A 144,179-nucleotide genomic window follows, 5' to 3' on the forward strand; every position below is an offset into this window, starting at 1 on the left:
CAATCACCAGAGGCATCTAGCTGTACACAGGTTGCCTAGCGACTGAGCACACTTTGCCCCACCCTGCAGAAAAATGGCAGATAGCTTGGATAGATATGAGCCACAGGAAAAAAGAAGACAGTTTTATTTTCTCCCATTGACCTAGCAACTTATAGATTCTTAACATTTTCTACCAATCACGTTTAAGACTATAGTTGAGCACATAAGAGCCCTCTTCTTAGATATTACCTGAATTTAGCTTTTAGTGACCCTATTGGTCACTTTCCCTTTGGGGTTTCAATTAATAATTAAGGGTTATTGCCTCCCTATGTGATTCTTATCACCCCTCCATTTGACCATGGAAGCCTGGCTTTGCACTGCCAAGGGATTACTGCTTGGAAGTGTATATATACCAGGACTTCCAGGACACAGAGGAGAGAGAAGAGAAAAGAGAATGGAAGAACTAGATGGGTAAGAACTTGAGAGGAACAAACTAAGATGGGGAAGAACTATATTGAAAGGCTAGAAGAGAGTACTAGATGAATGAGATGGAAGATGAGGAAGAGACAGACGGGGAAGAACAGAAGATGAGAGAGAAGGAGATGGGAGAGGAAATGATATGGGAAGGAACAAGATGGATGAGAACCTAGGAGGGGCAAAACTACATGAGGGATTAAGATAGAACCTAGAGGGGACTGCAGATAAGTGTAGAGGGAAATCAGGCAAGAAATGAGCTAAATATGAGAGCAGAATATAAGCTTGTAACTGCCACAGAATAATAAAGTATATGGACTAAGGAGTTTAATGTACATAGATTCATTTCTTTTCATCAAAGATTAATTATCAGCTGGTTGTAGAATCTTCCCGGACCCTGGGAGGGGACTATTGAGGGGCTGGACCCCCATAGTCCCTGAAAAAGAGTAAAGAAAAAAATTTAAAAACCCAACTACAAATCTTTCTTCACTAGTCACTATACATAATTAAAATTTTGTTTTCAAATCTAAGTTATATTAGAATGGGTAGTATTTTCTGTTATATTATCACATATCTGGTTATTTCATTCCAGTCAGTGAGATGATATACCTATTTACTTCTTTGCAGAGCTCTGACCAAAAGAGTAACACTTCTGTTTTGAGTGTTTTTTTTTAATTTAAATTAATTTTATTTTACAATACAATTCAATTCTCAATATCAGCCACAGAGTCCCTTGTTCTCCCCCCTCCCACCCCCCTCCCCTTCTCCCAGCCTACCCCCCATTCCCACCTCCTCCAGGGCATAACCTCCCGCAAGGACTGAGATCAAACTGGTAGACTCAGTCCAGGCAGGTCCAGTCCTCTCCTCCCAGGCCAAGCCAAGCAACCCTGCATAAGCCCCAGGTTTCAAACAGCCAACTCATGCAATGAGCACAGGACCTGGTCCCAGTGCCTGGATGCCACCCAAACAGAGCAAGCCAATCAACTGTCTCACCCATTCAGAGGGCCAGATTCAGTTGGAGGCCCCTCAGACATTGGTTCATAGTTCATGTGTTTCCATTCATTTGGTTATTTGTCCCTGTGCTTTATCCAACCTTGGTCTCAACAATTCTTGCTCATATAAACCCTCCTCTTTCTCGATAATTGGACTCCCGGAGCTCCACCCAGGGCCTAGCCATGGATCTCTACATCCAGTTCCCTCAGTCATTGGATGGGGTTTCAAGCAGGACAATTAGGATGTTTCGCCATCCCATCACCAGAGTAGGTCAGTTTGGGATGTCTCTCTCCAGAAACTGAGAAGCCTTTGTAGAGCAAAGGATATGGTCAACAAGGCAAAGTGACAGCCTACAGAATGGGAAAAGGTCTTCACCAACCCCACATGTGACAGAGGACTGATATCCAGAATATATAAGGAACTCAAGAAATTAGACATCAAAATGCCCAACAGTCCAATTAAGAAATGGGCTATAGAACTAAACAGAGAATTCTCAACAGAGGAAAGTCAAATGGCTGAAAGACATTTAAGGAATTGCTCAACATCCCTAATCAGCAGGGAAATGCAAATCAAAACAACTCTGAGATATGACCTTACGCCTGTCAGAATGGTTAAGATCAAAAACACTGAAGACTCCTTATGCTGGAGAGGATGTGGAGCTAAGGGAACTCTCCTCCACTGCTGGTGGGAATGCAAGCTTGTACAACCACTTTGGAAATCAATATGGCACTTTCTTAGAAAATTGGGAATCAATCTCCCCCAAGATCCAGCTATACCACTCTTGGGCATATACCCAAGGAATGCTCAATCATACCACAAGAGCATTTGCTCAGCTATGTTCATATCAGCATTGTTTATAATAGCCAGAACCTGGAAACAACCTAGATGAGCTTCAACTGAAGAATGGAAAAATAAAATGTGGTACATATACACAATGGAATACTACTCAGCTGAGTGTTTTTAAACTTAAAATACTCGGGAAAGAAAGGAATGTTCTAACCCTGACTTGGGCAGTGGGGATGGGGGCAGTGCCATACAAGAGAAAGAGAGAGGAAGAAGAAGAGAGCAAGAGAAGAGAGAGGGAGAGAGGTGGGAGAGAAGGGGAGAGGAAAAGAGAGAATATATGCATATATGTTTGACTGAAGTAAGAACAGGAAGGGGCATGTGAGTTTAAACACAGTTTACCTTAATTAATTTTACTTTTTGCAAATAAAAAAGATCAAGGAAGTATGCAAATGCAATGGCCACAAAGGGCAGGATCTGATCTGAAAATAGCTACTTATTTAGAAGATTGCCTATAATCATAAAGTCAACATGCCTACTACCAGGCTGTATGGGGGTGGGTGGGTGTTACAAGATGAAGAGCTAAAGGGTTGTCTAGTTATTTAACAGGCAGGTGTTGGAGCTGAGCATCCTTGACCAACATTCGCACCTGCTTCCCAGGGACATCTCTGTTGTCCTGCTAATGGACATTTCTGGCCATTAGCAGGCAGAAAAAAACTATGCACTGGACCTGCTTGTTTGATCTTTGGGTTAGAAGCCTGATGATGAACCATGACTATTAAAGACAATATTTCACAGGTGAACTTGCATGGCTCATCTCCTTTAATCTGATTCATTCAGATAATCAGCTGAGAATATGAGCAGTCCATACTTCTTGAGGGTAGCATTTTAATTAGAAGAGCACTTTTAAGTTGAATACTAATAAATGCTAAAAACAAGAACTTAGCTCATGAGCTGCATGGGACAAAGAAAGACATATCACCAGTTCATGATTCATCAAGAGAAGAGAGATTTTTTCTAACTTTTATGCTGCAAAAATCTTGGTTTTCTTCTAATTTATGTACCACAGCAGAAGCTGTAACATGGTTAATATTTCTGATATCAAAGAACGAAATCTATTGTTTTTCCAAGGATAAATAGTTAACATTTATTTGGAGGATACAGGCTTACTAAGTTTCTTATAATTCACAGATGCTCGTGTGTGTGTGTGTGTGTGTGTGTGTGTGTGTGTGTGTGTGTGTAGTATGCCTCTATGTGTGGGATGAATGGGGACCATATAAACATCTGTGAATATGAATGCCACAGCCGGGCATTGGCTGTCTTCCTCTATCACCTTTCACCATATCTATGTGTGTGCATAAAATATCTCCATGCACAAATGTATATGTGTTTGTGCAACTGTGTGTGTGAATTGGATTTGTACATGCCATGGTACACACATGGAGACAGAAAACAACGTCAAGTGTGTAGATGTAACCTTCTGTCTTATTAAATAAGAAACACAGAGCCAATGCAAAGAAGAAAGCCAAGAGACCAGAGCTAAGAGCCTTACCCGCCTACTGCAGCTAACCTCTTAAGCCAAGAGACCTCTCCCAAAGAGAGCTACTTCTGTCTGTTTGTCTTTATATAGACTTTCTGTTCTGCCTTCCCATTGGTTGTAAAACCAACCATATGACTGCCTCGTCACTGTCTCTTGTACAGCCCTCCAGGTCTTCTATGGTATTGAGATTAAAGGTGTGTGTCTCCAATGCTGGCTGTATCCTGGACCACACAGAGATCTACCTAGCTCTGTCTACCAAGTGCTGGGATTAAAGGTGTGCACCACCAATGCCCAGCTTTTGCTATGGCTTTAATAGCTCTGACCCCCAGGCAACTTTATTTATTAACATACAATTAAAATCACATTTCAGTACAAATAAAATACCACCATATTTCCCCTTTTCTATTTTAATAAAAAGAAAAAAAGGAAAAAGGTTATAACTAACAAAAAAACTATATACAAAAGTACAATAAATATATACAATATATACAAGTAATAAATAGCTAAACAATGTCTAGTCTGTTTGTATTGGACAAATTCAGAGAAAATAATTCCATTATCTATCCTATTTTGGTAAGTCCAAAATGTACCTAATTCACTTTCTATCCTAACTAGTCTTCAGCTATAACTAACTAATCTTCAAATATAACTAACTAATCTTCAACTACAACTAACTAATCTTCAACTCCCTCAGAGACCCAAGAAGGAAATAAATATTACCTAACAAAAACAAAAACAGGAAGCCCATGCAAGCAACTTCCAAAAAATTTGTGAGTTGACAGAAACAGCCAGCTGCCTGGACAGTCACCTGAGGTTTCTCTGCAGTGTTGGGGCATCATGTTCAGCCTATAGGCTTAGCATGTCTGACAGACTCATTTGTGAAGTAGGATATACACTATGTCAATAATTCGACCTCACATTGGTGAGAGCAGTACACGTACCAGAAACACCTGAATTCCACTAGTGTCATGTCATGATTCGATTTTAAATTCTGGAAATTGTTGATGGTTTTTGAATTCAGCTGTCCATTCTTCTTGTCTGTGTATATATGGCTTCACCTCAGCATCCCATTCTTCTCCACATCCCTCTATTAAATGCCAGTCTACTATTGAGAGGCGTGAGCTTAGTTACCCTTCAAGAATCGCTGTTTCAGCTAGTGTTCTATTGCATATCAGAAGCCATTGGCCCACTGCCTGTTCAGCTGCCTTCAAAGAAAAGGGCACTGTACCTTTTCCAGATTGTGAAGGCCACTTCAGGGATGGTGCCATATTGTCCTGGCCTCAGAAGATACCTTTTGATAAAGCCATAACCACACTTGTTTTGGCAAGAATCAGTAGTCCTTTGTTTCATGTCTATCTGTCCATTTTGTCCTGTTGATTCGAGGATACTTTGTTGTCCAGTAGTTAACTTTTGCCACAATGAAAGTTAACTCCATATGCAGTTTCTTCAATGCCCATATTTTCTCTGAAGTAGATTGGTACTGCCAGGAACCGACATGTCTCATAGTCATAACAAAAAAGAAAAATTTTCTAAGTTATTAAAACATTTTAAATGCCATATTCTATAGATCTCTGAAGGGTTTGAAGATGACCTGTCTATCTAAAATATATCTGCTCAATTTTTAAAACATATCTAATATGACTACAAGTTCTATTGTAATGTCTAACTACTAACTTTCATTTCTTTATATCCTAATAGTTGGTAATAATAACATTCAAGGATCAGAATATTGCATTACATTGTTAAATGAAGGGTATAAGTACAATTAGAAATATAATATAACATTTTCTAACAATATCAATTTCAAATTTGTATATAATATAAAACAATCCAATCTTCCAAAGGTGCAGATATTGCCTTTAACGGCCTGATTATTCTTTTGCATGCTGCATTCACATTCTCAAAGGCCAAAGATTCAATTATTATCTGACTAGCTTCTGAATCCTGGACCATTCTCTTTACTGCTGAAGCCAGTCTTTGTGAAAAATCTGTGAAAGATTCTTTTGGGCCTTAAATAACCTTTTTAAATGACTCAGTTTTTTTTCCTGGTTCCTCAACTCTGTCCCATGCATTCAAGGCTGCTGTTTGACATAAAATTAGGGTTTGGACATCATATAAACATTATGTTTGTACTGAGACATATTGGCCTTCGCCCATAAGCTGATCCTGGCAGACTTGTATTCCTTTATCCCTCCTTTGTTTTTCTATGTTTTTAGCCTCATCCTTGAACCAAGTTAGCCACTGGAGCCTTTGACTGGGTTCCAGAACAGCTTGTGCCAGCTCCCGCCAGTCCTGTGGTATAATCCTATTATATGTTGACCAAGTGTTTAACATTTGCTTTACATATGGGGAATGCATGCCTTAAGATACTATTGCTTCCTTAAACCTTCATAAATATAACATTTCAATTGGAGCCCAAATATTTTGTGTAGTCATTTGATTAGGCAACTGCTGTACGGTTACCGGATAAATTAAGGGTGACTTGTGAAACAGGCTTTCTTTCTGTAACCTTATGATCCAATCTTGAAACAACTTCACTGTTAATTTCTTCAGTCTGAATTTGATTTTCTCTATAATTCATTTTTACAAGTTTAACAAGATTTTCTAAAACTTTTATCCTGGCACTTAAATTGACTATCTTTTTAAATAGTAAAATGAGGATAAGAAAAGTAATAAACTGCATAATTTGTTCAACATTAATCTTCTCATATAGTTGTTCCATTGTCAGACTGCGTAAAATTTCAAACAAAGCCCAATTTTCTTCCAATGTACACATAAAACCCATTTTTTAATGTGGAAAAATTTTCTCTTTTAAATAGTTTCCTTTAAAATAGCTGATATGTTAAGTGACTTAACAAGTCTGCGTAGAGCAGTAGAAATTCGAGGGAATTTCAAAACAGCTACCTAGTGTCTGAGGTGTGAATCCAGAGAGAGAGAGAGAGAGAGAGAGAGAGAGAGAGAGAGAGAGAGAGAGAGAGAGAGAGAACGCAAGAAAGCATATCCAGAAGTTCTGCCTAAGAGCTTGAATCCAGCCACATATTCCCACTTGAGTCGAGTCAAGCCTTGGCTCTGGCTTCCTTAAGCTCCAACCACATAAGTTGGCTTTACAGGCAGGGGCCCTGTTTGGCAGGGCAGGCCTGAGTTGTTTGTAGCACCGGCTTTAAGCTAACCACTTGCAGCTATGGTCAGTCTGGCCTGAGGCCAAGCTGACCTGGGCCCGGGCTAGGGAGCGGACCACCCAGGCGGGCGGGAAACCGGACCTGCTGCCAAGCCAAGTCAAGCGGTTTTTAATGGATTCTTGTCACGTTGGGTGCCAAATGTAGATGTAACCAATCGTCTTATTAAAAAAGAAACACAGAGCCAATGCAAAGAAGAAAGCCAAGAGATCAGCGCTAAGAGCCTTACCCACCTGCTGCAGCTAGCCTCTTAAGCCAAGAGACCTCTCCCAAAGAGAGCTACTTCTGTCTGTCTTTATATAGACTTTCTGTTCTGCCTTCCCATTGGTTGTAAAACCAACCACATGACTACCTCGTCACTGTCTCTTGTACAGCCCTCCAGGTCTTCTATGGTTTTGGGATTAAAGGTGTGTGTCTCCAATGCTGGCTGTATCCTTGACCACACAGAGATCTACCTAGCTCTGCCTACCAAGTGCTGGGATTAAAGGTGTGCACCACCAATGCCCAGCTTTTGCTATGGCTCTAATAGCTCTGACCCCCGGGCAACTTTATTTATTAACATACAATTAAAATCACATTTCAGTACAAATAAAATACCACCATACATGTGTCTGTCCTCCCTTTAATCTTTTTTTGAGACTGGGTCTCTTTGTTATTTTTCAATTTTTTGTGTCAAACTAGCTGACCTACAAGGTTCTAGAAAGTCTCCTCTCTTGGAGTCCCATTAGGTCAGTTGCCCAAACTATATACATGCACAGTTTCACATGTGGTCTGAGGATTTGAACTCATCCTTTCACCTTCCACATTTTTAACTCAATGAGTCACTTCACCAGCCCTACCTCCACAACCCTGGAGCTCACTGATCCACCTAGACTATCTGGCCATAATGTCTCTAAATTCACACCATCTGGATTACAAGAAGGTTATCAGGTGAGGTTTATGAGTATTCTTGGGATCAAACTCAGGGCTTCATGTTTGTGAAGCCAGTGCTTTCCTCATGGAGCCATCTCCGCAAACACATAGAACTGTTTCTCTTTGCAAATAAAGTGGCTACCTGTCTTATTGATGTTGCTATTGCTGTGATAAAATACTATGACCAAAAGCAGCTTGAGGAGGAAAGGGTTCATTTGGCATACATATCCTGGATCACCGTGCACTGAGGGAAGCCAAGACAGTAATTCAAGCAGGGCAGGAACCTGGAGAAAACAGCTGATGCAATGCCAGCATGGAGTGCTGCTGCCTATTGCTTCGTCCTCAAGGCTTGCCCGGCCTGATTGCTTATACACCCAGGACCACCTGGCCAGGGGTGGCACCACACTCTTGGGATGGGTTCTCCTACAACAATCACTGATTGACTAGGTAAATGAAATACAGGCGTGCCTGTAGGCAAATGTAGTGAGGGTATTTTCTCAATTGAGGTTGCGTTTTTCCAAATGATTTGAGCTTGTCACAAGTTGTCACAAAACTTACCACCACAGTACCTTACATGCATAAAATCCATGCTGTTATTTTCCAGTGGTGTGTGTTCACTCAGGATCTCTGTCACTTTTTAGTAATTTTAACAATATTTTTAAATGTTCATTTTTCTATCATGTTGGTTGGTATGGTCATTTCTTCGGTTATCCTGGATGCTACCGCTGTGATTTGTGGGTGGGGCACCCTTAACCACACTCATTTATGATTGTAGAATAAGTAAGTAAAGGTGTATCCATTTGTTCTGACTGTTCCTCAGCTCTCTCTGGCCACTTCAGTATCTTCCTCTTTCTCTCTGAACTCCACTCTGCAATACAGCAATACTGAAATTATGTCAACTGATAACCTTCAGCACATCACCTCTAAGTATTCAAGTGAAAGAAAATGTTGGAAGTGTCCCACTTTAAATAAAAGCTAGAAATGATGACGCTTATTGTCAAAGCTGAAAACTCACTGCCTTGTACCAGTTAGGAAAACAGTGAACTCAAAGGAAGCTTTTCTTTTGTAAGAAGTTCAAATTGCTCTTCATGGGCGCACGTTGAGACAGTGAAGCATCCTCTTTGTGGATCCAGATGGTGTCTTAGTAGTGTGGTCAGAGAAGCAGTGGGTGCTGCAGTAAAGGCTGAAGTAAGTAATCCTAAGGCCCCAAGACAACTGTTGCAGATGGCTGCATTGCACACCAGTGTCTGTGGAACAGCCCTGTGTTTGAAAGATTCCACATCCAGGACCTTCATGTTGAGAGTAGAAGTCAATACCTGGCTTCAAAGTTTCAGAGGACTGAGTGAGTCACTTATTAAGGGCTACTCTCTCAACTACTCTCTTCTAAATTGAAACCCATGCTTATTTATCACTTCCAAAATTCTGGCACCATTAAGAATTATATCCAAGGTATTCTGAGTGTGCTTAATGCATGGAACAGAAAGTTCTGGTGGTGGGGAGAAGCTGGGGAGATAGCATGGGATAAAGGGCTTGATTAGTTTCTCTTCTTGTTGTTATGGTAAAACATTCTGACAATAGCAATTTGGGAAAGAAATAGTTTATTTTACCTCACAGTTCCTACATCATAGTGAGTGTGTATATGCTGCATATACTCCACCCAGTGGAAGGAATTTGAAGGAGCTGGTCACATAGCACCCATAATCAGAAACAGAAATCAATGATAAACTGAACATGCTTCTGCTCAAAATCCATACAACTCAAAATCCTCTGTCTCTGGAATGGTGCATAGTAGTTGAATCTCGCTTCAGTTAATATAATCAAAATGATCGCCCACAGACATAGTCATGGGTCAGCTTAATCCAGACAATCCCACATTGAGAGTCCCTTCCCAGGTAAATTTCCAATCAACCATCACACCAAGTGAGCATGAGGACAAGAGTTCACATGCTCAGAATTTATATAAAAGTTAGGGTCCCACCTGAAATCTGAGCATTCTGTTGAGAGATAGTCCAGTCAAAGCAGCGACCTCTTGGTTCAGCTAGAGCCCTGCCTCAGCAAATAGACAGTGGTTGAGAAAGCCTCCTCATACCAAGCTGAATTCTGCATGTATGTTCTAACTCATGCTGGTACTGCCACACGTATGTGACCACACATTGATGAATATGTATGCACACAGGCAGATACATGACAGCTAAACACACATGGAAGAAAAGGAATGCCCGAATGACAACATGTCTGCTTAGAACATTGATTACTGAATGTTTTAAAGACTCTTGTGAAACATTCCCCCAGAAAAAAAAATAACCCTTTCAAAGTATTTCTGCTCATCGACAATGTGCCCGGAGAGCTAAGAACTATGATGGAGATGTACAATTGTATTGATGCCATGTTTTTATATCTTCTAATACAATATCCACTTTTCAGCCTGTAATTTTGATTCTCAGTTTTAGTATTTAAGATGTGTATTTGGTGACCCTACAGCTGCTAGGCTTAGTGGTTTATAGAAGTATGATGGACCTGGACAAAGTGAGTAGGAACACTACTAGAAATTTTTCACTATCCTAGATGCCATTAGAAAAGATTGTGCCTCACGGCAGATAGTAAAAATATCAAAGATAATAGTAGTGTGGGGCTAGGGAGAAAGCTCAGTCAATAATGTGCCTGCTGAACAACTGTGAGGACCCAAGTTCCTGTCCTAGAATCCACATAAACAGCCAGGCACAGTGTTGCATGCTTCTAATCCAAATGCTGAGAAGACAAAAGAAAGCAGATCTGTGAGGCTTAATTGCAAGGCAGCCTAGCTAGACCAGCAGGCTCTAGAATCAGTGAGAGACCCTGTCTCCCAGAACAAAGTGGAAAGGATATGAGAATTACTCAGAAGTCACAGATGGGGGATTTTTGTGATTTTGAAGCTATTCTGGTACTATATAGCAAATTCTAGGCCAGTACAATTTACACAGTGGGCCCCTGTCTCAAAAGAAGTGGGAGGGGCCTTAAAAAGAATGTGGAAGATAATCGTAGGTGATCTGAGGTTTCAAGACTTCTGTACATGAAGTGACAACAGACAAATGTACTGGAAATATCAAGACAATGTAAGACTGGAACTGTGCAATTTTATCACAAATATTTTTTCTTTTACTTTCTTCCTTCATTCCACCCTGCCCCCTTTACAGTGTTTGCTCAGTATAAATATATTTGCCATTTTACTTTCAGTCACTCCATGTGCCTGAAGCTGGGCTGAGGTATGGGCAGATAGATGCTGGTCAGACCAGGAAGTGCCCAGGTGCCTTCTGTCAGTGTCTGTCACACACACAGCCTGTTGGCAGAGGTGCTCAAGTATGAGACAACAGGAGGCCAAGTTCTCTTCTCACCCAGTCCTGGCCTGCAGCAAGGACATTCTCAGGGCTGACACTCTGCGGTCCCTGCCCTACCTGACTCGTTTCTGTCTCCTGTTCTCATCCCTGGGGCATCCACACAGGCACCATGCTTCCTTGCCACAAAATAAATTACATATATATGTAAATATTCTCTGTCTGGGAATTAGAAAGAGGACTCATACAGGAAGACTGATTAGTGCACTTGCAGAGAAATATAATTCAGTTCCAAGTAACCACATTGAGAGACTCACAGCCTTCCATATCGCCAGCTCCAGGGCATCCATGTCCACTTGGGGACTCCATGGGCACTTGGGGACTCGTGCACAAACACATACAGACATATATCATTTACATCATTAAAAATGAAATATACAATATAATTTAAGATAAAAAATATTTACTATTAAAAAGAAACGTTATCTTGAGTATCTAGACAGAGAGATGTGTATATTTCTTGTATAATACTTACAAATATCACTGAATAATTTCTGTGTTGCTGCTTTTGACACTGTTCTCAAAAGAAACTACATTCTACAAATTAAGACATTCTGTTTCATTATACAATGTCCCTTCTATAGAAGCAATAAATGAATAAATAAATAAAAACAAAAATCCCCATTCCTTTTTATAATATATGCAAAGTTAACGATTGTTAATGGGTTCATTGAATTACTAGAACCGAGATTGAGGAATAAAGGTTCTGCACACTAGCACCTGTTTCTCGCCATGCTTTCATTTGAATTTTATTTCTAAATTTGAAATTTTCCATTTGTATTTTTTCCTCCTTTCTCCTTCTCATTTTTCTCTTTTCTCTCTCAATTTTAACAAATTTTCCTCACATAATTTCTCCTTCACTCATTGAATGAAGTCTAATTTTGCAAATCATTTTTCTTCCCTTCTCCTATTATCCTGGAAAAACATTATGTCCCAGACTCTTACTTCATAAACCTGAAAGACTAAGTTAAGTTCTTCATGTCCTTATTATAGACTTTAGGAAAGGAGATTTTAATATATGGTTGCTTCATTTCAACTACTTCTCTAGTCCCCATAATAGTCTGCAAGTAATTGTCAATTGCTGCTTCATCCTCAAACATTGAGAGGGGAGTTTCAGCAAGACAGCTTCTATAGCTGTATGCTTGATTAAGAACACCTTTAAATAATCTCTTCATCCATTTCTGCTCCAAAACAACCCAGAAGAGAGCACTTCATGGACATAAATGGTTAACCACCTTTCCTTTATATTTTTATTACATGTGCTATTTTGTGTATAGAGAGGTACACATATAAAAGCATAGATATGGAGGATAAAGGATAACCTGCAGGAGTCAGCTCAAAACCCATGCCAGTAGTCCCTGTTGAGGCACCAGTTGTTGCTGGCTCCTAATGGCTCCTTCGCCAGAGGGGGTGAACAGGTATAACCACTTCTGATCTCAAATTGTACTATAGAGCAATAGTAATAAAAACCATATGGTATTAGCAGGAAAACAGACAAATTGATCAATGAGATTGAATTGAAAACCCAGACATAAACACATTTATGGTCACCCATTTTTTTTATGAAGAAGCCAGAAATACTACTCTAAAAAAGACAGCATCTTCAACAAATGGTGCTGGTCAAACTAGATGGCTGTTTGTAGAGGAATGCAAATAGATCCATACATATCACCCTGCACAAAACATATAAATGAGAGACTTAAAATTGCAGATTTATCTCAGTGGTAGAGTATTTGCAAGGCCATTGCTTTGCATTGATTTTGGTTCTCAGCATCAGAGAGAGAGAGAGAGAGAGAGAGAGAGAGAGAGAGAGAGGCCTAATTTTTAGTGTTTCTTTTCTATTAGCTTGCAATAATAGAAGTTCAATTATTAAACACCAAAAAAAAAAAAAAAAAAAAACAAAATTGCATCCTAGAATATTTTCCCTAATATCCTAAAATTCAAACTTATGGTCCTTTTTGTGATGAAGGATAAGAGTTGAGAGAAAGAATTTGTCCTCTACAGTTGGGTCAAAAGAGAACAGGTTCATTTAGTTCACTCCAAAGTGAACAGTAGCCATGAAAGTTACAGAAAAAGCTGGAACAGAGCAGAATGACTGGAGGCAAGGTGTAGGGTAGGGGTAGGCTGGGTGATGCTGTGATTCTCTGCATTTCAGAAAAGCCCTTTAGTGGTGAGTGTGAGCAGCTTCATATGCAATTTTCCAAGGTGCCATTCCCACCTTGGAAATGACAATCCTCATTGGTCAGTGTTTGTCCTTGGGTAGTTAAGGCGAGCTGCTGTGCATAGTTTTTCCTTATGTAATGTGAATTACATGAGAATGAGGGCATCTCTGTAATATTGAATTACAGTCAGTTCCGTGAGCACCCTTTCTCTGATTTCCCATTGTCTGAGCAGAATTGAGCTGTGATTTTTCTATTTGGGACATACTATCTGGTCTAGGCTTGAACTGGGCACCCATTTCCTTTCTAGTATCTCAATTCTGCCTTCTTTCAATATTTTTTAATTTCAGAATTAATCTATTATCATTTTATTTTTTAATTCTGTCTCTATGACCCATTTTCTGGCAGTCTTACATAAATACATTAGAATAAATGTCTAACCTTGGCTTTGAAGACTCTGACATAGAACTCTCCACACAAAGCAAAGTTACAGTAAGGTAACTGATTATAAAAATAACAACAAAAAAAAAACACCTAAAAGGGTTCATTGTGGAATAATATACTCAAAACACTTGGTAAGAATGGCATTTTTTCTATGAACTGTTAATTTGACAATAAAATAGCATGCCATCTCCTCAATTAAATTACCTTGAATGAGTGTTAACATATTTATAAAATTTCTACTTTTACAAACTAGATTATTTTTATCTGAGTGCTAGAGTTAAATTCCCCACCCCTTCCAAAATGTCTCTATCATCAATTTTCCAGCAGCTCTCAAAACCAGGGCCAGTCACCTGCCTTCAGTAGGCCAATTGAATGACCAAGTAATAGTGATCAGCAGAGGAAGGAAAGTTACTCAGTGTGGTCAAATACAAAAGGAAACAAAGAACTGTAGGGACACCATCCCAGCAGCCAAGCTCATTTTTGTGGTTTTACATGGGGTTTGGGTTTAAAACTAGGGCAAGAAATGTGTATAGCTAAACAGTCCTGGTCAGATTGTGATTGAACCTTCACTGACTTGTCATTCTCCAGGCTCCATTCTCTCCTGAAAGGTGGTCAAGCAAGTTGTCAGATGTACAGCCTTCTTTTCCAGGAGACAAGTCCCCCATCTGGCTAGAAAAAGGCTTCTGTCTTTTCTTCCTCAGGATTCATTATTTGGAGTCCAACAGCCAAAGAGAGGCAGCAGTATCTCTTGGACATCTTCACACCCATAGGGAGGATCCTGTATCCCTACTTTTGTGTCTTATTTTCTTCGATACATGAATCTTTTTTTCTTTAATCCTCATGCATTAGCATATATTTTAATGAAATCAGCAATTTTGCTTCATCCTTAACTGCTTGCTCCGAAATTATTTTTAGTAAGAAAGTCAGGAACTCCAGTTTGGTCTGAGTTAAGATCTCCAAAACTACCAGGGACTCCAGGCTTCTGATGGTGGCAATGTCATGCTGTTTCCCTGTCCCCTTACCACTGATAATTGGATAACTTGAAATGTAAGTTGATATAATTACAGACAAAGTAAGGAAAGAATAGTTTAATTAAGGGCTATGGCCCCATGTCCCAGGACCTCACTCCTTGCCTCACATCTCTGTTTCAATAATTCTATTTGCAACATAAAGTTTTAATGGAGAGGTGGTAGGGTGGTGGAAAAACTGTTTAGACCATTTTAGATCCTGATGAAGATGATTAATTCACTTAATTAAACTGACTACTTTTGAGAACTAGAAATAAACACATAAATCAAAAGCCATAAGAGATGTCTAGATGCCAGAATTTGAGCTTGATTACGTAGGGAGGGTGATGGGGAGTAGAACTTAAGGTGACATGAAGGGCTCTGTCTATTAGAAATTACAAATAAAGACTGATATAAAAACAGATTCTGCTTGGTGTTGTGAATACATGGGGTTCATTTTTTTTTGTTTGCTTCAATTTGGTTGCTATTAGAGCCTCTAAGACTTGATGACTAGAAAAATAAAAGACCAGCATCTAGACCTCAGGAAATAATTTCACCTGGCATTTAAAGACCATCACTACTTCAAAAATTAGATTAAATGAGTTGGCTAGGTTCTCTTAGGAGGAAGGGTTGAAGAGATGGCTCCATGATTAAGAGTGCTTACCGCTCTTACAGAAGACCTGAGTTCAGTTCCCATCACTCAAGCTCACAACAGCCTGTAGCTCCAACTCCAGAAGATCTAACTCACTTTTCTGGCCTCCATGGGCACCTGCAGAAACAGAAGAATAATTAAGTAAAAGAAATGAGAAAATAATGAACCATTTTTGGAGTAACAGAGAAGGCAGAGCCTGGCCATGATCTGAGATAAAGGAAAATTAAGATGTTTCCATGTGACACAAGAGGTGGGAGAGACAAAAGGGGAAGGAGAGAGAAAATGCACAAACTTAAATACCTTTGAGTATTTCATAAGGGTACTGACACTGTCATGTCTGATATTAGGTTCATCTGAGAGCTTTTCTATTAAAAATGTACCGAGGAAACATTTCCTATCAATCAAAACCTCTTTGTTTAATGTGGCAGGTTGAGTTCATAGCCACTTTTCTTTTTTCTTTTTTTTTTTTTTGTCTTTTTATTTTCCCTTTAATTTTTTGATGTCTTCCATACACAGCCATATTGTAATAGCTATCTTTTTTCCATCATCTTCTTTTGTTAATTCTACCCATACCAGTTTCCTCCTGGGAAAAGGCATGGTTCAAAAGGTCTTTGATGGAATATCTTTTTTTCTTTGTTTTGACAGATATATCCTTCAATAATTTCCTTTATTTCAGGAATTGTGACTTTGTCAAAATGTGCTGACTTCATTCCACTGCTCATCCACTGCATAGCACTTTGCATTCTGAATATGGATATTCAGATGTAGCTGTCTCAAGTATGCACATCCCAAAAGCATAAACATCAACAGATTCATCATATTTCTCCTCATACATCTCAGGAGCCATAAACTCTGGAGTGCCTTTCACAATCTTGGCAAAAGAAGCCTGCTTTAGAGTTGCCAGACCAAGGTCTCCAATTTTGACTTAGCCCTTAGGGCCAGTGATAAAGATGTTGTTACATTTAAGGTATAGTGAATAATTAGTGAAGTTCATGTATGAGGAAACTGAAGTCCCCCTTTTTTTTTTTGTTTTAACCATGCCAGGAGACTTTATTTTGAAAGGATTTTGCAATGAGCCCAATGAAAATAGCCTCCAAGTATCTGTCTATTCTCCCTCATCCTCTTCCTAATAGGAGTAGCTGCCTACTTTCTCATAATTCTTTTCCAGGGCAGCCACATCCTCTGGAGCCTCAGAGAACTCACCATCCTCCATGCCCTCACCCATATATCACTGTACTTGCTTGCTGACCTTGACCTTGATATCCTCCCTATGCTAATTCCCTGCCAGGTTCTACCCTTCTGAATGCTTAAGGGAAGTTCCTTGTCTGTGTATCCTGCATATTGGGCGTTAACAGCTTAAATGCAAGATTGCAAAACATCAGTAGCGAACTTCTATCCTCCGGGGTTCTCCCATTGTGCTGTAAGCCTGTATCTAAGACCTCCTCCTCCTTCCTTCAATAAATGGCAGTCGGCATTCAAAAAAAAAAAAAAAAAAAAAGGAGAAAAACAGTATATATACTAAGTCAAGCTAAGGTTCGACATTCATTAAAAAAAATACTAATGATCATCCTTTACTAAATTAAAGATTTAAAATTTAAAAAAGATAAAAAGTAACAAATATGCTTACTCTAATTGCTTCTAAATTTATTTAACTCAGTTGTGCTTTGTTATTAGCTGTCTAATACATATATTGGGAAAGAGATCATCGACCCAGTGCTGGACCGGATCCACAAAATGTCTGATCAGTGCATGGGTCTTGAGGGCTTCCGAGTATTCCACAGTTTTGGAGGGGGCACTAGCTCTGGCTTCACTTCCCTGCTCATGGAGCAGCTTTCTGTTGACTATGGCAAGAGGTCCAAGCTGGAGTTCTCCATTTACCCAGATCCACAAGTGTCCGCAGCTGTAGTGGAGCCCTATAATTCCATCTGGACCACCCATACTGCCTTGGAGCACTAAGACTGTGCCTTCATGGTAGACAACGAGTGTCAGGGACCACCTTTCTTGGCAGCTCTTTTCAATTTAGGAACCCAATAAAGCTTGTAGCAATCACCCCATCAATTGTCACATTATCTCCACACTCTTTCAGGAGGAATAAAAAGTATCTGAATTAAAGTTGCCATCTCCCTTTCTTGGTGGAGGCCACTATTCTCCTATTCTAGGTTCCCACACTTTTACTTTATCATCCCATCTATATGTTACTCCATCCATTGTCTTCAGCCAATACCCCTTAGGGTCTCAAGTTTTATACAATGCCCCTGGAATATCCTCAGAAACTAAATTATTCATCATGGCCAATTTAAGTCCAGTGTGCTGATACACATCATACCATGTGCTATAGTTGTCAAGTTTATAAATATTCCAAACATGCTCCTCTCGGGATGCTGGATTTGTGATTTCTTCCTAAATCCTCCCCAGGTTCAGTCAGCATTTTTATATAGTATCTGTATTAGTTACTTGTCTCATGTCTGTTACAAAATGTCCAACAATGTCAATTGAAGGAAGGGACTTTTTTTGCATCACAGTTTGAGATCACAGTTCATCATGATAGGGAAGGCATAACAGGAGAAATATGAGGCAGCTGGTCACATTGCATTTTCAATTAGGGAGCGGAGAGATGAATGCTGGTGCTGAGTTCATGCTCTGTTTTCATCTTTATCCATTCTTGGGTCCCAGGCCAAGGAATGATTCTGTTTATATTCAAACTGGACTCCACAGCTCAACTAAAGTAATCTGGAAAATCCCTAACAAAAATGCCCAGAATTTTGTCTTCTGGGTGAGTCTGGATCCTATAAAGTTGACAATCAAGGCTAACCACCACACTATACATTCTATACATACAAAATGCTTCTCTGTTTCACATGCTAATAGAATGGAGCACTAGCTCTTCTGTCCTGTCTCAGCAATGGTCTAAACCTCTGTGTCCTTCCAAGTCTATTATGCTGACATTGTGACCCAACATGATGGAATCACAGAGTGGAGTGTTTGGGAAGTAACTAGATTTAGATGAGGCCATGAAGGCAGAGCTGTAGTGAACAAGATTAAAGTGAACTGGAAGATCTCTTAGCTCTCTTTTTACCACATTAGGATAAATGAGAAGTGAACAATCTCGAACCAAGAAGATCTTTAGCTGAATACACTGTGGCCATTTTTATTGCTATTATTTTTTAAATGTGGACTCTGGGTATCAAACTTGCAACCTTGTGCATGCAAGGCAAGCACTATAACCACTGTCCTAAGTCCCTTTCATCATCTCTTATCAAGTGTAATGTAACTGTAGTGTGGCCCACATCTTCATTTATGACAGCTATTCTATTTCCAGGGTGGGTCTTACCAGCTGCTTTTCCTCTCTATATATATTTCCTATATATAGAGAGAGTGCTGCACATACTCATCTTTCTTTCAGTTCTTCCCTCTACTCTGTGTTTTCTATTAAGGGTGTGATCTCTCAGGTTCTTGCTTCTGCCACTGCACTCACCACTTGGTAACATTCGCCAAAATAAACTCACCCATCTTTAAAGTTGCCTTCGGTCGTGGTGTTTTATCACATCGACAGAAAGGTAATTAGCACTCAGGCTGATACACAGTCACACCCAGCTTTTGTACACAGGTGCTGGGATTTGAAATCAGGTCATCTTGCTTTTGCAGCAAGCCCTGATACCTACTCAATCATCTTCCCAGTCACTGTTCCAGGGGATCCTATTTCTATATCAATTTAGTTAGTTTTATTTTGCTTTATATTAGTCTCACCTGTTTATGTGTATGTGTATTACTTGTGTATCTGGTGCCTGCAGAGGCCAGAAAAGGGCATCAGATCCCCTGGAACTGGAGTTACAGATCTTTTTGAGCTCTCATGCAGCTGTTGGGAACTGAACTCGGCCCCTCTGCAAGAGCACCATGTACTCTTTACTGTGAAGGAATCTCTCCAGCTCTCCACCCCCACAGATAATTATGAATAAGCCCTATAGGGTGAGGAGATCTTCAGTCACTCAAAGCATCATAATGACCTCAGTGTGGAATAAAAGAACATATTTAGTTGTTGGTAATAACACCAAAAGCCATTAGATATGCTGTCCAAACCACATTGCCTGTAAGGTTCTCCATGCTTAGGTGAAAGTTTAGAAAATGATTCAACTCTCAGATTGACAATAGAGAACAGTCCAGCAAAGCAAGTTAAGGTATGACATTACGTAATAAATACCTTAGGTGAGGCATTCCAAACACTTGTTATTATATAGGAATGAAATGGGAACTGGACCATTCTTTCCATCAGGGAGGGGAGGCTCATGAAACTCAGAAGACAAACAAATCGTCGCCTGTCTGGAAAGTGAAAGGCTGGAAGATGCTCCAAGACTCTTGCCCTGCTTTATCTAAGAAATAAACAACTGCAGAGGCAGGAGACTCTCACCACCCCTGCTGCAGGGAAGATACTTCGCAGACTGCCTGCAAGCTGTGCAGAGCTCCAGGGGAATAGCTTGGTTATGCTGGGGTGGGCTTTTTAGTAAGGCAGATAATTATTTTAGTCACTCCTGCTCCTGTAGGTAACCTGTCACCCATTCATCTGTTAGTAACGCTGATATAAACTCATTTTTTTTACCAAGTTGGGCCTTACAGTCAATGCTTTTGTCTAGTCTACCATTGGTCCCCTTTCTGGTATGAGCAAACATGTGGGTTGTATCTTCCCAGGAAAAGTTTCTAAAACAATGTGAATGCTTTATGCCCCTTGTTTTTAAACAACCATTTATTATCTAAAAATTATGCAAACAAGTAGATATGAAAATATTATTAGTTAACATAGTTGAATGAGAGTGGAAATTATTTAGTGACAAGGGTGGAATTATAACACGGATTTCTTCATTAGTTGTCTAATGGAATTCCAAAAGACCTCAGATAACAAGTGAGGAAAATTCAGAAACCTAGTATTCATATAAGTTCACCTGTATTTTTTTTGTGTATGTGTGTGTGTGTGTGTGTTTTAGATATAACACCACTTGGTTCTTGCTGCAACTGTCTCACACAAGCAGATGTGTTTTTTGCATATTAGGTCCTTGGCTAGGGGTGTCGTTTAGGAAAGTTGTCAGTCCTTTAGGACTTGGAGCCTCACTACAGGAAGTAAGTCCCAAGTGGCCAGGATTTGAGGATTTATAGACCAGCCACTTCTATTTCACTTTTTGCTTCTTTGAATGTGCATGCAACGTGACTAGCCAGCCTCTTCATCCACTACTGTGTTATGCCTTACCTGCCTGATGCAATGTCTTCCCTGTGATAATGTTACTGTACTCTGGAACTATTGAGCAAAAACCAACCTTTCTTTCTCAACTTAGTTTTGTCAGGAGCATTTTCTCAAAGCAAAGGAAATATGACTAAAACAACATGCTACATGTTGTATTGTCTTTTCATGGAATAATAAAAACCCTAAGACACCAAGCTTCACTCCACCAGAAGTAGTGGAAGAGTCTGGGAGAAGAACTTAAACCAACCATTTGCTGAGTCCACACACCAGAAATGGGCTTCCTTTTTCTAGAATCCCAGTACAAGGTGCTGGAGATAGGAAGTTAAATCTGTCCACACCCAGAAAACCAGCAAGGGCTTTTTCCTACCTTAATTTCAGCATTGTGGAGGAGGCAGTTTTGTTTTGATGTATGTGGCCTTCTGACTCAGTAATATGGGTCCTGGAGAATTAAACTCTGAAGAACTAAGCCATTTATAAGTCATCTGTTTCACATAGAAGTTTGTATTTCTTTCATGTAATTCTCAACCTTGCTGATGGGCTTAGCAATATATGTATTAGATACAAAGAAAATGAAAACCTGGAATCTGAGGCATGTATTTCACTGAGGAGCTCATGGCCACCTTATTCCCTACTTTATGAGGATAGAAAATTAATACAAAATCAAATACATTTGCAACTCTTATGTTTGGATAAGTGTTCTGTAATCCCATGTGTTAAAGGTTTGGACTTCACCCATGGGCAACTGAGAGGTGGTCAAAACTTTGCTAAGTGATCCTCATTGGAAGTCTTACCACATGAAATTGTAACCTTGAAGGGGTAGTAAGACCCTATCCTCTCTTCTTTTGTTCCACTCCTGAAACCCCTCTGATGTTCCCAGTTTTCCTTACTATGTGCTCCACAAAAAATTGCTGCAGCATCACAAGTCAAAGGCTAGATTGAAGGCCAAGCAACTATGGCTGGAAACCTGTGAGATCAACCTTTCCTCTCTCTATATACACACCTCAAGTAGCTTTGCATGGTGACTGAAAACTTGAAAATAGAGAAGTATATATATATATATATATATATATATATAATATATATATATATATAGAGAGAGAGAGAGAGAGAGAGAGACAGAGAGAGACAGAGACAGAGACAGAGAGACAGAGACAGGGACAGAGACAGAGAGAGGAAGAGAGTGTATAGTTAGCAGAATCACATCAGGAGATTTGATCAGGGACAAACCAAGAGCTAAATCTAGCAGGGTTCTGAAATTTAATGTGAAGAGTTTTAATGCTTTTTACTCAGCCTGAGATAAGAATCCAGGAGGCTTGGAGTTGAGAAAGGAAATAACCTGACATGAAACCTTTCTTTGGAAGGGAGGAACATGAGAGACAAAGGTGAACTAGTAAAGGAACTGACTTAGGAGAAAGATGAACGATTTAGATCAGTTTAGACAGTTTTAGATCAGGGAGGTATTGTGGAAGGCTGCTGATTGTTCCAATGCTGGATCTTTGCTAGTGGAAAACATCAAATAAATTTTGCTGATCAGACTGACTGTGTTGTGAGACCAAAAGTTGAATCCTGAATGAGAGCAGATGAAGATGGTTACTTCTCAAAAACCATATCCAGGAATAGTCATAAAAACAAGTAAGCAAGTAAAAAATGAGACAGATTCTTACAAAGGAGCATTTGACCACTACTCAATTCAAGCTGCCAAGGTTACATAAGAGAATCAAGGTAAGTCTAAGGAGCAAGCATACCTAAGGAGGATATGATGGGACACAGCTACAGTTTTGGGATTTTATAGTAAAAATGTAAAAGACTAAGTTGGCTTAAACAAGAAATCATAGTGAGACAGACTAGAAACATGGGCCATTTTGAGAACATGGAAAGGAAGGTGATCCTCCCCCAGACATCTCGTTGAAGTCTGTCACCAGTACTGAAGAATTTAACACAGTTAACTTCTGCTGAAGACCTTTCTTCCCTTCTCAGGCATAAATGTTGCACTTTTTTAAAAGGAAAAGCACCAGAAAATCCCACTTACAAGCAAAGGCAAGTAACAGTAAAACCCTTATGGCTTTTGATTTTTGCTTTATCAGATTACAGTTCTACTGAAAGCATCTCCATTGATTGATCTTATAAAAAAGAGAGAGAGAAGAAAAGAATAGGTAAGAGAGGTTTCTTAGTAACCTTCTTCAGTATAATTTGACAGTCACCAAAGTATTCTACATGGCTAATATGACAATTAAATTAAATCCTCCCTCGAGGAGCCAGTACCCACAACTGGGTACACTTTAATTTTTCCTTTGAAAGCACATACCCACACTTGAATGTTCCTTTCTTTCTGAATCCCTTTCGTTCTCTCTTACCTTTTATGCTTAAGCCTATTAAAATATCTATTAAATCACAGATCTGCTTTCATGTGATAGCTAGTCCTGAGGTTTTTTCATTGTCCAGGCCTGGAATCTCTGTTTGGCCTAAGTAGTTCCTGAGACATATTTGGACAACTAATCCTAAGGCTGCAAAAGATGACAATGTGGAGCCATGTTTTCTACCCCACCACTGGCAGTGGGTTAACAAGAGTGTTATGGTCAACATAGTAGCAGACCAGTGTATGGCAATGACTCTTCTTGAGTATACGAGTGGCATCTGTTGCTGTTTCCATACATGGTGAAAAGAGTTTCCTCTGTGGCCTGCATTGCCATCATAAGGCCAACAATGTAATGGTAGGGGCTCCACTCCATAGCTCTGCTGCACATTATATTAGAACTTCAACATGTGCATTTAGAAGTGGCATGCCCCGTAGTCTGCAGTTAAAATATTATCATTATACACTGGGATGGAAAAAATGAGATCTAGCTTTCACAGAAGCAGAAAGTGCCATGCAAGCTGCCAAGGGAGGAATGCAGTTTGATTGTCCTACCCAGCTGTTATGTCTATGAATCACATCAGTGACAGGCATGGCAAGATATCCCTAAAGGTGAAATAGTTGCATGCATATCTTGGCTAATTAGACTTAAGGTCAAAAGGAAGGAAAATCATATCTGGTACAGGAAACCTAGCTAACCACCCAGGGATAGGGAAGTCATGGATATTAGAGAAGAACCTACCATCACCATTTTACTACACCACCATAATCCCTAAACTCATTCTAAAGTGTATCCTTATACCACAGATACATGTGGATCTTACTTTCTCATCTAAGAAGCTTCTTGTTACAGTAGTTTGGAGACCATTACAGAAAATCCACACTAGAACAAAATGTAGATATTAGTTTATTGTGGGGTTTCCCAGTTCCAACAGATAAATCTACAATAAGTCCCTGCACCTAAGGCAATTCTCTCTCTCTCTCTCTCTCTCTCTCTCTCTTCTCTCTCTCTCTCTCTCTCTCGTCTCTCTCTCTTCTCTCACACACACACATACACACACACACACACACACACACACACACACATTAATCAAAGAAATAGAGGCCTTGAATTGATACAGAGTGAGGTGGAACATAGGAGGGATTTGAGACAAGAAGGGTGGAAAAATAGATGTAATTATATTTTAATTAAATTTCAAAAACATTTCAAAAAGAGAAAGGACAGTATGTAAAAGATAAGCAATCAGAAGAAAATTAAGAGCATCCATTAAAAATAGTTTAATAGTGCTTTAGTGATTATTCCAAATTTATCATGCTAATATATTTCTAATATAAGCAAAGGCAGATGATACTATACAAGTATGCTCTGAATATCTATACATATGTTTATTATTAAACAAAAAAATAAAACTTATATATAGAAGCATATGACACACTCCTACAGCAAGATGAGAATCAGAAACAAGAAATCAGTCAGAAGCACATGGGCCAGCTAGCCTAGAGTATACAGCACAGTAGCAAACAGGAGATCTTGCTTGAAATAAAGCAAGATGTGCAGAGAAAAAGTTATAGTTTTGATGCCACATGTGAACTATGGCACCTTAGCACCTTCTCATATACACACACATACACATAAATAATAAAAATACATACCTACATATACATATATTGAGTGTGAGTGTATATATACATGTGTGTGTGTTTATGTGTGTGTGTGTGTGTGTGTGTGTGTGTGTGTGTGTGTGTGTGTCTGAGATACCCAGTGCCTTTTGCTGAGACTATCAAAATGGCTGGAGGAAATGTGGATTTAGAAATTGCATTGTGTATAGAGTTTCTTCTCCAGCGTAGATGTTCTCCCAGTGCATCTTGGGACAACCAGTCTGAGGTTTACCATTACACATGTGACATAAACAATAATAGCTAAGTCAATGGGAGCTCCGGGTGTTGTAGCAAAGTCTCCTAGGTGGACTTGGTCATGGTGAAGGTTTATTAGAGTTAAGAAAACAGCACAAGTAGACATGGTAAAGCCTTCCATTTGAAGGGCTGGATTTTCCTTTGACTTTTGACATTGCTACTCTGGTATGTTATCTCATCTATGTCATCAGTAACTCGTGCCATTTACTAGAGTTGTCTTGATTAACGTTTGTCCTTTATTCACGGCATTTGCTTTCATCTCTCTTGAAGCACGCTCATCATTAAGGCATAGATAGCTCTTTGGGGACACATCAATGTCTTGAGTAATCCTTTCCCACACTATGTCTTCATCCTTTATCTCTTGTTTCATCTGGCCACAGTCAGCACTATCTTCCTGTCTCATGAGCCTTCTCAGAGGAAGTACACTGCTCTCATTGCTATTGCAAATAGGAGAGGAGGATACCCACTGTTTACAGTCATTGTGCTTCCAGAAGCACACTAACATCACAAAATATTTCCTTCAAATATTCTACACAGGTCAATTAAATCACAGAGACAGAAATGCACTCTGAGGTCAGGAGTTCCCTCATGTTCTCTTCATGAAGCCTCCTTAGTTACTCTTTGAAAGGCCTTACAAATGTTGGCTCCTGATTCTCACTCAGCACATGTGAGTTATCTCAGTGCAAGGGAGCAAGAAGCAGGCAGATTCCCAGAGCTGGCTGGTCAGTCAGCCTAGTCTAATCATTTCGTTACTTTCTAGTGAGAGAACCCATATCAGAAAAATATGATAGATGGCTTTGGAGGAATGGCACCAATGCTGACTTGTGTCTTCCAGATGTTAGTGTAGGTGTGTGCTCCTGAAACACACGCAAAACATGCACATATGTTGAATATCAGTTTCCTTTGGGATGAAAACTGTCTATTTTGGCAAAAAGCTCTTTAAGACACATCAAAAGGACACTCTCTGACCTGTTAAGTTGTCTGTTAGCTGTTCAAGTGTTCCAAGTTCCACGCTTTTGTAAAACTGTCACACATGCTAGGATGGGTTTTGGATAATGCATCTGTCTTTGAGTCATTTCTGCTTTCTGTAAGTAACCCCTCACCTAAGTAACCTCAATAAAATTCATTAGTTCACCAAGTTGGTCTTTGATGCTATCTCTACTTTAGTCTGTCATGTACTTCCTTTCTGGCATTAGTAGACATACTGTGTAACATCTTCCCAGGGATGTCTCACAATGTCACCAAAAAAATAAAAGGAAAAAATAGGTTTTACAGAAACCTCTGAATTGGTGGTATTTGAGGCTACTTGGCTAATTTTTTTTCATTTGTGCATGTCAATATAAAACATGTAATTATTTCTCTTTCATGCCTGTAATTAAGGATTTAATTTCCCCCTAGGTTTTTCAATAGTACAGCTAATGTACGAGTAATTATCAGAAACTTAAATATGATTATTTTTATATAGATTTGAAGCCTGTATTTAAAGTTCATAAACAAGAACAGAATTGTTTCATTCTGTCACATGAAAACTAATAGTAGAAACTATGAGTACTTCAGACCAAAAGTATTAATTATTTAAACACAATAATCAGGGTCTCATTTGCTACCAATGTAGTTGTATGACCAAACTGACTTGCAGTACATGGCTTGCAGTGTGTAATCTGAGATTCTGACTGACCTTCCTGTTTCTCAGAAGACATTGACTCTGAAAGCAACACACCAGTCTTCCAGTATGCTCTAATGTTAAAGCATTGCTAGATAAGAAGAGTAACAGACTTGCCAAGTAGATGTTTTGTCTAATGTACAGTGCTATTTTATTTTCCCTTGTACAGGTGTCCTTTTGCCTCTATGAAACCTGAAACATTTTAGTGCCTCAGTGCTTCATTTTTGTAGTGTGTCTATGTTTCACTTTCCCAAAAGTGGGTTTTCTATATAGAATATCTGACAGCACACTTACAGTGAATCTCTTCTACTGCTCTTTAGCCATGGAGTGCACACATCAGGGAACTTGAGAGATACCTCGGTGGGTAGGAGTGCTTGCTGTTTAAGCTTTGAGGATCTGAGTTCCTATCCTAGCCTTCATGTAAAAAGCTGGGCTACTAATCTAGACCTGACATCCTCCTGTAGCTTCCAAACACACATAAATACCAATACCCACACACGTGTGCATCTACCACACACACATGACACAGAGTACATACATTGAATGGAAGATATGGGGAACTAGAGAGATGGGTTAGCAGTTAAGAGCACATGTGCTTGCAAAAGACCTTCTTTCTGTGCCCAGGACACAAGTCAGGAATTTCATAGCTACCTGTGACCCAAGCTTCAGGGAGTCTGATATTCACACACACACACACACACACACACACACACACACACACACACACACGTGTATGTACACATAGATATAGACTACAATAGAGACTGTGCATGTGTGTGACATAAAAAATACTCAAGAAATATGATATAGATAGAAGATGAAGAAAAGACTGATTGTAATATTCATTCTCATGTTTTTCTCCTTCATATTTTATATGGAATGAAAAGTCTATCTTGGTCTTGGAAAATATGTGATAGGTAAAGAAGGGGGCATATGAACATAGGTTGAGTGGTGGACCATATAATTGTCAAAGCACTCCAATTTCTGTCTAATCCTATGAAGACTGTACTGAGGGAGTAAGCAGATAAGAAATCTGACTTAATTAAAGTGCAGAAAAGCAAGAAAAATCTACAAAAAGCTAAAAAACTAAACCCTGCATGAGAATATGAATAAGCACAAAGATAGGCCTTCCATTTGGGTTTTCACTGCATGTGTGTCCTATAGTGAAGTCAGGAAGCAAAATCTGGACCAAGAGATATTTCAAGTTAGCTATGTTTTCATTATGATATTCTTCTGTTGTGAAGATTTATCATATTATTTGGTAGCTTGAGACATCTCTGATTTCTTGTCAATAATGGCTACAAGAGAGAATAATCTTTTGGATGAAATTACTAAAATATGAGCAATTTTATCTCATTTACAACTTTACATGCCTCAAATGATGGGGCATCTAAAATGATTTCATGAAAATTTCAAGAATATCCTCATTACAAAATCTTTGTGAAACATTTGAATAGTCTAAAAATGGACATTTGACAGAGTTAAATTCAAGAAAGCTAGTTTTATTAATGAGTTAAAAAAAATTAATACGCCCGGTGGTGGTGGTGGTGGCGGCGGCGGCGGCGGCAGCGGCGGAGCACGCCTTTAATTAATCCCAGCACTCAGAAGGCAGAGGCAGGCGGATCTCTGTAAGTTCCAGGCCAGCCTGGGCTACCAAGTGAGTTCCAGGAAAGGCGCAAAGCTACACAGAGAAACCCTGACTCGAAAAACCAAAAAAAATGGTGGTGGTGGTGGTGTGATGGTGTGGGGTATGCATGTGTTTGTGTGTGTGTGTGTGTGGTGCTGTGTGTGCATGTGTCTATTTGCAGATACTTGCCTTGCGTAGCTCATGTGTGGAGGCCAGAGGTCAATGCCAGGTACCATGCTGTCTCTCTCCACCTTATTTGTGAATACAGAGTATCTCACTGAACCTGAAATTCACCATTTCAACTAGAATGGATTATCATACTTATTTGGTCCACATAAAATTTGAACACAGGATTCTGATTTTGCAAGATTAAAATTAAAAGGATTAATGGCAAGTTTTCTAAAACTATATACCCAGAAAGCTAAAGGCTCAATCTGAGTGAAATTCTTGTTGGAGATGGTGATATGATCATTTTTACCAGAAATGTCTCTGTAAATTGCCATGCAATTAAACCAAAATCATTTATTTACAAATTCTAATTTGTGAGACACACAGCATATGTTTTCCAGTCTATTTAATTTCCCTAAGTACTCTCTTGGACATTTTAGTATTAACAAGATATTGCTTTCATTATATCTTATAGGCTTGAATAATTTGGCTATAATAAAAATGATGAATGAGTCCAAATGGAGATTGTGTATGTCTATCTTGTATAAGTACTATGTACATGGAGCTGTTCTCAGCCCATGATAAAAGTTTCCCTAAAGAACAACGAGATTTCCTGCTGAGGTTACTTGAAATGTCAAAGCTGCATTACTGAACCAGCAAGAGGCTCTGAGTGAGGATATACTGCATGCTAAGCATCCTGTGAAGGGTACATCCACTATCCTCCCCATACAGGCATATGTCTTCTCAGCTGTCAGAAAAATCTCTTGATTGCTTGCCAGTCCTTTCCTTATGGTCCCTGGGGAACAGAACAAATAATGATAAAATACCCATGTCAGATACCTATGCCATCTCTGCCTAGATCTCTACAGCCATCTCTAGAGTGTAAATCCACCCTCTTTAAACATCCTGGCTTGGCCTCTTCCCTGTGGGCCTGCTGGCTTATCCAGATGATGAGCTTATCTTCTCTACCTAGGAAATGACAGACTTAAAGGATGGGGAGTTGAGCATAGTATTTTATCTCATGGTCTAAATGTTTTGTGACTTTTGCTTGAACTATAAAAATCAGAAAAACAAGACACCATAATGTACTTATAGGCATTACTCCATTGGCCTTCTTTATTGGCTTTGATAGAAGCTTTGAGTATGGCACTGAGTTGTTTGGGACAGCTGATCTATATCTAGGGATGGCTGGGTCAATTGTTTCTGACTCCTCCCCCCCTCTCTCTCTTCTCTCTCTCTCTCTCTCTCTCCTCCCCCCATGTGTTTATGTGGAATTTGAGCACCAGTTTCAAGTCTTTGAGTCAGCTCCTTTGCCTGCTAAGCTATTCCACCTTCTTTCTACCTTGTATTTTGAGTCAAGCTCTCAGCCTGCTATGTAGTTGAAGATCATCTTGAACTTCCAATCCTTCCTCGCCTACTGAGTTCTGAGATTACAGTTTTGCTCCACCATGTGTAGTTTCATTCAGTGCTGGATTAAATCAACAGCTTTTTGCAAGTTAGACAAGCACTCTACCAATGAAAACACATCCTAACTTGGAGTTGAGTTAATCACTTGATTTTAGAAATTAAGTTGCAGATAGACTATGCAACCTAAGAATAAAGAAAAATATTCTTGTAGTGAGCCATGCTCTTTAATTTTCTTTTAAAGAATATTTTTTTATTATTAATATGTATGTGTGTCAGTTGTATATGTATGAGCTCAGGGACAGTTTCTGGAGTCATTTTCTCCCTCTACTATGGAACCTGAGGTGAGTGCAGGAAGTGCCTATTCCCATGAGCCATTTCCCCACCCTGCAGTAGTCTTACTTAAGCCAGTTTAGGCTACCTAACGACAGAGGGGCTGTCTTCAGTAGTCACGGGAACTGTTCGCATATTCCCAATTTAGGCATGTGATAGGATTGCATTTCTTTATTCTCTCAACGGAGCTTACATGGGCCAAGGTAGAGAATGGATTGGTTATCAAAACTAAACCACTTCTCACATTTTCTGGGGAAGAATGTATTTCTTGCTGTTCAGATTCTATAAACAATGAATCCAGAACCTTAGGTCTCCTTCTTTCATACATTCCTGATAAACACTTATACAGGTCTGAATGATTTCCTAAGATTTTCCAGCTCTCAAGCCAATCTCCTTAGTTCCCCATCACTAAATTTGGGAAATCCATGATTTGATCATATTCATTTTTATACAAATATATAAAATTTATACATAGTAGAAATGTTTTATAAAATATTTATCCAAAAGAATCCAGTTCCCTTTATACAAAGCTCTGCTTGTAGAGAAAAGATAGTCAAGTCCAAGAATTAATGAAAATACATCCCATACTAGTTGTGCCCTAGGACTTAGTGTTTGAATACTCAGGAGCCAATAAGTTTACTTCCAGTTCTATTTATATGCTCACTTTAGAGGGGAAGAAGAAAGTGTAGTATATTGGAGTACATAATAGATACCTGGAAGGTAGATTCTGAGCATTTGACTTGAAGATAGCCATGAAAGTCAGTCACAGGGGGGCTAAGAAGATGGCTCTGTGGGTAAAGCACTTGTTTTCCAATCAGACCTGAGGGCCTGAGTTGGGATTCCAATACCCTGTAAAACTCTGGCCACATGGTGATCATCTGTAGTACAGGTGGGAGATAAAGGGATGAAGACAGGAACATACCTGATGTTGACCTCTGGCTCCATCTACACAAGTGCAAATACAGGCTAGGGACCATCTGTGTACACATACAAACTTTAGCACAACACACCACACACACACACACACCACACGCACATACACACACATGCATATACTCTCTATAGACTTAAATCAACAACAAGTGACACAGACAGAAAATATAAAATATCAGGAAACAAGGAGGGGTGTATGGGAAGAGATTGGAATATTTGAATGTGACACTCACTATAAAAAGTTATCAAGTGTCTTTTAACAATGACCCCAATATAGCAGCCACATTATTCAAATTTTTAATTTTTTTTAAATCATGGCTTTCAAAATCTAAATATAACTGATGGTCCATAGAAATCTAGAGGATCTGCACAGAGGAAAGAGACTGCTTGCACCTTAAGGGAGAAAAAGGATGATACAGACAGATAATCAATTGACAGGAGAGAAAAGCTGAGTTCTGAGATGGCTCAGCAAGTGAAAGTGTTTGCTACCTAGTCTGAAGACCTCATTTCCATTCTCTGGGATCCACATAGTGAAAGAAAGAACTAACTCCCAAAAGTGGCTCTCTTACTTCATCACACACTTTAGCATGTGCATACTCACCAATTCGCCAAAAATAAATTTAAGAAATATTTTTAAAGCAAGACTTCTTTTAAGTTAGAAAACATAAAAAAAACAGTTCATGACATGGCAATAGCTAGCAATAATTGTGTGCTACATGTTTCTACAAAGTAGCTTTTTATAGGATTAAGACCTTAAGTTTTCAAATCAGTAGTTTCCTTACCACTGTTTTCAAACATCCAAACAAGAGAAACAAGATTAATGAATTCATCTGAAAAATTGCACAGTTATCAAAACTTGAAACTACAATCATGCATGCATAATCTGAGAAACTTAGGACAAGCTTGGGACACCCTTGAGGTGGGCGCTAGAGCTGGCATGAGCTCAGTTATGGAGAACTTCAAATGCCAACTTTAGGATTCTAATTCAGTGGCAAAAAAAAAAAAAAAAACATATAACATGAAGTTAAAGGAATGTTAGGAGATGCTGGGCTCATGGGATTGGAAGTGATCGTGAGAGGTAGATACAATGAAGGTACATTGCACACATTATGAATTTTCAAAGAATAAATAAAACATTTAAAAAAGAACTTGGAAAATCAAAAGCTTTCTTCCATGATCCATACATATTTCCATTATACAAGTCATGTGCTAAACTAAGACAGTTTCACACATGTATACATTGTACATTGATCAGTTACATTTTATTGATGAGATTAAACACTACAAAAGACTAAAACCAACATACTGCACACAAGCAGAGACAAACAGATCCAGGACAGGCAATACAAGCAAGACATTTCTGAGTGTGAACTGAAACTAGAAATAAATCACACATAAATCAAAAGCCATAAGAGATGTCTAGATGCCAGAATTTGAGCTTGATTACGTAGGGAGGGTGATGGGGAGTAGAACTTAAGGTGACATGAAGGGCTCTGTCTATTAGAAATTACAAATAAAGACTGATATAAAAACAGATTCTGCTTGGTGTTGTGAATACATGGGGTTCATTTTTTTTTGTTTGCTTCAATTTGGTTGCTATTAGAGCCTCTAAGACTTGATGACTAGAAAATAAAAGACCAGCATCTAGACCTCAGGAAATAATTTCACCTGGCATTTAAAGACCATCACTACTTCAAAATTAGATTAAATGAGTTGGCTAGGTTCTCTTAGGAGGAAGGGTTGAAGAGATGGCTCCATGATTAAGAGTGCTTACCGCTCTTACAGAAGACCTGAGTTCAGTTCCCATCACTCAAGCTCACAACAGCCTGTAGCTCCAACTCCAGAAGATCTAACTCACTTTTTGGCCTCCATGGGCACCTGCAGAAACAGAAGAATAATTAAGTAAAAGAAATGAGAAAATAATGAACCATTTTTGGAGTAACAGAGAAGGCAGAGCCTGGCCATGATCTGAGATAAAGGAAAATTAAGATGTTTCCATGTGACACAAGAGGTGGGAGAGACAAAAGGGGAAGGAGAGAGAAAATGCACAAACTTAAATACCTTTGAGTATTTCATAAGGGTACTGACACTGTCATGTCTGATATTAGGTTCATCTGAGAGCTTTTCTATTAAAAATGTACCGAGGAAACATTTCCTATCAATCAAAACCTCTTTGTTTAATGTGGCAGGTTGAGTTCATAGCCACTTTCTTTTTTCTTTTTTTTTTTTTTGTCTTTTTATTTTCCCTTTAATTTTTTGATGTCTTCCATACACAGCCATATTGTAATAGCTATCTTTTTTCCATCATCTTCTTTTGTTAATTCTACCCATACCAGTTTCCTCCTGGGAAAAGGCATGGTTCAAAAGGTCTTTGATGGAATATCTTTTTTTCTTTGTTTTGACAGATATATCCTTCAATAATTTCCTTTATTTCAGGAATTGTGACTTTGTCAAAATGTGCTGACTTCATTCCACTGCTCATCCACTGCATAGCACTTTGCATTCTGAATATGGATATTCAGATGTAGCTGTCTCAAGTATGCACATCCCAAAAGCATAAACATCAACAGATTCATCATATTTCTCCTCATACATCTCAGGAGCCATAAACTCTGAGTGCCTTTCACAATCTTGGCAAAAGAAGCCTGCTTTAGAGTTGCCAGACCAAGGTCTCCAATTTTGACTTAGCCCTTAGGGCCAGTGATAAAGATGTTGTTACATTTAAGGTATAGTGAATAATTAGTGAAGTTCATGTATGAGGAAACTGAAGTCCCCCTTTTTTTTTTTGTTTTAACCATGCCAGGAGACTTTATTTTGAAAGGATTTTGCAATGAGCCCAATGAAAATAGCCTCCAAGTATCTGTCTATTCTCCCTCATCCTCTTCCTAATAGGAGTAGCTGCCTACTTTCTCATAATCTTTTCCAGGGCAGCCACATCCTCTGGAGCCTCAGAGAACTCACCATCCTCCATGCCCTCACCCATATATCACTGTACTTGCTTGCTGACCTTGACCTTGATATCCTCCCTATGCTAATTCCCTGCCAGGTTCTACCCTTCTGAATGCTTAAGGAAGTTCCTTGTCTGTGTATCCTGCATATTGGGCGTTAACAGCTTAAATGCAAGATTGCAAAACATCAGTAGCGAACTTCTATCCTCCGGGTTCTCCCATTGTGCTGTAAGCCTGTATCTAAGACCTCCTCCTCCTTCCTTCAATAAATGGCAGTCGGCATTCAAAAAAAAAAAAAAAAAAAGGAGAAAAACAGTATATATACTAAGTCAAGCTAAGGTTCGACATTCATTAAAAAAAATACTAATGATCATCCTTTACTAAATTAAAGATTTAAAATTTAAAAAAGATAAAAAGTAACAAATATGCTTACTCTAATTGCTTCTAAATTTATTTAACTCAGTTGTGCTTTGTTATTAGCTGTCTAATACATATATTGGGAAAGAGATCATCGACCCAGTGCTGGACCGGATCCACAAAATGTCTGATCAGTGCATGGGTCTTGAGGGCTTCCGAGTATTCCACAGTTTTGGAGGGGGCACTAGCTCTGGCTTCACTTCCCTGCTCATGGAGCAGCTTTCTGTTGACTATGGCAAGAGGTCCAAGCTGGAGTTCTCCATTTACCCAGATCCACAAGTGTCCGCAGCTGTAGTGGAGCCCTATAATTCCATCTGGACCACCCATACTGCCTTGGAGCAACTAAGACTGTGCCTTCATGGTAGACAACGAGTGTCAGGGACCACCTTTCTTGGCAGCTCTTTTCAATTTAGGAACCCAATAAAGCTTGTAGCAATCACCCCATCAATTGTCACATTATCTCCACACTCTTTCAGGAGGAATAAAAAGTATCTGAATTAAAGTTGCCATCTCCCTTTCTTGGTGGAGGCCACTATTCTCCTATTCTAGGTTCCCACACTTTTACTTTATCATCCATCTATATGTTACTCCATCCATTGTCTTCAGCCAATACCCTTAGGGTCTCAATTTTATACAATGCCCTGGAATATCCTCAGAAACTAAATTATTCATCATGGCCAATTTAAGTCCAGTGTGCTGATACACATCATAACCATGTGCTATAGTTGTCAAGTTTATAAATATTCCAAACATGCTCCTCTCGGATGCTGGATTGTGATTTCTTCCTAAATCCTCCCAGGTTCAGTCAGCATTTTTATATAGTATCTGTATTAGTTACTTGTCTCATGTCTGTTACAAAATGTCCAACAATGTCAATTGAAGGAAGGGACTTTTTTTGCATCACAGTTTGAGATCACAGTTCATCATGATAGGGAAGGCATAACAGGAGAAATATGAGGCAGCTGGTCACATTGCATTTTCAATTAGGGAGCGGAGAGATGAATGCTGGTGCTGAGTTCATGCTCTGTTTTCATCTTTATCCATTCTTGGGTCCCAGGCCAAGGAATGATTCTGTTTATATTCAAACTGGACTCCACAGCTCAACTAAAGTAATCTGGAAAATCCCTAACAAAAATGCCCAGAATTTTGTCTTCTGGGTGAGTCTGGATCCTAATAAAGTTGACAATCAAGGCTAACCACCACACTATACATTCTATACATACAAAATGCTTCTCTGTTTCACATGCTAATAGAATGGAGCACTAGCTCTTCTGTCCTGTCTCAGCAATGGTCTAAACCTCTGTGTCCTTCCAAGTCTATTATGCTGACATTGTGACCCAACATGATGGAATCACAGAGTGGAGTGTTTGGGAAGTAACTAGATTTAGATGAGGCCATGAAGGCAGAGCTGTAGTGAACAAGATTAAAGTGAACTGGAAAGATCTCTTAGCTCTCTTTTTACCACATTAGGATAAATGAGAAGTGAACAATCTCGAACCAAGAAGATCTTTAGCTGAATACACTGTGGCATTTTTATTGCTATTATTTTTTAAATGTGGACTCTGGGTATCAAACTTGCAACCTTGTGCATGCAAGGCAAGCACTATAACCACTGTCCTAAGTCCCTTTCATCATCTCTTATCAAGTGTAATGTAACTGTAGTGTGGCCCACATCTTCATTTATGACAGCTATTCTATTTCCAGGGTGGGTCTTACCAGCTGCTTTTCCTCTCTATATATATTTCCTATATATATAGAGAGAGTGCTGCACATACTCATCTTTCTTTCAGTTCTTCCTCTACTCTGTGTTTTCTATTAAGGGTGTGATCTCTCAGGTTCTTGCTTCTGCCACTGCACTCACCACTTGGTAACATTCGCCAAAATAAACTCACCCATCTTTAAAGTTGCCTTCGGTCGTGGTGTTTTTATCACATCGACAGAAAGGTAATTAGCACTCAGGCTGATACACAGTCACACCCAGCTTTTGTACACAGGTGCTGGGATTTGAAATCAGGTCATCTTGCTTTTGCAGCAAGCCCTGATACCTACTCAATCATCTTCCCAGTCACTGTTCCAGGGGATCCTATTTCTATATCAATTTAGTTAGTTTTATTTTGCTTTATATTAGTCTCACCTGTTTATGTGTATGTGTATTACTTGTGTATCTGGTGCCTGCAGAGGCCAGAAAAGGGCATCAGATCCCTGGAACTGGAGTTACAGATCTTTTTGAGCTCTCATGCAGCTGTTGGGAACTGAACTCGGCCCTCTGCAAGAGCACCAATGTACTCTTTACTGTGAAGGAATCTCTCCAGCTCTCCACCCCCACAGATAATTATGATAAGCCTATAGGGTGAGGAGATCTTCAGTCACTCAAAGCATCATAATGACCTCAGTGTGGAATAAAAGAACATATTTAGTTGTTGGTAATAACACCAAAAGCCATTAGATATGCTGTCCAAACCACATTGCCTGTAAGGTTCTCCATGGTTAGGTGAAGTTTAGAAAATGATTCAACTCTCAGATTGACAATAGAGAACAGTCCAGCAAAGCAAGTTAAGGTATGAATTACGTAATAAATACCTTAGGTGAGGCATCCAAACACTTGTTATTATATAGGAATGAAATGGGAACTGGACCATTCTTTCCATCAGGGAGGGGAGGCTCATGAAACTCAGAAGACAAACAAATCGTCGCCTGTCTGGAAAGTGAAAGGCTGGAAGATGCTCCAAGACTCTTGCCCTGCTTTATCTAAGAAATAAACAACTGCAGAGGCAGGAGACTCTCACCACCCTGCTGCAGGGAAGATACTTCGCAGACTGCCTGCAAGCTGTGCAGAGCTCCAGGGGAATAGCTTGGTTATGCTGGGGTGGGCTTTTTAGTAAGGCAGATAATTATTTTAGTCACTCCTGCTCCTGTAGGTAACCTGTCACCCATTCATCTGTTAGTAACGCTGATATAAACTCATTTTTTTTACCAAGTTGGGCCTTACAGTCAATGCTTTTGTCTAGTCTACCATTGGTCCCCTTTCTGGTATGAGCAAACATGTGGGTTGTATCTTCCCAGGAAAAGTTTCTAAAACAATGTGAATGCTTTATGCCCCTTGTTTTTAAACAACCATTTATTATCTAAAAATTATGCAAACAAGTAGATATGAAAATATTATTAGTTAACATAGTTGAATGAGAGTGGAAATTATTTAGTGACAAGGGTGGAATTATAACACGGATTTCTTCATTAGTTGTCTAATGGAATTCCAAAAGACCTCAGATAACAAGTGAGGAAATTCAGAAACCTAGTATTCATATAAGTTCACCTGTATTTTTTTTGTGTATGTGTGTGTGTGTGTGTGTTTTAGATATAACACCACTTGGTTCTTGCTGCAACTGTCTCACACAAGCAGATGTGTTTTTGCATATTAGGTCCTTGGCTAGGGGTGTCGTTTAGGAAAGTTGTCAGTCCTTTAGGACTTGGAGCCTCACTACAGGAAGTAAGTCCCAAGTGGCCAGGATTTGAGGATTTATAGACCAGCCACTTCCTATTCACTTTTTGCTTCTTTGAATGTGCATGCAACGTGACTAGCCAGCCTCTTCATCCCACTACTGTGTTATGCCTTACCTGCCTGATGCAATGTCTTCCCTGTGATAATGTACTGTACTCTGGAACTATGAGCAAAAACCAACCTTTCTTTCTCAACTTAGTTTTGTCAGGGCATTTTCTCAAAGCAAAGGAAATATGACTAAAACAACATGCTACATGTTGTATGTCTTTTCATGGAAATAAAAACCCTAAGACACCAAGCTTCACTCCACCAGAAGTAGTGGAAGAGTCTGGGAGAAGAACTTAACCAACCATTGCTGAGTCCACACACCAGAAATGGGCTTCCTTTTCTAGAATCCCAGTACAAGGTGCTGGAGATAGGAAGTTAAATCTGTCCACACCCAGAAAACCAGCAAGGGCTTTTTCCTACCTTAATTTCAGCATTGTGGAGGAGGCAGTTTTGTTTTGATGTATGTGGCCTTCTGACTCAGTAATATGGGTCCTGGAGAATTAAACTCTGAAGAACTAAGCCATTTATAAGTCATCTGTTTCACATAGAAGTTTGTATTTCTTTCATGTAATTCTCAACCTTGGCTGATGGGCTTAGCAATATATGTATTAGATACAAAGAAAATGAAAACCTGGAATCTGAGGCATGTATTTCACTGAGGAGCTCATGGCCACCTTATTCCCTACTTTATGAGGATAGAAAATTAATACAAAATCAAATACATTTGCAACTCTTATGTTTGGATAAGTGTTCTGTAATCCCATGTGTTAAAGGTTTGGACTTCACCCATGGGCAACTGAGAGGTGGTCAAAACTTTGCTAAGTGATCCTCATTGGAAGTCTTACCACATGAAATTGTAACCTTGAAGGGGTAGTAAGACCCTATCCTCTCTTCTTTTGTTCCACTCCTGAACCCCTCTGATGTTCCCAGTTTTCCTTACTATGTGCTCCACAAAAAATTGCTGCAGCATCACAAGTCAAAGGCTAGATTGAAGGCCAAGCAACTATGGCTGGAAACCTGTGAGATCAACCTTTCCTCTCTCTATATACACACCTCAAGTAGCTTTGCATGGTGACTGAAAACTTGAAAATAGAGAAGTATATATATATATATATATATATATATATTATATATATATATATAGAGAGAGAGAGAGAGAGAGAGACAGAGAGAGACAGAGACAGAGACAGAGAGACAGAGACAGGGACAGAGACAGAGAGAGGAAGAGAGTGTATAGTTAGCAGAATCACATCAGGAGATTTGATCAGGGACAAACCAAGAGCTAAATCTAGCAGGGTTCTGAAATTTAATGTGAAGAGTTTAATGCTTTTACTCAGCCTGAGATAAGAATCCAGGGAGGCTTGGAGTTGAGAAAGGAAATAACCTGACATGAAACCTTCTTTGGAAGGGAGGAACATGAGAGACAAAGGTGACTAGTAAAGGAACTACTTAGGAGAAAGATGACGATTTAGATCAGTTTAGACAGTTTAGATCAGGGAGGTATTGTGGAAGGCTGCTGATTGTTCCAATGCTGGATCTTTGCTAGTGGAAACATCAAATAAATTTGCTGACAGACTGACTGTGTTGTGAGACCAAAAGTTGAATCCTGAATGAGAGCAGATGAAGATGGTTACTTCTTCAAAAACCATATCCAGGAATAGTCATAAAAACAAGTAAGCAAGTAAAAAATGAGACAGATTCTTACAAAGGAGCATTTGACCACTACTCAATTCAAGCTGCCAAGGTTACATAAGAGAACAAGGTAAGTCTAAGGAGCAAGCATACCTAAGGAGGATATGATGGGACACAGCTACAGTTTGGGATTTTATAGTAAAAATGTAAAAGACTAGTTGGCTTAAACAAGAAATCATAGTGAGACAGACTAGAAACATGGGCATTTTGAGAACATGGAAAGGAAGGTGATCCTCCCCCAGACATCTCGTTGAAGTCTGTCACCAGTACTGAAGAATTTAACACAGTTAACTTCTGCTGAAGACCTTTCTTCCCTTCTCAGGCATAAATGTTGCACTTTTTAAAGGAAAAGCACCAGAAATCCCACTTACAAGCAAAGGCAGTACAGTAAAACCCTATGGCTTTTGATTTTGCTTTATCAGATTACAGTTCTACTGAAAGCATCTCCATTGATTGATCTTATAAAAAAGAGAGAGAGAAGAAAAGAATAGGTAAGAGAGGTTTCTTAGTAACCTTCTTCAGTATAATTTGACAGTCACCAAAGTATTCTACATGGCTAATATGACAATTAAATTAAAATCCTCCCTCGAGGAGCCAGTACCCACAACTGGGTACACTTTAATTTTTCCTTTGAAAGCACATACCCACACTTGAATGTTCCTTTCTTTCTGAATCCCTTTCGTTCTCTCTTACCTTTTATGCTTAAGCCTATTAAAATATCTATTAAATCACAGATCTGCTTCATGTGATAGCTAGTCCTGAGGTTTTCATTGTCCAGGCCTGGAATCTCTGTTTGGCCTAAGTAGTTCCTGAGACATTTGGACAACTAATCCTAAGGCTGCAAAAGATGACAATGTGGAGCCATGTTTTCTACCCCACCACTGGCAGTGGGTTACAAGAGTGTTATGGTCAACATAGTAGCAGACCCAGTGTATGGCAATGACTCTTCTTGAGTAACGAGTGGCATCTGTTGCTGTTTCCATACATGGTGAAAAGAGTTTCCTCTGTGGCCTGCATGCCATCATAAGGCCAACAATGTAATGGTAGGGGCTCCACTCCCATAGCTCTGCTGCACATTATATTAGAACTTCAACATGTGCATTTAGAAGTGGCATGCCCCGTAGTCTGCAGTTAAAATATATCATTATACACTGGGATGGAAAAATGAGATCTAGCTTTCACAGAAGCAGAAAGTGCCATGCAAGCTGCCAAGGGAGGAATGCAGTTGATTGTCCTACCCAGCTGTTATGTCTATGAATCACATCAGTGACAGGCATGGCAAGATATCCCTAAAGGTGAAATAGTTGCATGCATATCTTGGCTAATTAGACTTAAGGTCAAAAGGAAGGAAATCATATCTGGTACAGGAAACCTAGCTAACCACCCAGGGATAGGGAAGTCATGGATATTAGAGAAGAACCTACCATCACCATTTTACTACACCACCATAATCCCTAAACTCATTCTAAAGTGTATCCTTATACCACAGATACATGTGGATCTTACTTCTCATCTAAGAAGCTTCTTGTTACAGTAGTTTGAGACCATTACAGAAATCCACACTAGACAAAATGTAGATATTAGTTTATTGTGGGGTTCCCAGTTCCAACAGATAAATCTACAATAAGTCCTGCACCTAAGGCATTCTCTCTCTCTCTCTCTCTCTCTCTCTCTCTCTCTCTCTCTCTCTCTCTCTCTCTCTCTCTCTCACACACACACATACACACACACACACACACACACACACACACACATTAATCAAAGAAATAGAGGCCTTGGAATTGATACAGAGTGAGGGGGAACATAGGAGGGATTTGAGACAAGAAAGGGTGGAAATGATGTAATTATATTTTAATTAAAATTTCAAAAACATTTCAAAAAGAGAAAGGACAGTATGTAAAAGATAAGCAATCAGAAGAAAATTAAGAGCATCCATTAAAAATAGTTTAATAGTGCTTTAGTGATTATTCCAAATTTATCATGCTAATATATTTCTAATATAAGCAAAGGCAGATGATACTATACAAGTATGCTCTGAATATCTATACATATGTTTATTATTAAACAAAAAAATAAAACTTATATATAGAAGCATATGACACACTCCTACAGCAAGATGAGAATCAGAAACAAGAAATCAGTCAGAAGCACATGGGCCAGCTAGCCTAGAGTATACAGCACAGTAGCAAACAGGAGATCTTGCCTTGAAATAAAGCAAGATGTGCAGAGAAAAAGTTATAGTTTGATGCCACATGTGAACTATGGCACCTTAGCCACCTTCTCATATACACACACATACACATAAATAATAAAAAATACATACCTACATATACATATATGTGAGTGTGAGTGTATATATACATGTGTGTGTGTTTATGTGTGTGTGTGTGTGTGTGTGTGTGTGTGTGTGTGTGTGTGTGTGTCTGAGATACCCAGTGCCTTTTGCTGAGACTATCAAAATGGCTGGAGGAAATGTGGATTTAGAAATTGCATTGTGTATAGAGTTTCTTCCTCCAGCGTAGATGTTCTCCCAGTGCATCTTGGGACCAACCAGTCTGAGGTTTACCATTACACATGTGACATAAACAATAATAGCTAAGTCAATGGGAGCTCCGGGTGTTGTAGCAAAGTCTCCTAGGTGACTTGGGTCATGGTGAAGGTTTATTAGAGTTAAGAAAACAGCACAAGTAGACATGGTAAAGCCTTCCATTTGAAGGGCTGGATTTTCCTTTGACTTTTGACATTGCTACTCTGTATGTTATCTCATCTATGTCATCAGTAACTCGTGCCATTTACTAGAGTTGTCTTGATTAACGTTTGTCCTTTATTCACGGCCATTTGCTTTCATCTCTCTTGAAGCACGCTCATCATTAAGGCATAGATAGCTCTTTGGGGACACATCAATGTCTTGAGTAATCCTTTCCCACACTATGTCTTCATCCTTTATCTCCTTGTTTCATCTGGCCACAGTCAGCACTATCTCCTGTCTCATGAGCCTTCTCAGAGGAAGTACACTGCTCTCATTGCTATTGCAAATAGGAGAGGAGGATACCCACTGTTTACAGTCATTGTGCTTCCAGAAGCACACTAACATCACAAAATATTTCCTTCAAATATTCTACACAGGTCAATTAAATCACAGAGACAGAAATGCACTCTGAGGTCAGGAGTTCCCTCATGTTCTCTTCATGAAGCCTCCTTAGTTACTCTTTGAAAGGCCTTACAAATGTTGGCTCCTGATTCTCACTCAGCACATGTGAGTTATCTCAGTGCAAGGGAGCAAGAAGCAGGCAGATTCCCAGAGCTGGCTGGTCAGTCAGCCTAGTCTAATCATTTCGTTACTTTCTAGTGAGAGAACCCATATCAGAAAATATGATAGATGGCTTTGGAGGAATGGCACCAATGCTGACTTGTGTCTTCCAGATGTTAGTGTAGGTGTGTGCTCCTGAACACACGCAAACATGCACATATGTTGAATATCAGTTTCCTTTGGGATGAAAACTGTCTATTTTGGCAAAAAGCTCTTTAAGACACATCAAAAGGACACTCTCTGACCTGTTAAGTTGTCTGTTAGCTGTTCAAGTGTTCCAAGTTCCACGCTTTTGTAAACTGTCACACATGCTAGGATGGGTTTGGATAATGCATCTGTCTTTGAGTCATTTCTGCTTCTGTAAGTAACCCCTCACCTAAGTAACCTCAATAAAATTCATTAGTTCACCAAGTTGGTCTTTGATGCTATCTCTACTTTAGTCTGTCATGTACTTCCTTTCTGGCATTAGTAGACATATGTGTAACATCTTCCCAGGGATGTCTCACAATGTCACCAAAAAAATAAAAGGAAAAAATAGGTTTTACAGAAACCTCTGAATTGGTGGTATTTGAGGCTACTTGGCTAATTTTTTTTCATTTGTGCATGTCAATATAAAACATGTAATTATTTCTCTTTCATGCCCTGTAATTAAGGATTTAATTTCCCCCTAGGTTTTCAATAGTACAGCTAATGTACGAGTAATTATCAGAAACTTAAATATGATTATTTTTATAGATTTGAAGCCTGTATTTAAAGTTCATAAACAAGAACAGAATTGTTTCATTCTGTCACATGAAAACTAATAGTAGAAACTATGAGTACTTCAGACCAAAGTATTAATTATTTAAACACAATAATCAGGGTCTCATTTGCTACCAATGTAGTTGTATGACCAAACTGACTTGCAGTACATGGCTTGCAGTGTGTAATCTGAGATTCTGACTGACCTTCCTGTTTCTCAGAAGACATTGACTCTGAAAGCAACACACCAGTCTTCCAGTATGCTCTAATGTTAAAGCATTGCTAGATAAGAAGAGTAACAGACTTGCCAAGTAGATGTTTTGTCTAATGTACAGTGCTATTTTATTTTCCCTTGTACAGGTGTCCTTTTGCCTCTATGAAACCTGAAACATTTTAGTGCCTCAGTGCTTCATTTTTGTAGTGTGTCTATGTTTCACTTTCCCAAAAGTGGGTTTCTATATAGAATATCTGACAGCACACTTACAGTGAATCTCTTCTACTGCTCTTTAGCCATGGAGTGCACACATCAGGGAACTTGAGAGATACCTCGGTGGGTAGGAGTGCTTGCTGTTTAAGCTTGAGGATCTGAGTTCCTATCCTAGCCTTCATGTAAAAAGCTGGGCTACTAATCTAGACCTGACATCCTCCTGTAGCTTCCAAACACACATAAATACCAATACCCACACACGTGTGCATCTACCACACACACATGACACAGAGTACATACATTGAATGGAAGATATGGGGAACTAGAGAGATGGGTTAGCAGTTAAGAGCACATGTGCTTGCAAAAGACCTTCTTTCTGTGCCCAGGACACAAGTCAGGAATTTCATAGCTACCTGTGACCCAAGCTTCAGGGAGTCTGATATTCACACACACACACACACACACACACACACACACACACACACACACACGTGTATGTACACATAGATATAGACTACAATAGAGACTGTGCATGTGTGTGACATAAAAATACTCAAGAAATATGATATAGATAGAAGATGAAGAAAAGACTGATTGTAATATTCATTCTCATGTTTTTCTCCTTCATATTTATATGGAATGAAAGTCTATCTTGGTCTTGGAAAATAATGTGATAGGTAAAGAAGGGGGCATATGAACATAGGTTGAGTGGTGGACCATATAATTGTCAAGCACTCCAATTTCTGTCTAATCCTATGAAGACTGTACTGAGGGAGTAAGCAGATAAGAAATCTGACTTAATTAAAGTGCAGAAAAGCAAGAAAGAATCTACAAAAAGCTAAAACTAAACCCTGCATGAGAATATGAATAAGCACAAAGATAGGCCTTCCATTTGGGTTTTCACTGCATGTGTGTCCTATAGTGAAGTCAGGAAGCAAAATCTGGACCAAGAGATATTTCAGTTAGCTATGTTTTCATTATGATATTCTTCTGTTGTGAAGATTTATCATATTATTTGGTAGCTTGAGACATCTCTGATTTCTTGTCAATAATGGCTACAAGAGAGAATAATCTTTTGGATGAAATTACTAAAATATGAGCAATTTTATCTCATTTACAACTTTACATGCCTCAAATGATGGGGCATCTAAAATGATTTCATGAAAATTTCAAGAATATCCTCATTACAAAATCTTTGTGAAACATTTGAATAGTCTAAAAATGGACATTTGACAGAGTTAAATTCAAGAAAGCTAGTTTTATTAATGAGTTAAAAAAAATTAATACGCCCGGTGGTGGTGGTGGTGGCGGCGGCGGCGGCGGCAGCGGCGGAGCACGCCTTTAATTAATCCCAGCACTCAGAAGGCAGAGGCAGGCGGATCTCTGTAAGTTCCAGGCCAGCCTGGGCTACCAAGTGAGTTCCAGGAAAGGCGCAAAGCTACACAGAGAAACCCTGACTCGAAAAACCAAAAAAAAATTAATCTATTAGTCAGGTGGTGGTGGTGGTGGTGTGTGTGTGTATGTGATGTGTGCATGTGTCTATTTGCAGATATACTTGCCTTGCGTAGCTCATGTGTGGAGGCCAGAGGTCAATGCCAGGTACCATGCTGTCTCTCTCCACCTTATTTGTGAATACAGAGTATCTCACTGAACCTGAAATTCACCATTTCAACTAGAATGGATTATCATACTTATTTGGTCCACATAAAATTTGAACACAGGATTCTGATTTTGCAAGATTAAAATTAAAAGGATTAATGGCAAGTTTTCTAAAACTATATACCCAGAAAGCTAAAAGGCTCAATCTGAGTGAAATTCTTGTTGGAGATGGTGATATGATCATTTTTACCAGAAATGTCTCTGTAAATTGCCATGCAATTAAACCAAAATCATTTATTTACAAATTCTAATTTGTGAGACACACAGCATATGTTTTCCAGTCTATTTAATTTCCCTAAGTACTCTCTTGGACATTTTAGTATTAACAAGATATTGCTTTCATTATATCTTATAGGCTTGAATAATTTGGCTATAATAAAAATGATGAATGAGTCCAAATGGAGATTGTGTATGTCTATCTTGTATAAGTACTATGTACATGGAGCTGTTCTCAGCCCATGATAAAAGTTTCCCTAAAGAACAACGAGATTTCCTGCTGAGGTTACTTGAAATGTCAAAGCTGCATTACTGAACCAGCAAGAGGCTCTGAGTGAGGATATACTGCATGCTAAGCATCCTGTGAAGGGTACATCCACTATCCTCCCCATACAGGCATATGTCTTCTCAGCTGTCAGAAAAATCTCTTGATTGCTTGCCAGTCCTTTCCTTATGGTCCCTGGGGAACAGAACAAATAATGATAAAATACCCATGTCAGATACCTATGCCATCTCTGCCTAGATCTCTACAGCCATCTCTAGAGTGTAAATCCACCCTCTTTAAACATCCTGGCTTGGCCTCTTCCCTGTGGGCCTGCTGGCTTATCCAGATGATGAGCTTATCTTCTCTACCTAGGAAATGACAGACTTAAAGGATGGGGAGTTGAGCATAGTATTTTATCTCATGGTCTAAATGTTTTGTGACTTTTGCTTGAACTATAAAAATCAGAAAAACAAGACACCATAATGTACTTATAGGCATTACTCCATTGGCCTTTCTTTATTGGCTTTGATAGAAGCTTTGAGTATGGCACTGGGTATGTTGTTTGGGACAGCTGATCTATATCTAGGGATGGCTGGGTCAATTGTTTCTGACTCCTCCCCCCCCCTCTCTCTTTCTCTCCTCTCTCTCCTCTCTCCTCCCCCCCACCCCCCCGTGTTTATGTGGAATTTGAGCACCAGTTTCAAGTCTTTGTCAGTCAGCTCCTTTGCCTGCTAAGCTATTCCACCTTCTTTTCTACCTTGTATTTTGAGTCAAGCTCTCAGCCTGCTATGTAGTTGAAGATCATCTTGAACTTCCAATCCTTCCTTCGGCCTACTGAGTTCTGAGATTACAGTTTTACTCCACCATGTGTAGTTTCATTCAGTGCTGGATTAAATCAACAGCTTTTTGCAAGTTAGACAAGCACTCTACCAATGAAAACACATCCCCAACTTGGAGTTGAGTTAATCACTTGATTTTAGAAATTAAGTTGCAGATAGACTATGCAACCTAAGAATAAAAGAAAAATATTCTTGTAGTGAGCCATGCTCTTTAATTTTCTTTTAAAGAATATTTTTTTATTATTAATATGTATGTGTGTCAGTTGTATATGTATGAGCTCAGGGACAGTTTCTGGAGTCATTTTCTCCCTCTACTATGGAACCTGAGGTGAGTGCAGGAAGTGCCTATTCCCATGAGCCATTTCCCCACCCTGCAGTAGTCTTACTTAAGCCAGTTGTAGGCTACCTAACGACAGAGGGGCTGTCTTCAGTAGTCACGGGAACTGTTCGCATATTCCCAATTTAGGCATGTGATAGGATTGCATTTCTTTATTCTCTCAACGGAGCTTACATGGGCCAAGGTAGAGAATGGATTGGTTATCAAAACTAAACCACTTCTCACATTTTCTGGGGAAGAATGTATTTCTTGTCTGTTCAGATTCTATAAACAATGAATCCAGAACCTTAGGTCTCCTTCTTTCATACATTCCTGATAAATACTTATACAGGTCTGAATGATTTCCTAAGATTTTCCAGCTCTCAAGCCAATCTCCTTAGTTCCCCATCACTAAATTTGGGAAATCCATGATTTGATCATATTCATTTTTATACAAATATATAAAATTTATACATAGTAGAAATGTTTTATAAAAATATTTATCCAAAAGAATCCAGTTCCCTTTATACAAAGCTCTGCTTGTAGAGAAAAGATAGTCAAGTCCAAGAATTAATGAAAATACATCCCATACTAGTTGTGCCCTAGGACTTAGTGTTTGAATACTCAGGAGCCAATAAGTTTACTTCCAGTTCTATTTATATGCTCACTTTAGAGGGGAAGAAGAAAGTGTAGTATATTGGAGTACATAATAGATACCTGGAAGGTAGATTCTGAAGCATTTGACTTGAAGATAGCCATGAAAGTCAGTCACAGGGGGGCTAAGAAGATGGCTCTGTGGGTAAAGCACTTGTTTTCCAATCAGACCTGAGGGCCTCAGTTGGGATTCTCAATACCCTGTAAAACTCTGGCCACATGGTGATCATCTGTAGTACAGGTGGGAGATAAAGGGATGAAGACAGGAACATACCTGATGTTGACCTCTGGTCTCCATCTACACAAGTGCAAATGCACAGGCTAGGGGACCCATCTGTGTACACATACAAACTTTAGCCCCAACCCCTGACACACACACATGCACACGCACACATATTCTCTCTATAGACTTACAAATCAACAACAAGTGACACAGACAGCAAATATAAAATATCAGGAAACAAGGAGGGGTGTATGGGAAGAGATTGGAATATTTGAATGTGACACTCACTATAAAAAGTTATCAAGTGTCTTTTAACAATGACCCCAATATAGCAGCCACATTATTCATTCTAATTTTTAATTTTTTAAATCATGGCTTTCAAAATCTAAATATAACTGATGGGTCCATAGAAATCTAGAGGATCTGCAGAGAGGAAAGAGATCTGCTTGCACCTTAAGGGAGAAAAAGGATGATACAGACAGATAATCAATTGACAGGAGAGAAAAGCTGGAGTTTCTGAGATGGCTCAGCAAGTGAAAGTGTTTGCTACCTAGTCTGAAGACCTCATTTCCATTCTCTGGGATCCACATAGTGAAAGAAAGAACTAACTCCCAAAAGTGGCTCTCTTACTTCCATTCACACACTTTAGCATGTGCATACTCACCAATTCGCCAAAAATAAATTTAAGAAATATTTTTAAAGCAAGACTTCTTTTAAGTTAGAAAACATAAAAATAACAGTTCATGACATGGCAATAGCTAGCAATAATTGTGTGCTACATGTGTTCTACAAAGTAGCTTTTTATAGGAATTAAGACCCTTAAGTTTTTCAAATCAGGTAGTTTCCTTACCACTGTTTTCAAACATCCAAACAAGAGAAACAAGATTAATGAATTCATCTGAAAACAAATTGCACAGTTATCAAAACTTGAAACATAACTATCATATATGACATAATCCCCTGAGAAACTTAGGACAAGCCATTGGGGACACCCTTGAGGTGGGCACTAGAAGCTGGCATGAGCTCAGTTAATTGGAGAACTTCAAATGCCAACTTTAGGATTCTAATTCAGTGGACAAAAAAAAAAATAAACACATAACATGAAGTTAAAAAGGACATGTTAGGAGATGCTGGGGCTCATGGGATTGGAAGTGATCTGTGAGAGGTAGATACAATGAAGGTACATTGCGCACATTTAAGAATTTTCAAAGAATAAATAAAACATTTAAAAAAGAACTTGGACAAATCAAAAGCTTTATTCCATGATCCTTATACATATTTCCCATTATACAAAGTCATGTGCTAAACTAAGACAGTTTCACACATGTATACATTATACATTCAGCATTTTACATTTTTATTGACTGAGATTAAACACTACAAAATACTAAAACCAACATACTGCACACAAGCAGAGACAAACAGATCCAGGACAGGCAATACAAGCAAGACATTTCTGAGTGTGTAACTGAATAAAAAATCACAGGGAAACATCTCACCCAATGTTTACTAGAACTAAAATTTTTAAATGAGTTACTTCATACTGTAAGTTATTGCCAAGATGTGGAATGTAATGGCCAATCTTGGTTGTCCATTTGACTACATTTGGAATCAACTAAAGCTCAAAGCTATGGGCATGCCCATAAGGGATTTTACTGATTGAATCATCTGAGGTGGGAAAACCTTAAATCTGGGCCACACCTTCTGCCCATATAAAAGGACATGGAAGAAGTAATTTTTTGATATTTGCCTTTATGCCCTCACTCTATCTGGGGAGTTCATCTAGCCTGGTTCTGAGGCTTTACTTTGCCAGTATTAGAACCAACTTGTCTAGCTTCCACTGTAGACTGAAGATCAGCAGCTCTCCAGGAAAGGTCTGGAAAACCAGTGCCAGAATGGGAAGACTGAGTCAAACAATCTCATGGACTGAACAACTGCTAGATTCTTGGGCTTTCAGGCCAGAGACAGCCACTCTTGGACTAGCTGGACCACAGCCTGCAAGCCACTCTAAAAAAAAAATCCTCTTTTAACAACTATATCTATTCTATCCATTCTGGTCCCTTAGAGAACCCAGACTAATATGTGAAAGAAATTAGTTTCTGAATTCAGAGGCCACACAAAGTTCTTTTGGGTGACGTTTATTAAATGCTGTCAATATGCATGGATATAAGGCCCATTTTGTTAGAATACATTAAAATGGGCTTTCCACCCCCAACTATAATATTCTCTTTTCCATCTCAAATGCCTCTGGCTGTAGTGGATAGCCATTCCAGCTTTGATCTGGAAGTTCCAAGCCCCACTGAGACTCTGGCAACTGTCACGCCTATGAGGCGGGGCCAGGGGAGGCACCTGGAGACCTGAGATCTGCATGGGCCAGTGGTCTCTCTGTTCCGGGACCCTGAATGGTAAAGGTGGACCGAGTAGAGCTCCAGAGAACACCGCTGGACTGCAATACACCTTCCCCAGACCCTGCAACCTATCTATCTCTTAATTTGTAAGTTATGCCATTAAATAAATATCCTTTTAACTACGTGGAGTGGCCTTAATAATTTCACCAATATCTGGCAGTGATTTTTTTCTGCTGGTAGACTCATTTGAAATAACTAACCTCCATAGAAAAGAGGCTATAATACATAATCTTCTTTCATGCTTGTTCAATTTTTCTGATCTTCAGTACAGGTAAACTGTATTATTATACAGAATATAGTGAAAAATATGAAAAACTTCCAATATTAACATGCTGAGGACAGTCCTGATTGAATTTCTCAGAAGGAGATGAGAAAAAAAATTAAAAATATCTTAATGTGTTTTAAGTTCTCTAATTAGAAGGCACATATAGTGTTCCTTATGGAAATAGAGGTTAGGAAAATTCTCTTGTCTTTGTTCCCTTTTGACTATTCTTTAGAGCAGTCTTCTCTCACATGGGTATGCATGTGTCTATGCACACTTATTTCTCTCTCTATCTGTGTGTGTATGTGTGTATATGAGTGTGTGTGTATGTGTGTGTTCACACACGTGTGCGTGCGTGTGTGCACACGTGTATCCACAGGCAAAAGCCAAACTTCAACCTTGGGGGTTGTTCCTCAGGTGCTGATCATCTTGCTTTCTTAGACAAGGTCTCTTACTAGCTTAGGACTCACTTGCCCATCAGGCTATGGCTGGGCTGCCTCTGACAAAAATCCTCCAGTCTCTGCCCTCTCTGTCTGGGAGTGCTCACTGCCACCCTTAGCTGTTTTACAGGTGTCAGGGGGCGAATGCAGGTGTTTGTGCTCACTGGGCACATTACCAGTAACCCACCAAGCCATCTTCCCAGCTGTCTTGCTGTCATTGTACAACTGGGGTTCTTAATCCTTGTCTAGAGGACAAAGGTTCCTCTCTGTGGAGCCTATCAGAAGCCCTGTCCTGAGGACTTGATTGCTCTTCCTCTTTGTGCACTTTTCTGTTTTCAGATTCTTTCTTTTTTTTGCTCCCCAACATCAGTGCCATCTCCGGAAACAAACAAACAAGCAATAACAACAACAACAACAACAACCAAACCAAACAAACAAAAAGTCCAAAGCCCCCAACATCTAACTTATTGAATTTTGATAACTGAAGAGATTCATAATTATATCAGAGAATAATGATTTAATTAATATACCCTTTATGAGACTTCATACTGTGAGAAGGGCACAGTTGTACTGGTTGATGGAAATTAAAATGTTGTGAAGTGCAGAAACCTGGGGCTTTTGATTATATGTTTTGAATGTTTAATACAGACTTTTTCTTCCTTTAGTTTAATTTGTGCACAGAGTTGGTCTCCTTCCTTTCAGCAGTCTTCACTAGATGATGCATGTGCAGGAGTACAAAGGCATATAAAGCTGAAGTTCCCCAGGATGCAATGATGGACATCAATCACAGCTGACTAGTCCTGACCTAAAGCTTTTTCCTATCACACATGTTATTATACTTGCCCTATTTTGTGCAATTATTCAATTTAAGAGTGTTACAAAATGGTTTGGAGGAAGGTTTTTATTTTACTCTAAGAGCATGGAGTTTTAGCAGCAAGATGCTATGTTATTTTCAGTCACTCCAAATAGGGGAGTTTATCCACAGAGCCTTTTATAAAAAGTATGTGGTCACCTATTACTTAGAAGAAACTTTTGCTTCCTACAAGTGAGAGTTTCTCTGCTTACCTCCCTCAAGCACCCCAATAGGAAATTGCAGTCAATGAAGTTTAACAAAACTGCTGCAATCATTTCTAACAAGATAGAAATTGAGCAAATACAGGAACACAGAGTCTGTTTTGCTGCACACTAGTTAGCCCGGGCTGGTCTTAACTTTATAGTCCTTTTTGCATTGTTTTCCTAAGGGCTGAAATTACAGAGATGTACTTCTCCCTCTGCATCTCTTCACTGCAGAACTTTAGACAGAGGAAATAGATTACTCAATGAATAGATTAAGATGCACAGATAATTGATAGGTAGTAAGATTCATACATGAAATACGTGTATAGATAGATGATAAATCAGTGAGAGAGAGGGACAGGTAGATAATAGATGGATAGATTAGATAGATAGATAGATAGATAGATAGATAGATAGATAGATAGATAGATAGATTTTCCCTGTGTTGACAACCTGTGAGACAAGAAACAAGGAAAAAGTAAATGAAGTAATTTGGCCAAACTTAAAGAGGAAGGGCAAATGAAAAATCTTTTAAAGCACTGATTAAGTCAAGGGGGTTAGAAACACTTGAGAAGGGAAGGCTGAAGACTCAATTTTTCTCTTTTAGATTGAAATTTTTTTTTTCTAGTCTTTAGGTAAAAGACAGTTATATGATTTAGTTATTTTACTCATTTACAGCCAAGAAAATGTTTGAGTAATTATGGAACAAATTCAACTACAATGAACTGTCCCTTGAATTATGGGCATAATAAACCATTTCTCCTTGTAGCTGATTTTGCTGGGGCATTTTATCACAACAGAAAATAAACTAAGACAATAGATATCCTTGATAATACATAAAGTTTGCAAAAAGATGTAAGTTTTTCTGATATTCAATACCAAATCTCTATATTTTGTCAGCATACATTACTCCAAATATTCTATTCAAATATTTAAAATAATATGAACAATAAACAAGAAATTTTTATCCATTTTATCACAACAGTGATGGACATTTTTAAATAATTGAAAGAAATGATGTTAATAGTATTAATACATGCTATAACAGTGAAGAATCCAGTTAACAATTAACGTATATGAAAAATAGATCATATAAGGTACTATGATTTCATTTTTAAATTAAGGTTGGATAAAATTTCAGTGGTTAATATTCTATCATCTGAGCCTTGGGAGGAGAGGGTATGATATGATAGACTGTACATCTAAGAGGTACGGCAGCATAAACTGGACATGATGGCTTTAAAAACCAAAAAGAGAGCACAAAGTTGGGGGTGTGGATCTGGGAAGAGTTGTGAGAGAGGTGAATATAATCAAAAGACATTGCCAACCCAGAAGAGATATGAACCACATCTCAGATAAAGGATGAAATCTGGATTTTGTTTTCCAGTGGAGATAATCACTCAGTTTTGACTTTGAGTATCCAAATATGTAAAGAAGAGAAATTCTACTAACTGAAACATCTTTTCTGTTCACATGAACTTGCAGACGTGCATTGGCTGGAAAAGCCCACTGGCTGGTACCAGGACTCCCCATGCAGTAGCAACTCACATGGCAACATCCACCATCTGCTAGATACAACCCCACAGGTTCTGGAACACAGACCTGCTGTGTGATGAGATCGCAAGATGCCAGCCCATACTCACAAAGCTTCTGCTCTAGTATTGAAGGTTGAAGGGCAAAGGGACACTCAGATAATCCACAACAAACACAAACAGAGCCAAAAAATCAACTGTAAAACTGCGTAGAAAACCACAAAAACATCTGTTTCCCCAGGGTCACATCACATATGCAGAAGAGAGAGCATTAGCTCCTTCCCTTTCCACTTCCTCTGCTCCTTTCCATATACAGGATCACAGAATTTGAGTTACAAACATCACTGTCCAACAGATAACTTCTTGGGTGTATGTGTACGTGCATGCATGTGCGGTTGTTTGTATATGTGCAGGGGCATGTGTACATGTGCAGGACAGACAGTAACCTAAGATTGCCTCTTTTTAAAACATGGCCTCTCACTGGCCTGTAACTGACAAATTGGCTGGGGTGGCTATTTAGACAGCCCCAGGTATTGGCACTTTCTAGTACTGGAATTAATTATAAGTGTATGCCACCAAGCACTGATTTTTTTAATTTAGTACGGTTTCTGGAATATCAAACTCAGGTCCTCATGCTGGAAGACAAGCACTATATAACCGTGCTGGCTTCCAGTTCCAACTCCCAGCATATAACTTCTATGTAGCTTGAATTGGTCATGAATTTAAGGTTTAGAGATTAGATAGATAGATAAATTATAGATATATAACAGATGATAAAAAGATGATAGATATATAGGGCAATATAAAGATAGTAGATAAATGTAAATAGATGGTAGGTAAATAGTTGATAAATTACAGATTAACTAGATAGAAGATAAATAGATGATAGGTAAGTAGACAGAGGTTAAATAAATGATAGATGATTAATAAACAACAGATGATAAATAGATAGCAGATGGATATATAGATGATATGTAAGTGAATATGGATGTGTAGATAGGTAGATGAGAGATAGATAGTTAGATAGATAGATAGATAGATAGATAGATAGATAGATAGATAGATAGATGTATTTGGCAGATGAGTGTTAATGTTGAGAAAATATCAAAGAAGAAGAAAGCTTGGCACCTAGAGGAAGAGACTAGAGCCCAGCATCTCTAAAGTAGTGAGGTTAATTCATAAGATAAAGTCAGAGTAATAGGGGAGGGTCCTGTAATTCTCAGCTAAGTGACAATTAAGAGCCTCAAGGGTTTTTTTTCTTTTTGTCATGATTTCACTTACCTATTGCCTTATTTATTTAAAATTTGTTTAATTTTTTATTTATTTAAATGTTATTTATTGTGTATTACTTTTTATGTGCACATGTGTATGGGTGTAGAGTGTATGTGTGTGTGTGTGTGTACGTATGTAATGCATGTCAGTGTGTGGATGTGTGCCCCATGTACACATAATCAGAAACCAGGACAGGATATTAGGTGTCTACCTTTTTCATTGCCAAGCCTATTGTGTAATACAGGGTCTCACGCTGAAGCAGAAGCTCCTTGTTTCAGCTAGGCTGTCTGGATAGAGCACACCTGGGATCTGGCTATCTCTGTCTTGGGGTTACAGCCATACATAGCTGTGTCCAGCATTTAATATGAATTCTGGGATTTTGAATTCAGATCCTTATGCTTGCAGAGTCAGCACTATTGCCCACTGAACAGTCTCCCCATCTGTTGTCCTATTTATTTTGATACTTTTTAGAAATAACCCAGTGACATCTGGGTGTTCACTGGACAGTGACAGATTGTATTATTGGTGTGTGTGTGTGTGTGTGTGTGTGTGTGTGTGTGTATGTGAAATGTGAGATGCCATAGCATCTGCAGGAGTGGCTGTGAGCTCCCTGATGTAGGCACTGGGGAATGAACCCAGGTCTTCTTCCAGAGCAAAAAGTACTCTGAAGCATTGGCCCATCTCTCCTGATCCTAAGGCCAGGTTCTGTAAAGAACTAAAAGGAAATCTGTTATGTAAATTTTCTTTTTAAAATCACATATATGTAACTTCTTTTGCCAGGCTTGGAGGATTATAAATCCAGGAAACTTTAGCCTTAGGAAAAAAATTTCTTTCCCTGCTTCTGACTAACCATATTCAAAAATAGAAAGGCTTAATGCAAAGGCTAAAAATAGGATGAGGAAATGAAGACTGTAAGGGTCAAAGATAAAATGTAATTTTTGTCGATATATTAAATACCTTCCCTAATGTGAGGTTTAACGCTGATCCCTAGTGCAGACTCAAATTAGAAGTTTCTGGTTTTTCTGTCCTTGATTTTTTTAAAACCATTACTTTGTGACTTGGTGCATTTGTACCTACTTAGGGCTCTATTTAATTTCCTTGTGCCAAACAGAGAGTGAGTGGCTCAGAAAATAATTTGTTCAGTTTTTCCTCTTTCTCTTTACCTCTTTGCTTGAGGATCACCTCCCGGTGGGAATATTGCAGCTGCCTTATGAATTTTTACATTTATACATTTGACAGCTATTCTAAAGTACTTAACACAGATTAAATGCATATTGGACAATCATATATTCTACAGGGAGGCAATCGACTTTCATCACATGACATCTTCTAGTCTCATTAAATCCTTGAGATATATTATTTGCATATTAAGTATTTTCTCCAGGAAATCTTAGCCAGAATGGGATAGTGCAAGACTGTACAGTGAGTTATGTCTTCTGGGAAACACAGAGCCATAGTGCAGGGCTATTTGCCAATGCAACTTTCCACCTTGAAATATACTTTTGTTTTGATTACAAAGTTTCCTCCACAGGCTCCTATGTCTGAGCACTTGGCTTCCTGATGGAGGCGCTGTTTAGGAAGGTCACAGACTATTTAGGAAGCACAGCCTTGTTACAGATTTTGAATTTTTTTCCTGGCCCACTCACTGTTCTCTTCTTCCCTTTCCTTCCTGTGTATGTGGAGGATGTGACCGTCCAACTTCCCATCCTGCTGCTTTGTCTTTCCCACTGTGGTGGACTGCATCCCTTCTGCATGAGCCCAAATACACTCTTTTACCTCTCCAAAGTTGTTTTTTAGTCAGGGTATTCCATCACAGCAAGAGAAAAGCCACTCTTATACCTCACCTGCAAAACTGTACATATTTTGTCACAGGAAGTCTTAGGCAGGCGGCTGTAGATTGGCAGCCACTGTGGGAAACTCTGGGGTTGAGTGCTCTCATCACTCCCTTTGCTTTAACAGAATCTCTCTGCCTGTTGTTTTAAGAACTGACTTGAGGTAGACAAGGATAAAAATAGGGAAGTATATTAAGGGGCTAATTTCACAGAGACATAGAGAAATAGAAAGACTATAGCTAGAGTTGGAGAGTGGAGAAGTTGGAGTTTTCTAAAGAATTGGAAGTTTGGTATTAGAAAACATCAGAAGAAATAATTTAGCATTAGGTCTGGGGAAAGCGAACATTAGTGGACAAAGGGTCTCTCCACAGAGCTGAGAAGAAGAGCTGGAACAAACAGTAGAGACTGGACAGAGAAAGGTGGTTGGTACAAGTGAAACAGCAAGACCTGAAGCACACATCTCCTAGGAAGATTTTCACATTTTAGGGCAGAAGAATAAAGAGTAGAAACACTTATCTGTGGACATAAGGATGCCCAGCTCCAATTGATGCATCTACAGCACAGCTCCACAACTGAAGTTATGGGACATCATGAAGAGGAAGCAGAGTAAGTTCCAAAGGGCCAGGAAGTCTGCTGCGAGATTGTGCTGTCTCGGTATTAATCCACACTTTATGTCTTATACCCTCCACATATTCATGAATTTGCTGTGCAATGTTTTCTACTTTTATAAATTTTCCTGTGTTCAGGAGTGAAATTATTCCTTTTCCTTACCTTTTCTGAAGATAGTTCTGGTTTCAAAATAAGTATGAATCCTCTCTCCTCTTCAACTTGTAATATATTGTGTGCATTATATATATATATATATGTATACATATATATATATAATTTATATATATAATTTATAATAGTTCTGCTATTGTTTGGTACTTTCACCAGTTTGCTTTGCGAAATGGTTTTTTAACATATATCTAATAGGCTCAGTGTCACTTATTTTATCTATTTTCCTTGAGTTACTTTGGTACTCTGTATCTTTAAAGAAATTATTTACATTTCACCTAAATTCCATATTTTCTAGTCCAAAGTTATCAATACCATTGCTGGATTATCCTTAATTATCAATTACTTTGGAGTCTGTAATTATGTTATCTTTTCATTATTATTGATCATTTGGATTATTTCTGTTTTCTTAATTAGGTCTTGTCAACTGTATTGATCTTCTCAAAGGCCTAAGTTGTTCTTTCTTTGATTTTTCTCTTCAAGTTTGACATTTTCATTTCAAAGATTTCCATTGTGATCTTTATTGTTTCTTTCTTAATGATTTTTATAGACTAGATTTCTTATGCTTATCTCTTCTTAGATTTCTATTATGATTGTGTGTGTGTGTGTGTGTGTGTGTGTGTGAGAGAGAGAGAGAGAGAGAGAGAGAGAGAGAGAGAGAGAGAGTGAGTGTATGCCCGCTGTGTAAATGTGAATGTGGAGGTCAACGCGGTCCATTTTCTTCTTCCATTTTGTGGGTCTCAGGGATTGAACTCAAGTCTTCAGGCTTGGAGTTGGAGGCAGATGCCTTTACTTGCTGAGCTATCTTAGCAGCACTTACGGTAGTTTTTAAGGTTAAAAACTGAGGACCTATACCTGAAACATTTTTATCATCTAACATAAAAAAAATGAAGTGTAATTGCCTAGAAAACTGCAAGAGCAGCAACCCAGGATTTTTGATATTTGGTATTTTCATCTTTAAACCATTCAAGGTTTATTTTATTTCATTTCCTTTTCCAATACCATTCTGTTCTACATATCAGCCACGGGTTCCCCTATTCTCCCCCCTCCCCTTCCCCCCAGGTTACCCCCCATTCCTACCTCCTCCAGAGCAAAGCCTCCCCCGAGGACTGAGATCAACCTGGTAGACTCAGTCCAGGCAGGTCCAGTCCCCTCCTCCCAGACTGAGCTAAACATCCCTGCATAAGTCCCAGGTTTCAAATAGCCAACTCATGCAATGAGCACAGGACCCACTACCACTGCCTAGAAGCCTCCCAAACAGATCAAGCCAATCAACTGTCTCACCTATTCAGAGGGACTGATCCAGTTGGGGACCCCTCAGCCTTTGGTTCATACTTCATGTGTTTCCATTCATTTGGCTATTTGTCCCTTTGCTTTATCCAACCTTGGTTTCAACAATTCTTGCTCGTATAAACCCTCCTCTTTCTTGCCAATTAGGCTCCCGGAGCTCCACCTGGGGCCCAGCTGTGGATCTCTGCATCCAGATCACTCAGTCGTTGGATGGGGTTTCTAGCACTACAATTAGGGTGCTTGGCCATCCCATCACCAGAGTAGGTCAGTTCCGGCTGTCTCACGACCATTGCCAGCAGTCTATTGTGGTGGTATCTTTGTGGATTTCTGTGGGCCTCTCTAGCACTTTATTTTTCATTTTATTTCTTTTTGTCTTGTGAGTAATATTACAATGTTACTTTCTGACATTGGGGAACTTTTCATAAATCTTTCTGTTATGTCTACCTAATTTAATTTCATTAAGTTAAGGAGGATATCTTTTATGATTTAAATCTTTCTGTTTTGCTTTTCTGAAAATGAAGTTATTCTAGAACATTTCTGCCTTAATAAATATATTGTGTGTGTGCTTTGCTGTTCTTGGAGGTGATGTTCCATAAACAGAAGACTAGATCAAATATTTTCATGGCACTGTTTAAGCATTTGCAATAGTATCAGCCACTGAATTTCAGCCAAATTGAATGCCACATTTTTCAACTTATATATAGTCTAGAGTACTGTAGGGTGAAGTTTAGCAATTAGCAAACAGTTTGGCCCTTCTATAGTTTGATTTCAAGGGGCATGATCAGAAATGAGCTGAGTGGTACCAAACACAACCCAATGCCCTGCCATCTATGCCTCTGATTTTGTTGGTTGCAATGGGCACTGTTCTCAGCCTTGTATGCAGGCATGGCACATAGGTCCCTCCAACCTTTAGGTAGTCCTTCTCCAAACATTAAGTAGTGTCTCCTCATAAAATTCATTGTCAGGAGCCTATGAATATTTTAGGAGAATTCTCTGCAGATTTTAAAATTTCTCTGTGAGGCTTCTTTTCCTCTGGTGCTCTGCAGTACAAACACTGGTACTCACCAATCTCTGTAACCAGGGAACACCACTAATTATATCAAGGAGTGAACTTGAAGGTACCAAGTCCTGGGGCCTTAACCATTAGACCTTGATTGTAATACATATACATATATATGCAAATGAACCTACTAGTTTTCTTAGTTGTCAGTCTTTGTAATTTTTAGCCTTGAAACCAATTAATGGTTTAAAATAAATAAATAAATAACAGTTACATATTTATAAACATTTATGTAAAAATTATTTTTAAAAAAGTGTTTTCATCTTTTAAATTTGTAACTGTTAGTATTCCAATTTGTTCCAAAATGACTTATCTGGGACATTGCAAAGAAAAAAATAACTCATGATCTGTATTGTAGAGATCTAAACAGATTCATGTTGTTTTAATAAAATTACTACCCTATTCAAACTGACATAGATCTTTGTTTTATTTTCTTCTAAAATTTTTCTTGCTCTGGATCTCATATGTAGGTTTATAGTGATTATTTAAATTATTTTAGTAAGGTATAAGATCTGTCTATATCTGAGTCCATTGCTTTGATCTATGGGCTTCCAGGTGTTCTGATATAATCTGTTAATCAGCCTACTTTTTTCTATATTAAATTTCCCTTTTCATTTTGTAAAAACAATTTAGCTGATTGTGTTTGTTTCATATATTTATCTAAGTCTTATTTCTGGGCTTTCTGTTTCATTGATTCATGCATTCATGATTTAGACAAACACTTAATTTTATGAAGTACTGTTCAAAACTTCTCAAAGTAAATGCTGTGTTCTCCAGTGTTCATACTTTCCTTCATAGTTGTCAAGGCTATTTGTGCTAGTCATTTTCCAAGTTCATGAGACATGACCAGACTAAAACACTGTGACAGTGAAAGGGTTATTTTGGCTCAGAGTTTGAAAGTACAATCTCAAAATGGGAGAGTCTTGTGGCAGGAGCAGATGTCAGAGGGTCACATGACATCCACAGTACAAAGATGATTAGTGCTGCTGTTCAGGTCTTTCTCCTTTACATTCAGTCCAAGACCACAGCTCATGGAATGGCTGTCACCCATATTAAGAATGGGTCTTCCCTTGGGCTGGAGAGATGGCTCAGCCATTAAAGGCTAGGCTCACAACCCAAAATATAAGAATGGGTCTTCCCATCTCAATTAATTCAATCTGTAAACTCTCTCACAGATATATGATGCTTGTCTCTGTAAGGATTATATCCTTAATTATGTCACAAGGTTGAGATGGCATCCCAGCCTAAAAAGTTGGTGTGCCCTCTGTGCTTCTCTTTTTTTCTGTTCTCTTCCCTCCGCATGGTCTCTGTTTCTCTCTCTCTCCCTCCTCCCATCTCTCTGTCTCTCTCTCCCTCCCCCTCTCTCCCAATAAAGCTCTATAAAGGCAACCATGGCTCATGATTCTTCTGCCAACCAGCACTCTCCCCCATCAACATTGCCTCCTCGAGTACCTCCACTTAACCAACAGTCTCCATGGCAATTCTCAGTGCTATTATGTTGAAAATGAAAAGTATGTATCACATAATTGGAGAAGCATTTTATTTCCATGTAACATGTAGAATATTTGTGAATTATATAAATCTCTTCCTTATGATTCCCTGAATGTATAGACTAGGTTGACTGGAATTAATAACTTGGGAATATTTAAATTATTTATCTGTGAGAATAAAATATTGCTTCAGGGCACAAAAAAAGAAAGGTAATGGAATCCAGCTACCATGACAAAAGCTAATACTTGGAAAGGTCAAGGACCTTTCCGAAGGTCAAGCCATGACTTAAGAAGTCTTGGTGATATTTTAGCATATATATATATATGATATATATATATATATATATATATATATATATTATATATATATATAAATCTGGTTCCTACAATGATTTTCTTGTGTGCTTTCAAGAACTCCTAACAGTGTATTTATCTAAAATACCTATCAAGCATCCAAGGCCAAACAATCTCCTGAACTAAGGTAATAGCCTTATGGAAACAATGCCTGTCTCCTAGGTCAAGCAGATAGCTTTCTTTCTTGTGCAATTCAAGCTGAGACCCTGCTTTCTTATATAACTTTACTAACATTTTAGACTCCTAACTTCTTACTTAACCACTTCTAGGAATGTAAATTGAGCACATAAGTTCCCTTTCTGATATACTAACGGATCATTGACTTTCAGGTGACCTTCTCCTTTAATCACTCTCTTTTTGGGTTGTAAAAGAAAGTCTGACATCACTGCCTGAGGAAAATTCTTATCTGTCTTTATGACCCTGTAGGAATTCAAGCCTGGTGATCTGGCTGGAGGGGGAGGATTGCTATTGCTTGGGTTTATAACTGTAAACCTCAGAGAATTATAGAGGATTTTTAAGATTTTGACTGGAGGAGATTTTGACTGGAGAACTAGATGGAGGACTAGAATAATGCAATGGAAGATGAGGAAGAGTCAGATGGGGAAGAATGAGAGAAGAAAGACCAATATGGGGCAGAACTAAGATGAAATAATTAAGATAGAACTGAGAGGGGACAGCAGATAAAAGTAGAGAGAAATCAGGCAAGAGAGGAGCTGGGCATGAGAACAGAACTGAAGCTTTGTAGATAGAATTTTATCCCAGAGGAAAAAAAGTAGATGGACAAAGAGCTTGGTTTACTTAGATTCATTTCCCAAAAATAATTCTCATTTTTACCATAGCTAAAAAAATCCTCAATAATCAAAGAACTGCTGGAGGTTTCACCATTCATGATTTCTAGTTGTAGTACAGAGCTATAGCAGAAAAAAATCTCATAGAATTGGCATAAGAACAGACACATTGATCAATGGAATTGAATTGAAAACTCAGACATAAATCCACATACCTATGAACACACCTGATTTTTGATAAAGAAGCCAGAAATACACACTGAAAAAAAAGATAGCATCTTCAACAAATGCTTCTGTTTAAATTGGATGGGTGCATGTAGAAAAATGCAAATAGATCAATATTTATCACCATGCACACAATTAAATCCAACTCTATCAAAAACCTGAACATAAAAACATATATATTGAACCTGATAGGAAAGTGGGAACAGCCTTGAACTCACTGACAAAGGATAAGACTTCCTGAACAGAACACTGATGGCACAGGCACTAAGAGAAAAACTTAGTAAATGGGACCTCATGAAACTGAGGAGGCAAAGAACATCCTATACAATAGAAAAAGACTTTTACAAACTCCACATCTACATATAGAGAGCTAATATCCAAAATATATAAAGAAGTAAAAAAAAAAAAAAAAAAACAGAAAACCCCAAATAACTCATTTAAAATAGGATGCAGATATAAACAGAGATTTCTCTATAGAGGAAACTCAGATGGCTGAGAAACAAAGAAATGTCCAACATACTTAGCCACCAGGAAATTGCAAATCAAAACTGCTTTGAGATTCTATCTTACATCTATCAGAATGGCTAAGATCAATAACACAAATGATATCTTATGCTATCAAGGATGTGGAATAAGGGAACACTCATCCATTGTTGGTGAGAGTGAAAGCTTCAATAACCACTATGGAAATCAATATGGAAATACCCCAAGAATTTGATCTACCTTAGATCCAGCTATACCATCTTTGGACATATACCCAAAGTATACTACATTCAACTACAGGGATACTTGCTCAGTCATGTTCATTGTTACTCTATTCATAATAACCAGAAACTGGAAACATGCTAGATGTCTCTCACCGAAGAATGGATAAAGAAACTGTGGCACATTTACAAAATAGAGTATTACTTAGCTGTTCAAAAGAATGACATCACAAAATTTGCAGGCAAATGAACAAAACCAGAGAAAATCATCCTGAGGGAGACTGAACCTCTCAGTAACCAGACTGAAAAAGATAAATATGGTTTGCATTCACTTATATGTGAATAGTAGCCATTTCATAAATGATAACCAATATAGAATCTGTAGACCCAGAGATTAGGCATAGATGAAGAAACTTGGGGGAGCATGGGTGGATCTCCCTCTGAGGGGAAAATGGATTAGATTTTATTGGTGGATTGAGGGAGGGTCAGAATTTGAATCAGAGGATCAGGTGGGAAAAGGAAGGGGAGATAGTGTTGAGGGAGAGCATTCTGGGTAAAACAGCTAGAAATGAGAAGAATTTGAGGAATGGTAGGGCAACCTCATGCAGTAGAAACTCCCTAAAATACATGTAGACAATTCTAATGAGGTTTCCTAAAATGGGGGTGACAGTCTCAACATTGTAACCCTTGTAATCAAAGGAGACTTACAGTAGCAGGACTGCAGCACATTTAATTGGCTTGTTGGCCAAGGTGGTCCTGTGGAAATGCCCAAGCAACTCAGGCTGTTGCTAAGACAATGGGTTGCTCTCCACAAATTTACTACAGGGCACCGTTGTTGACAACATCCACATACCACAAAACTTATTGAATATGGAGAAGTCAAGCCAGAGCCTACATGGAGCCTTCACCTCTATGATCTAGTGTCTTTGTTGCTGGAAGATACTCTGCAGACTACCAAAAGAGAAACATAAACAACTCAGCCACAAAACTTTGACCTACAATTTGTCTTGCTAGCGTAATGGTGGCACAGAACTTTGGGAGTATTTAACCAATGTCTGATTTGATTTAATGCCAACTTCATGAAATGGAACCCATACCCAACAATGTCTGGGTTGTAGATGTAACCAACTGTTTTATTAAATAAGAAACACATAGCCAATACAGAGATGAAAGCCAAGAGGTCAGAGCAATAGCTAAGAGCTAAAAACTTTACCCTTCACTGTCACTGTTGCCCTACCTCTCCAAAAGAGACCTAATTCCTGTGTGTCTGTCTTTTTATAGTGTTTTTGTTCTGCCTTCTCATTGGTTGTAAACCCAACCACATGACCTCCTAGTCACTGCCTGTCTGTACAGACCTCCAGTTCTTCTATGGTTGGTATTGAGATTAAAGGCGTGTGTCTCCATGCTGGATGTATTCTTGAACACACAGAGATCCTCTTAGCTCTGCCTCCCAAGAGCTGGGATTAAAGGCATGCACCACCACCGCCCAGCTTCAGCTAAGGCTTGCTATTAGCTCTGACCCCCAGGCAACTTTATTTATTAACATACAAATCACATTTTAGTACAAATAAAATATCACCATATTTTCCGTTTGTATTTTAATAAAAAGAAAAAAGTTGTAACTAATGTATGAAAAACTATATACAAAAGTACAATAACTATATACCATATATACAAGTAATAAATACCTAAACAATGTCTAATCCATTTGTATTTGACAGATTCAGAGAAAATAATTCCATTATCTATCCTATTTTGGTTAGTGCAAAATGTATCTAATTCACTTTCTATCCTAATTAATCTTCAACTATAACTAACTAATCTTCAACCATAACTAACTAATCTTCAACTCTAACTAACTAATCTTCAACTCCCTCAGAGACCCAAGAAGGAAATAATATTACATAATAAAAAAATAAAAACAGGAAGTGCATGCCAGCAGCCTCAAAAAAAAAATGCTCACATTTTTTTTAATAGAAACAGCCAGCTGCCTGGACAGTCACCTGAGGTTTCTCCACAGTGTTGGGGCATCATCTTCAGCCTACAGGCTTAGTGTATCTGATAGACTCATTTGTGAAGTAAGATGTACACAAGGTTAATAGCTCGACCTCACATTGGGTGAGAGCAGTCCATGTACCAGAAACACCTGAATTCTACTAGTGTCCTGTCATGATTCAGAATTTTAAATTCTGGAAATTGTTGATTTTTTTTTTTATTCAGCTGTCCATCCTTCTTGGCTGTGTATATATGGCTTCATCTCAGCATCCTGTTCTTCTCCATATCCTTCTGTTAATACAAGTCTACTATTGAGATGTGTGAATTTAGTTACTCTTCAAGAATAACTGTTTCAGCTGTTGTTCCATTGCACATCAGAAGCCATCGGCCAACTTCCTGTTCAGTTGCCTTCGAAGAAAAGGGCACTGTACCTTTTCCAGATTGCGAAGGCCACTTCAGGGATGGTGCCATGTTGTCCTGGCCTCAGAAGATGCCTTTTGATAAAGCCATAACCACACTTGTTTTGGCAAGAATTGGTAGTCCTTTGTTTCAGGTCCTGTCTGTCCATTTTGTCAGCAGTTGATTCGAGGATACTTTGTTGTCCAGTGGCTAACTTTTGCCACAATGAAAGTTGACTCCATATGCAGTTTCTTCAATGCCCATATTTTCTCTGAAGTAGATTGGTACTGCCAGGAGTCGACATGTCTCATAGTTATAACAAAAAAGAAAAATTTTCTAAGTTATTAAAACATTTTAAATGCCATATTCTGTAAATCTCTGAAAGGTTTGAAGATGACCTGTCTATCTAAAATATTTCCGCTCAATTTTGAAAACATACCTAATATGACTACAAGTTCTATTATAATGTCTAACTACTAACTTTCATTTCTTTATATCCTAATAGTTGGTAATAATAACATTTAAGGATCAGAATATTGCATTACATGGTTAAATGAATGGTATAAGTACAATTAGAAATATACATATAGCATTTTCTAACAATATCAATTCCAGTATATTTGTAATTTGTATATAATATAAAACAATCCAATCCAATGTAAAGTATTTAAAAATAGTAATTGTCTTTTTTTAAAACAAGAACCTTAAATCTAATTTCCTTTTCTTAGCCCTTTTCCTAACCCTTAACAACAACTTGTAACCAAACCCCCTAAACAATGAAAATTATCCCAGACCCAAAACCCATTAAAAAGACCAAAAAGAAACCACCCACCCCACACCACCTCTTTGGAAATGTGGGCATTGTATTCTTAAATTTTTGGTCTTTGCTCATTAATAGAAGCTTGCCAAAAATTTACTTTATGTTTTCTCCTGAATTTTCTATTCTCTCTGTTTCATCATCCTGAGCAGCATGATTTATTCCAAAAGCCATTTGGTTATTTAACTGCTCTATCTCTTTTCAAATGTCCTTGCTTTCCACATCCAAAACATCTAACAATCCTCAAACCTTTTGAAATTGCTTCTCCTACCCACATATTATCATGGTCACGAGCCTCTACATTAACTGTGTCTCTAATCCAATATTCCAAGGGTGCAAATCTTGCCTTTAATGGCCTGATTATTCTGTTGCATGTTGAATTCTCATTCTCAAAGGCCAAAGATTTTATTATTATCTGACTAGCTTCTGAATTTGGGACCATTCTCTGTACTGCTGAAGTCAATCTTTGTAAGAAATCTGTGAAAGATTCTTTTGGGGCCTTTATAACCTTTGTAAATGACTCAGTTTTTTTCCTGGTTCCTCAGCTCTGTCCCATTCAAGGCTGCCATTGGACATAGAATTATGTTTTGGACATTATATAAACATTATGTTTGTACTGAAGCATATTTGCCTTCTCCAATAAGCTGGTCCTGGAAGACTTGTGTTCCTTTATCCCTCCATTGTTTTTCTATATTTTTAGCCTCCTCCTTGAACCACATTTGCCACTGGAGCTGTTGTCCAGGTTCCTAAACAGCCTGTCCCAGCTCCCACCAGTCCTGTGGTATAATCCTATTATATGTTGACCAGGAATTTAACATTTGCTTTACATATGGGGAATGCATGCCATAAGATACTATTGCCTACTTAAATCTTCGTAAGTCTAACATATCAACTAGAATCCAAGTATTTTGTACATTCTCTTGATCAGGTAGCTGCTGTATGGCTACCAGATAAATTAAGGTTGATTGTGTGAAAACAGGCTTTCTTTCTGTAACCTTATGATCCAATCTTGAAACAACTTCACTGTTAATTTCTTCTGTCTGAATCTGAATTTCTCTATAATTCATTTTAACAGGTTTAACAGGTTTTTCTAAAACTTTTATCCTGGCACTTAAATTGACTATCTTTTTAAATAGTAAAATGAGGATTAGAAAAGTAATAAACTGCATAATTCGATCAACATTAATCTTCTCATATAGTTGTTCCATTGTCAGACTGCCTAAAATTTCAAACAAAGCCCAATTTTCTTCCAATGTACACATAAAACCCATTTATTTAAATGTGGAAAAAATTCTTTTAAATAGTTTCCTTTAAAATATCTGATATCTTAATTGACTTACCAAGTCTGCGTAGTAGAAAAGTAGAAATCCAAGAGAATTTCAGAACAGCCACCTAGTGTCCGAGGTATGAATCGAGAGAGAGAGAGAGAGAGAGAGAGAGAGAGAGAGAGAGAGAGAGAGAGAGAGAGCAAGAAAGCATAGCCAAAAGTTCTGGCTAAAATCTTAAATCCAACCATGTGTTCCTGCTTGAGCTGAGTCAAGGCTTGCCTCTGGCTTCCTTAAGCTCCAACCACATGCGTTGGCTTTACAGGCAGGGGCTCTGTTCGGCAGGGCAGGCCTGAGTTCTTTGTATCACAGGCTTTAAGCAAGGAGCTCCAGCTGCAGGTAACCGCTTGGGGTCAGTTTGGACTGAGACCTAAGCTGACCTGGGCCCGAGCTAGGTAGCCTAGGCAGGAAACTGGTCCTGCCGCCAAGCCAAGCCAAGTGGTTTTTAATGGATTCTTGGCACATGGGTGCCAAATGTAGATGTAACCAACCATCTTATTAAAGAAGAGCCAATACAGAAACAAAAGCCAAGAGGTCAGAGCAATAGCTAGGAGCTGAAAACCTTACCCTTCACTGTCACTGTTGCCCTACCTCTCTGAAAGAGACCTAATTCCTGTGTGTCTGTCTTTTTATAGTGTTTTTGTTCTGCCTTCTCATTGGTTGCAAACACAACCACATGACCTACTAGTCATTGCCTGTCTGTACAGACCTCCAGGTCTTCTATGGTTGGTATTGAGATTAAAGGTATGTGTCTCCATGCTGGCTGTATCCTTGAACACACAGAGATCTGCTTAGCTCTGCCTCCCAAGAGCGGGGATTAAAGGCATGTACCACCCATAGCCCAACTTCTGCTACGGCTTGCTATTAGCTCTGACACCGTGGCAACTTTATTTACTAACATACAGATCGCAATATTCAGCTCAAAATTAGATATCTCCATCAAATCCTTCCCCTCAGATTTCAGAGAACTCCACAGAGGAAGAGATGGGAAGAGTATCTGGGAGCCAGAGGAGATGGAGGACTCCAGGAGAACAAGGACATCTGAATCAACTGAGCCAAGGATTGTACGAACACATAGAGACTGGAGCAGCAAGCACAAGACATACATGTGTCTGTTCCAGGTCTTCTGCATATATATTATAGCTTTCAGCATAATATTTACATGGGTCTCCTGAATGAGTGAATGAATGGGTCTGATTCTTGGGCTGGCTCTTTGGGATCCTTCCCTTCTGTTGGGTTGCCTTGTCCAGCTTGTCTAGCCTTGATGTGATGGTTTTTGTTTTACATTGTTATATTTTATTTTGTTGTATTTGGTTGTTGTCTCCTAGATGTCTGTTCTTTTTTCATGAGAGACAGAAAAAGTTTGAATCTGAAGGGGATGGGAAATGCAGAGGGCTTGGAAATAGTATAGGGAGGGGAAACAGTAATCAAGATATATTATATAAGAAAAGAATATATTTCTGACAAATGATAGAAAAAATTGAAAAATATTCAAGTTCTGTTGCCTTGCTAATATAAGAATGTTAATTGTGCTGATGCTATGTATGGCAGTAATTGGATTTTATATATTAATACTATATCTTCTGGATCTGCTTAATACTTATAGTATTTTGTAGACTTTACAGAGAAGTGAGGTGTAAAAATTTTATGGCGTGTTTAAATATAGACACTATGCAGATTTTTAAGCTTTAATTTTTAAAATTTTGATGTTTTCATGTTTTGAATTTATGTGAGAATATAGTCTGATTAGTCATTAGCAGTAGAGTAAAATAAGCAATAATTAAACCATACTGCTGAGCAACACTCACTTTTTTTTTCTTTTCAAACACTTCTATTATACTTATTTAATCATTTGCTTTTTGGAACATGTGCGCATACATGTATGCATGTATGTGTGAGCATGTGCATGTGAATGTATGCTAGTACCTGCATGTGCAGGTGCATATATGCTCGTGCTTGTAGAGGTCAGAGAACAACTTACATGGGTCAGTTCCTTCTTTCAACTGTGTGGGGCTTAGGGATTCAAATTAGGTCATCAGATTTGTTATTGGGTGCCTCTAACCACTGGACCATCTCTCAGGCCCTGTATATTCTTCATAGGTAATTTTTCATGTATTTCTCCTATTTTTAGCTCTTTCACACATATGTTGTGAGATATGTTCAACTGTCAGACTAGCAGAAGATGATGTATGTCACCACTTGGGTTTTGTGTACCTATGATTCTCAAGAAAGTCTGTTTACTGATGTTTTTCTTTTTTTTAATTTTTTTTAATTATTAAGAGATTTTCTATTCAACCACAGATTCCCCTTTCCTCTCTCCTCCTTCCTTCCAGCCTTCTCCCCAAGCCACCCCAATCACCACATCATCCAAGGCAAGGTCTCCTATGGAGAGTCAGCAGAGCCTGGTACATTCAGTTAAGGAAGGTCTAGGCCCCTCCTCCCTGCACCAAGTCTGTGCAAGTGTCTCAGCATAGGCACTAGGCTCCAAAAAGCCAGCGCATGCACTAAGGACTGGTCCCAGACTCACTGGGGACCACCTGAACAGTTCAAGCCAAACAACTGTCTTGCCTATCCAGAGAGCCTAGTCCAGTACCATGGAGGCTCCTCGGCTATTGGTCCAGAGTTCATGCATTTCCACTAGTTTGGCTGATTGTTTCTGTATATTTTCCCATCATGATCTTGATGTCCATGGCTAATAGAATCCCTCTTCTCTTTCATCAACTGGACTCCTGGATCTCGACCTGGCACCCGGCCTTGGATCTCTACATCTGCTTCCATTAGTCATTGAATGAAGGCTCTATGATGACAGTTAGGGTATTCAGCCATCTGATCACCAGAGTAGGCCAGTTCAGGCACTCTTTCAACTATTGCCAGTAGTCTAAGATAGGGTCATCCTTGTGGATTTCTGGGAAATTCCCTAGCACTTTGTTTCTCCCTATTCCCACAATGTCTTCATTTATCATGGTATCTCTTTCCTTGTTCTCCCACTCTATTCTTGTTCCCACTTGAACCTCCCATTCCCCTATGTTCTCATCTCCCATCCTTTGCCCTGCATTACCCAGTTTGCTCATGAAGATCTCATCTATTTCTCCTTTGCTAGGTGATCCATGTGTCCTTCCTAGTGTCCTTCCTGCTAGCTAGCTGTGTTTTGCAGTCTGGTTATCCTTTATTTTACATCTAATATCCACTTAAGAGTGAGTATAAACCATGCTTGTCCTTCTGAGTCTGGGTTTCCTCACTCAGGGTATTATTTTCTAGTTCCAACCATTTGCCTGCAAATTTCATGATGTCACTGTTTTTCTCTACTGAGTAGTATTTGATTGTGTATATTTATCACATTTTTTTAATCCATTCTTCAGTTGAGGGGCATCTAGGTTGTTTCTAGGTTTTGGCTATTACAAATAATGCTGCTATGAACATAGTTGAACATGAGTCCTTGTGATATGATGGAGCATTCCTTGGGTATATGCCCAAGAGTGGTATAGCTGGGTCTTGAGGAAGATTGATTCCCAATTTTCTGAGAAACTGCCATACTGATTTCCAAACTGGCTGTATAACTTTGCACTCCCACCAACAATGGAGGTGTGTTCCCCTTGCTCCACATCCTCTCCAACATAAGCTGTCCTCAGTGTTTTTTATCTTAGCCACTCTGACAGGTATAAGATAGTATCTCGGAGTCATTTTGATTTGCATTTCCCTGATGACTAAGGATGTTGAGTAATTCCTTAAGTGTCTTTCAGCCATTTGAGATTCTTCTGTTGAGAATTTTCTGTTTAGCTCTATAGCCCATTTTTTAAATTGAATTGTTTATTATTTTGATGTCTTGTTCCTTGAGTTCTTTATATATTTTGGATCAGCCAGACTCTGTCAGATGTGGGATTGGTAAAGATCTTTTCCGATTCTGTAGGCTGTTGTTTTGTCTTATTGACCATGTCTTTTGCCCTATAAAAGCTTCTCAGTACTGATGTTTTTCATTGTGATGTTTTTATAATGTGCACAAGATATTTTGATTAAATTCACCCTATTATTTTCTTGTCCCCCTCTCTCCACCTAATACCCATCCCCTTACCAACTATGTCCCCTTCTACTTTCATGAGTTTATTTTTAATTATGTACTGGGTTTCATTAGGGTTGCTAGAAAAGCATGGAAGAACAGTTATCTACTGGAGCGTGGACACCTTACCAGTGGCTATCCCACTAAAGAAAATGCCCCTTCCTCCTTCAGAAACCATTGACCACCCATAAATCCTTAGGGATAGGCCAGGCTTCATGAACTCCTCTCCCCACCTCCCGTGTGTGAATTCTGACAGGTCCAATCTTATGCAGGTCTTGGGCAGTACCCCATAACACTACAACCCTTCCTTCAGCCTTTCAGCTTTCCACCTGTTCTGGGGTGTTCCCCAATCTTGGAACAAGTGATACCCATGTCCCATTTTGGCCTGAGTATTCAACTGTATTGCTAACATTTTTGATGAATTATTATTCTCTACAGTTTTTGCTGCACACTGTAAAAAGAAACTTCCAGACCAAAGTTGATAGAGGCAGTAATCCAGGTATTAATACAATTACTCAGAGGGTGGTTTCATTTGCATACCTTAACTTAGCAAAATAACAGTAGCTTCCCTATTAAAGCCTGCTTAGCGACATGCTCTTTACCAGGTTTACAGTAACAAATATGAATTCTTCTATTGAGCAGTCCTCAGAATCAATCACAGAATTTTTTTTAACTCTATAATTGACTTGCCAGTATGGCACCAATGATCACATCTTACATGGAAGATCTGTAATGTTGCATTAAGGGTCTATAGCTGAATTAATCTGTTAATGCTAGTTTGCTTCTAGTACCCCACATGCACAGCATCTTGCAACACTATGAAAGCCATCCATCTTTAACATCTTTTATTCCATCTTGGTTTGATCAAGGTACTCCAACATTTTACTTATAAAACTATTTTGAGACCTTAGAAATGATAAAACCTCTGTTCTTTACAACTTAGCTGAATTATCCCTATGATTTCCTAAACAGACAAGCTTGAGAGACAGGACCTTAAAGGGTTTGAAAAACTCACAGATTATTTGATGCTTGAGCTTCTGTGCCTTGAAATAACGTGTAGAAAACATCATAGAAAGCTTCAGATCTAAAGAAAATAGTTAATTAAACATACACTGAGAACCAAGAAGCACTTCTTCCAAAATATCCTTGAAAAATGATGACTGAAGAATCACACTTTTAAGTGTTTTCATTAGCATGTAAACTGTCTTTCTGAATAGATTTCCGGGATTGCAGGTAATGTGCCTTTTCACTTTGCACTCATTTGTGCAGTGCTTATTAAAACCAGGTCTTTATAAATATTGATTATCTGGCTATTAAGGGAGAAGACAGAAAGTTGAAAACAACTAAGCCTTGGGGGACAGCTCAGTCAGTGAGGTGCTTACTGTACTTTCATGAGGTCTTAAGTTAGTTCACCAGCATCCTTGCAAAATTCCCCAGTGTTCTGTCATAAGCTTGTAATTCCAGCCCTGGAGAGATGGAAATGCGCAAACATCTTGGGTTCATGAGAGACCCTGGCTTCTAAAATAAAGTGGGCATGTCCTGCTTCACAAAACTGAAACTTGACAGCTGGCTTTTATGTGCATGTGTCTCCATGAGAACAAACATATGCACACAGATGTGTAAGCATGTAGGCGTGCACACACACAATACATACAAACACACACACACACACACACACACACACACACACACACGAGAGATGGGGGTTGCAGTTATTTGTAACTGTAACTCCTGTGGATCTTATTCAACTACCAGTTCCTCTTCTTATGTATCATGCGGCTACTTGATGACACAAAGCCCTTACCCTTGTTTGGCTCTAGGATTACTTATAGATGATATGTTCATTACCATGCCCGAGGATACAGTTCCCAGAAATTCTAAAGCTGTATCTTCAGTTTCTACAGTATTTCTTCCTGAAGGTCTTGACAATGGATCCTTCATAATTGCCCTTAGAAATATGTCCATAGTCAATATGAGACTTCTCCACCTTCATTAAATGAGTCAGTCATCTTTGTGTGCAATTGGACTATGGTTAGCATCTTGGAGGAGAGACACACTTAGAACCAAAATCTGCATGCATCTATGAATTCATTCTGCCTTCAGTAAATCTATCTTCTTTCTTATCCAAGTGAAGAAAGTCCATCTTATTTTATTTAGAATGGGAACACCAATACAAAGGAAGATTGTGATGTTTGCCATGTGTCCCAGGTGGATGGGATCTGACAGCACTCGGAATATACATTCGTCTACATGACTTGTTCAGATCCTACCATCTATGCTTTTCTTGGCTTCTCTTTGTCCATTATTGACAACTGTACAATTGAATCAAAGTTTTGAATAGTGTTTTTAGAATATTTCTAAAACCCTTTTCTCCAAGTATAATAATTGAGTTGATATAATCCATTCCCCCATAAAGGAGAGGGCATGTCTTGCAATAACTAGGGTCTACAGGACACATTATTAGACTGTATTGTCACACATGTGCCTTATCAACTTCAGGGAGAGTCCCCACCAGTTTTTATCCAAATTAGAAGTTTCCATGTCTCTTCTTGAGTCTTCTTGCTCCCATTAAACATATTTTCTAATCCCGTTGTTGTGTATATACTATATAGTTTTTTGTTGGTTTTGTCTCATTGGTTTTCTTTAAGTCAGCATAGTTTCACATAAATAAAAGGTGTATTTGTGTGTGTGCATGACATGTGTGTGCAGTTCCCACAATGGCCAGAGGAAGGCATTGGGTCCTCTGGAACTAGAGTTACACATAGTTGTGAGCCATATGAAGTCATGATGGAACTGAACTCAGGTCTTCTGAAGAGCAGCAGGTGCTCTTATTCACTGAGCTCTCTCTCTTTCCAGCCCACAATTTCACTTTTCAATGACTGAAACTCTCTCCAGGAGTCACAGACTGCTAGGGTTGTACTTCTTTTGTTGTTGTCATTGAAACATCACTGGGTTGTTTTCCTTGGTGCTATTCTCTGTTGGGCCTTTGGCTTGTTGTGGATTTCAAGACCACTGGGAAAGACCCTGAGACAACTCGGATTATAATTAGACACATTTATTAAAGCTGCTTGCAGGACCACAGTCTCTAGTTCAAACCAGAGCCATGCAGCCCAAAAAAAAGGTGAAAGAAGTGTTTTTAAATGCAAACCCACAGGAGCTGTCTGCTCTTCCAAGATTAGATGGTCAAGAAGACATCAAAATAGTCCTTGAATGCCTGCATAAGCAAGATACAGAAGACAAAATCAGCAGTTGGTCATATCATAACAAGCAGGTGGTCATGGTTGGATGTTTCTGGGTGAGCATCAAGGAGTAGGAGTTGCAGGGAACTTATCTTTCAGGGACATGAGTCAGAAACAAACAGCTACTAGGTACAAAATGGATGCCTAGTACAAAACGGAGTTTCTTAGCCATCACAGGTTTGTTGTGGCTTGAATGAGATGCTACCTATAAATCTCAAATATTTGAACATATGGTTCCCAGTTTGTGGCTGTTTGGTGAGGATAAGGAAGTGTGGCCCTGATGGAGGAAGTTTGTCATTGGGAGCAGGCTTTGAAGTTTGAAACTCCTCCACCATCCCCAGTGAGTTCTCTGCTTCCTCCTGTGGGTCAGGATGTGAGCTCTCTGCTGTTTCTGTTGCTGTGCCTTTGTTCCACCTCAGGAATGCAGAAGTCGTTGCACAACAGCTGCTGACAGGTGCCCAGACATTGGCACTAGGGCTGGATGAATTGTATGCTGCATTTATTGCAATTCAGAGAGATGATACTGTGTGCCCTAATTCTCAGTGGATTAATTGTTTTTCTTGTTGCTGGGACATAACAGAGCAAAGGCAACTAGAGGAAGGCAGGGCCCACTTAGACTAATGCTTCCATGGTCCATTATGACAGGGAATCATAGAAGTGGGTGTGGAAGGCAGCTGCTCACATAGACCCAGTCAGGATAAAGAGAGATAGATGCTGTGCTCAGCTGAATTTCACTGTCTTCTCTTCTTATTCATTCTGGGACCCCAGGCCATGGAATGGCATTGCATTTATCAAGATAAGTCACCATCCCTCAGTTAAAAGTCTTTGGAAACACAATAACAGACACACCTGGATGTGTGTCTCCTAGGTGGGTCTAACTACAGTGAAGATGATGATGCAAGTTAACCATAAACACACACACATGCACACACACACTCATGTGCACTTTCACTTCTCAAGACATGACCACTTTTATAGCTCAACATTGTCTTGAAGCTTTGTAAATTCAGTTTTTTTCCCATATAGAAAGAAACAGGAGCTCCTATAACTATTGCTTATTTGTCTAAAGGGGTAATATTTTCGATTCCAACCACAATGTTGTGCTGTATCTGTCTGTGCAGAAGTCTGAATCTCCCAGGACCCTGGGACACCCATCAAAGTGCTAGGACACACAAAGTTCTAGAACAGCAAACTGATGTAGTGAAATGCTTGACTTCATCTGAAATTGGTTCGTGTTTGTGATAATTTTAGGACTGATATGACAGACATACCTATGGGAGTAAAATCCTGGAATTGTTATAATTTGAAAGAGAAAATCAAGTCCAGAAATTAAATTCCAGCCTCACTATTTATTAGTTCCTTCTAATTCAACAACAATACAAATAAGAAAACACAAGTAAAAATGACCAGCTGCTCTGAGTCCACTCAATACGAGTAAACAAGCAATGCTTATCATTAGTATCCAGTGGCCTATTATAAATAAAGCATACAGCAGGAATCAGACTTCAGAAACTTCCCACTTGAGTAAATAATAACAGCACTTGCTTTTTTACTGGTTACAAACTCTGAGGACAAAATTTTTCTCAATAATCCAATTTCCCTGCACAAATGTCATAAACAGAGTGTCCTCAAGGGCAAAAAAAAAAAAAAACCAAGCCACTTCGTTGTCTCTGGCATAAGTCAATGCACCTACAATATACTCAGCCAAACTTGTTTTTCCTAAAATACGATGAACTTTAATTATGACAGGGCAAGAATGGTGGACATTGAGCAATCAGCTAGTGAGTACAAATATAGTTACTTATTATGGATATGTATGCCAATGGTGCCAGACAGAAGGAAAAAAACTCTCTCAGGAAGGCTAATCTAACAAGCCAAACATAGTTATCTATTAGAAGTCTGTGGTGTCATTTCTGCATCAAGCTCCAGATGCTGTGTATGAATTTTTAAAGCACAGAATATTCAAAAATAGCACTGGCATTGCTGGGGAGAGAAAAGTTAAGGAAAGAAAAATCAGTAGCACTTCAAAAAAGTTGGGAAGAGCAGGCCACAGCAACTTTTTAAAATTAACTTTACACTGTGAACCTTAATACACAGAGGACATTTTATAAACATATGCATAACTCGGCACAAAACTCAAAAGTTAACTAAGTAAATTACTCAGGAGCAAACAGCCATATTATATAACCCCCACCACCCCCACCCCACCCCTAAAAAAAAAACACATTCCCAATGCCCTGGGAGACCTTGAAGTTCACACCTGCACCATTCCTACAGCTGAGCTGATTGTACCACCATGGCATGCAAGTCTTTGGCTTCCTTTATGGTCTTAGTTACTTAAGAACTGTCTACAAATAAAATGAATTAGGATTGCATGCCCTTGAGCCTAATAAAAATTGAGTCATATTGAGGTGTGCGTGTTTATTTCTATGAGTGTATGTGCTCAAGTGTGCTCTCATTCACCCGTGCACATCCACACGTGTGTTCATGTGGAGTAGAAAGGTCAATGCTGGGTGACATTCTCTATTGCTATCTACGTTATGTTTTGAGGCAGGGTCTCTCATTGAAACTGAAGCTGTTGCTGATTCAGCTAGACTGTGTGGTATTGCAGCCTTTGCCTCAGTGCCTGGTTTGTACCTGGATGCTGAGGATCTGAACTCATGCCTGAGTGCCAAGCATCCTAACAACTGAGCTTCCCCCCAAACTCTGCTAATTGTATATTTCCTATGTTTACCATCATTACAATAAGCTTACAAGGTGTTTTATCTTTACAAAGTAATCTATGCAGTCCTGTGATACAGCTCAGTGTTATAACACCTCCAGGGCATGTGTTCAAACCATAAGTTCGTCTCCAGGACCAAAAAAAAAGAACATATTAATCACCTTTGCTTGCTAACATGACATAACACACAACTAATGATAGTCACTCTTTGCATATAGAAAACAGAATACAGCTTTTGAGCTTAGGAAGGAAAGGTCTCTTAGGAAAGTGGCAAATTTGCCATTTGTAGCAATAAATGAATGAGACAAGCATGTGATGACTTGTTACACACAAAAATCAAAGCACTATCAAACATTAAAACAATGGACAGCAGACACATATAGAGAGAAGAAGGAGGATTCCTTACTGTAAGTGAACTTAGAAATTGGTGAATGATCGATGCATGAATGAATGGGTAGGTGGATGAATGCAAGACTGGAAGAAATATGGTGGGATGAACGCAAATGCTGAATTATATTGCATTATAAAATATTGTTGGCCTATAGATCCTATACATCTCAAAAGTGAGGTGAGACTCTGCATGTGCATCTCTGCTTTTCCTGATCCTGTCACTGTGACGGGCTCTTGACAGGCATCTATTCTCCTTACATAACAAGAAGGTGAGTTCTGGTTTATGCTCCTTTATCTGAAATACTGGAGTCTAGAGAGAACAGCTCCAGATCTACATTTGAGAGCTGTTCCTCACCTACATTTGCTTTGATTGTGAGCATTGGCTTTTATTCAATGAGATATATTGAGACTAAGACTCAATTCTAAATAGAAAATGTATTTACTATGATTTTCTGTAATTCCTTTGTTGTGCTTGTGTTGGGAACCATGCTTGTCACATGAAGTAAGCTAGGAAGTTTCCTTCTGTGGTGTCACTCGTCCTCAAAAACTTTCAAATTTTGGAGCATTGTTTATAATCAGATATGAGATGTTCAGCTTATACATACAAAGGGAAATTCTGTTTTTATTATTTTTACTTTTAAGTTTTTATTGTGTGTGCAAGTATATGTACATATGTGTGTGTGTGTATTGTGTGCCTGTGGGTGCCTGTGGATGCATGTGACCACAGAGGGCAGAGGCAGCAAATACACCTAGAGCTGCTGTTACAGGCATTCGTAAGCTGTCTGAAGACATGCGTGTGGGGAAGCAAACTCAGGTCCTCTGCAGGAACAGCAGGTGCTCTTAACTTCAGGGCCATCACTCTTACCCCTGGAAAATCATTTTCAAAGCAAAAAGTTACATTGTAATGTTTAACGTTTTCATTGCTCTGATCACATACCTGACAAAAGCAACTTAGGGGAGAAAGTGTTCATTTTGGCTCCTTGTTCAATGAAAAGCACTTAAGGTCAGGGAAGGGAGGCGGTTGGTCACATTCCATCCATTGTCAGCAAGTGGAGCAAGGAATGCTAGTGTTTTGCTCACTTCTTCCTCCTGCTGTAGTCCAGGACTCCAGCCCACAGAGTGGTACCCACACTTGGGGCTGGGATTGCAGTGCATGTGACTGAGCCAGGTTTAAGCAGTGCTGGGGGTAGAACTCAGTGCTTAGGGCACATTAGGCATTCTCTCTACCAGCTGAGCTGCATTTCCACCCCATAGCATCTTACCTTTCGTGCTGCAGTTTGGCATTATTGGTGATGATAGTACCTGTTGACTCTTGCAAAGGTGGAGAATAGACCAAGGCTTCATCAATATTTATGACATTTTACTAGTGATGCAATGGGAAAATCTAATTACATTAATTTCACTATGTAGGAGAAGCTAACTTAAAAATATTTAAGTATACATACAGAAAAATTAGTCAATGATTCCTCAAATCTGTAGATTCAAGTCGTACTCATCAAAACAAAACAAAACATGGTTTTTCAACATGAGCACCAGAACTCAGATTAAAACTCTTGATCATAAGAGGACACTGGTACATAGTTAGGGATTGTGAAAATCCACTGACTGTATTTTTTGCCTATCCAGGCAGGTTTTAGCCAGAGGGGGTGCAATCATTCCAATGGTTGACAGAATCCTCCCATAAAATGGTTGCTTTGGGCTGAGGTATCTCCAATGGTGAAGTGCTTGCCTAGCAAGCACAAACAAAACAAACAAATGAAACAGCACAAAGAAGGGCTGCTTTTGTAAAACAAGAATGAAGTTATTAGCTTGAAATGAAAGAGAATGAGGTAAATCAAGCCACATTTGGGGGCATCCTGTGAGCAGCTTGCAGTGGCCTCTCCTTGCCTGTAATTTCATACCTTCTTAAGCCCAGTGGGAAATCTCAGTTGAACTCGATCATTTTCCTTTCCAGTGAATTTATTATAATTGTTTTTATTGAAATTAGTTTTGCCTCCTGAAGTGCTGAGATATTGACTATGAGTATCCATCAAAATTTCACTTCATTATCTTATAACCTTTTGCACTAATTGATCAGACAATAAGAATAAAAATGGACATTAATTGTCTTGAGAAGAATTTTACTTCTTCTTCAACTTAATGTTTTCCTCCTCAATTGCAAACAACAGTTTAATGGCCCTGGTCATAAATCTGAGGAACTAAGTTGAGGAAGAAAATGACAGACATAACTTCATTCATATTAAAGTATTTTTCTGTTTATTAGATGGAAATGAAAAAATTAATATATAAACCATTAAACTATACCCAAATGTATTGTGTTCTGCAACTGAAATAGATATTTGATGAGGTTATAACCAACATTTTATTGCAATCTCAAAGAGAAACACTTTGTAAAAATTACCTGACTATATTAAAAATATTTTTATTAAAATATTATATATCTGAAATATATAACCTTTGCTGTATTATTTCTATGTTCTTTTAAAATTGGATACATATTTTTCATATCTTTTACAGACTTTTATTATAATATTTCCATTTCCATTTTGCAAAAATGTGTAGATAGGTTGATTCATCAGGAATTTTTTATTAGTGCCATAGTCTTCTGCTTCTGCATCCCAACTCATCATAGGAGTGCTGGAAACTTGTCAACATATCGACATTCATCAAACTATTTTATGTGATTTTTCCAAGAGCAATTAGTTGGATGAGTCCTTGTGTGTTTGTTAGTTTTTGTCACATTGACACAAACCTAGACATATCTGAGAAAAAGGAACCCTGCTGAAGAATTGCCTCCATTGTATTGGCCTGTAGGCAAGTCTGTGGGACATTTTCTTGATTGATGATTGATATGGCAGGGTTAAGCCCATTGTGGGTGATGCTGCTCCTGGGCAGGTGGTCCTGGATTGTATTAGAAACTAGGAGTGCAACCAGTAAACAGAATTCCTTCATGGTGTCTGCTGTAGTTCCTACCTCTAGGTTCTCGCCCTGAATTTTTGTCCTGACTCCCTGCTGATAGAGTTTAATCTATAAGATGAAATAAACCCTTTCCTGCCCAATGGGTTTATCACAGCAACAGAACAAAAACTAGAAATCTTGTTTATAATTTTACTATTAAAAAAATTGTTCGGCCGGGCGGTGGTGGCGCACGCCTTAAATCCCAGCACTCGGGAGGCAGAGGCAGGTGGATCTCTGTGAGTTCGAGGCCAGCCTGGGCTACCAAGTGAGTCCCAGGAAAGGCGCAAAGCTACACAGAGAAACCCTGTCTCGAAAAACCAAAAAAAAAAAAAAAAAAAAATTGTTCCCATTATTGTTTGTCCTTAGATGAAGAACTGTCACTCAAATGCTTAAAGTTAATTTTATGACCCATTTGTTGGTCTTGAGTTTTCCTCTGATATACTATATTTCCTATCATGTGCCAGAATGTATTTATTTTAAGTATTTTTTCAGACAAACCACCTTTATACAGTAATCATCAACATTATTTGGAAATTGATAACATATTTTGGTAATTAATAGGCATTTGCTTAAATAAACTGCTATAGACATTAGAAAGGAGATTAAAGGCATGAAACACCACACCTAACCTCAATTAAATGTTTTCCTCTGTAAGAGTTGCTGTGGTCATGGTATCTCCTTGCAGCAATAGAAACCCTAACTAAGAAAGCCCCTTAGCAACTCAGCTACATAGTTCAGCTAGAAGAAGATGACAGCCCAGATATTCTGGGAAAATGCAGGAGATGAAATGAGGGTGTATGCTGTATTAGTTAATCTTCCATTGCTGTGACAAAATACCATGACCAAAAACAACTTAAGAAAGAAAGGGTTTATTTTGGCTAATGTTTCCAGAGGGAAAGAGTCCACCATGGAAAGTGATGACAACAGGCATGGCTACAAATGGCAACAGAGCAGGAAGTTGCTGGGTCACATTTTCATCCACACATAGGAAGCAGAGAGAGAAGAGGAAGTTGGCAAGACTGTAAACCCTCAAGTCTTGCAACTAGAGACATACTTCCTCTAGCAAGTTTCCACTTCATATATGTTCCCTAACATCCCACAAACTAGGAACTGGGTGTTTAAATACAGGGACTTGTGGGAGACATTTTCATTCAAGCTACCATACAGGTCTTATTTGATGTGGAAGAGAGCAACACAGAAACATGGTAGATTGGAGGAGCAAAGTTGTTTGTTTGTTTTTCATTTTTATTTTTTTTTCTAGATTTGCTTTCTAAAGAGGATCTTACCTAGGTTTAAGAATTTGGGTGAGACTGGAATAGCTTTGCATTTACCCAGAATGCAGAAAGGCTTCCTTCTAGGAACTTCCCAAACCACAAGTACACCCCTCAATCTCATTACTTCCTTCATGCTTCTGTATTCGTATTCATATATGATCTTGAATTATTTCTTGTTTGTGTAATTTTTCTGTGTAGGTGTATGTTTGAGTATATGTGTGTGTGCTTGTGTGTATGTGTGTACATGCACATGACTGTGTGTGTGTTCACATATATGTTAAAGTGGGCATATGTGTGCCCCAGACATGTGGAAGTCAGAGGACAACATTCAGAGGAGTATGATTTATGGCTTTATGTGGGATCTGGGGATTTGAACCCAGGTCTTCATGCTTGTGTGACAAGCATTTTACTCAATGAGACATCTCCCCAGCCCATATTATGGAATGATTTCTAACATTTTTCTCCACTGCAATAGTGTATGAAATACTTTGTAAAGTAGTTTTTAAGACAGCTCCTGAACGAAGTAAAGCCATATTACTGTCATTCAGAAAATGATTAGATGGAAAATATTATGAACTGCTGTGGGATGGTCTCTATGTCAAATTACTCTGATTGGTCAATAAATAAAGCACTGATTGGCCAGTGGCTAGGCAGGAAGTATAGGCAGGACTAGCAGAGAGGAGAAAAGAAAGAACAGGAAGGCAGAAGGAGTCACTGCCAGCCGCCATATACTTTGTAAGCAATATAAATCTCTGTGTTTACTTGGTTGGGTCTGAGCGGCTATGGGACAGGCTGGTGACAAAGATTTGTCCTGACTGTGGGCAAGGCAGGAAAACTCTAGCTACAATGAATCATATATTTTTATGCTGTGGGTATTTAAATGCTTACATTTAATCTCCAAATGGGGGAAAGTTAAGCCATTCACTTTGATTTACATTTTATTAATGGCCTTTGATCTTTCATTTTGAGAATATTTTACCATTGCTTTAAAAAGGTATTTGTGTTATTTAAGTGTCAGGTGGAGAGAAGAAAACAATTTAGCAGGCGGTGTCCCAACCATCTCTAATATTGAATTTTACATAAAGGACTGGAATAAGAGAAACTCCACTGCTAAACTGAGCAGAGATGACTACAAACTCATGTACCTTGTGAATTGCACACAGGCAGATTTCACTTTATTGTGTATTAAAATGTATTCATGTCACTCTAATCAGTGTCCTTTTCTCATTTCATTTCTCTTAATGTGTCTGTGCCTGTATCTGTGTGTGGGTTGTGTACACATATGTGCAGTTGCCCGTGGAGCCCAGAAAAGAGCATGAGATCCTGTTACAGGTGGTTGTTACCTGCCTGATGTGGGTGATGGGACCTGAACTCCAGTCCTCTGGAAGAGCAGCAAGTGTTCTTTACTTCTGAGCCATCATTCTATCCTCACTTTTTCAGTACTTCTAATTTCTGTATTGGTTCAGCAGTGCTAGTCATCTGCATGGTATATATCATGTTTTTTTTTGTGTGTGTGTGTGTATTTTGCATAATGTTTGCTTTAAAATTTTAAAGACATTATAATGCTAATGATGTAATTATATATTCACATTTAAATTGTCAGTGTCTACAAGATAATACTTTGGAAATTGTATTTTATAAGCTGTGCTAAATTTTGAAGGTGTTATTAGCATATAATACATCTAGTTTCATTTTAAAATAATTCGGATGTCACTTCTTTATGTTTTAACCAAATCCATGATTGTTATAGTCTAAGATTTTATCATTATTATTCTGCTTGAGTTTTGATGGACATTAATTACTTTGCATAATCATACCCATGGTAATAATAATTGTCATGCATTTAGCACCATACACTTATAAAATATTTTCATACCTATTAATTCAGCCAATTCATTGCAGATTTTATTCACAAAGATTATGGTAAATTAGCTTTTACTTATTTATCTTCAATTATTTATTTTTTATTTATTCCTTTCTCTCTCTGTCTCTCTCTCTGTCTCTCTCTCTCTCTGTCTCTCTTTCTCTGTGTGTGTTCATGCAAGCTGAGGTGCATTTGCACATGTCTGAAGACAATTTTCAGGAATGGAGTCTAACTTTCCACCACAAATGATCTGGGTATTGAGTTCAGATAATCTCCTTGGCAACAAGCACCTTTACCTGCTGAGCTGTCTCATCAGCCCTTGACTTATACTTCAGTGAATCACAATGACTGAAATTATTTCTTCCTGTCTTTAAATGTATATCCTTTCATGTATATGTATATACATAAGCAATGCATGGCATTATATCTTACAAAAGACAGTAATTTCCTTGTTCAAATTTGAATAAGGTGATAGATACCTAGGTATTATTCAACTCTATTTTTTTCTGCCACCTGAAAACAGTATCTTAACCCATTCTTTCACTTCTTTCATGAATACTCATTCTTCTAGACTATTTTTGTTTTGGTTTTATTGTGTTTTAGTGTTGTTGGAAACTTCATGGTAAAGCAGAAACTAGGACCAATATTGTCTTGAATAAGTATATTATTTTAGTTTTCTTTGAACTTTTGGGGTCAGCTGTTTGTTTTTGGCATTTATATTTCAGACTATAATCCAAACATACTACAACCTATGCTTTCATTTAGTTAAGTTTGGCCAATTTTTGAAGACTTTACTAACTTGTGACTTTATTAAGGAGAAGTAGAAGTCCAGTGAAAGAAACTAGGTCAGTGAGGGAAGGTCCCTTAAGGGATCACCCAGCCCCAGCTCCCTCCTCTCTCTTTCTCTTTGCTTTCCTGGAGGTGAATGGTTTTTCCGGGTGCTCTCTCCAGTAATCCCAGCTTCTCTAGCCGTCCAAAATTATCTTCTTACCAAAAATAGAAAAAAAAAAATCCTAAATAGTAGACCAGGTTCAATTCATTCAGAAAGATTAGATATAGTTATAGATATAGATAGAAATAGAGATAGAGATAGTGCTAGAAATACAGATAGAGATAGAGATCAACAGAGTCCAAATTTATGCTGTAATTGGCTAGAAATAGGGTATAGGACTATTGTTGACCAATTATCTTTGCGTGGATGACAGGATATTGATTGGCTTAGAAAGAGATCTGTTTGAATCTTGAAAAAGAACCTACTCTGACATTATTTTGGGTAAGAAAAGGAATACTGCCAAACAGATTCACTGGATAACAAGGATAAGCAATGTCCATTGTAATTACAAAACTATGGATTTTGTTACTGTTTTTATTTCATTGTGTGTGTGTGTGTGTGTGTGTGTGTGTGTGTGTTTGTATGTTTTGTGGGTGGGGCATAATGCACACATTTGGCTTATGCATATAGAGGCCTGACATTAACCACAGAAACCATTCCACAGAAAAACCCACTTTTCCTGAACTCTTAGACAGGAAATGTCTCTCATTTAGACCTGGGGCCCACAGTTTCAGTTAGATTGTCTGGCCAGAAAGCCCTGGTGATCCTCCTTTCTTCTTCCCCAACACTGAGGTCACACTCATGTGCTTATCCTCCTGGCCTTTTATCTGTGTGATCATTATAGAATACAGGTACTCATGCCTAAATGGCAAATATTATATGGACTGAGGTACCTTGCTAGCCATTCCTTTTGGTTTTGATTAACCTATTGATATGAAATACTATTGTTGTGTGATATGAACTTATAAAGAGAAATACGTTCAAAGAGAATTGTCAGTTTTCTTCAGTGATCTGATCCAAGATAGGTTGCCCAGACTCTAGCAAATGGTCATAGACCTATGCCCATACAAGAAACACTAATTTGACTCTGTAAGTGAAAACAATAGAAAAAAGGACATGCATGAAGTTGCAAGAATGGGCGAGGAATCAGGGCGTGTGTCCAGATGGAGTTGGAGGGGGTGTACTGAGTAGATATGATTGAAATGCATTATATGCATGCATGAAATTGCCAAATAATAATTCTAAGTGACAAATGGATTCTTTGTAAACAAGGAAGCCCAGTCAACAACTGAAGCAAAGATCAGTAGCATCCCAGACTCCTCTTTGGTAGCATAGATACAGAGCTTGAAAGACAATTCCCTGTCCTCACATTAATTCTCATGTCTCTGGTTCAGTCCTGTGACTGGCTCTCCCCATTGTTATAACGTGAGAGTCACACATTCTTCTGTGGTCTCAGACTTTTTGAAGAAGTTTGTGCTATCTCTACTTTAAATGCCTTAGGTGCCATCTTGATGCAGGAAATTTTGAGACCCTGATGAGCATTCCAAGCTATGAAATTCATCAAGCATGTGTTCCTGAATCACCGTATGGAGATGTTTATCTAATCAAGATCACCTGGAGTGGACTGTGACATAAGGAACAGAAAAACAAAACAAAAATCTCATGAAAACATTGATTATTTAGTAATTTCTAATGTTCTAATAACTACAAACTCAAGTGGAGATAGGATAATTTCTATTCTAGCTGTTTATCTCAGCCTACCTATTATTAACATCTGATTGGGAGAATAAAGAATTTGTGAATACAGTATGAATAAAGAAGAGGGCAGATAGAAACAAACTTTAAAGAAAGAACAGACAGGCTTAATTAGTTATCAAATGTATGGGGAAACAACTGACTTATTCAGTGTTCTTAAGGCAATACTTGAAGATGCTAAAGTCTAGCCAATTGATGGGTCCACTGACACCAGAGCACCGCCTTTTTCTAAAGACCGATACTGTTGTATATAAAGTAAATTGGTATTTGTAAGTCTCTATATTGATTAAAATTTCAAGAACAGTTTTAAAAAAAAGAATTTGTGGATGCTTATTTCTTGTCTTTTGAAATGGAAATGCATCTGGTTTTTAGAAGGAAGTCCCCAGAGAACAACAACAAAATATCCTTTCATTTTATCAAATACAGCATTATGAAAAGAAATTACTACTTAGAATAATTATCTCAACATTCTATTACTACTAACTTAAAATTGTCTTGTGTCACTAAAAGGAAATTCCAGACATATGGCAGAAGAATAGGAGTGAACAAGATGTAATATGTGCAGTGGTTATAATTCAGACTATCTCAAATCCACAGTAAGAAAGGGGAGTTGTGAGTAAGAAAGAGTGGAAAGTCCACAGGAATTAGATTGCAAAGGCATTGTGGAGAGAATGAACACACCAGTGGAGTTTGTGGATAGGAGTTAGGATTGTGGTTTGTAAAGCTGAGTCTTGATTTCAAGCAAAAAGTAAGGCTCAGTCAGAATTCTTATACCTGGGTCCTCAGAGATGGCTCAGCGATTAAGACTGTGCTCTGCTCTTGCAAAGGAACTGAGTTCCATTCCTAGCATACACATGAGGGGGCTTGCATTCTGAAACCTTCTTCTGGCCTCTGTGGGCACTATGGTCATTTGTATATACATCCCCCCATTGTGATTATATCTCTAGCAAACCATGGAGTCTATTTAATGAGCAAAGAAATTTATATGGGGGTTAACTCACAAGACAGAATAAAGGAATTTATCACAGGATTTTGGAAGGGTGAGGCACGGTCCAATGCTGTTCTCTAGTGAGCTCTACCCTGGTCCATTTCAGCATTCAAAGCCATGAGGTAGAAAAGAGAGCACACATATGTACATCCCAGGTTTTAAGGGTCTCCCAGCGGCCACACCCAAGGGGCATGTACCTCAAGGTCATAGGCAGGTGTAACAGTTACCTGCTACCTCACTAGGGGCGGTGATTCAGGTCACGGCCCAAACAGCCACCCACTACACCACCACCACCACTCACACACCTGGGTATAATTAAATTATAAATCTTAAAAAATTCTTATCTCTGAAATGAAATAAAAGCAAAACAAATATGAATTGGAACATACATCAAGGACTACTAACAAAACAAAACAAAAGCTATGTAAATAAGAACTTAATCCGTGAAGTTTCATATGGTACAGTAGATGTTCAAATAAGGTTGGGGATAAATCAGTGCTTGAGAGACCTTAGTTATGCAGATCACCCAAGGTGGCATTTTTATTAGAAATTCCTTGTTAAGATCAATATGTTCTATGTGAGAGAGAACATTTCCAGAGCATTTTGCCATATCCTTTAACACTGGTGTGTGGGGGGTACTGTTATGAGTTTGAAACCAGCCTTGATTACATAGGAAACTTTTGTATCAAATATCAACACACACACACACACACAGAGAGAGAGAGAGAGAGAGAGAGAGAGAGAGAGAGAGAGAGAGAGAGAGAGAGAGAGAATGCTCTGAGATACTATAAGCTGATGATAATTTTGTGTAGGGATATGAGTGGGTTGGTGGGGCATATGTGTGCACACCTGTGTTAGGTATGCTCACCATGGATGTTCATGTGGAGACCTGAGGTTGATGCTGACTGTCCTCTAATTCCCCTAAATTATGTTTTGAGACAGCCTCTCTCTCTGATTCAAGAGCTTACCAAATATTTAGATTGTCTAGCAAGTGATATCAAGGAGCTCCCTTCCCTGCCCTAGGGCTACAGGCAACTCCCATTGCACTGGACTTTCATACAGCTGCTGAGGATCTGGTTCCAATCCTCATGGCTGTGTAGCAAGCACTTTACCCACTGAGCCTCTCCCCAGCCTCAAACTGATGATGGTTTTGCCCCCTAGCACCAAACAGCTTCAAGAATGTTATATCCTTTATTTGGTGTGTATGAGCCCAGAGCAGTATTATACAGTTACTTATATTGAACATTCAAGTCTTTCCCTAGTAAAGCAAAAATGCATATATTCCAAGTAGGATAAATACAGCCAATCAAACACTTGTATCATTTTCAAGTGAGGTCTTACCATCTAACAGGGTTGTGATGTTATGCATATTTCCCAAAGTTATTGATGTTTTGTTATGCAAATAATTAAAGAGTGGTTAGAGCTATTTTCTATGTACTGAGTGTGGCCATGTCATCTCTGCTTCTTATGCTTGCTCAATTAATGCACACTATGCTGCAAAAGTTCTGACATGGTGGGAAAATCTTATATGATTGCATGTTTCTTCCTGAGAAAGAATCCTCTTTGGCCAACTCTTGCCAATTTTTAAGTTCTGAGAATTCATAAATCCTTGTGATCTCCTTTACTGAGTACACTTAGAATTCCAAGGAAATCAAGGCATTTTATTTCTGATTTTCTCTGTTTGGGAAGTCCATCATATGTTTCATCTCTCTGATGTCTGCATAACTCATCACAAATTAGAAGGTTTATATCTAAGACCAATGACTCCAGTAAATTTGCTTTAACATGCTATTTCAAATAACTGTTTATTCTCCACTACTGCATTACCCTTATAAGCTCCATCACACACACACACACACACACACACACACACACACACACACACACACACACACCACTTTGCACACAGGAGTACAGCTGAATTCACTAACTCTATTTTGATATCCATATATATATATATATATATATAATTTTTGTCATATAGTTTTATAGGTTCCTTTGTAGGGGGTTTTTGCTCTTTTGGGGTGTCCACCACCCAGCTGCCAAATAATTCATACACGAAGACTTATTCTTACTTATAAATGCCAGGCTTTAGCTTGTTTCTAGTTAGCTTTACTTAACTTTAAACTAACCCATCTTCCTTTTGCCTTGGGGCTTTGCCCATTCTCATACTTCTGTATATCTTAATGTTACTCTGTGGCTTACTGTGTAGCTGGGTGGCTGGACTCTAGGTTCTCCTCCTTCTCTGGCTCCTTCTTTTTCTCCCAGATTTCTCCTTCTATGTACTCTCTCTGCTTTCCATCCCTGACTATCCTTTCCCCTGCCTTGGTATTGGCCATTCAGTTCTTTATTAGACCATCAGGTGTTTTAGACAGGCACAGTAACACAGCTTCACAGAGTTAAACAAATGCAACATAAGCAAAAGAAACACACCTTAAAATAATATTTTACATTTCCATTTTTTTCTAAATAAAAATGAATGGTTCTAACTTTAACATAATAGACTATATACAATAAGAACAATTATCAAGTAAAAATTACAGTCACAATGTGCTGAATTCCAATTCATTCATGTCTGGTAAATTTGAAGAAAATAATCCATAATCTATCTTATCTTAGCAAATCCAAAACTTTATACTTAATTTACTTTCTATCATATCTAGGGAAAACTGCACCCATAACTTATCTAGTCTTTAACTCCATCAAAGACCCAGAAGGATGCAATATTATTTGAGTAAACAAAAGTGTATTGAAAACAACTTTCAAAACTCTAGAAATGATAGAGACAACTGCCTGGACAGTCACTCAAAGTTCCTCTGAAACATTGATGCATCCATCTTCAGCCCACAGGCCCATAATATCTGGCAAACTTTTCAGTGAAGCAAGGAATTTGAAAGACCTTCCTGCCTAATTTTGGAAAAGTTCAACAGTCTTTTTCCTGCATTGTGAGCAGTCAAAGGCAATAAAAGTTTCTTTGCCCAGTGGCTAACCTTTCCACAATGAAAGCAAACTACATAAGGAGTTTCTTCAATGCTCATCATCTTCTCTGAAGTAAATTGGTGCTACCAGGAGCAGATGTGTCTCATTATTATGAAAAATACTAAGTTAACAGAACACCTTTAATGCCATATTATGTAGGTTTTTGAGAGCTTTGAAAACCATCTATCTAAAATACATAGCTATATGATCTGGAAAGCATACTTAACATATCTATAATTTTGATTGTTATAAATACCTAACCACTAATCTATGTTTTCTGATTATCCTATATAGTGTCTAATAATAACTTTCAAAAACTAGAACTTCACCCAACATTTCTAAATGGACTGCATAAGCAGAATAACTCAAATAAAAATAGAAACATACATACAATATATTGTGACAAAAACGACCTTAAATTTATATCAATATACAAAAATCCTTTAAACAAGAGTAGAAACATAGAGTACAACAAAAAAACCTTTAAATTTGTATCAATAGTCTATATTCCCCTAAGCGATAATGTACATTCATAATCCACCAAATAACCAAAAAACCACCAACACCTCCCAACTCTTGGAAATGTGGGTATGATTTCCTCTAAACTGCTTCCTTCTGGTTGTAGGAGAAGGCATCTTTAGGGGTCCCTGAGAAAATTTATGATAATGGCCAAGTCCTGAGAATACCAGTAGTAACCTTTGTTGACAGATATCACCTGTCAAGATTCAGGAGATCTCCACTGGTCAAACCTGATCCATATTATTCCTGAAGGAATCCACAACCTCTCATCTTCTGTGGGAACAAAACTCTAAATCATTTTTTACTTCAATTTGACAAATATATTTTTTGACGTTTTTAAAGTTAAGGCATTCCTGAAGTATATGCGCTAATTTATTTACTTCATCAGTCCCTCTTTCAATCCCATGTTTCTTAGCAACTGTTTTGTTTGCTTATGAACAATCAAAAAATTCAAAATCAGTACAATACTATACAGTATATAGATTCCCTATTTTTTCCCATCTTATGCGGCTTTTTTCATTTATATTACTTTTACTTTCTCTTTAAAGACTTTATTTTTAAACTATTTATTTCTGTCTATGACTGTCAATATGGATATTCTTTCTTAAGCCTATGCACATTGTAAAACACAGTGGAACCTGTTTAGAGTTTTTCTTCCATTTGGACCTCTTTTGCTGCATATTTTTTTAAACCATGTGAACAAATCTTTAAACCACTAACCTACACCTGGATTCTTTGGAGGCAGTTTTAGCTGGCACTGCCCACTTTTCAGGTCATGAAAGCCAAGCCTAAAACCCACAGCTCAGTTAGAGGTTTGTGAATAAGAACTGCATTCAAACTTCCTAGAATTCTAGAATGCTGATACTTGTGTTATGGCTGGTGTTTTAATTACTTTTTTTCTTCCTACTTAATTTACTAGCTGCTCAAGGGCTCAGTATCTGGCAGAAACTGTCAGGCAGAAACTCTTAAAGGAGCCATTTTATCTTAATTTTTTAAGCTTTCTCAGGCACTATGGAAATTTGAGTGCCACACTGATACACCAAAATGTTGTTGGGTTTTTTTCTTTCTTTTGGGGGGCCAGCCACCCAGTTCTCAAATCACACATGCAGGCTTATTCTTATATATAAATGCCTAGCTTTAGCTTGGCTTATTTCTACCCAGCTTTAATTAACTTTAAATTAACTGATTTACCTTTTGTTTCTTGGCTTTTCCCATTCTCTTACTTCTGTAAATCTTACTCTTACTCCGTGGCTTGCTGTGTAGCTGGGCCCTGGGTCCTCCTCCTTCTCTGGCTCCTCTTTCCTTCCTCCCAGATTTCTCTTTTTATACACTCTCTCTGCCTGCCAGCCCCACCTATTCTTTTGCCTGCCTTGCTATTGGTCACTCAGTTCTTTATTAGATCATCAGATATTTGAGACAGGCACAGTAACACAGCCTCACAGAGTTAAACAATTGCAACATAAACAAAGGTAACACATCTTAAAATAATATTCTACAACATTTCTCTACCCATCAGATCATGAACTGAAGAAAGTGACTCCATTTACCTGTTTCAATCCCTACATGATAATGCTTACCAAATGAATATTGCTGAGGATATCACAAGCACATGGAGAAGTTAATAAACAAGTGAAAGAATAGATGAACAAATCATTTTCTATAAATGGTTTTCTGGCTTCTTCAAGAATTGAACTCACCCAGTTTCAGTTATCCTCATCAACTCTAGTCTGAAAAATACTAAGTGCAAGTTTTCAGAAGACAATCCTTGTGCTCTAAATCACTCTCATTCAAGAACATCATTAGAGTCATATTTTTCATTAGCAGTTGCTATTTTAATCTTACTGTGTCTCACTTTCATATTCCACTTTGTCATAGAGAGGCATCCATAGGAAAGATGCAGTATATGTAGCACTGGGTACTGTATTAGTTGCCTTTCCTGTTGCTATGATAAAATACCCCAACAAAACAACTTAATTAAGGAAGGCTTTGTTTTGGCTCACACTGTGAGGGCACATGGAGGGGAAGGCACAATAGCAGGAGTGTGAGGCAACTGTTCACAGTGCACCCACAGTCAAGAACATAGAGATGAATGCTCATATTCAGCTTGCTTTATCCTTGTTATGCAGTCCAGTGCTACAGCCCATGAAATGGTAGTACCCATATTTAGGAAGATTTTGGCAGCTTAGTCAACCTATTATAAATAACCTCTCATAGGAACAGCAGAAACTAGGTATGTTTGCAATCAATATTAGTTATCATACATCCTGTCCTTGTATTAGACTTCATGAGGACTGGATCATGTCTCCTGTGGATAAGGAGGAGTTACTGTGTTGAGAAACTTAATCTTTCCACAATAATGAGGAAACAGGACAAGTTGGAGGACCTCTACTATTGCCTGATAACTTTGCAGCACATAAAATCCCAATGTTACTATACATTTAGACAATGCTAATTACCAACTTTATGAGGGACTCACCAGTAGTTCTTTGCTGCAAGTGTTATGTATATACTAGTAAGTTCCCAAACCACCCATGCATTTGTATTCTTAAGGTAATGACTGTCTTGCATAAGGTACCTTTGTGGAATAAATGGGAAGCTGGCATTAGTGGGACTGTGCTACCTGAAGCCATCAGCCATAACTAGGAGCCAGTAGTCTTGTCTAGTGTTCTTTAAAACTACTGCCACCTTTTAAAAGCAAAATATTTTGAATAATTAACTTTTAATTTCAATCAAGTTCCTCAGAAATATATCATTATAGCTACACAGAGCTTAGACAATAGTTATCAGTTACAAGAACATATGATTCTTTCTTTGACTTGATCTATTCTCAGATTTGTCTACTATTTGGTGAATAGAATGTTTGCTCATGGGCTATGTTCAAGGATCAAAACACACTCCGTTTTTCTTTTTCTGTCTTTGGTGAAGGACAAAGCTTAGCTCTATGTTGTTAGCTATCACTGGATCCAAGGCTGGCACTAGGAAAATGTTACTAAAGAGAGAGAATTTGAAGCACACACATAGACTGTCCCCTGATTAACTAATCTATTTCCATAGATTCTTTTTCACTCCTTTTGCCTCTCCTTTATTATAAGAGCATTGTTCAGCATCACTATGTGCCAGCACAGAACCACCATGATTTCAAATTCAATACAGCTTATGTAGAAAAGTAGAATAATCCTATCAGCCCTGCAAGATTTGTTGGAAACTTCTCAAACAGGAAATATTAAAATGTGTATTCTCATACCCCCTCCCCTGAATTTGACATTTGGTTACTTCGTACCAGAAAGTTTTATAACATCTTTTATGTCTAGGAAAATACATTATTCAGACTTGTCAATGTTCCTCTAATTAGCATTTCAGTTGAGATAAATGATGACTTGGGGAGAAAGAGGTATTCAAGTTTAACATAATAATTTGGTATCTAAGACAGGTTTATTATCTCTAGATATTTAGCTTTTGTTAGTACATTAGAAACTAGAGTTTCATTCTCTACGATGTCAAACTGGGATGGATTTTTACAGGATTTCACAAGAGAAGAACCTAAGACCCACAGTAGATGAATGGAAAGAAGGGAACCAGTAATGGAAAAACAGAGACTGCTTGCTCCCTGCCTAACACTTCTATATTTTATTATGACATCTGAATATCAAAGTGATGAACCAGGAAAGTAAATGACAGTTGTGAAAGAAATACCTACCAGCTGAAATTTGAAGCCGACAGGTAAGAATATGTCAGAACAAACCCCAGATAGTGGGTGGGGCTTTAGACTGTACTGACTTTAGGGAGAAGATTCTCCAGCTCCTTAATTATTGCATTTCTTGGGAATTTTAAATCTTGGGGCCTGACAGAATCCAGGATTAGGAAAATGTTTTCCACAGTCTCAATATTTACATTTTTCGAATAGTAAAGTACAATAATTTTAATGTTTTATAGGAAGGTATTAACTATGCATAATAATCAGTTTTGCTGTGACATTTTCATACATATACATAATGGATTTGGGTCAAAATCACCACTATCACCCTCTGGGTCCCCTTCTCATGTCCACTTATTCCTCTCCTCTTCACAGGTGGGTCCCCATCTACTTTCATGTCTTTTATTTTATTACCTCTTGAGTTTAATTAGGGTTATTTATAGGAGCATAGGTAAAGGGTTATTTATGGAACCACAGGTAGCTTTCCAGTGTCTATGCCACTGAAGAAAATGTATCTCTCTCTTCCATCAACTGTTATGACCCAGTTAGGGAAAGACCAGGCCTCTGGATCCTCTCTGTATCCACAATCATGTGTTGAAGGCACCAACACTTCAGAGCTCACAGCTATGGTGAGTCCAAGAGTGCAGCAATTATGTTTTCCAAGCAAAACTGAAGGAAGAAGTTCATTTTAGCTTATTGTACTAGAGAGATAGAGTCCATAATTATGAGTATAGCATGGTGGCAGGGACAGGAAGCAGAAAGAACATGTTTAACCCTCACACAAGGATAAGCCAAGATAGAGGACAGGAAATGGGGCAGGATACACTTCTTCTAACAAGGCTGCACTTCCTAAAGGATCTAGAACCCAATTACATAGCACCACCAACTCAGGATCAAGTATTAATATACATAAACCAAATGGGAACATTTCTTGTTCAAAACAACACACAAGATTTGATTTTCAGTTCATATGTGTGTAATTTCAATAGAAGGAAAAGTTCTTTTGGCTGTTTACCATGCATTTGGATTTCTGAATTAAAACTAAATGCTCAAAACATCTATATAATTTTCTAAAAGTTATAAAAATATCAAAACCTTGTGTTCATTTCCAGTTTTAACCATGAATCTAAAGGGAATAAAGTAAGAATGACCTAGATATATACTAACTATGCCACTCTTTCAGAGACTTTCTCTTCTCTATAGTTAAGGGCATGTATTGGTGAAATTATTAAAGCCACTCCACGCAGTTAAAAGGAAAGTTTATTAGTGGCACAACTTACAAATGAAGGGATAGGTAGGTCGCAGGGTCTGGGGAAGGTGTATCGCAGTCCAGCGGTGTTCTCTGGAGCTCTGTTCAGTCAACCTCCACCCTTCAGGGTCCAGGAACAGAGAGCGCTGGGTGCATCCCAATCTCAGGTCTTCAGGGCCCTCCCTTGGCCCTGCCTTGTAGGCATGATAGTTACCGAAGCCTCAATGGGGGTTGGAACTTCCAGACCAAAGCTGTAATGGCTACCCACTACAGGCATGTTCTTTCATTAGTCCACCTCCTCATGTTACAATGGAATTATAATAATTGGAATAACCAATATATGCACATGTATTCACCCAGTAAATGTTTCAGATGACAAAACACATTGATAATTACTCATAAAAATGATTGAGTGGATGCTGGAAGGATCTATTTATGAAGTAAACTGTAAGGAATTAGCATTTGTACCCTGTCCTAGCAGCCACTCCGAAGGCTCTCTGCCTGAGCATTACTAGTCCATTCCTTTTCTGTGAGGATCTAGTACTTCTCATAATGGCCTCAGGCAAATTATCATAACGGCAGCAACATATGGTGTGTGAAGAGTGTCAACACCAGGGAGGCAGAGGAATTTGCATGGGACCACCAAGGGAGAAAAGAGCAAATGCTCTTGCTAAGTGGGAACTGGTGCAACAGGCAGTTATGTGGATTTCTGGGTTCCAAGAAACTTACACTTCTGGCATTTCTTCTTCTATCAACTTTTTTTCTACATTATTTTTAAACAGACTGACCCTAGAAATAGGCCATGAGTGTCTCCCAGGGGGTATGAGCTGACATTTTGTAATTTTATAAACTGATTGGAGGAGATATTAAAGAAGACAGATATTTACACATAGTGAATATGGTAGAAATAAAAAAGTAACAAATAATTCATTCTACAAAAGAAAATGATGTTAGTAGAAAAAACTTTTTAGTTGTTTAAATAAACTCATTTGGACACTCAAGGATCATGGGAAATATTGACTGTGATCATTCAAGCCCTGTATAATTTTCAAAGTGAATTTAGACAGCTATTGCTCTGTTATACATGGAATTAAGGTTCAGAGTCAACAGTTTTCAAGATCTTGGGTTTTTAAATATTTGCCTCTTTAAAATTTCATATATTTATACAATATGTTCTGATCAGATCCATCCACCCCTACCTCCTCCAACTATCTTCAGTGTCCTAAGATCATCTTACTCCCAACTGCATGCTTTCTTTCCTGTATACTTATTTGACCAAAAAATAAATTAATACAATATATTCTACTCATGTTTTTCCCTCCCCAAACACTTGCCAGGTCCTCCCCACCTCCTCACACACCAGCTCCAGGCCCTTTCTTTCTCTTTTTATAGAACAACAAATAAACAAAAAAAGCCAATGAAAAAACAAAAAAAAAAAAATAGTTCCCACCAATATGACCACCCAAATATGAGCTGAAGAAACATGTCAAACTGTGTGGGGAAAGGCCCAAGAAGCCTCAACTCTACACAAAGAACTACAGGCAGCTGAATAAATCTCGAAATAGGAAAGCTGATCCTCCTCAGGGAAGAGCAAATTAAGTGGTTGTCTAGTGACACATGATCAGCCTTGGCAATATGCATACATGTAATATTATATGGTCTCAACCAGCTATACTTAGGAATATATATGTATATACAAATACATATGTGCATGTAAACATAATTATGGAAAGAAGAGGCCATGAATCCGAAGGAGAGTGGATAGGACAATATGGGAGAATTTATAGGGAGGAAAGAGAAGGAAAAACATTGTAATTAAATTACAATTTAAAAAATCCCTTATTTTAAGAAGATTCATAAAGTTGAGTTTACATATAAAAATTGGAAAATTAGGCCACACAAAAGAATCTCTCTCTCTCTGTCTCTGTCTCTGTCTCTGTCTCTGTCTCTCTCTCTCTCTCTCATACACACACACAAACACACACACATATGCTCATTCACTCTCTTAAGGACATATTCATACACTATTAAAAACACAAAATCAGAAAGAATAATATACAAGCAAAAGATTACTAAGAAAAAACTGCTCAGTTTTCCCCCTTTCTAATTTATATTTATACCACAGACCTGTGCTGCTCTCAATGTTGATCAGTAACATTTCCTGTTGCAGTGGATATTGGTGAAGCAGAGATTCTCAAACTTGTCAAAGTCTTACATACAGCAATTGGTGATGCTCAGCTGTGGCTGGATAATCTACATCATGACCACATTTTTTGTTTGTAGAAGAAATGTTTCAGTTAATTTAGGAAACACTTTTCTCAAAATCTCATTTGATATTTCCAAGAGCTATGAGTTGAGCAAAGTTGTGATAAAAAAAAAAATACCTAATGAGAGAGTAATGGAAAGAAATAGCTGTCTGGAAGCATTTGGGAAAATCTTCCATGTCTCTCCTTTAGTTGTTGACTGATGTGTAACATAAGCCCAGTAACTGGATATACTTACTCTAGTGAGGAGGAATATGTCTGTACATTTTTCTGGTTTGTGGGCCTTCATTACCATGCTTTTTCTTTAAGAAAATGCAGAGAAAAGCACAGCTTTGGAGAATTTTAAGACATTTAGAGATGGAACAGCAATGTGATCTTGCTATACCAGGTAGGTAAACTCTTGAGTTCTTCATGTACACAGAAAGATATAACTCATAGTGGTATAAGGAGGCTGGAGAAATGGTTTTGGAGATATAAGCACGAGTTACTAATGCAGAGGATCCAGGTTTATTCCTTAGTATCTATGTGGTAATTCACAACTATCTGTAACTGTAACTTCAACGACTCTGACACCCTCTTCTGGTATCTCTAGACATTAAACATGTATTATACGTACACATACATGCAGCTAAACACTCACACAAAAATATGAAGGCAATAACTGTGGAAACATATTACAGTCTTATAACTTTACCTGGAAGATTGGTAACAGTCAATAACTTGATATATTATTATAATTTTCATCATCCATCACTGTTAATGAGCATAATTGTAAATACACAAAGTATCTTGCACATTTGGAGCACTAAAGGTCATTCATTTTTATTTCCAGTAGCTTACAGTATCTTTGAATACACATCTGGCATCAGAATGTTGCTGTGCACATTGTGGCCTTTATCTGTACTGTCACCTTGCTTGCTAAACCTATGCTATTTATTAAGTCCCCTTGGGTGTACCAATAGGGGTATTATTGGTAGCTTAACACCTGATCCTGATTTTGCTCATCTAATTTAAAAGCATACACATCAACTATGTAATCTATTGGCTGTGACCTTCCTACCCTCAAAATCCTCTGCATTGGTCTAGATCTGTTATTGCAAACAATCAGAGGATCTATTGCACATCACATACTGAACCAATTCCTACCAGTGTAAAGATGAATCAAATTTAAATATTTCTTAGAAGATAATTAAAACTACCTACAGCTTAAGTACATGATACAGACCAAGACCACAGAAGCTCAGTTGGTCAAAGCAATGGTTCTGCAGGTGGGATTTAAAATGGAATTACTAGTTGGGTTAGGGTTAATATTTTGAAAAATGAAATATGGAAATGACAAAAGGAAAATTTAAAAGTAACAATATAGCAGTTAAGATGGAAGGGTGTGACTAGAGTAACTGCTTCAAAGGAGCCTTGCAGAGAGTATGTCAGTTGGGATGAAAAGCATGGCACAATGGAAAGAAATGCTGTGAAGGCAGTGATTTGAACCTATTCTGAATGATTACAAATAACATAGTTAGGAATATGACTTTGTTATAGGCAGTGATCAGCCACTGTACACTTTTATTGTGTGTTCCTGTGCACACACGAAAAGGTGAATTTGTGAGTACATGTAGAGGTTAGAGATCAATCTTGAATGTTGGTCTTATTGGCCTTCAACCTTGTGTTTTTGTTCATTACTTATCTTTTGGTTGTTTCTAATACAGAATCTTTCACTTGTCCTAGAGTTTCCTGATTAGAATAAAGATAGATAGATAGATAGATAAATAGATAGATAGATGTTAGATAGTTATATAGATAGATGGATAGTGATAGAATGATGATACATAGATATATATTATATATAATACATATATATGTATATGTATATATACCACATTCTTCTCATGGAAAAGCAATAATATTTTGCATCTACTTCTTGTAAAAAGTAGCAAAGTGTGTTGAATGCAATTCAAATAAAGGGTATGCCTATTCAAATCCTCCTTGCAAACTGAAAGACCTTAGCAAGATGTACAGTTGAGTTGACAGCAGTGAGTCTAGTAAGTCCCACTCCAGAGCTGATTTGTTAGCTTTCAACTGCTGGAACCAATAATAAATGTTCCTACAAAAAGAAAAAAAAAACAGTCTTGAATACACAGGAGCCAAATATGCATGAGATCATTTTGTTTCAAGAATCATAACTCATGGCAGCATGTAACATTCTTTATAGAGATTGCCTTTCATTTGTGAAAAGCTTGTGGCTCAGAGCTGAAACTGTCCAGTTCTATTCAGAACAAATGAATATTTCATATCGGTTGTAAAAGACTTACATCTTGAGGACATTAAAATTTACCTAAGACATTAATGTATGGTAATAAAAATACAGATTCACGTCAAGGTTAAAGCCACAGGGAAAGCCATGTGCACTATTGGGCTCCTGTCACCAAGAACATAACCCTATCTGGGTATGCTCTGTTATGGTATTTCCCAAAGTTCACAGGTCAACAGAATTGTATTTATTTAAATAATGAACCATTTTTTTTTACTGTAATAGCTATTTCTCACATGTATCCTAAGGTAAAAATGGTGAGACTGGAAACGAGATGAGGTCCTCTTCCATAGTTACCAAGAATTTGGAGGGAAGGAAAATTAGAAATTCAGATTTCAGATGTCAGTATGAATTCCAAGGCCAGGGAGTGGGGGATGTGGTTCAGATAGTAGAGTGCTTGTTCAACACACATAAAGCCCTGGGTTCAATATTTCATACTACATGGAACTGTGTTTGGTAGTACATGACTGTAATGCTAGCCCTTGATAGGTATAGGCATGATGGTAAGAAGTTCAAGGTCATTTGTTCCTTGCCTGAGGCCAGCCTGGGACATATGGGATTTTGTTTCAAGTGTGTGTGTGTGTGTGTGTGTGTGTGTGTGTGTGTGTGTGTGTGTTGATAATGTAGTTAATAGCCTAAAGGCAAGAGCTGTAAAAAGTAAAATTGTGTGTTTCTTCATGTTTAAATTTGTTCTTTAGATTGCTCAAAGTAAGAGTTTATTTTACAGGTTTAAAAGATTTACCCAGATTAAGGATCGTTTGAAAAAAATCACTAATGCTTGTGAATAGAATCCAAAATCATCCAGAAAAGGAATCTCAAAGGACTGCATACATTAGGTTGGGGTGTGGGATTCATTTGGAGAGTTATCTTGACTAAAGGGAAGACCTGCTCACTGCAGCATTCCCTGGGCAAGGAATCCTAATTGCATAAGAGTTTAAGAAACAAAATAATCACTGATAAGCATGCACTAAGTCACTGCTCTCTGCTCTTGACTGTGGACCAAATGTGCCCTGTTTTTCAAGCTCTTGCTACCGTGACTACCCAGTCATGCTAGACCATAACCTGGAATTATGAGCCAAGTGAACCCACCACCTCCTAAGGTGCTTCTGTCTTGACATTTTATTGCAACAGTAGGAAAATAAACTAAGACACTATTTGAATGCCCTTAGTGGAATGAAATAAGCATGAATGAACAATATATATCTGGACGAAAGTTTCAGTAGATGCAACCAGGAAGGATATCCATCCTTTTGGCATTTCAATATGACATTGTCATGTGTAAGTGGATTGGGCCATATTCATAGTTGTTCTGGAATGCCTGAAGCCAATGCCTACCACCTGCATACATGTGTGCAAGTAAGAGGACCTCAGTTTGCCTCCTCAGCACTCAGATACTAAGCTAGATATGGTGACACATGCTTGTCATTCCAGCACTGGGAGATGGAGACAGCAAGATTCCTGAAGTGCTGTGGGATGGTCTGTATGTCAAATTGCTCTGATTGGTCAATAAATAAAACACTGATTGGCCAGTGGCCAGGCAGGAAGTAGGTGGGACAAGGAGAGATGAGAGTTCTGGGAAACAGAAAGCTGAGAAAGAGAAACTGCCAGCTGCCACCATGACAAGCCGCATGTGAAGACACCGGTAAGCCACAAGCCATGTGGCAAGGTATAGATTTATGGAAATGGATTAATTTAAGCTATAAGAACAGTTAGCAAGAAGCCTGCCATGGCCATACAGTTTGTAAGCAATATAAGTCTCTGTGTTTACTTGGTTGGGTCTGAGCGGCTGTGGGACTGGCGGGTGACAAAGACTTGTCCTGACTGTGAGCAAAGCAGGAAAACTCTAGCTACACTGAAGCTCCATTGCTAGCCAGTCTAGACAATGTGTAAATTCTAGGCAGAATGAGAAGCACTGCTCAAAAGTTAATGTAGAAAGTGACTGAAAAAGACACCCTAAACCAATCTCTGACTTCTGGACTCCACATGCTCATGCATAAACATACACACATGTGCACACATGCACACATACACACAAAGTTAAAAATTTTAAACCAGAAAATATCTCTATTAAATGAATAAGAGATATTAATAGTTGCCCATTATTGTTCCTAGTATATTGTTGCTAATAAAAAATACATTTGTAGCACTAAGTATATTTATTATCATTGTTGTTGTCCCATATGTATGTGGTATATGTTCTTGTTTATGTGTGTTCATGTGAGTATGCATTTGGGTGTACATGTGTGAGGGATGGCTAGAGGCTTGCTGGGGAGAAGGTTCACTTGTTAAAATGCTTGCCACATAAGTTTGAGGACCTGAGTTCAGATCCTCAAGGCTCTCTATAATAAATCACAGTAGTCATTAGTCTACCAGTAACCTTAGAGCTCCTACAAGGAGATCTCAGATAGAAACACAAGGGTCATCAGACCTGATATACACAGATGTGAACAGAGAGAAACACTATCAAATAAGCAGAAGACTAAAACCAAGACCTGAGCTTGTCCTCTGACCTCCATCAGGCAGACTGTGGAATGTACACACTTTCACACACACACACACACACACACACACACACACACACACACACACACACATGAATCAAAGTAAATGCACAAGTAAGTTAAATAAATAAACATAAAACACAGTCAAGAATTTGAAAGGCAAGACTACAGCTGTCCAAAATCCTTCTTTAGGCATCTGCAGACCCTCTTCAGTGCTGTGACCTGCCAAGACTTTTCTCCTTGACATTCTGAACTATTCAGGGCTGTATTTCAGAGAAAGAGAAAAGATTCTTGTCGGGAAAGTGCTTTGAGAAAGTGAGTATCTTCACAGTGAATTATTAGGATGTCTTGGGGATTTGAGATAAGGAAATGTTTACTGAGCAGCTGCTAGGTAACGTTGTCCTGTATTGAGCCTATGTTAGTAGCACCACACATCCTTCATACATTGGCTTTCTGTGTTACATATTAAGAATGTTCAATTTTACTTAGTGTTTGATCTCCACTAGTGGTTGCATGTCAGTGTGTTAGAGAATAATTGTGATTCCAGAGGCTCAGCTTGGTGCCTCCAAGATTGTCTGTGCTGTCATACTAATACATTTATTTTATTTTTCCCAATTTCATGAACTATTATTAGGTTTGTTTCCCAAGTTTTCTTAGCACACTGATTTTTAAAACAGGGGCCCACTCCAAAGTGTTTGCATACCCCAAGTCTGCTTTGGTGAGGATAAGGCCTGAAATGTGCTTTTCTGTCCTGATTTCAAGTGATGTTTATGTGATTTCTCCCTCAGACACACTTACAGGAACCTATAGACGATCTTCTTAAAATGTATTGTGTGTGTGTGACTGTACATTTGTGGTGTGTGTATTTTATGCATGGGTGTGCATTTATGCACCCATGTTGCATTGTGAAGGTTAGATGTTGATACTGAATGCCTTTGTCAATTATTCTCCACCGTAACTCTTGTTGAGACAAGGTCTGTCACTGAACATGGCACTCATCAATTTGGCCACAATGCATGACCAGTGAGCCCCAGGATTCCTTCTGTCTCTGCCTCCCCAGTGCTAGTAGTTCAGGCATTCTTCCCCACCTCGGGCTGTGTGTGTGTTCTGGGGATCAGAACTTGGGTCTTCATGCTTGGCTAGGAGTCACTTTACTGACTGAGACCCACCAGTCCTAAACTCTCCCTTAACTTATGAAAACAGGAGACTGAGCATCCAAGTGTCTGTCCTCTAATAGACACTTTCTGTGCTGCACTTCAGTTTAATTTTACCACTTATGTCTAACCAAATGTTCTACATGACATAATATTTGGATCATTTGTTCATAGCAGAGGACCTCACAGTGGTAAAAATTTTTGGTGAAGAACTAGATTCTAAGTATTTGAAGCTGTGTAGTGAATGTACAGTTTCCATAGAGAATGTTAAGTCATTGAAGTGCCTTGAAAACCATCCATTAACATTATATGAAAAATGGTAATGCTCTAATAAACAATATTGAGACTCTGAGGTGAGGTGTAAATAACATACAAATTATACTAGTTATAAAAATTTATTCTTTTGTTTTTTCATATAAAAAATATAAAAATAATTTAAACCTTAGGACATAGAAGAGTATGAGTAGGATGAGGTTTAATTCCCAGGTTCCCTGTCTTACCTGGAGGGTAAATCCTTACTCTTACTGCATCAAATGGACTATCTGAACTTCTAGTCCTGCAGTGATAACTAGATCCTCAGAAGTGCAAAACCTACACCAACCCTGAACTTAGAAATTACTGGTATTATAAATTCAGTCACTTAGGGTACCCTAGGTATACTGGACTGAATGTCAAAGCAGTGAACTGAACCTTGAGTCCTCTGGTGCTTGGAGGTCTAGTTACAGGATGCTTTCATCTAGTCTGACCAAAGAGCCTAGTCCTGAAGTATTCTCTTGATGTACTGGGAACATAGTATTCTCTGGTGGTGTTTTTTCGTTTTTGTTTGTTTTTTGTTTTTTGTTTGTTTGTTTGTTTTGTTCTTTTGGGGGGCCTGCCAACAGCTCCCAAATAAACCACACTAAGAGACTTATTCTTAATTATAAATATCCAGCCTTAGCTTGGGTTGTTACTAGCAAGCTTTCCTTAACTTTAAATTATCCCATCTGGCTTTTGCCTTTGAACTTGACCTTTCTCTATTTCTGTGTCCATTTCATTATTTCTTACTCCATGGTTTGCTGTGTAGCTGGATGGCTGGCCCCTGATGTCTTCCTCCTTCTCTGGCTACTTCTTTTTCCTCCAAGATTTCTCCTTCTATTTACTTTCTCTGTCTTCCAGGCACACCTATCCTATCTCCTGCCTTGCTATTGGCCTTTCAGTTCTTTATTAGACTGTCAGGTGTTTTAGACAGGCAAAGTAACACACTTCACAGAGTTAAACAAACACAATATAAAAAAGTAACACATCTTAAAGTAATATTCCCCAACATTTCTTTCCCCCTTTTTTCTAAACAAAAATTAAAGGTTTTAACTTTAACATAGTAAGACTATACACAATAATAATTATCAAGTAAAAATTACATTCACAAAATGTGCTGAATTCCACTTCATTTGTGTCTGGTAAATTTAAAGAAAATACTCCAAAATCTATCCTATCTTAGTAAATCCAAAATTTTATACCTAATTTAATTTCTATCTTATCTAAGGGAAACTACAATTATAACTATTTAGTCTTCAAATCAATCCAAGGCCCCAGAAGAATATAATATTATTTAAATAAATAAAAAAGTGCATTGCAAACAACTTTCAAAAATTCTAGAAATGTCAGAGACATTCTTGCTCAAATAGCTAGCCTTGCCACATTGAAAGCAAATTCCATAAGGACTTTCTTCAATGCCAATCATCTCTGAAGTAAATCGGTGCTTCCAGAAGCAGATGTGTCTCATTGTCATGAAAAACCTTAGGTTAACAAAACATTTTAAATGCCATATTTTATAGATCTTTGAAAGCATTGAAGACCATCTATCTATCTAAAATGTATCTCTATGTGATCTGGAAAGCATACCTAACATATCTATAATTTTGATTGTTATAAATGACTAACCACTAACTTACATTTTCTTTTTATCCTTTATAGTTTACAATAGCAGCTTTCAAAAGCTAGAACTTAACTACATTTCCAAATGAACTGCATAGACACAATATCTCAAAGAAAATAGAAACATATATACAATAACAACAAAAATAACCTTAAAATTTTATCAATATACAGAAATCCTTTAAACAAGAGCAGAAAAATATATACAGTGTAACAAAATTAACTCTAAGTTTGATAACAAACATCCATAACCCACCGAATAACCAAAGACCACCTGCCCCTTCCAACTATTAGGAACGTGGGCATAGTTTTCTTCATACTGCTTTCTGCTGTCTGTGGATGAAGTATCTTTAGGGTCCCTGAGAAAATTTTGAGATAATGAACAAGTCCTGGGAAGACTAGGAGTAATCTTTGCTGATAGATATCACCTATCAAGATTCAGGCAGTCTCCCTTCATAAAACCTAATTTGTATTATTCTTGAAGGAATCCACAACTTCTAGTCTCCTTTGGTAACAAAACTCCAAAGCATTTTTTACTTCTATTTGACAAATATATTTTTGACTTATTTTTTAAAGTTAAGACATTCCTAAAGTATCTAGATTGGTTCAATTTAGCAGTCCAGTTCATGATCCCATGTCTCTTAACAGCTGTTGTTTGCTTATCAACTTTCAAAAAATTCAAAATCAACACAATACTATATAGGATTCAGACTCCCTGTGTGTTTTCTATCTCACATGATTTTTTACCTTATATTAGTTTTACTCTTTCCCTAAAGACTTTATTATTTTTTAAACTATTTCTTTTTATGACTGTCTATGCCCATATTCTTTCTTTCTTAAGCATATGCACATTGTAAAACACACAGGAACCTGTTTAGGGTTTATTTCATCTGGACCTCTTTTACTGTGTACTTTTTAGACTTTTTTGACCTTGTGTGCAAACTTTAAGCTGCTAAGCAGCACAAGCTAGGACCTCACACTGTGGTTTGGTGGCTGGCTCCATCCGCCTCTCAGGTTGTGAAAGCCAGACATAAAGCTCGTGGCACCAGTTAGAAGTTCATGACTGAAAAGTGCATTCAACTTTCCTAGCTGTGGAAGCCTGTGCCTGCATGGCCACAGGCAGTTTTTACTTAGCTTGCCATTTTTATTTAGGACTGCCACTTGAAGAGCAACAACTTTAAGGAGTTGTATTTTTCTCAGCTTACTCAGGTCCTACCTAGGTGGATATTCAAGTGTCATATTGGTGTGCCAAAATGTTATTGTTTGTTTTCTTACTGTTTGTCCCTTTGGAGGCCCACCACCCAGCTTCTAAATAAAAGATGCATGAAGGCTTATTCTTAATTATAAATTCCAGGCCTTAGCTTGGTTTGTTTCTTGTTAGATTTTCTTAATGTATATTATCTCATCTACCTTTTGCCTCTGAACTTTTCCCATTCTCTTACTTCTGTAGATATTACTCTTAATCTGTGGCTTGCTGTGTACCTGGGTGGCTGACCCTGAAGTCCTCCTCCATCTCTGAATATTTCTCTTTTTCTCACCTGCTCTTTCTCTCTTTCCAGATTTCTCCTTCTAAATACTCTCTCTGCCTGCCAGCCCACCTATCCTTTCTCCTGCCTTGCTATTAGCCATTGAGGTCTTTATTAGACTACCATGTGTTTTAGATAGGCACAGTAACATAGCTTAACAGAGTTAAACAAATGCAACACAAACAAAAGTAACACACCTTAAAATAATACTCTCCAACACTCTGGTCTTGCAGAAAATGAGATACCTGGATTTTCAGTGCTTGCTGGTCCTGTAGAAACACAGAAGGCAGAAACCCTTTGTGTGATCTCAGAGCTTACTTTGTGCTTGTGGCTCTGACCATAGCCTCTAGATAGTACACAGACTCCACTGGGTATCCCATTCACAGCAAAGTCACAGAATGAATGAAGAGACCAAAGATTTGATTTTATCTGGTTGTCTTTGGCTCCTTTGGTCTCTTGTCAGTATATAACTGAAATAGTATCACCTCGGTAACTACATTTGATAGCCACCGCCAAGTTTCACCAGGCCCCATAATTCAATTTTAAGCAGATATATTCCCAGAAAGATTCATAAGGAAGAAAAACCATATACCCAATAGACTCAAGAGAAGATAAAGTGGTGGGGGAAGCACCCCAGCAGATGCAGAAAACACAACAAAGAAACACAGAAACTATGACAATCACTTTCCATGACTAGCCCACCAACTCCCCATAAAGGCATGCAAAACTGCAAAGATAGTTCAAATATCTGAGAAAGAATTCCCTCTTAGTTTTAAAACAATCGGTGATTATATTGAAGAGTCAAGTAGAAGAATTAAGGAAATTTTTAGAATACCCTGATAAGACAGTCTCCAAACAAATGTGATAGATAGTAAATTGGAATCAAAATTCTAAAATATGGAGGGGGGGATTCACCAAAGTGATTATAAAATTGTTAAAAAAAAAACTAAGCACAATTATTTGAAATGAAGGAGATTGTTAATCACACAAAAATTTCAGTAGACATTGTTATTGACAGAGAAGATTACATAAAGGGACAACATTCATGGGTGGAGGATGAAGGTGAAATGTGGGAGACTATCAATCATTCAAAAAGTTCAGTAGACCTTGCCATTAATAGACAGGAGTATACAGAGGGACAAACAATGTTCATGGGTGGAAGATGATGATGAGACAGTGATACAGACAGCCACATGCCAGGAAAATTAGTCTTTTCTAGCATAGATGAAAATTTCCAGATTTCTATAATAATATTTAGAAGAGCAAACCTGAGAGACGATGAAGAACATAAAGAAGAAGGAATGGAGGTTTAAAAAGTAGTGGTATAGAGAGATGATTTAAGGAAATTACAACATAAAACTTCCCAAAGTTAGAGAAATAAATAAATATCCAAACACAGGTGATATAAAGATCTCCAAGAAGACATGGCCAGAGAGGAAACTCTGTACAAGCCACCATGGTCTGGAAGACATAAATTCAATGAAGAAATAATCCCAAGATCAGAAAAAAAAAAAAAAAAAGATGTCAACTCAAATATAGGGGCGGAGATACCAGAATTACCACACATCTCACATCCATCACAATCTCCTAAGAACTGTAGAGAGCAACAGAAACTAAGAAAAAAACACCCACTCAAAAAAGACAAAACTAGATATCAGCAGCAAGTTTTATAATTTTCCTAAACCCAGAAGCCTAGATGCCAGTGTAAAAACAAAAATAATAATAGCCAGGACAATATATCTCTACTAGAGCCCAGAAACCCTACCACAGCAGGCCCTGAGTATTCCAACATAGGTGAAGCACAAGACAAGAATCTTACAATAACCTTTCTGAATGTGATAGGGATCTTTAGAGAGGAAGTGAGTAAATCCCTTAAAGAAATATATATATGAACATAAACAAAAGAAGGAAATTAATAAAACTGCACAAGCCCTGAAAATGAAAAATGAAAAATTTAGGAACTCAAACAGGAACCTCAGAAGCAAGCCTTACCAGCAAAATTAAAGATATGGAAGAGTGAGCCAGGAAATCTGAGACACTATGAAAGACCAAATCTAAGAATAATAAGAATAAAGGAAGGAGAAGAAATGCAGGTCAAAGGCCCAGAAAATATTTTCAATAAAATCATAGAAAATTGTCCTAACCTAAAGAAGGGGACGCCTATCAAGGTACAAAGAAATATACAGAACACGAAATATCCTGCACCAGTATAGGCAGAGTTTTCCTGTCCAGACTGCTTGATCCCAAATAATCACTCAGAGTCTTAATATAAATTATAAATATTTGGCCAATAACTCAGGATTATTACTAACTAGCCCTTACATTTTAAGTTAACCATATTCCCTATTTATGCTCTACCATGTGGCATTGCCTTTATTAGCATGGCACATTCATCTCCTGCTCCTTTTGCATCTGGGCAGTGACTCCTCTAACTCTGCCCTTCCTCCTACCAGAGTCCTCTGTGTCTGACTGTTCCACTTATAATTCCTGCCTGGCTACTGGTCTGTCAGCTTTTTATTAATCAATGAGAATAATAAACATTCACAGTGTACAGAAGGATTATTCCACAACATACCAGAAAAGAAAGTCCCCTTGGCACATAATAGTCAAAACACTAAATGTACGGAACAAGCAAAGAATATTAAGAGCTATAAAAGAAAAACTTCAAGTAACATATAACAGCAGATCTATTAGAATAGCACTAGACTTGGCAATGGAGACTATAAAAGCCAGAAGAGCCTAGACAGATGTCCTGCAGACTCTAAGATACCAGAGATGCCAGCCCAGACTAAATCAAAACTTTCAATCACCACAAACGGAGAAAATAAGATATTTCATAATAAAGTCAAATTTAAACACTATCTATCTACAAATCCAGCCAGAGAAATCTATGCCCACATACTTTTTTTTATAACAGAGGCAAAAACGTACATGGGGAAAAAGATAGCGTATTCAACAAATGGTGCTGTCAAAGCTGGATATAAACCTGAAGAAGAATGAAATTTGATTCTTATGTTGTATAAAAATCATTTCCAGATGAATCAAAGACCTTAAGTAACCCAAAACACTGAAACTTCTAGATAAAACATAGGACTTACTCTTCAAGACAAGGCTTTCCAAGAACTTCCTATGACATAAATAGGACTGTATTTGGCCCCAAATATCGAAAGAGGTGATTAATAGAAATATAAAGTTTCTGTGCAAAAATGGAAATTCGATAAATATATGCCCCAGAGAATGAAGGAAAAATCTTTACCAACTGTGCTTCAATCAAGAGGATAACATCTAGAATTTACAAAGAACTGCAGAAATTAAATACCAAGCTAGTAGAACTTTGCAGTGTACTAACTCAGTGGGTAGAGCATGAGACTCTTAATCACAGGGCCGTGGGTTCATGCCCCACATTGGTTGCCAGATATTAGTGGAAGTATTAAGGCAACTCTACATAGTCAAAAGGGAAGTTTATTTTGTGGGGTAACTTAAAAATAAAGGGATAGATTACAGGGTCCAGGAAAGGTGTAGCGCAGTCCATTGGTGTTCTCTGGAGAACTCTGCTTGGTCTACCTCCAGCATCCAGGATCCAGGACCCAAGAGAGCTGGCACATTCGAATCTCAGGTCTTAAGGGCTCCTCATAGGCATGACAGTTACCAGAAGCCTCAATGGGGGTAGTATTTGCAGGTCAAAGCAGGAACAGCTACCCACTACAAAACTTCCAATCAACAAATGGACTAATGAATTGAATAAACAGCTTTCAAATATAAAATACAAATGAGCAATAGCTATTTTTAAAGTGCTCAACATTGCTAGCGATCAGAGAAAATTAAATTATAACTATTTGAGATACCACCTCACTTCAGTCAGAGTGACTATCACCACAAAATCTGACAACAAATGGAAGGAATGAGGAAAACAAGGAACATAATTATTAATTGCAGGTGGAGTGAAAATAATACCTGTGCATTATGGGATTTAGCTTGAAGATTCATGGAAAACTTTAAACTAGAACTACCATTGGGCCCAGCTATTTTACTCCCAGGCATATACCCAGAGGACTACACACCTCAGAGAGATTTGTGCCCTTGTGTTCACTGCTGTTTTACTCACCACAGCAAGGAAAGGGAACAAAGCTAATTGTTCATTGATAGATGAGTGCATAATAAAAATCCAGCACATACATAAAATGGAGTATTATTCAGCACTAAATAAAAATGAGGACTAGGTGGACTTAGAATGAATAATATTGAGATCATCCAATCTCAGACTGAGTCTACAATGTATACATGTACACATGTAAACAAATATATTTGTGGATATTTTTTTTTTTTTTTTGGTTTTTCAAGACAGGTTTTCTCTGTGTAGCTTTGCGCCTTTCCTGGGACTCACTTGGTAGTCCAGGCTGGCCTCGAACTCACAGAGATCTGCCTGGCTCTCCCTCCCGAGTGCTGGGATTAAAGGTGTGCGCCACCACCGCCCGGCATTGTGGATATTTTTTAACATGTCAAAGTTTGGGTAAAGAGTAGAAATTAAAGCAAGCTCAGGTAATATAAGACATGAGAAAAGACAGGATGCAGGTAAAAACATGGAGAACTGAAAAAGAATAGAAGGCAAGTGTTTTTCTAGTGTATTCTGTCAGTTTTCTTTTTTCTTTCTGTGGTGGGTAAGTGCAAGAAATGTATTTAATAGTGAAAATGTAAAGTTCAAAGTAAAATTCCATGACTACAGAATTGCTATTCTTATTTGTATCAAAGTGTTTTTTTTTTTTTTTTTAGATGTGTAGACCTTGGATCTGGGTAAATACATTTTTGAGTAGCTATGTTAATCTAGCTGTACAATTTTATTTTATTTGCAAGTGTATTAAAATAAAATGAGTTTTAAAAAATTGCCTTGTGGTGCATTTGTATTAATAGCACACAGATGGTAGGTGTGAATACCAAGGGATTGAGAAGGTTGCTCAATGGGTAAAGTGTTTGCTTTGTAAGATTGGGGACCTGAGTCTAGATCCACAGCACCTTTTTAAAGGCTGGGTTTTGGCGCATGCTGGTGGATGCCCAGCACTCGTGAAGACTGAGCTTTGTGGTGCATGCCCATGAGGCCAGAACTTCAGGGACAGTGAACAGATGCAGGAGGATCTAAGGCCCTGCTGTTCATTCAGTGTAGAAAAACACCACAGGCTCACAGGCAAATGCTCTCTCAAAAAGTAAGTGGACAACAATAGAACAAATCACACAAAGTTGACCTTTGCACATGTATGCAAAAATGTCCAAACTCCTACATACATGAGTATTTACAGCTCATGTATGTGCATGCATGCACACACATACAACACACACACACACACACACACACACACACACACACACACACAGCCTGCTTCTTTACCCTGTGCAATGGGGACAAGATTATTCACAGACAAATCATGGCATCAGGATCACCTGAGATTGTTACACTTACACATCCCTGATTTGCCACTACCCTCCAAGGCAAAATTTCCTGTGTTAGAGCTAGAAAGTTCTGGAATATCTGCTATAAAAGTAAATAAACTGGGACTAAAGGTACACATGCCTTACTGCCTAGTGGGCTCTGAGAATCACATTAACATAGCCTAAGATCTTTTCCTTCTCTTTAGACTAAGTGACTTTTTTTTTTTTTTGGTTTTTCGAGACAGGGTTTCTCTGTGTAGCTTTGCACCTTTCCTGGGACTCACTCGGTAGCTCAGGCTGGCCTCGAACTCACAGAGATCCGCCTGACTCTGCCTCCCGAGTGCTGGGATTAAAGGCATGTGCCACCATCGCCCAGCTTTACTAAATGACATTTTAAATACCTCTCTCTCCCTCCTTCCCTCTCTCCATCCATCCCTCTCTCTCTCCTTCCTTTCTCTCTCTCTCTCTCTCTCTCTCTCTCTCTCTCTCTCTCTCTCTCTCTCTCTCTCTCTCTCTCTCTCTCTGTCAGGGCCAAATGGAAGTGAGAGGTGAGGTTGGCAGTGAGTAACTTTATTTGATAGCTCTTCACTTTTATTTTTTGAAACAAAGTATTGCCCTGAACTTTTGACTCACAGAGTCAGACTGGCCAACAAGCTCAGGAATCTTCTGTTTCCTCCTCACTAGTTCCGGAAGCACAGATGCAGGCCCTATGCTCTGTTCTCATGTATGTGCTGGAGACTGAACTCAGGTCTTTGTGCTTGCATGGCCACAGGAACTGATCAAATCATTTCACCATCTCTTTGATTTTTCTTTTATTTTGACAAATCACTGAATTATATTTCTATATACATAACAATATAAACTAAAACTTCCTAAGAGACTTGTCATTTCAGTTATTTTAGTTAGATATTAGTAAAATATCATATATATTTTTAAACAGTTTTATTGGGACTCTGCATTCCAAAGTTGAAAAAGATAAAGATGTGGAGAGATACAAGTTGGTTTGGTTAATGCTTCCCTAGTCTGAGAAGCAAGGATTCAGCAAGAGGAGCTAACTAAGATAGTAACTGTTCATATCTCAATGGAACTGAGCTTAATCTACCCATTGACATTTATATCCAATTAAAAGTAAGCTACTGAAAATAGATTAAAGTCAATGCCAACCTAAGTTGTATAATCAACATCAGCTTTGACATTTACAGCAAATTCTGCTAAGCACGAGTTAACATGATTCTAAAAAGCTTTGAGTCATGCTGCTGCTGGCGCCAGGGTGAAGTCATTCTCTCGAGCTGCAGAAGGTGGATACAGAGGAAGGCAGAGACATGAAGATGCATGTTCTTGAGAGAAGGTATCTATTAACAATAATCAAAACTACCACAACATTGCTGTTAAAGTGTGATTGTTGTTGAATTACTTGTTCTGTGCTGTAAGGAATTTGAAATGTTGACCGTGTGTCAATGAGTTGGCATTTTATAAAATTCTCAATGGTGTCACCCATTTGGAGCCTTCTAGTAGATATGAATTTAAGATGACAATAGCATTTTTCACCCATAGAAATTTCAAAATCCACTATGGGCTAGATGTAGGAGTTCTTCCCTGGGTGCTTTATGTTTGTTTGTTTCTGTTTTTTAATATGTCTGTCTCTGTATGTAAGGCTACTATATATACATGGATATGAATATGCTTCCATAAGGTTACATTCAGTGTCATCTACAATTACTCCCCATCTTTTTTTATTAAGACATTGTAGTGGATTCCTGGAGCTCAGCCTGGTGCCTGGCTGTGGATCTCTGCATCTGCTTCCATCAGTCACTGGATAAAAGCTCTATGATGACAGTTAGGGTATTCACTAGACCAATCACCTGAGCAGACCAGTCCAGGCACCCTCTCAACCACTGCCAATAGTCCAAGGTAGGGTCATCCTTGTGGATTGCTGAGAGCTTCCCTGTCACCCTGCCTTTTGCTATTACCATGATGTCTTCATTTGTCATAGTATTTCTTTCCTTGCTCTCCCACTCTGGCCCTGTTCCAGCTCAACTCTCCCATTTCCTCATGTTCTCATCCCCCATTCTTTGCCCTCCATTGCCCACCCCAATCCTGTGGGCAAGGAATGTCAAGATCATGATGGGAAAATGTGCAGAGATGACCAGCCACACTAGTAGAAACCCATGAACTATGGACTAATAGCTATAGTGACCCCATAGGACTAGACTAGGCCCTCTGGATATAGGAGACAGTTTTTTAGCTCAAAGTATTTGGGGGTCCCCAGGCAGGGGAATCAGGATCCATCCGTGGTGCATGGGCAGGCTTTTCGGAGCCCAATGGTAGGGTGTGACACCTTGCAAGCCTTGGTGCAGGTGGGAGGGGCTTGGGCCTGCCTCAGCTGAGTGTGCCAGGCTCTGCTGACTCCCCATGGGAGACCTTGATTTGGAAAATGTGGGGATGGAGAGTGGATTGGGGGAGATGGCTGAGGTATGGGAACAGGGAAGAGGGGAGATCTATGGTTGGTATGTAAAGTGAATAGAAAATTTATTAATAAAAAAATTGAAAAAAAAAAAATTTAAGTGGGTAGCTGTTTCAGCTTTGACCTTGAAGCACTGGCCCTAGTGAGGCAGCAGGTAACTGCCATGCTTACCTAAGACCTACCCCTGGAGCATGGCCAAGACAGGTTCCCTTAAGACCTGAGATCTGTACATGCTGGCCCTCTTAGCTCCTCATGATCCTAGATGCTGGATGGCAGACCAAGTCAGAGTTCTCCAGAGAATCATGCTGGACTGCATCTCACCTTTCCTGGATCCCATAACCGCCCTCCTTACTGGTTGTGAGTTACCCTGAAATAAACCTCTTTTAACTAACCAGATAGACTACATAGAGTTGCCTTGTTAATTACCTGTATTAAGACATGTTTTTTTCATTGAACCTGGAGCTCAATGATTCACCTGGGCTAGCCAGACAATGAGTTTTGGAAGTCTCCCTGTCTGCATCCTGGCATTGAGGTTATAATTTTATGCCACAATTATGGGTTTCTAAAAGTGGAGTTAAGGAAACAAACTAAGTTCCTCATTATTTCAAGGCATGGGTCATCTCTCCAGTCCGTAGCTGTGGCAATTCTTAACTTAAAAGGCAGGCTTTAATCAAGGAAATGGTGATAATAAGAGTCTGGTCTCAGTCACTTGGTAGACCTAAACATTAGTCTGTCCTTATTAACATGATATATTTTAGTTTTCAGATAAAAGATGGAAATAAATCATCTGCTGTTCCTATCTTCCTATAGGAATTTACTAAGAATGACATAAGAATTCAAGATGCTTTAAGTTTTCAGTATGGTAGCTTGTCCTCAGCCAAATGGATATGATCTGGGTCTATTTTGGAATTGGATCCCCGGTGGAGGATCTTAAATGAAGCATTCTTCCTTCCTGGGGAGTGGGAGAGGGAGGCTGGGAGCCAAATTCCTCATATGAACCTCAAGGATGTCCAAGACTTGCAAGCCACAGCTCCGTTCTCATGGCTGAAGCAATTGTGCAGCCACAAAGTTGATGGGTATAATAGATGGAATAAAAGCAGAGTCAAAGGTGGGGTAAGGAGGGGGTATTCAGCACACCTTCTTCTTGTATTAATATTAAGAGGGAACATTACATGCACCGACTAACTCTGACAGCCATATGTGGCAGTAAAAAGATGCTTCATTGCTCCCCCGCCTGTGATGTTTCTCAGGAACCACTGCCTCAGGCATCCTCACATGAAGCCTTGCACATCTCTGGCTGTTCATGCTGTCACATAACAATTTGCTTTTATTCTGTTTCCTTTGCACAGTGACTTTTGAATGTTAACCCTTGAAGTCTGGCAGCAGAGCAGCGGGCTATCCCAGCTCCAGATCTGTTTCTATACCTCCCGGAACCATGATGGGTCACATCTATTTTTGTTTGTCTACATCCTTCTATTTTGACATAATTGGATTTTACTAAATTAATCTAAGATTTTCTTCCAACGCTAAGAGAATCATATGCTATCAAAAATTCATTTGTATTCCAAGGAAGTGGTTTGGTTGTTTCTTGTACTGAAAAGGAGTGTTTGGCTTTCTTCTGATGTTAGAGTCAGCAACTTCAGATGGAAATGGTCACTTAGCTGTAGCTGAAGGGCTTCTCTCCAGGTTCCACCAAGCCCTGCAGTCCCACAATCTACATATAAAATAATCACTCAGACACTTATATTATTTATAAACTGTATGGCCGTGGCAGGCTTCTTGCTAACTGTTCTTATATCTTAAATTAACCCATTTCTATAAATCTATACCTTGCCACATGGCTGGTGGCTTACCAGCGTCTTTACACGCTGCTTGTCCTGGCGGTGGCTGCAGTGTCTCTCTCTCCTTCCTGTTTCCCCAATTCTCCTCTCTCCTTGTCCCGCCTATACTTCCTGTCTGATCACTGGCCATCAGTGTTTTATTTATATAGAGCGATATCCACAGCACTTAGCTGATTTTTTTCTGCATAGAAATGGACAAATTACGTATTTCCCTAGTTCTTGTTCATGTGCATGTGCGTGTGCGTGTGTGTGTGTGTGTGTGTGTGTGTGTGTGTGTGTGTGTGTGTATGTGTGTCGTGATATAAATGGAGAAGTTATATGACAATTTCAGGTGCTGGTATTCACTCTCTATCTTTTGGGGGACAGAGTCTCTTAGTCATTTTTCTACTGTGAATGCACAGCTTCCAGGAAGTCTCTCATACCCACCTTTTCTCTTACCACAGGAGCACTGAGGTTACAGATGCTTGTGCTACTCAGTCTGGCTTTTACATGGGTTGTGAGTTTCCAAACTTAGGCCCTCCTATTTGTGTGACAAGCTCTTTATTCCCTCAACCTCTCAGCTGTGGTGGCGCATGCCTTTAATCTCAGTACTTGGGAAGCAGAGCCAGGTGGATCTCTGTGAGTTCGAGGCCAGCCTTGTCTACAGATCGAGATCCAGGGTAGGCACCAAAACTATACAGAGAAACTCTGTCTCAAAAAAAAAAAGAAAAGAAAAAATAAAAGCCCTCAACTATCTCTCTAATCTGATTTCCAATTTTCTTACCATCAAAATAGCAAAAGTAGAAAATATAAAATAATAATAGTAACATTTGTTATAAAGCACACAAATTAATACCTTACTATACAGAAAATACTCAAAAACATTTATAGAAAAAAAAGGAGAACATATGAGAATTCAGATTCCACTTCTCAAATATGGTACTAAATATATAAGGATGGGTTCTGGTTCTATAGATACCAGGTACAGTAGGAAGTATTTTCTGTCTTGAGTCAGGTAAGTTTGCTAGAGGCTGAAGGTCAGTAGCCGTTATCTTTCATTTTTCCTTAAATTTGGGCTGTAGTTTTCAAGATTCCTTCCTCTCTAGCCACCAAATGCCTTCTTCAGTGTTCTCTATTACTAATCTCTTCTGTTCTAGAATACCTTTCTCGTAATCTAGGAAGTCTGTGCTCTCTCCCATGCTGGTTATCTTACTACAGGTTTTGTTGTGTTCCCTGCAGCAGGGTATACTCTTGTATGTCCTTGGAAGGTTTTCTGGAATGAACTGGGAATTGGAAAATTATCAAGAAATAAAATATTCATACTCTTTAAACTGCATCTGTCCACTGGCAACATAAACTGTGAGGCACACATGGAGGATCAGATGATGGTTAAAGCTTAAATATTCCTTCCAGAGTAGAGAGGGAAACAGGGAGATGGGTTAGGAGGTTTGTAGCCGAGTTTAAAGAAAATGGCTGAGCACAGAGAACTGATAATAGCTGAGATAAAATTTTTTGGGCTCTGCAGAAGCAATAATCAGTTACAGAAAAATAAGAACTAGATTTTCACTGTGAACAAAGGAGGCTCTAAGCATATAGTGGTCTTCCAGAACTGTGCTCAAAAGCATGGGCAGACATTACCACATAGAATGAAATAGGCCAGATTCAGAATGGCAAATCATTCATTTTCTTTTGCATGTGAAATCTAGATTTTTAAAAATTTCTTGTGTATGTGTGTGTGTGTGTGTGTGTGTGTGTGTGTGTGTATGGGTATTGGGGAAAATTATAAAGGCCACTCCATGTAGTTAAAAGGAAGATTTATTTAGTGGATGACTTACAAATGAAGGAATGGATAGGTCGCGGGGGTCTGGGGAAGGCGTATCGCAATCCAGCGGTGTTCTCTGGAGCTCTGCACAATCAATCTCCACCATCCAGGGTCCAGGCGCAGAGAGCACACCCAGAGCGAGCACTTGCCCATCCAGCTCTCAGGTTTCCAGCACCTCCCCTTGCCCCGCCTCGTAGGCGTGACAGTTGCCAGAGTCTCAATGGGGGTTGGAGCTTCCAGATCCAAGCTGGAATGGCTACCCACTACATCTCCCCCTTTTTGTCTAAATAAGAAGGTTCTAAACTAATACAAGACTATATACAAAGGAATGGTTATCAAATATTGTCCAGAAATAATGAGGGATAATGACCTAGATAAGATGTAACTACAACCAATGCAAACAATATCAAGCAAGAAACACATTCTAAAATCCAGAGAAGTATAGAGCATAGGTAAACGGCATGTTATAAAGATCATTCAAAGGTGTCCTATCCTAAAGAACCTGAATCTAATACTTAATATGTTATATCTAAGATATTATATATACTAAGTTGTAACTATAACTGCTAGTCTTCAATCCCATCAAAGACCTGAGAAGGAACATAATGGTACCTGAGAAATGGTAGACGGATGCAAGCAACTTCGGGAATCTTGCAAGAGTAGACCAAGACAGCTGGCAGCCTGGACAGTCACCTAATGTTTCTCAGCATTGTTGGTGCATTCAAATTGGCTACAGGCCTAGAGTATCTGACAGACCATTTTCAGAAGCAGGATTTCTGAAAGACCATCTTACCCTGTCTTGGCAGAGTACAGTGGTCACTTTCCTTGTGTCCCGCTTGTCCAGAAAGGACAGCTTTGCATTTGTACTGTCAGCCATCAAGGCAAGGGCAGTTCTTTGCCCCGTAGGCCATTTTGTGCCAAAAAGACAAACTTCCAAATGGAAATGTCTTAGAAGCCCAACATTCTCTCGGGATCAATTGGTGCAGCCAGGAGCAATTGTGCCTCACGTCAACAGAATTCTAAGTTATTTAAATGCCATATTCTCTAGGTCTATGAAGTGTTTGAAGATTACCTGTCCATCTGACCTATGTATCTGTAAATCTGGATAACCTAACTAACGTAACTATAGAGATGACAGGCATAGGCGACTATAAATCTATAAATCTTATCTACCAAAATAACCTAAGGACTAAGGCTTCACGTAAATAATGTAAACAGTCTATAAGCAAATGTATGGTGAAGAACGATGACTTCAAAATTGTGACAATACACAAGATATTTATAACAGAGGTAGGAATATATAGTGCGATATGCAATATGACAATAATCTTAAATATATATCAATATACCAAATATCCTAACAGAAGTAGAATATATATAAAGTATGACAGATATAAATTTTCATTTGTATCAATATAAAAATGTTTCAAATAAGAGTAGAAATATATGTACATTATAACAAATATAGTTCTGTATTTGTATCAATATACAAATTATCTTAAACAGGAGTATAAAAATAGTTTACATTTGTATCAACATATAAGAATCTATAACAGTACAAATTACAGTGCAAATTGTCTAAGGTTGCTATTTTACCAAGTTTGTTTACTAGTATATACAATGATTTACCATCATATCTTATACCTATCCGTTCCATTTCTTCCGTCCCCCCCCCTTTTTTTTTTACAATACTGAGTTAATATTTTCTTCCACCCCCAACCCTACAACCATCATCCATAACCCTGAGAATTATGAAACCTAAGGGAGAAGGGCGTCGTTTTCTTAGAATTGCTTCCTGCCGTTTAGAGGGTGATGTTATCTCTGTTGGGTACTGTGAGAAAGCTCAGATAGTTAAATCTTAGTTAGACTAACTGTAGGTTCTGCAGCAAGTTTTAGAGTAATGGGTAAGATTGTCTGAAATTCTGGCAAGAAGTGTAGTATGATGATGATTACCATGGCATCATTCTGGATTGGGTAGAGTTGTTGTTGTTGGGGCCCCATCTTCCTTCTGGAGACTTCTGAGATTGCTATTGGAAAAACTTATTTGTTATCAAAAATGGAGGTTTGGATTTAAAGAGGACATAGCATGTAAGAAAGGATTCTGAGAAATCAAGAGTAAGCATGGAGAGAATTAGAATTTAGAAGACAATGGTCCCTTTTTATTGGTTTCCTTCTGTCTCACACCAGAGGGCTCTTCTGATACGGGACTGAAGAATCTCTCAAACTTTTCTTTTAGCAATATGCTTGGGTTTAGAGAAGGAGTGAGCCAATTCCATCTCCAAAGCCAGCTTGGCTATAATTGAATTGGAACCACAACTTTTCTAGATTGATAGAGAGAAAGATGTTAGACAGTGAGATTTTACCATGTGTAGACTGGTACCAATAGATTCTTCCTTTCTGCTGTAAATATCCGGATATTCAAGGCCTTATGAGTTTTGGAAGATGGGTATTTCCATTATCCTGGAAAGACAAAAACAGAACCCTACCCGACCCTTTGATTGTTAAATTTTCTTACAACTTGTAGAGATGTCACATTGGTGAATGATCTTTTACTTCTCTTCATCAAGGGGTTTTTCCTGTTCGAATCGAATTTTTATTAATTTTGTTGGTATCCATAGCTTTTCTTCTCCTGCAGAAACAAAGGCAAAACCCCTTCCCCAACGTAGAACATATCCAGGTTTCCATTCTGAGGTCAGCACATCCTTAAAATAAACTGGTTGGTTTAGCTCAGGAGTTTTGTCTGTCGTCCAATGTCTCTCCGCAGCTGTTGTTCCTTTCTCATTAGCATTGAGAAAATTCAAGGTTAATAAAGCACTATGCAGTCTATTTCTAGGAGTCATTGTTACCTGTTGCTGTTTATTTAGCATATCCTTTAAAATTCGATTGGATCTCTCTATGACTGCTTGGCCTATGGGATTATGTGGTATACCTGTAACATGATTTATATTGTAATAAGCAAAGAACTGTCTCATTTTATTGGAGACATATGCTGGGCATTGTCTGTCTTAATTTGTACAGGTATTCCCATGATGGCCATAACTTCTAATAGGTGTGTAATCACAGAATCAGCCTTTTCAGAACTCATAGGAGTTGCCCATTGAAATCCTGAATAGGTGCCAATGGTATGATGTACATACTTTAATCTTCCAAATTCTGCAAAATGAAACACATCCATCTGCCAAATTTCATTTCTTTGTATACCTTTTGGATTACTCCCTGCAGGTAATGGAGTTTGGTTATAGATGGAACAAGTAGGACATTTTTTTACAATATCCTTAGCCTGTTGCCAAGTGATGGAGAAATCCTTCTTCAAACCTTTGCTATTTACATGGTGTTTCTTATGACATTCTGAAGCTTCTAGCACATTACCTATTAGTAACTGATCAATCTCATCATTACCTTGTGCTAAAGGTCCTGGTAGACCTGTATGGGATCTGATATGTGTTATATATATAGGATGTTCCCTTTTTCTGATGATTTCCTGCAATTGTATGAATAATGAAGTTAATTCTGTATTATCAGGAATAAATTCAACAGTTTCAATATGTAAAACAACTCTCTCTGCACATTGAGAGTCAGTGACTATATTGAGGGGTTCTGTGAAGTCCATCAGTACCATAAGAATGGCAGACAGTTCTGCCTTTTGTACAGAGCTATATGGACTTTGTACCACTTTACTTAAGTCTCCTGATTTATATCCTGCTTTCCCTGATTTATTTGCATCAGTGTAGAATGTGAGGACTCCAGAAATTGGCTTTTGTCGTACCATGTGAGGAAGGACCCATTCAGTCTTCTTTATGAATTCTATTCTCTTGCTTTTGGGATAGTGGTTGTTAATCTCTCCCAAAAAGTTACTGCAGGCTCTCTGCCAGTATTCATTATCTTTCCATAGTGATGAAATTTCCTCATTAGTTAATGGTACTACAATTTCTGCTGGGTCCATTCCTGTCAACTGGCGAAGTCTTAATTTACCCTTTTGAATCAAATCAGAGATCTTTTCTATATAAGTCTTTAATTTCTTATTTGGTTTACGTGGTAGGAATATCCATTCCAATATAATATCTTCCCTCTGCATCAAAATACCTGTTGGGGAATGTCTGGAAGGGAATATGACAAGAATGCATTTAAGTTCTGGATCCACATGATCCACATGTGCTTCTTGAATTGTCTTTTCTACTAGAGCCAATTCCTTCTCAGCTTCAGCTGATAATTCTCTTGGACTATTTAATTCTTTGTCCCTTCTAGAGTATTAGCCAAATTTTTTAGTCCATCTTTGGGTATTCCCATGATACCCAGTAAATTGGAAATGCTTCCTAATAACTTTTGAAAATCATTAAGAGTCTTCAATCTATCTCTTCTTAGTTGTACCTTTTGGGGTCTAATTTTTTGTAGCTCTATCTTATATCCTAAGTAATTAATAGAATCTCCTCTTTGTATTTTTTCAGGAGCAATTTGCAGTCCCCAGCGAGGCAAAACTTTTTTTACTTCTTCAAACATGCTTTCTAATGTATCTAACTTTGGATCAGCTAATAGGATATCATCTATATAGTGATAAATTATGGATTGTGGAAACTTTACACGAATTATCTCTAATGGTTTCTGCACAAAGTATTGACACAAAGTAGGGCTGTTTAACATTCCCTGTGGAAGGACCTTCCATTGATATCTCTTGACTTGCTGAGAATTATTATAATTAGGTACTGTGAAGGCAAATTTTTCTCTATCATTTTCCTGTAAGGGTATGGTAAAGAAACAGTCTTTTAAGTCAATAACTATTATAGGCCATTCTTTTGGTAGCATAGAGGGCAAGGGCATCCCAGTCTGTAGGGAGCCCATTGGCTGAATTACTTTATTAATAGCTCTCAGATCTGTCAGCATTCTCCAATTACCAGATTTTTTTAAAATAACAAATACAGGAGAATTCCAAGGGCTGGTAGATTCTTCAATGTGTTGAGCATTTAACTGCTCTTGAACCAGCTGTTCTAAAGCTTGTAGCTTCTCTTTTGTCAAAGGCCATTGTCCAACCCAGACAGGTTTATTAGTTAGCCATTTTAAAGGTAAGGCAGTTGGTACTTCTGAGAGTTCAACAACAGTTGTGCTCTGTTTGTGAACAGCCTGAATGGTTGGTGACTGATTTTTATAGCATGTTATGATATTATTTCTAGAAACATGTATTGGTCTGTATTCCTTTTCTGAAAGTGTAGGAATTTTAATCTGGGTATTCCACTGTTGTAACAGATCTCGGCCCCAAAGATTTACTGCTACATTTGCTACATATGGCTTCAGCCTTCCTCTCTGTCCTTCTGGCCCTATGCATTCAACCCATCTCAAACTCTGTTTTATCTGAGATAGGGTGCCAATCCCTAACAGTTGGACATCTACCTCTTGAAGAGGCCAATTCGGATGCCATGATTTTGGTGTAATTATAGTCACATCTGCACCTGTGTCTACCAGGCCCTCCAGAACCAGGCCATTAATTCGAATTCTAAGCTTTGGTCTTTGTTCATTTATGGAAGTCTGCCAAAATATTTGTTTTATAGTGTTCTTCGTAAACTGTGATCCATCTATCAAAGCTGTTTTATCATCCATTGCAGTATCGGTTTTTACATTAGGCATTGGTTTATTCAGTTGTCCTGGAGAGGAATTTCTTCCACAGTGGCTGGGAATGTTCGTACTACATTTGATTTGGGGGCCTGCAAGAGGCCCCCTGAGGCATTTCCCGCCAGTAAAGGGTTGCCTCGTATATCTATTTTTGATCTACACTCATTGGTCCAATGTTGGCCTTTGCCACACCTTCTACATAATCCAGGAGGTGGTTGGGGTCTCCTGTTTAGGCTATTCCTAGAAGGAGTATTACTTCTAGGAGTACCCCACGTACAGTTTTTACTTATATGACCTGGTGTACCACACTTAAAACATTTGGTAACACAGGGCCTTCTTTCACCTCTGGGATTTGTCTCTCCTATCCAAGCCTCATTACTGTAGTTAAGAGACTGAACACCATTAGTGTACTGAATCCATTCTTCCAAAGGAGCTGATCTGATCTTTAGTGGTGTAAGTATTCTTCTGCACTCTGCATTAGCATTGTCGAATGCCAAGGACTCAGTTAATACTTTTCTTAATTCTTTATCTGATACAGCTTTTGTTATAGCTGTGTTCAGCCTTTGTAAAAAATCAGTGAAAGATTCATGTGGTCCCTGAAATATCTTTGTGTATACCTCAGTTGGTTTTCCAGGTTCTGGAATTTTTTCCCAAGCATTTAGAGCTGCTGTACGGCATAGGGATATTGTATGCTCATCATAAGTGGCTTGTACATTCCTGTCAGCAAAACATCCCTCACCAAGTATTTGATCTTGGGAGACCACAAAACCTCTGAGTTTACCTTGTTGTTCTAAATTTTTTGCCTCTTCTCTCAACCAGCTCTTCCACTGTAGCTGCTGGCTATATTCTAGAACAGCTGAAATTAACTGATGCCAGTCATCTGGGATGATTCTATGTGAGGTAGACCATGAATTTAACATCTGTTTTACGTATGTGGAATGTATCCCATATGTAACTACTGCTTCCTTTATATTTTTAAAGTCCCTTATTGAAATTGGTTGTAATGTATAAGTCATATATGGCTCGGGGTGTGTGTCATCTGCTGGCTTCTCATGGATGATAACAGGATAAGCCATTGTATGAGAGCTGTTTGGAGATGTTACAACCTCAATGGTCTTGACCTTCTGCTTATTAGTTTCCTTGTCACGTTTACTGAGAGTTTCTTCTAGGGCTTGCAAACGAGCACCTAGGGTCTGTTCTAGGGAGTGAACCTCCTCTCTTGCAAGGGACTCCAGATTTCTCATGGAATCAAAGACATTTTTATTTTCCTCAGAAGCACATGATTCCATGGACCTTATCTTATCAATTAATGATAATCTTTCTTCCTTATGCAATGTCTGAGTAGACATAACTTCACTCTGGAGAGTTAGTGTTCTATCCATTAGATATTCATATTTATTATCAATAAAATCAATTTTGGGTACAAGCCTGTTTTGTAAATCCTGATTAGAAGATTCTAGAGAAAGAATCTTTTCCTGTAAGCCTTCATTACTATCTTTTAAAGCAGATTCCAGAAAGAGAATCTTTTTCTGTAAGCCTTCATTGCTATCTTTGAAAGCAGATTCTAGAAAGAGAATCTCTTTCTGTAAGTCTTCCTTGCCATCTCTTAAAGCAGATTCCAGAAAGAGAATCTTTCTCTGTAAGCCCTCTCTGCTATCTTTGAAGGCAGATTCCAGAAAGAGATTTTTCTTCTGTAAGTCTTCATTGCCATCTCTTAAAGCAGATTCCAGAAAGAGAATCTTTTTCTGTAAGCCCTCACTGCTATCTTTGAAGGCAGATTCCAGAAAAAGATTCTTCTTCTGTAAGTCTTCATTGCCATCTCTTAAAGCAGATTCCAGAAAGAGAATCTTTTTCTGTAAGTCCTCACTGCTATCTTTGAAGGCAGATTCCAGAAAGAGACTCTTTTTCTGTAAGTCTTCATTGCTATCTTTTAAAGCAGATCCCAGAAAGAGAATCTCTTTCTGTAAGCCTTCATTGCTATCTTTGAAGGCAGATTCCAGGAGGAGAATCTTTTTCTGTAAGCCCTCATTGCTATCTTTGAAGGCAGATTCCAGAAAGAGATTCTTTTTCTGTAAGCCTTCATTGCTATCTTTGAAAGCAGATTCCAGAAAGAGAATCTTTTTCTGTAAGCCTTCATTGCTATCTTTGAAAGCAGATTCCAGAAAGAGAATCCTTTTCTGTAAGCCTTCATTGCTATCTTTGAAAGCAGATTCCAGAAAGAGATTCTTTTTCTGTAAGTCTTCATTGCTATCTTTTAAAGCCTGTATCAGTCCCAATAATGACTCATCTTTGTTTATTATTAAAGCAGTGTTTGAACACTGTGTGAATTATTACGATGAATGCCAAAATGGTACAGGCCAAATATGCCTGAGGAAGGTCATATATTTCCAGGAGAATGTCATTCATCATACAGGCAAAAAGGTTTTTAAATTCTTGTGAGGTAATGTTGTCAGCCATATTACAAGAATTATTCAAAATTTGTTAGTCAATTTTAAGATGTAAAATTATCAAGTACTTTTACTTGAAATAAAATGCTGGTTTGCTTATCTTACCTTTCTGTGGTATGGGGGGTGTAGTAGCGCTTTTCAACCAGCAGGCAGTGCTGGTACAGCTCCAAAGCAGGGCCTGCTGGCGACCTTGGCTGGCGGCAGCTGGAGGCAGATGGCGGGATGGCTGGGAGCCTGGGGCCGGATACCTCACTCGCAGTGGTTTTTCACTGGTCTCGGGGCTAAGCTAGGGAGCTGAGACCGGACTAGCTGTTCCCCTTTTCGGGAATGGACTGGTTATATGGAACTTTGCAGGTGGGTTTAGGTACCCGCCAGCCGGGGAGCAGGCTGAGTGCAGGAGCCGCCCAGACCTTTGGAATTTGACCCACGTGGGCGCCAGATATTGGGGAAAATTATAAAGGCCACTCCACGTAGTTAAAAGGAAGATTTATTTAGTGGATGACTTACAAATGAAGGAATGGATAGGTCGCGGGGGTCTGGGGAAGGCGTATCGCAATCCAGCGGTGTTCTCTGGAGCTCTGCACAATCAATCTTCCACCATCCAGGGTCCAGGCGCAGAGAGCATGCCCAGAGCGATCAATTGCCCATCCAGCTCTCAGGTTTCCAGCACCTCCCCTCGCCCCGCCTCGTAGGCGTGACAGTTGCCAGAGTCTCAATGGGGGTTGGAGCTTCCAGATCCAAGCTGGAATGGCTACCCACTACATATGGGGGTGTTTCCATGTGTGAGTTGAAGTGTGTGTGGTATGTATATGTGTGAGTATACATGTGAGCATGTGCATTAGGAGGTACAGCCTTGTTGGAGGAAGAGGGTCACTGGAGTTGGTTTTGAGGTCTCAAGAGCCCACAACAGGCTTAGTATACCTCTCCTTCTACTTGCTGCCTGAGAATCAGGAAGTGCACCCCCTCCTTTTTTTTTCAAGACAGGGTTTCTCTGTGTAGTTTCGGTGCTTGTTCTGGAAGACCAGGCTGGCCTCGAACTCACAGAAATCCACACGGCCAGAAAGTGTGCTCTTAACTATTGTTCCAGTAGCATGCTTGCTTGCCTGCCACCATGCTCCCCACCATGTGGTCACTGAATAACACTGTGAAAAGGTAAGGGAGTCTCTAATGATAGTTTTCTTCTTTAAGCTGACTTGGTCATGGTATCTCCTCACAGCAATAAAACAGTAACTAAAACAGAGGCTGACTCTGTGTTGTCCTTAGTCATTTCTCAACCTTATTTTAAGTCAACGTCTCTTATTGAACTTGGACCTTATCAGTTGATTGGTCTACTGGTCAATGGGACCAAGAGATCAGCTAGTCTCTGCCACCCATTTCCATCAGCACTGGGATTATAGACACCCACTATTGTGTGACACATTTGTACACTGGGTATGTAAAACCAGGTCTCCATGCTTGTGCAGGAACTACTTTCCCACCAAACCATCTTCACAAACCTTGGAAGTCAGGTTTTATATATAGTCTAAGAAAGAAAAGGAATCAAGAATCAAAGATGGTGAGTATGTCAGTTGGCTGTGGGGAAGCTAAGAAAAAGATCAGAAAGGTGTGGTTTCTGAGACTATTTTTCTAGCTCAGCAGGTTAGAGCATCATATTTTGGGTATCATATTCTAAGCCACAATAATCATTGCATTATTTATCAGTTGTCTCTAGACACTGGTTAGATCAGAGGAAGTCAGCTGTATCTTATTATAAATATGGAAGAAAATCTTATTTAAAAACAGGACAATGCATTCAAATCATTTCAGGTCTGCAGCCAGCAGAGTTCATTCATATCTCAATAAATTTTTCTACCTACTACAGAGTTTATATTTGGGACTTGAAAATTCTGTGTTCATTACATTTTGTGGCATTTCTGTGCAGCCAGATTTGAGGTCTCTTACACCTCCTTTTCCTGCACCTCCTTCCTATTGTCCAACTTCCCAGTGTTGCTCCTTCCTCTCTCCAGATGGATGTTCACCTGAAAATCTCCTAGTCTACACAAGCTCCTGGACCTACCTGGAACAATTAACAACTGATGCAGAGTCTGTAGGGGCAGAACGGGCATATCTGATCAGGTGATCCCAGAGTACAACCGGGATTGAGGGACTGTGCAGTAAATAATAGATTGGTTTATTAATTAGGATAATGGTGCCAAGAAACTTGGTTAAGGGTTGAGTTGAGCTCACAGAGAGAGAAGAATCAGCCATTTTAGTTATGTACAAAATGGGAAAAAGTAAAATATTATTCTTGCTAGAAAATAATAAATCTCTCCATCCTGTCTCTGTATAATCCATGAAAAAATTTGAAATAATCTTATAAATAGTATGTGAGTTTTGGAAAGTATCACAAGATCCAGTGTCAACCTACAACCTAGATTGGACTGTATATACATGCAATAAACAATTAGAAACTTTGAAAAATAAATAATAAATATCACTTTATTAGATTCTATACATTATTTTTTATTTAAAGTTAAAATTTGTACCATCTCATAAATTAAGAAAATGTGCTGAAATTCTTTATTTTGAAATTTATAAAAGAAGTCACAAAGGATCTGAAAATGGAGAACACATGTAGAGGTACTACAGAAAATCTACCTTTTAAAGGTGACATATTAAACAAATTTATCTGCAAATTTAATAGACTTTCCAAGAAAATTCCTTAAGAGGTGTTAGAGAAGTTGATTGTAAAATGTATATTGCAAAACCACCAAGCAAACAAACAAAAACAAGTGCTATAAGGATCCATTTCCCATTGATACTCAAGTTCTCATAAATCAGTTGGCTTAAGATGACCCACCTGTCCTACAATTTCTGTGAGAAAAGTATGTGGGAAGAGCTTAGTTGTTTTTTTACTTAAGTTCTGTCCAGCTGAAGTTCAGATGTCAGACCATTTCTCCTCACACTCTGTAACCATGAATCCACAAGAATTGATGGACACTCAAAAAGGCCATTGACTAGGGTCCAGAGAGATGACTTAGTGGGGAAAGATGATTGTCACTGAGACTGATGACCTGCTCTTGAACTCTAGGACCCACATGTTGGAAGGAGAGTATAGACTGGCTTTCATATATCATCTATAAGCATGTGTATGCCCCTCTACACATAAACTAAAAACTATAAATTTTAAATGTTGTCCTTGGACATCTATCTACACATGCACTGGCACACATATTCACATAGAACAATAAATAAATAAATACATGTAATTACAAAAACATAAAAAAAACCACAAGGTATGAGTAAGAAAATTATTTCTCTGAAAAGCCAGTGAAGATTCAGGTATTGCCTCTCTTTACATAACTGCTTCCTTCCTTGTGTCAGCAAGGAGAATCTGCTATCATCAAAGAGAGACATTACATACTCCTGGACACGCTCAGTTTGTTAGATGCAGATCAGAAAGCCTGCCTACCACAAAGAAATTTCCCAGAATCTGGAGAAAGGAGAATGCTGTATGTCAACAGCCTGGAAGAGATCCCAATTCTGAACTTAAAGAACAGTTTTTGCTGATTGAGTGTCATTTCTGAACCATGCTTGAACAATTCTAAGTTGAGAGCACATTACAAGGCAGAACCATCTCTACATAGCAGCTTTACTCATATTTATACAAACTGGAGACCACCCAATGTCCTTCAGTAGGTGAGTGGACAAGCAAATTGAAGAGCCCCTGTGGAATAGAATGCCATTCAGCAACAAAAAGGAACACAGAATATTCATAGCAACTTGGATGTCCCTCAAAGATATTTTCAGTAGCATTATACTGTGTGAATGAAGCCAGTTTCAATGGTTTTATACTACATGAAGCCATTTATCATTCTCAAATGAAAGTCAAGTCACAAGAAAGTAGAGTACATTGGAGTTGCCAGTGTTAGGAGTTGGGATTAGAGGCAGCCTACAAGCCTTTGTGGAACCATAGTGTTCTGTATTGTAAGTATAAGGATGCCAGTCAGTTCTACACATATGTTAAAATGTATAGGTCTGCATACCAAATTAACTGATTCTGTTTTGTTTATTTTAACATTGAAATTTCAGCAAATTTATTTTTATTTATCCTGAAATAACCTTTTAAAAGTTGTATATCTGCAGAACCCCCTAATCAGCCAGTGTTTCAAGAGTAAGTGATAGAAGAGTGCTTTCTGTAGATGTAACCAACCGTCTTATTAAATAAGAAACACAGAGCCAATGCGAAGACAAAAGCCAAGAGATCAGAGCTAAGAGCCTTACCCGCCTGCTGCAGCTAGCCTCTTAAGCTAAGAGACCTCTACCAAAGATCTACTTCCTGTCTGTTTGTCTTTATATAGACTTTCTGTTCTGCCTTCTAATTGGTTGTAAAACCAACCACATGACTGCCTCGTCACTGTCTCTTGTACAGCCCTCCAGGTCTTCTATGGTATTGAGATTAAAGGCGTGTGTCTCCAATGCAGGCTGTATCCTTGAACACACAGAGATCTACCTAGCTCTGCCTACCAAGTGCTGGGATTAAAGGCATGCACCACCAACACCCAGCTTTTGCTATGGCTCTAATAGCTCTGACCCCCGGGCAAATTTATTTATTAACATACAATTAAAATCACTTTTCAGTACAAATAAAATACCACTATAGCTTTCAGCCCCACCCAGGGATTACATTGCTCCAGGGGGGGAGAAGGAATGTAAGAGCAAGAGGATGGGGAAGTGGGCAGTCACAGGAAGCCCATGGCCACCACAATCATGAAGTCACTGAAGCTTTAGTTATCTGCACAAGACTGGGGCCTCAACTTCTCTTCATAATGGAGAAGGAGTCATAAGGCTCCACCCCTCCTCTAGGGACTTTTGGAAGGTAACTGCTGTAAGGGGAGTGATGTCATTTTATTCCATAGTGTAAGCACAAATACATTTCCTTTGCTCTGGAAAAAGCTTCTCATCCATGTTCAGGTGAGAAATCCTAGTTAAATTCTATGAGTCACACACAAAGGAAGACACAAAAATAGGAAGGAAACTTGTTGAGAAGTGTTTCAGCTAAAGAAAAGAGGGAATGAGAGACCAGAATGGTGTGGTTGAAGACTACTAACATTCATTATATAAATGATGGACTCTCAAACAATAAAAGGTTGTTTCTATTTGTTTAATTTTGTACTGGATCCTGTTTTTAAGGATTCTCATACAGAGCTTTAGGTCTGAGAGGGTCATAGTTTCTATTAGGAGGGATGGTAGAATAAAAGTGCTAAGAAATGAGTATTAAAGGGTCACACTGAGGTCTATTCTACAAAAGAAGTTCCCACTTCTATGCCCTTGGCAAGGGCTGTCCATGTGACTCATTTAGTAATAGGCTCCAAGTTCTTTTTTCATGGAACCTTGAGGGAACATAATAATTCTTCTGTAAGACACTACCATTTTGGATATCTATCAGGTATTGGGGAGGAAGAAGTGAGAGATATTTTTTTAATTGGTCTAGTTATAGTATATGAATTAGTTCTAGAAATCTGTCTAATAACACAGTGCCTAAAGTCAACAAGACTGAGTGGTTGCAATGTGAAGTGGAAGAACCTATGATGAAATTTGAGTAAAACCAAACAAGAGCCAACCAAAGAAAACTTTAAGAAGTGATGGATATATTGGTTGCTTTGACTATGGCAAGGATTCCATGAATATATACATATGTTCATATTTATCCATGGATACACACACAGTTTACTAGATTTCAGTTATACCTATTAAAAACTAGTAGAAACATAAACATTTTCATGGCACTGCTTGGGATATTGCTAGATCCTTAAGACTACCATGGACCCTTTCCTTTACTTCTTTGAGATGGGAAAGTATCTGCTTTAAAACTTAAAATATTTAGTTTCTAGGGAAAAAGGACTAAATTATTCAGTTTGGTAAGATTCTATTATAAAGAAAATCTGATATTCCAATAGTGTGGGGACATGGATATATGATATTCTAAATGTAAGTAAGCCCTGATTCCATCAATTCCTGACAGTTCCAGCTCAAAGCTTGTCACATGTATAAAGACAACCATTCCCAGAGCCCAGTATAAATAATGATCACTTAATATCTTTAAATGTTACAAATATTTCTTACATCATGCCAGGGGAAACTATGGAAGTCATAGTTTTGTTCCTAGCTCTGTACTCCAAAATCTTTAATACTCTCCCCCCGACTCACTGGTCAATCAAACAGGTGACTGTGGTTATTATGTAGGACCCCTACAAATATTCAAAAGACAATGACTTAACTACCACTGAGTATCAAGCTCTGGCCTAGGCCATGGATTTATGACACCAGCAAAGCATCTTCTCTTTTAGGGAGCCAAAATGAGAAGCAGTTTTATAAAGTATTTGCAAAATAGTACTTGACAAAGTTCTAAGTTCTCAGAAGAGATAACAATATTTTGTGTGTTGTATGACACTCCCTAATGTTCACAAACCATGGGTATAATTTTATTCCTCTTTGCAAAAAAAATGTTCAGTACATGAAAATGTAAAGAGACATGCCAAGGATATTACAGAGGTGAAGCCAAGGTCACCTCTTTCCAAATTCAGCCCTTTCTACTTGCATGTAATTATGCTCAACTTCAGAGAAGACACATTGAATTTTTAACCATCTCATGATTGGAATTCTTGAGTTAATTATGTTTAAAATTGAGTCAAGGTCAAATATGCAGTGTCAAGAACATGAAACAAAAATTGACAGAGAAATACAATTGAGGAAGTTCATTCTAAATGGGCTTTTTGTCAGGGGTGGGGTGAGGAAGTAGAGACGATAGAGATAGAAAGATGGGGGATCATATTTTTACAAAAATATAGTGTAATGAAATTACAGAGATCATTTCCATTCTGCTTCCAGGAAAGAAGGGAAAACCACTTAATAGCAAGTCAGCATGCTCTTATTAGAGAGCATTTAGTAAGCTCCAATATTTCAAGGCAGATGGTATTCCTCAAGGATGTGAGTAAGAGATTTCTAACTGCATCTTGAATAAATACTGGTAATTTCCACCATCATTAAATATGTCTTTTTTCTCCCTAACTGAGAAGTTAATATAATAATGACATATATAATTAATGTCAGTCTTAATTCTCTAATCTTAAGAGGCTTATTCACTACAAAAATCACATTTGTCTACAGATGATTATCTTTTCTGCTAAACTAGCCTCAAGTATAAGCTGCTATAATTGAAATAAATATGCATAAATCCATGGTCTTTTTTGCACTTTGGATGCCATCAATTTACATGTGTTTCAAAGCTCCCTATATTATTGCAGTAACTGCATTTTAAAAAGAGCATTAAGGTGGGCTCTCTTTCTAAGACAGTTTCTGCAATTAATGAGATCTTTAATATCCCACAGCTTACCCTGTAACCTGTGCAGACAGGCCATAAGGAGACTGACTCATATCCTGTGGATATGTCATTGTTAAGCATGATGGTGTGTGTGTGTGTGTGTGTGTGTGTGTGTGTGTGTGTGTGTGTGTAAAATCAACCTAATAGGATCTTGAATTACTTCTTCTTCATAGGCTCCTTCACTCTGATGTGTCTGAGAGGGAATTTTGAGATAGGGTTAGGTGAGGTGGGAGGACCCATTCTGAATGTGGGTAATATGCTATGTGCTCGGGACCTGGACTGAATGAAAGATAGCAAACTGAGAAAGAGCATCTGTCTCTCTCTGCATTCTGACTGCAGATACAATGTGACCTGCTGCATTGGCTTCTCCAACCGTGACTTCCTTGATTTTAAGGACGATACTTCTGAAACCACGAGCTACAGTGAGTTTGTCCTTCCTTAACTTGTTCTTGTCACATAGACAGACTAACAGTGAGAAACATAACTAATACAGTGAGGTGTGCATCTGGCTGAGTTTGGTCACAGAACAAGAGCCAAGGGACAGCAAAGCTCCCCTCACACTCACTCTCCTGCCCTGCTATGGAAGGGAACTTGGCATAGGAAGATGCTTTTCTTTCTGAGCTGCCACCATGTGAAATTGACTGTACTCAGAGCTGGGTACCAAAGTAAATAAATAAAACCAATGAGCACAGTAACCAAACCACTACTCTATAAATAAGGTAAAGCTGTGCCAGGGAATGGTGTATACCAGTGAATGCTGTATAGCAGCTGTCTACACAGACAGCAGAGACCTGACTAGTTCAAACCCATGTGAGCTTGTAGCTGTAAAACAACTCCAGTCTCATGTCTTTCTCTAGATCAGTTCTGAGGACCTGCCTGAGTTGGAGGGCTGAGGCAGCTTGGTGGAAGACAGGCTTTGAGATGAGTAGGAACAGAAGGTCAGGGTTTTATCACAAGTGAGGTAACCCAGACCCAGGAAGCCAATCACACACATTCCCTGCCATCTGTGGTACGTAGCTCCAAATCTTCAGATGGGAGGATTAACTTTAGAAACCAAGGAAGTAAAGGGAGCCATAAGTAAGGAAAGAAGAAATTCTAGAGATCAAAGTGTCAGGATACAGGTTACAGGGAGGGGAAATGGGGGAAGGAGTGAAATGAACTGGGCAGCGGGGAACAAGGGCAATACAGAAGAGTGAGAAGGAGGATAAATAACACTAAGGAGATTTGAAGAAGCCATGGGGTAACATATTATTTGCTATATATCTAAAATTACTTTCTCTCCCTTTCCCCCCTCCCCCGTGTGTGTGTGTGTGTGTGTGTGTGTGTGTGTGTGTGTGTGTGTGTGTGTGATTAACTTACACCACTTGGAGTGACAATGTTCTCTATAAGAGCCATAGACAACCAACAAAATTCCCAGTACCAGACACAGGAAACCTTCCTTTGAGTTGTTGGTCAGAGGAGTTCAACAAACTCCCAGAACAGTATAAGCTATTGCTGGTGCCCTTACTTCCTCCCCAGAACTTGAAGTTAAGGCCCCATGTTTCAATGCATGGCACATTTCAGACACAGGCCTTGGAGAAATCAAGCTGGATCTGCCTCAGAAGATTTCTTTCTGAAGAATGCATTTGTAGTAGCTGAAGGTGCTATGTAAGCTGCTGAGAGAGAAAAATAATCAATAATCCTCCCCAACCATGAACATATGAATCTCAGCAACAATCAGCCTGGGAAGATATCCAAAATGGTGTAATAATAAGATTTACAGTTGTATACTTGTATGTAAGGCCTACTCAATTACAGGAAATCCATTCCTGCTGTGCCTGCTACTTTAAACCAGCCAACAATCTAAGCATGGTGAGGCCATACAACTTAGAGGAGAACCTAGTACTTACACTTTAGTAAACCAGTATAATTATAAATGGCATTCTAAATACTTACCTTCATACCTAAAGTTAAGTGTAGATCTCACCCCTCACAGTACAGTAGACAGAGACCATCATGGAAACGATGACTGTTCAAAATGAAAATAACAATGCACAATGAGGTGCCCAACCCCAACTGATAGATCTACAACACCACCCTTCCATCTACGGCTCTGGAAACATCATGGAAAAGAGGGTGGAAAGCTGAATAGAACCAGAGGACTCTTTCATTGAGGTTGTATCTCTCATGTATAACAGAGAAGTTGCACACATGAAATCACAACAACGTGGCTGCCTAAACAAAACCTGAACAATGACAGTGCAGTTGACAAGGAAATGAAGACTGAATATATGTACATGTATATGTGTATGTATATATACTGTGTTGCCTAGTGCAAACCACACAAAAGATATGACAGATTATGTATGTGTAAGAGAGAAAGGAGGTCATGATTTGAGAGGAGTATGTAAGGAGGAGAAGAGGAAAAATAATGTAAACACAGTACAGTAGGTTCTCTATGGCAAAAGAGGTTGCTTACATGTTTGGAAATGTGGTTGTGGTAAACAGTGTAAATCCAGTCGAGATTTACAGTGGGGAAGTGAAATGATTCAACGTCTCTTGCAGCTTGCTGTTGACTGACTTCAAATGATGATGTCATAGCCTCACAACTCTGTGGGACAGATAGGCTATAGCCTTATCACACACAGAGAGTGAGATATGGAAATATATAAACTAGTCAAAGTCTATTAAGGAGGCTTAATGACACACTGTCATAGGGAAGGGAGATGTGTGGGACAAGTGGTAAATGGATAGTTAAGGAGAAAGCTTATTTCAGATGGAGATTTCTGGTGGTGGGAGTCTTTGGGGGATATCTGAGCAGGGTTATTCAGAAACCAGATCTGATTTTTAGGGAAAGGCTGCTGCAAGGGCAGCTATGTTTGAGTGTATCTTGGGTCCAAGATCATGAGAAAAAATATAACCAGGAAGAAAGAAAGAGGACATAAACCAATTCTCAAACTTTAGATACTGAACCATCAGCAGCGGGAACTTCAAGAAATGTACATCCTTAGCCCATACCTGACCAGTCATTTAGGAGGCTGAGTAGAGACCAGTATACTGAGCTTTAATAAGACCATAGTGGTTCCCATACATAGTCGGTATGAGAGATTCTGAACAAATATGTGTCTTGAGTTCAAAGACATCTTGGGTTTTTTAATTCTGTGCAAGGATAAGGTACTTTGGGAAGTGTACACTTAACATTCAGTACCTAGGAGGTCATGAAAAGCCCATAGATGTTCATTGACCTTAGATGAGATATGGAAACCAGACCTATCAAAGATCTCTGTTTTCATATGACTGTCATAACAAATGTGCACAAGCTAGGCTTAGACACCAAAATCACTTATTTTCTGATAGGCTGGACAGCATTGGGATTGCCTTCTGATGGGGCTGTTTTCTTTAGCTTCACAGAACCTTTCCTTAGTGTGTAGGGAAAAGGAAGGAGGAGGAATGGGAGGGAGATGGTGGAGAGCAGTACATGTGTGAATGAGCCACTGTTCTCTGGTTCTTTCCTCTTCATGAAATGATGCTATTCTTTTGAAATTAGATCCTTACCCTTATACCCTCATCTGATAATAATTATCTTGCTGAAGATATTAACTGTCTTCCAGGACAGTTGTATCTGCATTTATGCTTTTAGCATGTTTGCTAAATGAACTTGTACAAAACAGTCACCTAAAAGTTTGTATTTCCACCCATAGACTGGTGTTGCTCTCAGCCTGGGCCAGAGAAGCTTCTTTTTGCAGGAGGCAGTGGTTAATGAGACTCATGGCTAGTCAGAGTGCTGAGAATAGGTGACTATTGAGTGCTCATCCCCAGTGAAGACTGCCATATCACCCTTTCTAATGTCCAGGAAACACCATATAGTAGAGGGCATAAAGATTGTAAACAGAGTCAAAAGATGTAAAAGAATGCTATGGAATACTGATTTCTGCATAGGGCATGGCCATCATAACCATGAATACAAATCTGCACATACACAAAGAAATGTGGGCAGGAAGTAGTCTAAGTGGGAAGAAGGAGAAGAAAAGGGGTGGTAGATGAGTAAGACTGGGTAATGAGGGGGTTAATATGTTCACAATATACTTTATATATGTATATAACTGTCAACAATTAGATATATGTATATTGGAAAGAAAAATTATTTTACATATAAAATTTAGGTGAGCACAGTTTAGTCACTAGAGACCCTACTTACAGAATTTATTTTCAAAGAATGAATGTGAGTGGGTAAGACACAATGAGAAAGTCAGTGTTCTGGAAAACAGATTTTTCTCTCATTATTTTTGACTCCTTATTGAATTTAACAATGGGAAATACCGGCAACTATTTTGGAACTATATAAACTGCATAGAAGGAGGTTGTCTTGGAGTGGGACATACTTTGAGGAACAGCATCAAAGTATCAAAAGGCACTTAAGATAGTTTGTGGAAAACATTTGACATTTAGATAGAATATTTCCTACCTGATATTTTAATCCAATTAATAAGTAATTCCTATATTGGCACATACAAGTTAAAATTGTATTTTCTGTGTTTTATAGATTAAGATTCAGACATAAGCATCTTTGAACTAGAAAGTAAATCCTCCCCAGGAATAACCATTGCTCTTACCCTTTCTTTCTGTAAAACTACTTCATTGTTCTCTCAATGCCAGCTTTGTGGCACTGCCACACAAACACTGAAGGAGGAACTTCTTAGTTCCATAACTGAACTACCTCTTTTTGCTATAAACAGTGTCACTTGGAAAACCTACGACCCACCTATGAGTGTGCCACATGCAAAATTTTAATAGATGTCTTTGTCTGTCTTTCAGTTGTCATACAAACAAGTATCTATGCCTGAATGATTCATAAGGACCAAAGTTCCTTTAGCATCTGTTTTTAAGGCTGGGCAAACCTACATATAGCAGTTGCATCTGGATAAGACTTCATAACACACCAGTCAGAATAGGATGGAATAAATGGAAGTGGTAACAAGAGCATCCAGATGAAACAGAAGGTAAGGAGCACCCACATTTTCTAAGAATCCACTCTTGCAATCTCTAAACCATTTCTGGGAGAAAGGTTATTTATCTTCCTCTTATCCTGGGAGCTCACCAACCCCTAAAGAGCCACCTTCTCATTCTACTTATAAGGGAGTCAAATTTCACTATTGGTTTCAGAGGGAATAAATCATACTCCATCTTCAGATTTGTCAATTTGACACAACCTAGAATCACTTGAGAAGAGAGTCTCAATGTGGGGATGTCTAAATTGAGTTGGCCTGTGTCTATGGGGAATTGTCTTAGGTTAAATAATATTTGAACTCCAGCCCACTGTGAGCAGTGCTATTCCCAATATGAGGGTACCTGACCTGTATAAAATTGGAGAAATCAAGCTGAGTACAAGCAAAAAAATGAGTATGCATATATGTAGATTCTCTCTGCTTTAGATGTGATATGACTGTTTGCTCTGAGTTCCTGATTTAGCTTCTACTCAGGGGTAGACAATGACTTAGAATTATAAGCCAAATAAACTCTTTCTCCCCAAAGTTAACTTTTGTCAAGGTGATTCTACACAGAAATAGAAATCATTGACTCTGAAGTCCACTCTGGTGTTGGTAGCCTTGGAATCCCAAGAGGGCACCCTTTGCAAATGCTCTTTTCAGCTTGACTGTGGCTGGGGAAGAAAACACTAACCCCAGTTACAAAAAGGCACTGGTTCAGACTGTCTGATTACCAGCTCAACACTAACCACAGCTATAAAAGGCAATGGTACAGACTGTCTGATTACCAGCTCCTGGTCTACAATGGGAATGAAGGTTGTACTCATCTTCCACTTCCGGCTTTGCTTACAGCTCTCATTCCTTGCAAGTAGCTGAAATTATTAGTCCTAGTCCTTTAGTACAGGAAGTGTGATTTGCAATGACGAAAGAAAACTATCATCATTTTTATTTCTTTTAAAATGTATGCTCTGTGTGTGTGTGTGTGTGTGTGTGTGTGAGAGAGAGAGAGAGAGAGAGAGAGAGAGAGAGAGAGAGAGAGAGAGAGAGAGAGAAAGTTGAGTGCCACAGCATGTGTGTGGAAGTCAAAGAACAAGTTTGTGGGTCAGTCCTTACCTTCTTACCTTGTGACAAAAAGAGTTATCATTTGCGAGGCTAGCTGGCATACAATTTCCAGGGATTCTCCAAACTTCATCTTCTATTTCAAATTAGGAACACTGGCTTTGCAGACATGCACTTCTGTATTTGCTTTACATGGGCACTAGGGAGCCAAATTCAGGTCCTTAATCTTGGACAACAAATGCTTTCTCCAGATCCAGACTGCAATTTATAAATGTCAAGTTTCCATAGGAATCAAGAGATACAACACTCAAACTGTATTTAGCTTTTTAATGAGAACTACATAAATAGTTCCTTCAACGGGATTTTGAGACTGTTAGTTGGAGGATCCTTTTTTGTTTTTGTTTGTTTGTTTGTTTTTTGTTTTTGTTTTGTTTTGTTTTGTTTTGTTTTGAGACCGTGTTTCTCTGTGTAGTTTTGGTGCCTGTCCTGGATCTTGCTCTATACACCAGGCTAGCCTCGGACTCACAAGTTCCGCCAGGCACTCCTCCTGAGTGCTGAGATTAGAAACGTGTACCACCACCGCCCGGCCTGGAGGATCCTTTAAAATCAACAGAGACAAAACTAAATTACAGAGTTGGGAGCAGAGTTGGGAGTAGGTAATTAAACACATACACACACACACACACACACACACACACACACACACCAATAAGAGCAACAACAAAACATACTTTTCAAAATACTATTTAAAAATTTAAAATATTGTTTAGAAAGTATTATTCTGACACAATATTATTTAGAAAATATTGTGTAAGAATAGTCAGTGGGTGATGTGTTTACATTTAGGGATAGAAGCACCTTGTGTTACATTTAGGGATGAATACCTTGTCACCTGCCATGAGAGGAAGCCAGTGTGACATGAGATAGTGGAATTGGACAGCTCATTACGAAAGAAGAAAAGAGAAGGACTGCATCCAGCTGGCTCTGGACATGAATTGCTTGGATATTACAAAATTATACAAGCAAATTTTTCTGGTCCTTGGTCAGGAGTTCCCAGCAGCAACACAGGAAATTGAAGCTCATGGCCGTGTCTTCCCTGCTTGTCAAGAGAAGTCAGTAGCAAGTGTCCTAATGCTCACAATGTCAGTCTTCTCCAGACCCAGGGAGATAGGTGATTCTATCCTCTTGGCCCTGATGTGTTTTATGTTCAGTTAATAACAGAAATCCAGCCTAATGCCATGAGCATTTTATCTGAGAGAGTTGTATTTGTTAAAAGTTAAATTAAATACTTTATTATTACGTAATTACTTTTTTTCTGAATAATTTAATTTAGAAAAACTGATTTTCACATTAAGCAGATGTGTGTGTGTGTGTGCGCGCGCCCAACCTTGTTAGTTTGGGCTGTCAGATTTACATGAGTCTTTGTATCTCTTTGAGTATATAGCTGTGTATATGAAGGTAGGGCACTCCAGAGGAGAATAGAGGGTGTTGGATCATTTGGAGCTAGAATTACATGCTATTAAATCTGGTTCCATTTCCAGCATTGTAAGGGAAAAGGGGAGTTATGGTATTTTTTTAAACAAATTTTCTCTTTTTTTTCTTTTACTCTACTCATTTTGATGCAATGTTATCTAAAGGAAAATGGTTGATGGCATTTACATCTTTAGTACTCACAGAACTGTTTATTTCTATAAAGCAGTGGCTGACAAATGGCTCTTGTGAAGGGCCAGGCAGTATTGTTCTGGATTTCTCAGCCATGCTGTAGCTGTAACCACTGTCTAGTTTTCTCTTTATGTGAAAATTCTAAGGTGGGAAGAATTTTTCTTTGACTCTCAGATTTACTTAGTTGTCTGTAGTTCTTTGTGCATGATTGAGGCCTCAGTGGGATTTTGATATCCACCTTAGCATGACTATTGTTGTGCCTGTTCAGCTCATGTTTAGGCAGTCATGTTGTTGCTACTTTATGGGTATAGTTTCTGACATTACTAGAGGACACAATCTCTCAGCCGACTTCCTGTTGCTCTGGCTCTTATGTACATTCTACCCCCTCCTTCACTAACATTCCCCAAGCCTTAGGTACTGAAGTTATTTGTAGATGTGTCCACTGGGACTGGGCTTCGCAACTCTGCATTGTTTTTAGATGTGGCTTTCTGTAATGTTCTCCATCTGTTACAAACAGAACAACACTTATGTGTAAATATAAAGACAGATATTCAGAATGGAGTTAGGGATTGTGCTGGCTTATTAAACTGGCAGTTGTAGGTTCACCCTCCAGATTTAAATACTTTAGTAACACTGGTTAGGTGGCTTGGTTTCTAGTACCAGACATGATTTCCCTCTTGTTGAGTGGGTCTTAAGTCTAATTAGAGAGCTGCATGTGTGTCACTATAGGACTGTAGTCTATAGGTTTCTCTGGTCCTGCCAGGCCCCAGCAGTCCTGTGGCCCACTTATAAAATAATCACACAGAGGCTTAATATTGTTTATACCTGCTTGGCCATTAGCTCAGACTTATTACTGACTATCTCTTACACTTAAATTAACCCATAATTCTTATCTAGGTTTAGCCATCTGACTTGATACCTTTTCTCAGTTCTGCCTTATCATCTTGCTTCCTCCATGTCTGGCTGGAGACTCCTGG

Source organism: Peromyscus leucopus, chromosome 15 (assembly GCF_004664715.2).
Source record: "Peromyscus leucopus breed LL Stock chromosome 15, UCI_PerLeu_2.1, whole genome shotgun sequence".
Taxonomy (NCBI): Eukaryota; Metazoa; Chordata; class Mammalia; order Rodentia; family Cricetidae; genus Peromyscus; species Peromyscus leucopus.